We start from the raw sequence: 104,436 nt of genomic DNA on the forward strand, positions 1-104,436 counted from the left end.
CTGTTCACACCGCTATCATCCAGAAGGCGAGGTCAGTACAGGTGCATCAAAGCAGAGACCGAGAGACTGAAAAACACCTTCTATCTCAAGGCCATCAGACTGCTAAACAGCAATCACTAACTCAGAGGCTGCTGCCTACATTGAGACCCAATCACTGGACACTTTAATAAATAGATCACTAGTCACTTTAAACAATGCCACTTTAATAATGCCACTTCAATAATGTTTACATATCATTACTCATATCACATGTATATACTGTATTTTATACCGTCTACTGCACTTTGCCTATGCCGCTCGGCCATCGCTCATCCATATACTTATATGTACATATTCTCATTCACCCCTTTAGATGTGTGTGTATTTGTTGGGAATTGTTAGATTACCTGTTAGATATTACTGCACTGTTGGAACTAGAAGCACACTTGGGAATACCCCCCCCCCCCCCTTTCAATTTCCGCCTGAAGACATACCCAAATCTAACTGTCTCTAGCTCAGGCCCAGGAGCAAGGATATGCATATTCTTGGTACCATTTGAAAGAAAACACTCTGAAGTTTGTGTAAATGTGAATTGAATGTAGGAGAATATAACACAATAGATCTGGTTTTGATAATACAATGAAAAAAACCATACGTTTTTTCATTTTAATTGTTGTATCATCATAATTAAAATGAACAAGTTAAAACAAACATCTAGATATGAATATGGGAACAATTTCAGTGGAAAACATAAGGCAACAGTACTTGTGCAAAGTTTCAGAATGATAACTTCCAAAATGAGTGTGCTACATGACATTTATCATGAGGTCACCCAGGTGTCCCACACAAGTAGCCCAAATGTACCCAAGTGGCCAAATTGGTGAAGGTATACATTCTGAAACAAATAACTATATACAAAATACCAAAATGGTATTCTAACACCCCCCACCCCCATAAAAAAAAATTGAGAAAAAAAAAAGAAAAAAAATGTTGGATTTTTTTTTTATAAATAAAATCCCAAAACTAAATAAAATATACATTTACAAAAAAACATGGGTGACTATTTACAAACTTTCAATATTTGGAAGACCCTCAGTCCTTTATCAAATCAAATGTATTTACATAGCCCTTCCTACATCAGCTAATATCTCAATGTGCTATACAGAAACCCGGCCTAAAACCCCAAACAGCAAGCAATGCAGGTGTAGAAGCACGGTGGCTAGGAAAAACTAGAAAGGCAAAACCTAGGAAGAAACCTAGAGAGGAACCAGGCTATGAGGGGTGGCCAGTCCTCTTCTGGCTGTGCCGGGTAGATATCGCAGTGGTTGTAGAGGGTGCAACAGGACAGCACCTCAAGAGTAAAAATGAACAGTTTAGGTAGGGTTCCATAGCCGCAGGCAGAACAGTTGAAACTGGAACAGCAGCAAGGTCGGGTGGACTGAGGACAGCAAGGAGTCATCATGCCAGGGGGTCATGACGCATGGTCCTGGGGCTCAGGTCCTAAGAAAGAAGGAGAGAAAGAGAGAGCATACTTAGAGAGAGAGAACAGGGAACCAAACAAACACTGGTTTCAAATCCTATCTGCGGCCATGCTACCATAATATATTGTCAAAGTATAGTACACATGCTGGCTGTATGGGTTGGCTGTTACATTCTACAGAAAAACATTGTTATTTAGAGAGAGAGAGAGAACAGGGAACCAAACAAACACTGGTTTCAAATCATATCTGTGGCCATGCTACCATAATATATGGTCAAAGTATAGTACACATGCTACATGCTATACAAACGTACCCTCACTCACAATGAATAGCCCACGTGTACGTTACACATTTCATAAAATGTGCATATATTGCAACTAAAACGTAAAAACAATCACAAATAACATTTTATATTACTAACAACGGCATTAGCATGACAAGAACTTACCAATCCAAAATGATATTGCTGTTGCCGAAATACCGCTGTGCGTAATCACTTTCAGTCCTTCCTCGTTGAAATGCGAATTGAAAAGACTGCTGTTGCGCACACGTTCTCCGTGTGAGTTCGTCTCCAAACAAATTACCATTTGATAGTGCCATTTACCTCTGTTCATTGGCTATCTAACCAGCTAGATTTCAAGACGATGAGTGGTCATTGGGTTAAAATACAGTCAATCAAAGAGACAGTGGTCATCTGATTGGTGCGCAAATGAGGTCGTTACTCGTTGTCTTCCAATCATTTTTTTCGGATTAATACGTCCCGCAAAATGACCCATCAAATTTGGTTGTGTTACAAACAAACAGTTGATTGTAAGGAAACCAAACATGACTGGATAACGTCAGGTTTAGTCAGTGTATTTAGGTCGGATGTTTCGCCAAAAATTTAATGACATGAAATTCAATGACATAAGCGTTCACAAAATGTTTCGTGTTAGGCTATAAAAAATGGATTTAACCGAACAACAGACCATTCAGTGTGTAACAATGAGCCTTGGGATTGCAAACAGAGAAAGATTTTCCACAGGTAAACAATTTCTTTCAACGCAATCTGTGATAATGTTACGCTTGTGCTGGTTGAAAAGTATTTATTTATGGAGCGCTGAGCTCAGATAATCGCATCCTATTCTTTCGCAGTAAATCATTTTTTAAATCTGACAATGCAGTTAGATTAGCAAGATTCTAGGCTTTTGAAGCATGTGAGACACTTTTATTTTCAGGAATGTTTAATATGACTATTTGTGGCGATCACCGTATGTTGTCTATTTTCAAACCCGGATCCGGGATCGGTACTAAGTAGAGGTTTTAACAATCGCATTAACATCTGCTAACCATGTGTATGTGACCAATACAATTTGATTTGATTTCCTATGTACTGCGCAATTTTTTACCAAAAGCAGTGCACTATATAGGGAACAGGGTGCCATTTGGCATTTGGGAAGCTGTCATGAAGGCGGTTATTTGAAGAATCTCAAATGTAAAATATATTTTGATTTGTTTAACACTTTTTTGGTTACTACATGATTCCATATGTGTTATTTCAATAGTTTTGATGTCTTCACTATTATTCTACAATGTAGAAAATAGTCAAAAGAAAGAAAAACCCTTGAATGAGTAGGTGTTCTAGAACTTTTGACCGGTAGTGTATATTACTTAGGATTATTTGATGACTTTATTATTCTTCAGTCCTTAAAGTCAACTCATCTCTTCTCAAGCAGTAGCAGTCAGCTAGCCAGTTATCTTTGTTTTCCCCATACTGCACTGTCTTTAGTCATTCTATTTAGCTAGCCTGCCTAAGTATGCTGCAAAGCTGTTTGGCAAAATCCTTTTACTAGTTCTTCAAAATAGATAAGGCATACTTTCACAAACTGTCTCTGTCCCTCATGTTGTTGTGTGGTGTAGGCTACATTTTTCTCTCATTGCGTTCTATGCGATCCGGGTGTATCTAACCTACCACGGGGTTTCCCATACTCGGCCCTGGGGCCCCACTTGGGTGCATGTTTTGTTTTTTTGCCCTAGCACTACACAGCTGATTCGAATAACCAACTCAACATCAAGCTTTGATTATTTGAATCAGCTGTTTGGTGCTAGGGCAAAAAAAGTTTGGGGAAACCCTGACCTAACGTACTGTATCAGGCGTAAAAGTGTATCCGTCCAGAGATCTGTATATAATGATGCCTGCGCCCCTAACAACGGATGTCATTGTGCCAAAGGCGGGGAGGAAGGTGACAAGCTTCGGTCCAAAATAAGCCCATAGAAACGCGTTGGGATTATTTTTGGACAGATTTTGGCGAGAGTGAAACCTCTTGCTTCGTCCTCTCTGGCCCGCCTCTGTCCGACCCAGAAATAAACAGGTGCACTGGATTATTGTCATTGTAGTTAATAAACATGTTTCTGCACTGAACTAGGTTGAATATTTGCTTAATGAAAACTCCCTTCAGCCCAGCGTCCCACACAGTTCTTGACTTGATTTCTCTCCTCTCTTGAATTATTTTATTTCTCTTTAGAGAAATGGCATGTTGGGCTCCCAAAAATTTTAACTAATCTGGATTTCAGAAAAGGGGATGTAAATATACTGTATTTGTGCAATAGTGCAACTCCTTAACCTACCACAGGGGACACTAGTGAGACCCTGTTGCTTATCAACCTGGACAGTATAAGATAAATCTCCTTTATATGTAACTATGTATATATCATGGAGTAGTGATTTCCATGGTCCATTTAGGGCAGCCTGGAACCACCCATTGCCCCGCCCGCTCCGTCCATTAGCCCTCTTCAATACAGTTGTAATATTGACAAACCCATATAGAGGTGCTTGTGCTTGTCAATCGCTCCCCCCGGCCAATCCATTTAGCTGTGAGTGATGTGAACGTACAAGCAACCCCCCATCATGTCAGCCATTAAAATTGATCAGGTTCGACAGCACGCTAACAAAATGGCCCGAAATGTGTGTGTTTGTGTGCGTGTGTGCCACAGGAGATTGGTGGCACCTTAATTGGGGAGAACGGGCTCGTGGTAGGGTGTTTGATACCATTCTATTTGCTCCGTTCCAGCCATTATTATGATTTGTTCTCCCTCAGCAGCCTCCACTGGTACGTGCACGTGTCGTGACTTGTGTGTGTGTGTGTGTACTTAATGCATATTGTATGCTATTATGAGTGGGTGTGTGTTTGTGTTCGTGGCAGCCTACATGCTTGTATTATATGAAAAAGTTGAAGAGCTGTCCCCCACGTACCACTGAGTCGCCAGTTGGACAGAAGGCCTCTCTCTTTCTCTCTCTGCCTCTCTCTCGCTCTGTCTCTCTCTCTCTCTTTCTCTCTCTTTCTCTCTCTGCCTCTCTCTCTCTCTCTCTCTCTCTCTCTCTCTCTCTCTCTCTCTCTCTGTCTCTCTTTCTCTCTCTGCCTCTCTCTCTCTCTCTGCGTCTCTCTCTCTGTCTCTCTTTCTCTCTCTGCCTCTCTATCTCTGTCTCTCTCTCTCTGTCTCTCTCTCTGTGTCTCTCTCTCTCTCTCTGCGTCTCTCTCTCTGTCTCTCTCTCTCTCTCTCTGCGTCTCTCTCTCTGTCTCTCTCTCTCTCTCTGCGTCTCTCTCTCTCTATCTCTCTGCGTCTCTCTCTCTGTCTCTCTCTCCACCCTGGGCTTTTGTTTCAGTATTCGATCCCTGTGTTCACCCTGCATCAGCCACACATGCCTAGACAAAGAGCTGTGATACACACACCTGCTCCTGTGTCTCTCCCTGTCATGTTTGATTGCTCAAAGAGCAGCCCAGCCTAAGATATAATCATCTAATCAGTTAGCAGCAGCGTGGTGTGATTGCATTCCCAATCAGTTAACCCTCTCCCTCGCTCTGATGAACTGATATGTATACAAACAACACGAGAGATGGAACGGAATGTGATGTCATGGATTGTGTTTTCTTGTCTCCGGGATTGGATTGGTCTTTTTACTGATAGAAGTAGTAAAGTTAACAGGGGATATAGGAGCTAAGAACACAGATAGAATAACATGTTATTTTATCTCTGCGAGACTTGGAATGGAATGGGATCATGTTTGGACCACTTGTTTCACGCACCATGTGGTACTGTTGGACGGTTATGACTTTGGGGAAATAAACTGTTGGCAGGACTGATATCTGCATGTGAAACGGCAGGTGTTGTTTTTACTCCAATATAAAAGTAAAAATACACTCCCCCAACACTGGCACAGAGATCACAGTCATCCTCATACATCAGAAAGAGAGAGAGAGAGAGAGAGGAAACAAAAATCAAGAGGGACACCTGGAAACGGTGAGAAGAGCGAGAGACATGGCAAGAGAGATGAAGCACTGAAAAGTAACCTTTTCAGCAAACTTGGTAGTGACAACCTCATCTCTTTGAGACTGAACCAGAAGGAAGTATGGACAAAAGAAAGCGAAAGGGAATGAAAAGAAAAAGGGTTAAGACACTTGATTATTTAGGAAGACTTACACGCCGTAAGTGTAAGCATGAGTAATTCATCTGCCTATATGTTAAACAGTCAGGTACTTAGCCCAAAACTCTAGGACAGAAGGGTTGCTGCGTGAAAGGGTCATCAGCAAAGTTTGCAGCAGACCAAGGTTAGCTAACCTTTGCCGATTTTATTCAGAATCACTCACACGTGTAAGAGATTATTCCTCTCCATTAAACGCTGGTGGACACTGAGTAGGGCGATAGTGGTCTCTCATTAAAACCCACTTCATATGAAAAAAGAAGGCTGGAGGGACGATATGTAACCATTAACTAAACATCTTTACAGTCTACTCTAACTCATTAAACTCTGTTAGCCATCCTGTTGATCTATGGGTCCGTGCCAAATATGGAGGGATCTTCTTTTTCTGCCCAATTGGAGACCAGTATAGAGCCAGTATAGACATAATCTGTCCAACGGTGAAAGGGCAGGTGATAATGGTCATAGATGGAGGTGTGAATCGTTTAACCGTGCCAGAGATCAGTTCTGTCTGGGTTAGGATGAGAAGACCTTCATCACTCAACTGACAAATGTGTAGTTTGTCTTTATAACGCACGGACACACACACACACACACACACACACACACACACACATACACACACATCTCATTTCATTAATCTCACACACATAAAAAAAATATGTGATGTGCCAGAGGTAGGTGGGAGATGCGTTGACCTCCCGTTATAGATGAAGATGGCAATGAGTCACAGGATAGGGTGAAAGAACTAGTCTGCAGATCAGCACAACACAAGGACAGACAGACACACAACATGAGTCATGATAGAGAGGATTAAGAGTGGTGATGACAGATTGCAACCGGGGGAAAAACTGTCTGATTAGAACTCTTAATGAGGTCATATTAGAGCCTTCTATAGAGACTACTAAAGGGAGAGTGTGTGTTTGTGTGTGCGTGCGTGCGTGCGTGCGGGAGAGAGATGGAAGGGGGTGATAAATAACCTAACACTCAAGTGGGATCGTGATTACAGAGGCACTAGTGTAATTTGCCACTAACTATTTTGGATTGCAGATATGCATCCCTATTGATAGGCGTGTGTGGTTGAAAGAGATCTGGTCTTTTTTATTTATTTAATTAGTGCTGTTGTGCTGAGGAAGTGTTCCAGGAGGAACTAGAGATGTGAATATCTTATCTATGAAACAATCAAAAATAATCCAGGACCAATTTTGAAAATGGTATCAAGTAATAGGCCATCGACCAGGAAGATATTGGTCATTTAATATGATTGGCAAGGAGCTCTATTCAACCACTGATCCAGATATCTCTGGTTAAGGCAAAATAGCATCTTCTGAGAAAACAAGTTGGAATCAATAGTACCTTTTTGTTTCACATTGTAAACATTTGATAAATCAGTCAATAGAAAAACAGTACAATATTTTTTACTCCAGAAACTTCTGAACAAGTCTAGAGCTCTGTAATACAGCAATACAGTAAGAGGCTTAATCCACTTTGTGGTGACTTCACTTCACCATGGAAACCTGCTGTGGACTGTGCTGGACTGGGAAACCAAACCATACGTCAGCCTTCATACAGTTCACAGTTGGCACTATTTTCTCCCCTGTGAACTTGGAAGAAGCCATAGGGGGACCTTCTCTACCCCTCCCACGCCATAAAAATGAACAATCAGTTCTGTGGCTCTTCCAATTTAGCCAATTTGGCTCCAGTAGTGATTCTAAACACCCCCTCATCACACGTGTCCATTTACAAGGGCTTTTTCTTGTCACTTCAGCATAGGGGGGCTACTGTCATCGGAAACGACAAGCCGATTCACTCACTGATTGGGACAATAATCATCATCATCTACAAGCTTCTAAAAAGCCTGAAACATTGTCAGTGTCCTGGAAACACTTATGCACTTTTTTTCCATCTTCTGAGTGACACACTCGCTCCATCACTCCACTTGGAGGTCACAGCGAGGTCAATGGGAGATGCGACAGGGTAACACACTGCTAATAGCCAAGTGTGGCGAGGCTCCTCTGCCATAGAAATACTAGCATGGGGATCATCATTCATGTCAATTTGACCATTCTAGTAATGATATAAACAACAATATAAATGCAACATGCAACAATTTCAAAGATTTTACTGAGTTACAGTTCATATAAGGAAATCAGTCAATTGAAATAAATTCATTTGGCCATAATCTATGGATTTCACATGACTGGGCAAGGGCACTTCGGAGCCAGAGCCACCCACTGGGGAGCGGGGCCCAGCCAATCAGAATGAGTTTTTCTCCACAAAAGGGCTTTATTACAGACAGAAATATGCCTCAGCACCCCCCCAGACGATCCCACAGGTGAAGAAGCCAGATGTGGCGGTCCTGGACTGGCGTGGTTACACGTGGTCTGCGGTTGTGAGGCCAGTTGGACATACTGCCAAATTCTCTAAAATGACGTTGGAGGCGGCTTATGGTAGAGAAACAAACATTAAAATCTCTGGCAACAGCTCTGGTGGACATTCCTGCAGTCAGCATGCCAATTGCACGCTCCCTCAAAACTTGAAACATCTGTGGTATTGTATTGTGTGACAAAACTGCACATTTTAGAGTGGCCTTTTATTGTCCCCAGCACAAGGTGCACCTGTGTAATGATCATGCTGTTTAATCAGCTTCTTGATATGCAACACCTGTCAGGTGGATGGATTACCCTTGGCAAAGGAGAAATGCTAACAGGGATGTAAATAAATGTATGCTCAAAATTGAGAGAAATAAGCTTTTGTGCATATGGACAATTTCTGGGATCTTTTATTTCATCTAATGAAACATGGGACCAACACTTTACATGTTGCGTTTATATTTGTGTTTAGTATATTTCTATGCCCACTGCTCCCATAACAGGGCTTCGGAATCTGGCTGTGGTGACATTTGGCTGCCTGTGCTAATGCTGCCTCTCAGTGGGAGTGTCTGGGTGGGTAATGAGAGCCATTTATCTGACTTAGCACAGCCTGCTGTCCTGATGGGGCCCTTTGACGAGAGAGAGAGCATCATCAGACTAGGAATAAGAGGAGCGTCTCATGTAAAGTTCCAAATGCAGTGAATTGCCATGACACGTCTCACATTTTTTTTAGACAATATCTACACTAATACTCTGTGTTACAATAGAGTATTGGCACTGATCTGTCAATGAAAAAGAACGTGGCACTCTCTGGAGGTCATTCTCCCCTGTGTTGTTGTCTGGTGGTCAGTGCTGTGATTCAAGTAGTCTTTGACATAAGTTGGGACTAAATTAGGGTAGTTACATTTCACATAAATGCCAGCCTTTGTCCCTTGGGTTACAGTACATTGCTTTGAATGATCATTCATGTATTTTCAGAGAGGCTTTCGACTGAGCTGCCATATCATGTCGTCATGCTCACTGCTCGGTCTTGTGAGGTGTGGGCTCCTCCTTGTGGTGACTGTACTAATAGACTCACAGCAGAGCTTTACTGGGTCTTTCTGATTTAGGGCTGTTTGAACAGGCAGCAACATAATTATGTACGGAAAAGAGAAAGCTCATTGTTATGTTGTATGTTAGACACATCAGTATAGTCTGCTTTTAATAGGCTACTACCTATCAAACTGTGGTGAGGAGATACATGCACTTCAGGGCCAGTGTCTGGCCGTCAATCCCTCTCCCTGTAACCAGAGTAGCCAAATGTAAAAGAATCCACTCTATTGTCTGGACTCAGCATTGGTTCACTCATCCCTGACTGCAGACCAACTCTCCTTGCCCACCTGTGGCAGCCAGGTGAAAGTAAGCTGATCTGCCCACTTGTGAAAAGCAGGACTTAATACGATATTCATCTTGCAGGTGAATGATTAATGACATTAGGCCATAGCCTCGTAGCCAACAGGGGCAAAGGTCTGAGTGTCTGGGGGTTTACTTCACATTGATAATTGAGTTACTTTATCATTTAGACAGTGTGTGTTGAAAGGGGAGAGGGGCATGGGGAGGGCATTTAGGCCAACATGCCAATATCCATCTCAAACTCCCAGAACCACGCTTTTATTTTACACATTCTATTTAGCAGCTTAATTTTCGTCTTCTCAAAATAGGATAAATACACAATAAACCAGTGCAGGTGTTGGTGGTGTGTTTGTATTGTCATTTGGGTCCTGTGTGATCCGGTGGGCACCCTCACGCCTCGGTGTCTGAGGTGGCGGATCGAGGGAAGATGCCGTTCTTGCGGAAGAGGCTCTCTTTCCCAATGGCGTGGAGTGCGTACATCAGGCCGAGGGCCTTGTTCATGTCACCTGCATTCAGAGGGGGCACAGCAGGGGCAGTTACCATGACAACTGGATATAAGACATGGAATGTAGTAAAGGTAAAGGCTGGGCAGGACTATGATGTCACCCACTGAATAGTTTTTCTACTGTATGCCCCATTGCATGTGATGTGCCCGTTTCTTTTCGCTATTACAAAGCAGAAAACGTTTAAACATTCCAAATCCATGATGACTGGTTTTACCATGTTGCTGGAATTATTGATCAACAATTAAGCCATTTTTTTTTTTACCTAGAGCCCATCCATACTGCCAGTTGCTGGTTATAGGGTAGAGGTACTTGACCTCAGGGAGGAGATATTTGTAGCGTCCAGTCTCCTATTCCGAAAAGCCATCATACAGCACACCCGAGTCTCTCCCGAAACCGGTTCGATAAACACCTTCTCATCTCTACTTTTGACCTGCGACCCTTCTCTGGTCAGCGTTTTCACCGGTTTGGCTTTACGTTGAGGTTCGATGATTTGTGGCAGTTTCATCCCTCGTTTTTAACGAGTTCAGGTTTGATCCAGTTATTTGAAAATCCATTTAGTCTCACAAATGTTTCTTTCAAAATAGCCTCCTTCCAAAACTCCTGTTTTTGAGAATCCATGTCCGCTGCTCTTCCCAAAAGCCAGCTAGCCTTCTTGCGTATTGAGGTTATGTGCAACTGTCACCCACAACAATTAAATATTTTGAATATCCTTTTATTATCTGGATACATTCAGAGAAATTTCAAGGGATGTAGGTTTGACTTTTCCTTCACCAAAATGTGTGAGGGTGAAACCTCTCCAAACATTTGCTTAACAATAGGTTTATGTTGTCATACAACTGGGCCGCCCCCCCCCCCCCTTTACATTTAAGACAATAATGTACGTTTTAAGGTACATTTCCTGCAGTTCTAGACATTGCCATGGGGCGGAGAGAACATTTTTCAATATTATAACAACTTTTATGCAATTCTACTCATTTTGCCATGGGGCAGAGAGAAATACAGCAGGCTATGTGCTGTTTTAAAGCAAATTTTCTGCAATTCTACACATTTTGCCATGACGTATGCCATGTTAATGATATCTGAGTGAGAGTGACTAACAAAATCAATGGGGTCCCTCTGGAAGTCAGGCCCCTGGCTACGTCCCCTGCGTGCCGGGTGGGTATTCGGCCATGATTACCTCATATTTAGATACCTGGCTAGACTAACTTACCAATCTAAAAATTGTTAGCTGTCATGGCTAATTAAGTGACTGCACAATCACATTTCGAACTTGCATCTTGTGTATTCTAAAATTCTAACTCTCAACAGTTGAGACCCCGATTGGGGGCCAGGGGCCCTAAATGACCGCCTACAGTATGTCGCTTATGCCTGGAGCCGGCTCTGCAGTACACAATGAAAAATATTTGATACTTTTCTTAAGTGATTAATTAAGAAGACAATTATTAATCTGTCTTTAATAAATAGCAACTTTTTAAGTTTACCACACACAAATTACACCCTCTGTACAACTACACTCCTATTGTGTCCTCTTGTCCATCACCAAGTGCTGCACATAAGCAATAGGCAGGTGGAGTGACTAAATATTTCAACGTTTCTCTCAATCCTCTTGTCCTTCCAGATCAGTGATGACAAAGGAAAGCAGAGAAAGAAAAGTAATGGCTTAAGAGCAATAGAGCACAGCCAGCAACTCCTGTATGAGGCCCTAGATTACACTTCCTCTCATCTTCCTCCACTGCTCTTCCTCTCATCTCTTGCCATTGCCATGTGGGTCTCTGGTTGCCCCGCCTGCACTCTTGTCTCCGCCCTGGATCTGTATATGGCCCAGGGCACAGAGACTCACCACGCAGCCTTGAGGAGCTGCTGCATAATATTCATGCCTAAAAAGAGTTGGCAAGAAGGACAGAGGAAACATTGATTTCACTTCAACGATGTACAGTTTTGTAATGCTTTTTGTCTTCCCTCCTTTCAGAGTTAAAGCGCCACCTACTGATAAAATGTATGATGACTGACTGAAAACACATACTTACAATGGACGTTTTCTTTCCCTTATATCCATAAGGAGTGGAGGACCGTTGTACCTGTGTCTTTGTGCAGTAGAGGTGAAATAAATGATTAATGACATATTGGAACATGTGCAAAATGAAAGGGTAGATGCCTGTTTATAATAATAGTATAAGAGAACTCACACAGGTAATGTTGAGTTGCTATCTGTCTCGTTCCGACTCTGCATCAACTCCTCAGGCCTGTTGGCAAAAGAGCAACAACAGAGTGGGTGTTGAACTGCAACAGTATATATTTTCTATAGCATACCCACAATCCTTTCCACCAATGATCTTCCTCACGTTGAGCCATACTCTGTGTCAGTGTTGTTCCAAGGAACATGGGTCTCCTCTGGCCTGCGTGGATACAGAGGAGATATCAGTAGTGAGTTAAACTACTCTGTCACTTCAAGTTATAGAACATTTACTGTTTACTCAGCTGCGTTTCATCACCTACATACAGTATACATATAAAACCCACACACAGGTCATGGACTAACATCAAGGCCTTTAAATTCAACAGAAGATGGTCACTTAATCAGTTACTCTGTCTGTCTGTACTTTGTTTCCCTTTGTGTCATTCTGCTCAACTAGATATTCATGGTTGAGTAAGGCCTATATTTTTTTATGAACCAGTGTGTGTGGATTGAATCAAGGAAAGTATAGACAGACATTTATGATTTTATTTTTATGTGGAAAGCAGGCATTTATTGCATCACTCCTGGTTTGTAAAAAGCTTTTATTTGCGTACAAAAGAAGTGAAGTATATTTGGTTTAGTCACTTTTACACAAAACAATTAAGTATTTGACAAAGTACTCAACACATTGAATGTAATTTATGAACTATTATAATAGTTAATCTACTCTAAACGCCCCCTAGCATTACAGTTTCCTTTTCATGCTCACAACTTACTTAAACTCTGGTGCAGTACATTTCCGAAATAGTTGTAGTGCAGTTTTTTTGTTGGAGAGCCACAAAACCTATTATCAAAGTCATGCTGCAACCAATGTGATAACACGTGTTATTAAAAAACTGGGTGCCAATTTAAGCTATGCTGTGTCAGTGTCATTTTCTGCCTACCCCATGGGGGTCTTTGGTGGAGGCGCCCGCTATCTCGTCCCCTTTCTGCAGGACTGACCCCAGATTAGAGTTCATACAGGTGGGGAAGGTAGCAGAGAGACACGCTGCATCTGGATTGAAAGGAGGGGAGTATCAGGTTAGAGGTCTGGAGTGTGTCCTGCTGGGTGGTCAGACATGCAGCAATGACTGCTGCTAAAGAAACATTTAAGGTTATGTATATGCACTATTGCTTTAACAACATTACCGTTGGACACACACACACACACAGGCTTGTGTGCTCAGTCAAATTATTCAATCACATTGTACTTGCGTACATTTAAGGAGACTTACGGTATTGTGTGGTCGTCATCCCTGAAAGAGAAAGGAAAAAAGACGAGATATTTTAGAAAAATGTCTGTGAATCCATGAAACGTGTTCTTTCACATCTGGTAAAACAAGATTGAAAAGAGTCAATCGTGTTTATACAGTTAAAGTACATGTGTTTGGCCCTCGGGGCCATGGTGAGTTTGAAGAGCTAACTTACAAGAACGGACTCATATTCTCCATAGGAAGTATCATTCTGTAACGATAGAACAAATCACAAGGTCCAACCGAAATTGTACTTCCACTTTCAACCCAACCCCTCTGAAAAGACACACATACATAATTTTGGAGAGGTGCGGGGGGCTGCCACACTGGCCTCCCGGGGAGATGTTATAGTGGGGGGTTAAGTGCCTTGTTCAAAGGCATAATGGTAGGCAATGGCAACTAGGATTTGAGACCCGGGATTCAAACTGGCTCGCCTCTCTAACCGCTAGGCTACTTGGCGCTCTAAATAGTTTACAACATTTGGATTCAACACTATACAAATATAGACCCATAAACGTACTCACTGAAAGGGGAAAGGAAGGCCTCACTATTCTCACATTTAGTCAAACTTTTCCTAGTTTTTTGAAGTATTAGAACCCAACACTCACTGTGTTGTTGAGTTGAAGAAGAGTCTCATGGTCATATTGTCTACAGAGGGGAGGGGGGGGGGGGGGGGAAATCACATGCCTCACAGGTCACAACTCTATCCATTCATCCATACAACCTGTAATCTCCTATTTCCACAGGTAGGTAGATGTATTACCTCTGAGTGCTGTTGAAGGGGACTGGGAATCCAAAGACATAGCCCAGGAGGATGACACCGAGAGACCAGGCAGGGATCATCTGTTCTCCGGAAGGGCCGTTAGGTCTGTGAAAAAATCCCGTGTCCAGGGATAGGTTCATTCTGGGAGCATTTCTTGGCCAACCTTCCATATCTTTATGAGGTGCAGGTAGTATAACAGAGCTGTGTTTGTGTTTGTCCCTGGTTCACTGAAGAACATGGGAGAAAATTTAAGAACTCACATGTTCAGCAAGATAAATGATAAGGATAAGATACTGGGAAGTACTTCACTTCTGCCTAAACTATGCAGTGAGAAGTTAAACAAACTTTGGCTTCATGGGAACTTTACCCCACTTCCCAAAATAAACTAACTGCTCAAGTCACATCATCAGGAAAGCTTGCATCTCTTTTGCAGACAGGGTTGGAGATATATAAGTATAGTTGGTAGTGGGGTCTTATTATGACTGACATGTAACATTCTTGTTGTACTTCAGGCTACTAGCGCTATAAGGCTTTAGAATCAGCATGGAGGATTGCTGGATTTAATTTCAAGATTTTGTACAGTATGAAACAATGAAGTCTTCCAAGCTAACATACAGGGAATTGTTTTGGCTTTTGTGAGATTGTGAATAGTGCGATTGTCTTCTAATATCAAAGATTTAAGACAGTTGTGCTGGTCTTGATATTATCATTCATAACTTACACAGTACAGGTTGGATAGAATAATTTATTTTTGTAAACATCTATTCTTTTTTTTTTTTTTTTTTACAGGTATAAGTTAAAACTGTCACAATCACAATACATTACAACAGGTAGTCATTTTACAGTGCTTAACATACTGTTTTTTTCAAGCTGTTAATTTTATGTGCATTTTCTGTTGTTGAGATGTACCCTGTGGATTGGGGAATAATACTGTACATTTCACCAGATGATGAAATGCTACTTTGCAGTTTTTTTTGTGTAAAAATCCAAATAGGGGCATTAGGAATGTTTCCATAAATGACAAATGTGAAGTTAAAACAGACAGTCATGGTCACATGCTTGCTCTGACAAATGTTACACTCACTGAATTGCAGATGACTATCCACAATTCTTTGCTGAGATGTCTTATGCAAGCATACTCTCCCCAAGGTTATGACAAAATGAAGCAAGCATTTGAAAAAACAGACTGGATGAGACCACAAGATACAGTACCTGCGTAAGATTTCATACAACGGCATGAATAACCCAGAAAGGCATACAGCACAACAATTCAACCATCAATGTGGTCAATGAATAGTAATACCATAACGTTCCAGGCAAAGGAATGAAAAACTAAACTACTACATCAAACAATTCAAAATTCGGTCTGGCGAAAGTGCATTGCCAGGTGGATGGAAGAGGACCCAGGCAAGAGATGAGAGGTGGACTGTAGGGACCAATTATGGACTCGGTCAATATGGATAACACATGAAACCGCCATCAGGCCAATTCATACTTTACAGCCTTCCACAAGATAACTCATTTAGGATCATGACAGTCTCCAAAGTCCCCCTCCTCCATCTCTGTGCCTGCCCAGACCGTGACCCTGTATCTTTGGGTACGTGTTGTGTGTTTATCGGAAGTCCTCAGCGGAGAACATGCCCTTGGCCCTGCGTAGGATGGAGTCCTTGGAGGCGTCGTATGGGTGCTCCTTGGAGGGTATCTCCAGCACGGCAGGGATGGACTCCATGTGCTGGTCGATGGCGTGACGGATCATCTCTGCTATGAACTGGTTGATTAGGATGATGCCGATGTCATTGCGAGTCAGGAAACTCCTGTGGGGGGCATGACAGAAGTAAATAAGTTACAGAGACGACGACTGAACATTACAGTGCTGGTCTGTAAACAACAAAAAACAAGGTATGTTGTCCAGCAGTATTTGAAGGTGTTATGATGAATCATATCACATAACTAGGCCTAATGGAACACAGATATCATGATACCACCTACCTACAGATTGTAACACCAGATAATGTGACACACACGCACGCCACACCCGAATTGTATCCATTATACTGGGAGTTACAGGTTAGGTACTGTTTGGTGTCGCACTGAGAATTTTCAATGCCAGGTGTTAACTATCTAGATAACACCTGACATCACCTATGCAACTACAAACATAATGGAGCATCAACTGTCTTCACCCTGTGTGCAAACAAGCTCACAGTTCGTCTGCTTTTAGCTATTTATATCTTCAATCTCAAAATTAGGTAGATAGTTGGGTGGGTATAACATTCAAAGTAGCATGAGCAATTCACCTAGCTAACTAGCTGCCGAATAGGCATCAACTCACCACGTAGCTTATTCTTAATGTTTGTCCATAGGCTACCAGAGTGAGGACAGACATTTTTCGGAAATAAACTTAAGGAAATAGCCCACTCCCTACCCGGTGTTGTGCCAAAAATCTCCGCCCTGACAGAATCCCCCCCACCATTCGCATGACCGCGCACGCACTCAATTCTTCATTGCTGCAACTTTTTATTTGATTTATTTCACCTTTATTTAACCAGGTAGGCCAGTTGAGAACAAGTTCTCATTTACAACTGCAACCTGGCTAAGACAGAGCAAAGCAGTGCGACACAAACAACACAGTTACACATGAGAACGTGCTTGCTAGATAGGGTTGACAACTTTCTCACTACCAAATAAGGGACAAAAGGTGGCGTGCCAGTGCACGGTGGTGTGGGTATAGTGTTGTGTGAATGAATATACAGTGTATATTCATATTCAAATTGGAAAGGCAAAACATTTTTATATTCCATTTAGTCTATAGCTTTACTAAAACTGTATAATTATGTAAACTTATGTGAATAAACAAAATAAATTATGAAAGAAATCACAATTTGAACCTTTACAGCAAAAAAAAAACATTTCAAATGCAAAAGAGGAAAAGAGGGGCATGAGTCACTCACCAAGTCTACTTTTTCCATGGATATTTTTTGCTGCTCTTGACTGATTCAAGCAGTTCTTTGTCCTTTTGCATAGCCAGAGAGAAGTCCTTACATGACAAGACACAGTTCACAGATATTTGAAGTTCATTTTCGATCAGCTCTGTGTTGCATCTGTTTCTTGAGTCTGACCATTTAATGGTCATCCGAGAGAAAATCCTCTCTACAAAGGCATTTGAGCCTGGCACACTGAGGACAAATTAGACAATCCTGAACATGTTGATCAAGTTGGCTTACCCCTAGGTTTTGGAAAACTGCCACCCACTTCTCACTGGTGGATTTTGTGGTATCCTGTCTGGCTTTCTGTATTTTCTCCCGGCTGGCACAAAACTCTTCATAGAGTAGGTCCATACTGACTGTCTCTGTCATTTTGAGGGCAACCACTTCAGTGAAGGAGAGCTCCTCAGAGGCCGACCGGTTTCAGTTTCACCATTCCATTTTCTGGTGAGAAATCAAACCACTTGTCAATGTATGTAATGACAGTGTCGTAGAACTTCAAAGTCCTGTTGCTGCTTGGACCTTTGTGCTGACAATTGTTTGTCCATCAGCTGCTTGGTCTGGTATCCAAAAAAAGCTGTCCTGTTTCCGCTGAAGCATCTTCATTTCGAACCTTTGGACTTCCTCGTAAACATCTGTGATGCAGAGCGTTGTTTCCTCCAGCTTCTTTACAAGTTGGTCAAAAACACACCCCACGTTGTGGAAAAAGCACAGATAAATCTCAGCAGCTTCTGTTTTTTCTTCATACTCAAAAATACTCTTCAGTGCCACAGGACAGGTCTCCCCAAGGGACCTGAAGTATGAAGTAAGAGCTGGCCAGCTTCGCAGGAGACGATCGACAGCTGGATGAAGAGAGAGCCATCGTGTGCAAACATGTCGCAGAATTTCACGCCACTCAATGTCAACAAAGGCATAAAATGCACGCAGTTCCTCTCTTCGGGAAGCAGATACTGAGAAGTGGCTGTAGATCTTTAAAACAATTGTCTCAATATCCACTGACAGCTGATCGCAGGTGTACTTGCAGGCATTATGAGCTATGTGAGCTTGGCAATTGGCTTTCAGAATACGATTGTTGGCACTGCTAAATAACTGGTAAACGGAGTGGTGTTTTCCAAAGTTGACATTGGCATTATCTGCTGCATAGGCTGTGTTGTGTCTAATATCAATTTCATGCTTTTACAGACAGTTCATCAGAGCTTGATGTATGCCATTTGCAGTTTCATCACTGGCTTCATCAAAGTCAAGTAACTTGCACTGCACTCCATCAGACACAGAGAAATATCTCACGCACACTGGAAACATTATTATATTTCCCTTGTTTAATGGCATCACTGGCGACTGAGAAATACACGGGCTCACCTTCGGTCGAGGACAGATCATCCGTCTTTGGTCCTAAAACATTCATTGTAATCATCTCAGCTTTCGTTCTTCCCAAGTGCATAATCTTCACAACATTTGAGTCATGAAACATAGCACCGTTGAGCTCAAGGTTGCCAACAAACAACGCATACAAAGTAGCATGATCAATTCACCTAGCTAACTAGCTGCCGAATAGGCATCAACTCACCACGTAGCTTATTCTTAATGTTTGTCCATAGACTACCAGAGTGAGGACAGACATTTTTCAGAAATAAACTTAATGAAATAGCCCACTCCTTACCCGGGATCTTATTCTACCGCTATACAACTTTATATGCGTTTGTTGGTAACCTTGTTATTTACGAAGTTTTTGGAACATATTCCTGTTGGGACGTTCCACAAATCATACCCACTCTAGATCGCTAGTTATAACTTAACACTTACTTGAAAGTCTCCTCTATCTCTGCGATGCTTGTCTCCTTTTCGACCACCAAGAAATTCGGTTTACGATTTTTATTCAGCTCGCCAATGCCACCGAGTAGGAACCCGGTACACGTATCTTCATCACCAATGACGGCAATTAATTTACCTCGCCCTGCCATTATTTAATTCTACAAGATAAAATAGCGAAAACAAGCAATGACTGGATTTTTTCCTTCTCTGAATCACGAAGCTGTCAGCTGACCAGTACTTCCGCTTTTGGGAGTTCTTTGGAGATGTCAGCTGTCACAAAACGCAGATAGCACCATCTGTTGGTCTATAAGAATGTTTTATCATGAAATGGCGAGCAGGTAAAAATTACTGTCTCTCAATGAAAATGTAATACATTGAATAGCTTTGAATAGTTTTGTAAAAAAAAAGTTTTGGTTTTGGTTTTATGCTTCACAAAGGACAAAATCCTTCTATATCGGAAGGACGTGACGTCACATCAGCTGATGAAGTCACGTGAAGAAAGAGAGGAAACGCAGCAGATGGGTTTATTCATAGGGCAAAACAAGTGAACATGGCAAGTATAAACGCTTATATTCTGATTTACTGCGACTCTGCATGGTGTAAAAGCAACGTATTTAGTGGTTCATACTGTTGTAGCGGCTACATTGTAGCCTATTTTTTGTGTACTGTAGTGCGCGTGAAAGTTTTCTGGCTTCGATGTCTCGCTAGCTAACTGTAAACACTGATTTTTTGTGACCACTTTAACTGTTGACAAAAGCAGATACAAAGGTCATCTCCTTAGAGCCTTAAACAGTTTGTGGTGGCAGATAATTGTATCCCTTCCACAGATCCTAACATGTGTCCATGCATGTCATTGGATTGTGTTTTAGACTACTAGCACTCTGACACAGGGTCTGGAGAGGATCCCTGATCAACTGGGTTATTTGGTGATCAGTGAGGATGGCGTATTGGCGGTATGTTCACACAAACATGCGTACCTATATGTCCTGCCCTGTTGCAGCACGCCTATCTTCCACTCCATCTCATTCTCAACTTACTCCCTGTTATTCCCTTCTCTCAGTCTGCGGGAGAGCTGGAGAATGATGAGCACACAGCGGGGGTCATAATGCAGATGGTGCGGACAGCATGCCGCTTCAGACTGCAGGGTGCTGCTGAGCCGCCCTTCAAACGCATGTCAGGTAAGTCAGACAACACACACCTAGGTCCTAGAGTCACTCACACACGCGTGCACACACACACACACAGTATTGCTGCTCCCATCATGCCACTCTAACTAGACCTCCCTGTGTTTTATTTCTTCAGTCATGCTAGAGGACTATGTGTACACAGTGACCGTGTCTGGTCAGAAGGTATTTGTGGTGAAACGTCAAAACAACCATAGGGAACCTGTAGTGGTGTAGAACCGTGTAGTGAAGATGGGTTGGGAGGATGAAGGCCACCACTCCAATCAACGCACTCACACAGGACACGGACTCAGTAATCCACTGAACTGTTCCGTTCCTAGTTCTATAAGGTTTCAGAACAACAAATACTGAACAAAAATATAAATGCAACATGCAACAGTTTCAGAGATTTTACTGAGTTAAAGTTCATAGAAGGAAATCAGTCAATTGAAATAAATTCATTAGGCCCTAATTTATGGATTTCACAACTGGACAGGGGTGCAGCCTGGGATGCCAGGCCCATCCAATCAGAATACGTTTTTCCTCAAAAAATGGCTTTATTACAGACGGAAATACTCCTCAGCACCCCCCATTCCCCTATGTGAAGAAGCTGGATGTGCAGGACCTGGGTTGGCGTGGTTACATGTGGTCTACGGTTGTGAGGCTGGTTGGATGTACTGCCAAATCCTCTAAAACGACGTTGGAGCCGGCTTATTCTAGAGAAATTAACATTAAATTATCTGGCAACAGCTCTGTTGTACATTCCTGCAGTCAGCATGCCAATTGCAGGCTCCCTCAACTTGAGACATCTGTGGCATCGTGTTGTGTGACATAACTCCACATTTTAGAGGCCTTTTATTGTCCCCAGCACAAGGTGCATCTTGGTAATGGTCACGCTATTTAATAAGCTTCTAGATATGCCACACCTGTCAGGTGGATGGATTATCTTGGCAAAGGAGAAATGTTAACTAACAGGGATGTAAACAAATTTGTGCACAACATTTGAGAGAAAAGCTTTTTGTGTGTAATCTTTTATTTCAGCTCATGAAACATGGGACAAACACTTTACATGTTAAGTTTATATTTTTGTTCAGTATAGATATTGAATAATTCACATTGAATGGCCCACAATAGGCATCAAACTGCATGTGTAATCTTAATTGGTAACTTTTTGTTATGAGAAATGGAACAGAATAGTGCTGTGGTGTATTAGTCCGTACAGTATGTGAAGCAAATGAATTGTCGGTTTGTGTGTGGCAGGTAGACTGGAATTCAATCTATTCAGTTTATAGTATCAGTACACATGCTATTTAGTTTGAATGCTCCCCAACAACGTTTTCTTTAACATACTGTTGCAGATAGAAATACCATGGATAGAGCTGGCATCTTTAAATACTCAATAGAACAGAAGCATGTATGTTCTACTTAATACATTTCTATGTAGTACTGTTGTGCCCTACTGAATGTGGCTTGATGGAAATGTATATTTTTTGGGGTAACTCTGTGCTGTTTTTTTCCTAACCTGAACTAAGTGGCATGTGTGCAATGTTGCTATGTAATTGCTATTGGTGCAAATGTATATACACATGCAATGACTGTTTTATCGTGAGCTATTCTCTTGGCATGTTAAATTGTGTGGGAGATTCAGGGCTTTCTTATTTGATTACCTCAAATAAAGCTTAGCTTATAAACATCCACATGCTTTGAACTTGTTTATAAATGCCTTTTTAATGTCGCACTATGCTGAAATTGCTCCGCCATTTCCTGGTTGCTAAAGTTCTAATAGTTTGCCTAATTTCAGTTTGTGACAACCAGCAAGTATAGTGTAGAGAATCATTGTAGCGTTTAAACTGCTGTGAATATTTTTTTCTATAACGGAAAATATATTAAGCACAAGATGCAAAAACTAAATGGAAGGGGAAGCATAGAAATAGCACACCGAACAAATCTACAGCTTCTTATACATACTTTCAATGAATGACATAACTATAATTCACATTTCTGTGAATTTGGTCAGGTCGACCAAAAAGTTACAATGCAAACCATGCATATCTAAGTAGGATTTTAATCTGAAGATAAGTGGGAGCACCTCTGAGGGGAATGGAACTGTTTTTATAAGCACTTTGTTTTTTTCTGCAAGATGCAATTCACTTTCATAAAGTATCAGTTGTTGACAAACCTAATTAGAGAATCCACTCTTTGCTTAATGTACAAAAAACTGAACAGGTTTAGGCTAAAATTGTTATGAAGAAACATTCAACTATTCAAGGTTCTCCAATCCTTCATGAACAACTATGTCCCACCTCACCCAATCAGAGAAGACAAATGACAATGTTTCAACAATTGAGAAAAGAAAAATACAATTTTATTGCATCATAATGGCCTTTGAAATGACTGAAGGTCCTGCACTCTTCACATTGTTTAGGAATGGAACTGACCTTCAGGTTTAGATCTCTGGAATGACAGTCAGGGGAGGCCATAGGGGTTTTACACCCGAAACCCAGCTCCATATACCGTTTCCAACAAACTCCCGGTATCCCAATACCCCCCCCAACAAAATCTAGTGGCCCACCCTTCCATTCCACAATGATCAGCACACAACCATGTGAATCGATTTGTTATGTTTTTTTAAAACATGCAACTTAAAACAATTTTACTGTTGAGGAAGTTGGGTGGCAAAAAGAAAAGATACAGTCTAAGACATCTGCATGTATGACAATGGGAATAAAAGGGAAGAATGATGAAAAAAGGATTCAGAACAGGAACTGATCGCAAAGTCCATAACTGCAAGTTCTACCAGACAGACACACTGATCATTTAAAAAGTCGCAGTTTTTTTCCATTGATGAAATGCTCAGCCTGCACCCCTTCTACTCTTGTTCGCGTGTTCATATCTCGTTCGCTTCGGTCCTGCGATTTCTCCATTCTTTAGCGTTTCGACAGCTCGTTGGATAACCAGTCCAGTCCTTCGTATAGCCCAGTGCCCTGGGTAGCACAGGTAGCCTGGACATGCCACTGGAAGGAGAGACATAATGAGTTGCTGTACATAAAAGCCAGTAATGTCATACATATGAATAACTGCATAGCCACAGTGTATACTACATGGACCACATATTTATCTGGTCAGAAATACACATTACTGTACAACTCTTTGGAAGGACTGTTCAAGTGTGTGTGAGAAAGAGAGAGATGCTCACAACTCTGCTGCGCAAGCTCTGCAGGCCCAGTTTGTCTGTGAGGTCGCTCACTGCCATAGCGTTGGGCAGGTCCTGTTTGTTTGCAAACACCAGCAACACTGCCTCCCTCAACTCATCCTCCTGCAGCTGTAGAGAGAAATAAATGAGAGAATTGGTTAGGAGGACAAGGGGAGGGAAACCATAGGCCACAGAAGGCTGTGTGTGTCAATGATCAGTCACAATGGCAACTATATAAATAACATTATTTACCATTGAATTAGTGTTTATTTTCACATGCCAACCATGAGCTAATTTTTAGGTTCCTTTTCACAGAAATACTACAAATGCCAACACAAAAATAGTACTGTTCCTTGACAAAAAACAGTAGCTTAAATAGACATGTATGCAACACTTACCATTTTAGACAGCTCTTCTGCCGACTCTGCTACTCTCTCTCTGTCGTTGCTGTCCACTACGAAGATAAGGCCCTGTGAAGTTAAGGTTCAAAGGTCAGGCTACTGTTATTGTCTACTGTACATATTCACTTAGCTTTTTGGATAAACAAGAGGGTCTTTTGACAGGGTCCATTCTGACACATATTGATTATAGCACTATTTGTATAGTTGAATTAAGACATCAAAGATATGCTATGATGACCACTGATGTAGGTCACTGCTGTCACAGGTGTGTATCGTACCTGTGTGTTCTGGAAGTAGTGCCTCCAGAGGGGGCGGATCTTGTCCTGACCGCCCACATCCCACACGGTGAAGCAAATGTTCTTGTACTCAACAGTCTCCACGTTAAAACCTGCTCGGTCACCGAAGAGCGAGAGAATCAGCAACAGGAATTCAAACAGACACTAGATCCAGTATCACCAGTCTGACCTCTACCAGCATAAACAGCTCCGGTCTAGATCATTATGGTAGAAATTAAGGTTCTGTATAAATGATAAGCTAATTAAAACCAATTTGCAATAGGAGTAAACTACTGTCTGTAGATCAAATTGAAAATGAAAAAAGATGGAATGGTGACCCAATTCTGTCTGATCTTAGGTGGGACAAACCATTATTTTCTTCCCTACTTATTTTGTCTAGGTGTTTAGACACTTATCAACCAATCTGCTCCATCAAAAGAGCCCCCTCACCCAGCAAGCCCCAACAGCTCTGGCGCATGGAGGCAGTGCAGCCATCTGTTTTTTATTTAACTAAGTAAGTCAGTTAAGAAGAAATTCTTATTTACAATGACGGCCTACTCCGGACAAACCCGGACGACGTTGGGCCAATTGTGCGCTGCCCTATGGTACTCCAAATCACAGCCGGATGTGATACAGCCTGGATTCGAACCAGGTACTTTAGTGACACCTCTTGCACTGAGATGCAGTGCCTTAGACTGCTGTGCCCAGAACTATAGTCATGAAAGGCTTAAAACCATTCAGTTCTATACCTCACCGTCATGTCCAAAAATATATTTTTTTCTTAAATTTGACAGACAATTGTCGAGTGCACAGCTCTGTGTGGACCTTAATGTCCATTTCCATAAACATTAAACAGGGTAGGCCTACATCCCTGAACAATTGGACTTGATTACCATGGCATCAAAGATTGGGCTCAGTGTGTGTCATGCTACGTCAGTCACCAGAACAAGACATCAAAAGAAATCATAATAATTTGCCCACAAGCTCAATGAGAAAGCAAGTCCCCCATTTAAAATCAGATTACTGAGGAGATCCTTTTAAAGACAGTCTGCCAGGAGTTGAGAAGACCAATGTTTTGCATATGGTTGTGTATGCTAGAGATCTATCCATCTTTGGCTCTGAGATTTTCTTACCAATGGTTGGAATAGTGGTTACAATCTCCCCCAGCTTCAGTTTGTAGAGAATAGTGGTCTTTCCAGCAGCGTCCAAACCAACTACAGAAGAAAATAGTAATGTCAACAAACTTCCCAATCATAATAAACCCTGATTGGAAAATAAGTAACCTTACAAAAAAAGAAAAACTAGCAAGACAAACATATTGTACTGCAACTTCATGAAAGAGATAGTTAGCTATTACAAAAGGTATATCTCGTGTCAAATGAAATCCCTCTGACAGCTGACAGAGGGAGTGTTTAGTTTTCCATCATCGGCTGTCAAACTGCAATGATTTGGACAACGTATATAAATATATAGGGTAGCAACTGTGCCTTCAGCTCAAATTAAGAGCAGCATCCACAACCCCAAAATATTGGCTAACACACATAGGTGGACAAGTTATGGTAAGAGTGATGGAAATGAGTCTAGATATTTTGTATTAAACTAGGGACCCATTATAAAAGCTCACTACATCTACAAACGTGTATAGTCCTGAGATGTGACGTAACTAAGCCATTCGTTGGTATTAAGTGAACAAACTACCAGTAATTATTGTGCAATAGCACAAATAGCTATCCATTTTCCTGCCTAAGCCTGAGTGTTATCCTAGCTAGTCTGTGTTTTTACTCCGATTGCTCTCAAACGAGTAATGTTTACGTTACAAGACATATAGCAAGACAGGTGAACAGGTAGTTTACTATAACTGTAATATTTCACAAAAAGCAAAGTACATCCCTGATAATGGCAACCCCCTCCCACTAGCTAGCTAACGTTAGCTAGCAGCCAGGTTGATAAAAGGATTGCTCACCCATAAGTATCCTCATCTGTTTTTTGCCAAAAAGCCTGGAAAATATCGACGAAATTGTTAGCCCCATGTTGTGAAAGAGCTCCGCGTGACGATAATAAAATAGAAAACCAAAGCTGTTTATTGTAACTAGACAGAGAGTGGGTGCAGCTTTCCTTTCGCAGTCTTTTCAGATGCCACGTCCAGGCCAACGCGGAATAGATGACGTCATCGCTTTCACATAACTTTATTCACAGACGAGTCTTCAGTCATTTTTTTTCTCTCTCCTTCATTTTGCACCATGTCGCTATCGTTTATTGAGTTTTTCATTGTACAATGCATACAGTGTATAGTATCAAAATTTGCACAGAAGTCGTTTATTGAGCTTTTCATTGCACAATGCATACAGTGTATAGTATCAACATGTGCTCAGAAGAAGTTTATTGAGAATGTTGAATACAGAGAATCTTCTGTGTTTGACAGATAACGGATTATTTCGACCTTCGCAAGATGGCCGCTTTTACAGACTGCTTCTGGTACATTCTTTCCTACTGTGAAGAACAGGAAGTAGCTTGGAAAACAATCGTTTATTGACACGTCGTATTCCGAATGTGAGTTTACTTTAAAGTTATGATATAGCACATTCTGATTATATTATTGTACATTTGATTATACATCAGTGTATCGAACTGTTTGTTGAAAGTGGTGTGCTGTCGAAGAGAGCGAGGTCTTTCGTGAAAACCATTCCAGATGGTTGTGTAACTTAGCATGACAACTAACTAACAAGCTGGTCTGTTTACTTTACAAGACAGATTTCAACCGACATGGACAGACGTGCTTATGGGCAGACTAATTGCAAATAATAATAATGTATTATTCGACAGCTAACAGTTAGAGACAGTATTAACACAGAACGGTATAGTGCTTCAGAAAGTTTTCATACCCCTTGACTTATTAGACATTAGTTGTTACAGCCTGAATTCAAAATGGATTAAATATTATCACCCATCTACACACAATACCCCATAGTGACAAAGTGAAAACATGTTTTTGGTACATATCATTTCAAATCATTTTATTTGTCACATGTGCCGAATACAACAGTGAAATGCTTACTTACAAGCCCTTAGCCAACAATGCAGTTAATAGCATACCCCCAAAAAAGTAAGAGATAAAAGTAACAATTAAAGAGGAGCAGTAAAATAACAATAGGAGGCTATATACAGGGGGTATTGGTACAGAGTCAATGTGCGGGGGTACCGGTGGGGAGGTAATGTGTACATGTAGGTAGAGTTATTAAAGTGACTATGCATAGATAATAACAGAGAGTAGCAGCAGCGTAGAAGGGGGGGGGGGGGGGGGGGGGGGGGGGGCAATGCAAATAGTCTGGGTAGCCATTTGATTAGATGTTTTGGAGTCTTATGGCTTGAGGGTAGAAGCCTCTTGGACCTAGACTTGGCGCTCCGGTACCGCTTGCCGTGCGGTAGCAGAGAGAACAGTCTATGACTAGGGTGGCTGGAGTCTTTGACAATATTTAGGGCCTTCCTCTGCCACCGCCTGGTATAGAGGGCCTGGATGGCAGGAAGCTTGGCCCCGGTGATGTACTGGGCCGTGCGCACTACCCTCTGTAGTGCCTTGCGGTCGGAGGCCGAGCAGTTGCCATACCAGGCAGTGATGCAACCCGTCAGTATGCTCTCGATGGTGCAGCTGTAAAACCTTTTGAGGATCTGAGGACCCATGCCATAGGTTTTGTCGTGCCCTTTTCACAACTGTCTTGGTGTGCTTGGACCATGTTAGTTTGTTGGTGATGTGGACGCCAAGGAACTTGAAACTCTCAACCTGTCCTCCTTTTTCTGTAGTCCACAATAATCTGTCTTGATCACGTTGAGGGAGAGGTTGTTGTCCTTGCGCCACACGGTCAGGTCTCTGACCTCCTCCCTATAGGCCAGGGGTGTCAAACTCATTCCACGGAGGGCCTAGTGTCTGCAGGTTTTTGGTTTTTCCTTTCAATAAAGCCCTAGACAACCAGGTGTGGGGAGTTCCTAACTAATTAGTGATGTTAATTCATCAATCAAGTACAAGGGAGGAGCGAAAACCCGCAGACACTCGGCCCCCCGTGGAATGAGTTTGACACCTGTGCTATAGGCTGTCTCATCATTGTCGGTGATCAGGCCTACCACTGTTGTGTCATCGGCAAACTTAATGATGGTGTTGGAGTCATGCCTGGCCACAAATTGCATCCAATTTCCTTTGATCATCTGTGGCTAATTCAATTGTTTGGATATGATTTAGAAAGAAACACAGCTGTCTATATAAGGCCCCACAGTTGACATTGCATGTCAGAGCAGAAACTATACCATGGAGTCCAACGAACTGTCCGTAGATCTCTGAGGTAGAATTGTCATGAGGCATACAGTACCAGTCAAAAGTTTGGACACACCTACTCAGTTCAGGGTTTTTCTTTATTTGACTATTTTCTACATTGTAGAATAATAGTGAAGACATCAAAACTATGAAATAACACATATGGTATTCTGTAGTTATCAAATAAGTGTTAAACAAATCAACATATATTTTATATTTGAGATTGTTCAAAGTAGCCACCATTTGCCTTGATGACAACTTTGCACACTCTTGGCATTCTCTCAACCAGCTTCATGAGGTAGTCACCTGGAATGCATTTCAATTAACAGGTATACCTTGTTCAAAGTTAATTTATGGAATTTCTTTCCTCTTTAATGCGTTTGAGCCTATCAACTGTGTTGTGACAAGGTAGGGTTGGTATACAGAAGATAGCCCTGTTTGGTAAAAGACCAAGTCCATATTATGACAAGAACAGCTCAATAAGCAAAGAGAAATGACAGTCCATCATTACTTTAAGACATGAAGGTCATTCAATACGGAAAATGTCAAGAACTTTGAATGTTTCTTCAAGTGCAGTTGCAAAAAAAACATCAAGCGCAATGATGAAACTGGCTCTCATGAGTAGGTGTGTCCAAACCTTTGACTGGTACTATCTGGGGAAGGGTATAAAACAATTTCTAGAGTGTTGAAAGTTTCCAGGCAAAAAATAACATGATCTGGGAGGTGACCAAGAATCCAATGACCACTCTGACAGAACAATGGAGTTCCTTGGCTGAGATGGGAGAACCTGCCAGAAGGACAAGTCTCTACAGCACTTCACCAATTGGGCTTTATTAAAGAGTGGCCAGATGGAAGCCACTCCTGAGAAAAAGGCACATGACAGAATGCATATAGTTTGCAAAAAGCTATGTGAAAGACTCTGAGATCATAATGCAAAAGATTCTCTGGTCTGATGAGACACAAAGTGAACTCTTTGGCCTGAATGCAAAGCGCTATGTCTGGAGAAAACCAGTCACAGCTCATCACCCATCTAACACCATCTCTACCGTAAAGCATGGTGGTGGCAGCATCATGCTATGGAGATGCTTTTCAGCAGCAGGGACTGGGAGATTTATAAGGATAGAGGGACCAATGAATGGAGCCAAATACAGACAAATCCTTGAAGAGAACCTGCTTCAGAGTGCAAATGATATTAGACTAGGGGAGAAGATTTACGTTCCAACAGGACAATGACCCCAAGTAGACACATCTCAACATCAACTGTTCAGTAGAGACTATATGAATCAGGCCTTTGTGGTTGAATTGCTGCAAAGAAACCACTACTAAAGGACACCAATAATAATAAGAAGAGACTTGCTTGGGCCAAGAAACACAAGCAATCGACATTAGACCGGTGGATATCTGTCCTTTGCTCTGATGAGTCCAAATGTGAGATTTTTGGTTCCAACCGCTGTGTCTTTGTGAGACGCAGAGAAGGTGAACGAATAATCTCTGCATGTGTGGTTCCCACCATGAAGTGTGGTTCCCACCATGAAGCATGGAGGAGGTGTGAGGGTGCTTTGCTGGTGACACTGTCAGTGATTTATTTAGAATTCAAGGCACACTTAACCAGCATGGCTACCACAGCATTCTGCAGCGATACGCCATCCCATCTGGTTTGCGCTTAGTGGTACTATCATTTTGTTTTTCAACAGGACAATGACCCAACACACCTCCAGGCTGTGTAAGGGCTATTTTACCAAAAAGGAGAGTGATGGAGTGCTGTATCAGATGACCTGGCCTCCACAATCCCCCGACCTCAACCAAATTGAGATGGTTTGGGATGAGTCGGATCGCAGAGTGAAGGAAAAGCAGCCAACAAGTGCTCAGCATATGTGGGAAGTCCTTCAAGACTGTTGGAAAAGCATTCCAGGTGAAGCTGGTTGAGAGATTGCCAACAGTGTGCAAAGCTGTCATCAAGGCAAAGGGTGGCTATTTGAAGAATCTCAAATATAAAATATATTTTGATTTGTTTAACACTTTTTTGGTTACTACATGATTCCATATATGTTATTTCATAGTTTGATGTCTTCATTATTATTCTACAATGTAGAAAATAGTCAAAATAAAGAAAAACACTTTTATGAGTAGGTGTTCAAAAACTTTTGACTGGTAGTGTACAGCCAAAGCAATGCTGGAATGGCTTCAGAACAAGAATGTGAAAGTCCTTGAGTGGCCCAGACTTGAATCCCATTGAAAATATGTGGAAAAACGAACTTAACAGAGTTTGAGAAAATCTGCAAGGAAGAATGGGAGAAAATCCCCCAAATCCAGATGTGCAAAGTTGATAGACATACCCAAGACATCTTAAAGATGTAATCGCCACCAAAGGTGTTTCTCCTAAGTATTGATTCAGTGGTGTGAATACTTTTATTTTTAATAGATTTGCAAAAATTTCTAAAAACATGTTTTCACTTTGTCATTATGGGGTATTGTGTGTAGATGGGTGAGAGAAAAAAATGATTTTTATCTATTTTAAATTTGGGCTGTAACACAACAAAATGTGGAATAAGTCAAGGCGTATGAATACTTTCTGAAGGCAATGTATTGTTAGGTTCTTATTTTTCAGAGTAAATAACTCACGGACATTAGAGAAGCTTCAACCAAGTTTAATTCTTCCCAAAGGTTCTGTACAGCTGTAATCAGACAGCAAAACATTTCTCACATCACAGTTATATACCTCCTACGTAAGACACTCCCTCTCTCCAATCCTTAGTTTATGGTTTAACAGGAAAAGAGTAACAAGATCCCAAACCCTTATTACTCCCTTCAGGTGACCTGTCCTCACCTCCTGACCTCAACCCCTCCATCTAATCCACAGATGTCCATCTGTCTTTCCTGTATCAACACGGTGCTCTGCTCCCGTCCCCCAGCACATTCCAACACATTCCACAGCTATCTGTCCTTCTACAGAGAACCCTTAACTTTCTCCTTTGATTCTATCTATCATTTATTTAATATCTCAATGTTCAAAATGTCGAACCCAACAGTATCTTTGGCACTGACGTTAGCTTGCTACTATTTTATGTTTTATCATGCTGTCTAACAATGGTTATTCTTACTATATCCCATGCAGAGTTTTGAGCCAGCAATCATGGATCTCAGCTGAAAGTCAAGCAACTGAAAATAAAACCAAAAACCTACTGAGCCATGGAGAAGTTTGGGATGAGCTTTGGGGGTGGCCCCAGCAAGAAGGAGCTTGTGGACGCCATAGAGACTCAGAGAGAGCAGTTGGTCCAGTATCAAACACGCTTCAAGGATGTGGTCAGGGCCTACAAGAGCCTGCTGAAGGAGAAGGAGGCTCTGGAGGCTAGTCTGAAGGTACTGACCGTCTCCCAGGAGGTCGACCTCAGCCAGCGTGGAGATGACGGCTCTGCCAGTGGCAGCCATATGACCTATGACTTCCCAGATGATCACTGCTCCATGCACAGCGAGGACAGTCTGGACACAGCAGCCTCCGCCGACACTGCTACCAGCGCTACCAGTGGGAGCACCAAGGGCGACCAGGCTGAAGAGGAGCAGGGTAGTAGCCCAGGAGAGATGGGGGCGACCGGGCCTGGTGGCCCCTCAGTGTCCCAGAGGTCTGAGGAGGCTAGTGGGTCAGAGAGCGGTATCAGCTCCAACAGTAGTGGAGGGTCTGAGGTTCAGCAGCACCTAACACCCCCACCCACCTCTTCTATGGAGACTGACCGGAGGGTCCTCCAGCTGAAGACCCAACTGACCACCCTGACCAGCTCCCTGGCCACGGTCACGCAGGAAAAGTCCAGGATGGAGGCCAACTTCCAGGCCGACAAGCGGAAGATCAAGCAGGACATGGATGCGCTCCAGGGGAGGCTGGAGGAGGCCAGGAGGCAGCATGAAGCAGAGATCCATGCCCTGCATGAGCAGCTGGCGGAGAGCAAGGCTCGGGTTATCACCCAGCAGCATGAGAGAGAGCAGGAGCAGGGGAACCACGCCCTCATGCTCAGAGAGCTCCAGAAATTGCTGCAGGAGGAGAGAAGCCAAAGGCAGGATGCCGAGCTTCGGCTGGAGGACACTAGGGAGGTCCTGCTGGAGGTCACACAGGCCGCAGATCGGGGGCACGATTATGAGGCCCGGCTAAAGGAGGTGACCCAGCAGAGGGAGGAGATGAGGAGGAGCCTTCAAACTGCGGAGGCAGAGAGGAACAAGCCAGACCCACGGGTGGAGGAGCTGCAGCGGGAGCTGACGGCACTCAAGAACCACTTTCTGCAGCAGATGCAGCATGAGATCAGAAAGGTATGGTAATGCTTAGGAAGGACTGCAGGGTAAATCCATTTGAATTCAATCACAATTTAACAGCATTTAAAGAACACTTTCCATGCATGTTTACTCATGGAGAGGTGGTCAGAAAGTGACTTTTTGGAACTGAATGCCAAAACATTCAGGAGATAAAGGTACTCAGTTGACCCATTTTTCTTACAAGCAATTCCATGGTAACGGAATTACACTTTGACTACGATTTTTCACTTGAAAATGTATGCCAAACAAAACCATTGATTTCAAAGTTTAACATACCATACAACTCTATGCACGAGGACTAATTTGAACAATTTACACAGCGTTTCACAAAAACACATTTACTGGAAGAACTGTGCAAGATGCAGAGTTTTGTAACAGAATTACAGTAAAATCTCCCATCCGTTTTTTATCCAACCACATTTTCCAAACACTCTGTTAAATATCTTCTCTGAATTAAGATTCAAAGATGTCTGCAGAAAGAATTGGTTGTCAGCTATGACATGACACCTTGAGTTAAAAAAAAATAATGTTGGTTATTGAACTACAGTAGGTGAAGTAGATTTACACCCGGTAACGGAATTACATCATAGGTCCCTGATCTGTGCTATCCAGAAATGCATAATTATGGATATGAATACCATTCTCTTCATGGTGATATATCCTGAATAGGTGCGCAAAGGTAGACATATGCAATATCTTTCTTTCGCACATTCGGGTATTATTCTACACATTGGCTAATATTATAATGGTCTCCCGGGTGGCGCAGTGGTCTAGGGCACTGCATCGCAGTGCTAGCTGCGCCACCAGAGTCTCTGGGTTCGCGCCCAGGCTGGGCTGGGTTCGCGCCCAGGCTCTGTCGCAGCCGGCCGCAACCGGGAGGTCCGTGGGGCGACGCACAATTGGCATAGCGTCGTCCGGGTTAGGGAGGGTTTGGCCGGTAGGGATATCCTTGTCTCAGTATGTAAAAATGTAATGAAATGTAAAAAATAAAAATTTAATAAAAATGTATGCACTCTACTGTAAGTCGCTCTGGATAAGAGCGTCTGCTAAATGACTAAAATGTAAAATGTAATAACTCTGCTCCCAAACAATACCACATTTGGTTGGTCTTTACCAGACCAAATCTGAACCAATCATAGAAGTCTTATGTTTCACAAGTTTGGACATCACAGTAGAGTTCAGTCTTTAGTGACCATAGTGAGTCAGGACACCCGTTTTCACGTCCCATCCGAAAGACGGCACTTCACATGTTGGCGCTCGTGTCCATTTAAAGATGGAAATACCCATACCCTACCATACCATTAGACATCCATGTCTTCATCACTGTAAAATATTCAGTTTGATATAATTTAAAAGCTTCCAAACAGGGTTGTCAAACTTTCATAATTTCTTTAAAAAAATAGTTTTAAAATAAAAATATACTTTTTTAACCTTCAACGTCAATTATCTAAAAACGTGAACTCTGATTTTTTATATTTTTATATTTGCACATGTTGTAGCTTAGACCGTACTTTACATCAGCTGAGGTGTTTTTGAATACAGGGTGGGTGTCATTTCAATCATAAAAATGTAATTCATAGAACAGACCTATCCCTTCAGACCACTGCAATTTAGCTGGTACACCATTTAAATTAAACTTGACACCCACCCTGTGTTAAAGAGCATGTTGTCTCAACCGATGGCGGTAACAACACAAAAACCTTAGATTATGTAAAATAGGGTCTAAGATACAGCGTATGCAAATAATCTGAGTTTATGCGTATTTATATAATTGATGTTTCAAGTAAAAAATAAAATTTTAAGGAAACCTTTTTTTTTCAAGAAATTATAAAATAGTTTGACAACCCTGATTTTAAGCTTTTAAATGATACCAATCTCCACAGTTTATATTTTCCAGTGATGAAAACATGGATGTCTCATGGTATGGTGGGGTATGCAAAAATAGGTCAACTTTGCGCACCTTCATCTCTTGAATGTTTTGGCATTCAGTTTCAAAATGTCACTTTCTGAGCGCTTCTATAATGGGTAAATATGTATGGAGGGTTTCGTTCAAATCAAAAGGGGTGCTGTCAGAAAGTGATTGAGTTCAAATGGATTTACCCTGCACTGATTTTACAAATGTATCCCGTATTAAGGTGAATGACAAACATATATAAAATATTTGATGACTTGAATTTTAACACTATATTCAACAACCCTTGACCTCTTGTATTAGAAACAGCTTGATAAAACATAAATGCCATGGCAGAGCATAACATGGCATTATAAGGACATTAGGTTCAGGGAGAGGAAGAAAGAACACAAATGTACTGTTGACTTCCATTGTCTATTTGTGTCTCATGGCTGTCATTTGCCTGTCCCCTCTCTATCTGCAGCTGTCGCAGGCAGAGGAGCGTCTGCAGGGGCAATCCCAGCTGGAGGAGGGCCGTGTGGCCAGCCTGGAGTTGCGAGCGTCTGAGCTGTCTGAGCTGCTTGGGGCCTGCGAGAAGGCCCGGCAGAGGGACCAGCAGAACGCCCACTGGCTGAGAGAGCGCATCCTGCAGCTGGACACGGAGAACAAGACCCTGGCCATCGCCGCTTCCACCCGTGGTTCCCCCCTGGACCTCAGCATGGACGAGGTCAACCTGGACGTGAACGTGCTGAAGGAGCGCCTGGAGAAGGTGAAGAGACTTCTTCTGCTAGCCACACAGAGGAACCACCCAGAGCAGACCATGGAGATAGAGAAGCTGGCTGAGATGGAGGGGCGGCTGGGTCAGGGGATGGGCAGTGGGGGGGAGTCATCAGACGGGGAGAAGGCCTCTGCGCTGTACTACCAGCAGGAACTGCGGCAGCTGAAGGAGGAGTTTGAGCGCTACAAGGTGCGTGCGCAGGTGGTGCTGAAGAACAAGAACGCTAAAGACTGCAGCCTTGTCAAAGAGCTGGAGGAGGCCCGTGACCAGCTGGCTGAGCTCAAGGAGAAGTACATCAACCTGCGTATCCATGGCGACGAGGCAGAGGCCAAACACCGCCGGGAGCTGGAGGAGTGTCAGCAGGGGAAAGGGATGCTGCAGCAGGGTCATAAACAGGAGCTTGACCGGGCTGAGGCCCAATACAGAGAGAGCCTCCTCAGGCTGGAGGGGGAACTGCACCGGCAGAGGGACCGCACCATGGCCCTGCTGCAAGAGAAGGACCAGGAGTTGGAGAAGCTGAAGTCTATCGGCTACAGTCTCGCTGGTTACAGAAGCCACCACAGCGACGAAGGAGAAACTGGGGCGGACTTCAGAGCGACCGCGGAGGGCGGCAGCAACAACGCCAACAACATGGATGACTTGGCGCAGGAGGAGAGTGACATCATCACCCATGCGTTGCGCCTGGCGGGGCCCAACGAGCCCACGCTCCTCCTGTACGTTGAGCAGCTGGCAAGAAAGGAGGTGGAGATCGGCTCGCTGCGGCGGCAGAAGCACCGGCTAGAGGAGGACGTGCACCAGCTGCAGGGGAGACTGATCGCCAACGGGGAGCGCTACGACGAGGAGGTGGCTGAACTCCGCGGCCAGCTGGACAAACGGCACAGGGACCAGGGCAGGGAGGGGGCAAACCTGGAGTACCTCAAGAACGTAATCTACAAGTTCCTCACCCTTCAGGACACCAGGGGGCGTCAGCAGACCCTCACAGCCATACTAACCATCCTGCACTTCAGCCCTCAGGAGAAGCAGGCGGTGGTCAAACAGCACCAGAACCAGGCGTGGTGGATGGCAGGGATGAGGTAATGATGATGATGGAGGAGAAGAGTTCAGCTCCTCACTCTGCAAATAATGAGAACTCATTTGAAACAATCCAACGACAGTCAACAAGTGTGTGTTGTTTAGTTTTCCTGAATAAAGGCTATTTATTTTGGTGTGTTGTTTTCCCAGGATTCCGGTGTGGTGTCACACACAACGCAATCATTTTGAATAAAGTCTTGAGGAAAATAAAATGTAATCAACAGTGTCAAAGCTCAAATGTTGATTGCCATTTCATTTTCCTCAAGACTTTATTCAAAATGATTGCTTTATGTGTGAAAAAAGCACACAAAACATTGGATTTTGCAATCTAATGAGTGGATATTGAAGTGTGGGTTTGTATTTGCCACTATGTGAAGCTGCATGTTTGGTTGTTTTGATTCTTTGATAAGATAGAATCATAGCATGAGGCTCACATCTGTGTTTCTGTCAAAAGAAGGTAACCAAATATTGACCGTTCTTACACAGGGACAAGGACAGAATCTGTTAACTTTTAGATAACAAACCTCAGTCTAATAATTCGGCTGTCTGTATAAACACAGCCATAATTATGTTAAAGGAAAGATTCCCTGTTCAAGCAGGCAGAAATACATGAGTTTTGCGTCATATTGAAATGAAGCCGATTAGTGGAAAAAATTATGCAAAACTCTTCATATGTCTGCTTGAAGGGCGAATCACTCCGATACACATGAAAACATGAAATGACCCCGGGAATCGATAGAACATTGCTCAGAGATGCACAAATACGATAGAAGATTCTAAATGGGTAAATCTTTCCTTGGAGTACTGAGTGCATCAGTAGCTTTAAAGGGATTCTTCAGGATTTTGGCAATGAAGCCCCTTTATCTACTTCCCAGAACTCATGGAATCTATTTTTATGTCTCTGTCTGCAGTTTGAAGGAAGTTGCTAACTAACGTTAGCGCAATTGCTAACTAGCTTTCGCACAATGACTGGAAGTTTATGGTAACTGCTATTATGCTAGTAGATACCTTAGACTTCCAGTCATTGTGCTAACACTAGTTAGCATTGGCTCGCTAAACTAACTTCATAAAGTCATAAAAATAGTATCCATGAGTTCATCTGACTCTGGGGAAGTAGATAAAGGGCTTCATTGCCAAAATCCCTTTAATGCTAGATCTCCTGTATGTGTTGTACATAATTGTATGATAATCTGAGGGCTAAAAAGCTGAATACTTTGGTTGGTAATTACAGTTTTGTGTGGATAATACAATGCTTATTGTTGAAATGCATATTTTTGATTCCCTCAACATGAAAATTAAACAATTTTTCTCAGCGATTCTGTAAACGTGTGGGTGCATGGATGTATCACAGCCTTTGAGTTGTCATTCAGCACAGTTGTTTCCAAATTTTATTAGTAACGCTAACAGTATATTTGCAACAGAAACCTATTTTTTATTTTTTTATAAAAAAATATAACTATAGGTTATTATAAATAAGTAAACACCAGGATCCAAATAGTATATCAGTATTATCAATACTCTTATCTGAAAACTGCAGTTTACTGCTTCCCTGGTGACCAAATGCCATTACAGTACTTCACAAAACAAACTGAAGAAAAAGTATTTAGGTACCACATATACTGTACCTATTTAAGAAACAATAGGGCTGTGTTTACGCAGGCAGCCCATTTATGATATTTTTTCCCACTAATTGGTCTTTTGACCAATCACAGATCTTTTCACATCTGATCTGATTGGACAAAAGACCAATTAGGGAAAAGAATCATAATTTGACTGCATATGTAAACACAGGCCTAGTAGACAGACAAAAGGGAGTGCAGTGAGTGAGGTAGAAGCCCTGATCAGCTGCATTCGTTTTACATTCACTGGTAATCTGCAATGTAATGAGTGGTTGTAGTTTAGGAAAGATGTTAGCTGATGGATGAAAATTGCTGTGGGGACTTGCTTCCATTCAGCCACAAGAGCATTAGTGAGGTCAGGGCTCTGTGCAGGACAGTTAAGTTATTCCACACCGATCCCGACAAACCATTTCTGTATGGACCTCGCTTTGTGCACGGGGACATTGTCATTCCGAAACAGGAAAGGGCCTTCCTCAAACTGTTGCTACAAAGTTGGAAGCACAGAATTGTCTAGAATGTCATTGTATGCCGTAAGCATTAAGATTTCCCTTCACTGTAACTAAGGGGCCTAGCCATGAAACCATGAAAAACAGCCCCAGACCATTCTCCCTCCTCCACCAAACTTTACAGTTGGCACTGCATTGGTAGGGTTCTCCTGGCATCCGCCAAAACCAGATTCATCCGTCAGACTGCCAGATGGTAAAGCGTGATTCATCACTCCAATCCAATGGCGGCGAGCTTTACACCACTCCAGCCGACGCTTGGCATTGTGCATGGTGATCTTAGGCTTGTGTGCGGCTGCTCGGCCATGGAAGACCAATTCATGAAGCTCCTGATTAACAGTTATTGTGCTGACGTTGCTTCCAGAGGCAGTTTGGAACTCGGTAGTGAGTGTTGCAACGGAGGACAGACGATTTCTACGCGCTTCAGCACTCGGGGGTCCCGTTCTGTGAGCTTGTGGGGCCTACTACTTCGCGGCTGAGCGGTTGTTCCAACTTACTTGTTGGAAAGGTGGCATCCTATGATGGCGCCACGTTGAAAGTCACTGAGCTCTTCAGTACTGGCCAGTTTACTACCAATGTTTGTCTATGGACATTGCATTGCTGTTTGCGCGATTTAAAAAAAAACGTGTCAGCAACGGGTGTAGCCGAATCCACTAATTTGAAGGGGTGTCCACATACTTTTGTACATATAACCCTAAACTGAAATCTAAGATTTTGTAACCTGGATATTTAGAGGTGTTTCAATGTAGTGTGATTTGTTTGTGCTTGATCAAAAGAAAATACTGAGATTGATGAAAGCCTCAAAATGTATGTCACTTAAATGTAATTCACTCCTTTTATGGGTTTAATGACAGGAGTTTTAAACTCATCAACAACAACAAAAAATTAGAAGGTGCATATAGTTATATTTTACGCTAACAACTATGCATGTTACATCTGAATAGCTGGAATAGAGCAAAAGGCTATACTCAAACCTGTCCCTCTCCACAGGTATATGCTTCAATCCCAATCAGGATACTTAGTGAAGGCATAATCTCATAAAGTCTACATTTCAACTACTCTCTATTCCCCTTGACCTAATGTTATTGTCATGATGAACCATAGCTATGTTTCTTATATTACCTAAACTTCTAGTTTGCTACATTATACATCGTCATTATATTGCTCAGAGGGGGTAGTGGTTTGGCTGATGGCAATACTTTTAGTTTCAGGTTGTTTTTAAATAGACCAAAAACAAAAACACTTCAGTGTCAGTTTCTGTATCTATTCAGCAGCGTGTCAGTGTTAGCATCAGTATCGGTGTAGTACAGTCCGCAGGTCCTCTGGTAGAGAGTTGATGATAGTCTGGAGGTATCCCTCTAGATTCTCTAGCGCCCCTTCCTTCACTGGCAGCTGCTGCTTGCCAGCCTTCATCTGGATTGGGGAACAGACAGAGACTATAGTACGCAATGGTTTGTGGCACAGAATTAATTTCTTACACTAAATATAGCATGTTACTAATGGTTGAGGTAAGTAATGGACATATTGATGGGTTTTACTGACCAGTTTCTCTCAGCTTCAGAACCAGGTCCACGATCTCCACCTCTGACTTGCCTTTGGTCCAACCCAGCAGGTCCTGGGTGAGTAGATCATTAACAAAACTTTCAAACGAACCAACTCTTATGGGTAGGGAAAGGACTGCTAACTGAAGTAAAGTCAGTGGAGTCGTGTGCTTGAGTTTATTGGTCACTTGATGCTCTGTAAGTCGAGTTAAACTAATGTCTTTAGGTGTGAGTGAACAAGGCTGTGAGGATCAACTCACAGCATCACAGACAACCTCTAGGTGGAGACATTCTAGTTTCTGGGTTGTCTCCCTATGTCGCAGGTGATACCAGCCATCGAAGTTGGGGGACCTGAAGAATTTCCTACTAGGCCATACATCGACGTGCAATGCATTATGGATGATTTGTTTAGAAAAACATGTGCCACAACTAGATACAATAGTTAGAAATGACAGATGAGGTGGCAGGTGGACAGACTCACCTGTACAGGCCCACCCAATCCCCTTTGAGCACAGAGGTGAGCCGAGGTCCAGCGTGCTCCAGAGTCCCCATGAACTCCTGACTGAAGGGACAGATCTGAGGGGTCTGAAACACACACACACACACACTTATTACCATATTCAAACATAGTATCAACATACCATAGAAACAGGGTTGCTATGAATGTCACCCACCTTCCAAGGAGTCACAGACCTCTAGCAGAGGCATCAGGCTGGCAAGGTAGCGTTCCTGGGGGAGACAAAGACAGGTGAGACACACAGCATGCAGCAGGACAGACAGTCTATATAGGGGTGGGATGTATGGGTGGAAGGGAAGGCAGTCCCCTCACCAGTGGGATGATGAAGCTCTGGGTGAGTTCTAACAGATGTCTCCTCAAGATGGCACTCTGCACCTCAGAATCCCTTTTAGGAGTCTTTTGATGAGAGACTTGTCTTTTTGAAGGAACGTTTTATGTGCTGTGTAGATACCTACAGTTTGGGAGAACATGTTTTTACACACCAACTCACTCTCTCAAACCATGTTGGTTCCATAACTCCAGATGTTTTACCTGACTTAGTGTCCAGTGTTTTCAGCTTGGCTAGTTTCTTCACCTTCACCTGCTTAGGCAGATCACCTGACATCTTGAGTTCTCCAAGGTGTATAATGTGGGGCCAGGACTGAAAGGTCTTTATGAAGAAGGGATTAGTGACCCCCAGAATCACATTGGGACTGGAGAGGAGAGAGAAAGGGAGCAGGGTGAGTTGAGTTGCCCCTCGGGTATGACAGAGTATAAACAGTGTTTAGAGTAAGCCCTACTCACGGTGCCTGTGTCGTAGTGCTATACTCCTTAAACTCAGTGTTGTGTATGGTGAAGTAGGGCCTGTAATCACAGCAATACAGCAGTGGAGCAATCGAGCTGTAGGATGGGAGAAAGACAAATTTCATTTTACAAACTCACCGAGTTACGGTACATACACGTGACGCTAAATGTCATATTTCATGCATTTTCTGTTTACCTCCTTAGGGCCAGCACTGTTTCCGAGGAAACAGTGGGAAAGGGTGCCATGATGACCACGGGCTCCCCGAGCAGCAAGAGCTCCCAGAGCATCTGCAGGTGGATCAGGAAGGACTGGAAACACCTGGACAGGTCAGAGTGCAAAGGTCAGTTTATATACGATGCTGCTTTCACTAATACAATGTATCCTCAAATTAAACTGAGAATACAGCTAAATTCAAGCCATGTAATTTACACAAACAGATACATAACTATTTACAGTATATGTTTAGATTTTCACTTACTTGAAGAGGTCAAGCTCATGTATGGTCGGTAGCATCATAGGGGCTGGTAGAAGATGCTGGTTATAACAGAAACATACTTTTTAGATGTTTTTAGATGAAGTCCTCTAGCGATACCCATCAACTAGCATCAACTTTACTAACATCATGGATATATCGTATTTTCATGGGCACGTGGCCCATTACATAAAAAGCTATACCAACCTCCTTTTGTGCTTGTTTCACCGGGCTCCCCCCTGGTTTGTCGTTTTTGGATGGGATCCTGACCTGCATGACCACGCCCATCACAGGCAGGTTCAGTGTCAGCCCTGGCACCGGAGATTGCCATTGGTCAATCTCGTTGCACACTGCATGGTGGGAGAGTAAAGAAAGATAAAGTTAGAAAAGTAGAGTCCAGACTGTACCTTAGTTAACTATAATGGGAGATGAATTAGAAATAAGACAAGAAGTTATATATCTCCCCACCTGCTTCAAGGCAAGGTTCCAACTTCTCAAAATACTCTGGAGCTATGATCTGCAGCAGGGACTGAAAGAGGTGGACATACGGTAGTCTGGACACCAGTACAAGAGACTAGCGAGAGAGTGAAAGAGAAAGGCAGGAGAGAGAATGAAAGAGAAAACCAAATGTGAATACGTTGTGGTTCTGATTACTAATCAGATCTGGAACATAAGCTTCTCACCTTCTGAAAGTAGCCTCTTGACGGCGGCGTCCTCGACTTGTCTGAAGTAGACATAGCCATAGAAATGGACCAGCTCTCGCTGAGGGAGAAAGGGAAAGGGGGAGAGATTAGATAATAAGTTATTGCAATGACAGAAGTTTAGTGGTGGCTGACATGATATTCCACTCCAGTCACCGATTTCAGATTAGCTGTCCCTACCAAAGAACCAACCATAACCCTAAAAGGTAAACAACCAAACTGTCCCTGCCCTGGACCAGTTGTTCAGTCAGACCACAGTAAAGGACCGATGACGGACGCCCAATCACAAATCGACCCCTAAGACTAAGCCCTACACCCTATGCACTTGTGGAGATGTGAGAGGACTTGGTTGATATAAGCAATAGTGAAACTTTCACCTAGCCTATCAGAGGGCAACTATTACCCTATTGCTTACACCTGTCAAATCCAATCAGATCTTCATAAATATGATTTGGGATTGGGCCAGACAGAGGGCTCACCAGTAGTGTGACTGGTGCATCTCTGCTGTAGGCATCCTCCTCTACAAACCAGGAGCCCCTGCGGCCCACAGACTGACGCAGTCCGAAGCTGAACTGGGTGTCCAGTGCGGGCCCCAAGGCATCCTAGGAAATATCACACAGGTCATGTGACTGATATAGATTTTTGACCCAATCCCAAATTGATCCCTAGACCCTACGCCCTATACACTTGTGGAGATCTGAGTGGATTTGACAGGTGCAAGCAATTTGGCAGGGATCATCAACTAAATTCAGCCTCGGCTGAACTTTTCTTGAGCAGCTGGTCAGAGGTCCAGAACATAATTACAAATCATTTGTAGACTTCAAATTACCCGCAAGAAGCCCAAACGGATGTAATATTTGAATAAAACATAATTTCAAACTTTGCTTACATTTGTATACGATCACATGTATCTCTTGCTCTACTATGCCTGGGAATACTTTGGAACATATTTCCAAAATTAAAATCACTTGGAGCTGATTTGCTAGTGTTTTTTCAGTCTTTTGTGTCCAGCAATAACACTTTATTTTACTATTTTTCTTTTGCTCAGAAAACTTGGGGGCCAAATAAAATCACCTGTGGACAGAATTCGGGCTCACGGGCCGCCAGTTGGGGAACCCTGCAATATGGTTATAGTTCCAACTTCTGATAGAATAGGTGGAAGTTTCACAATATTGCTAAAAACCATCAAATCATGTCAGATCTCCACAAGTGCATAGGGCCCTGGATCGATTTGGGGTTAGGCCTCTGACTGTAATGTATTTTGTGATGACAGATTGCGTAATCTAATACACTAACCTGAGTAAAAGTCAGGGAAGAACAGGTAGCAAACGCTAGTTTTCTGGAGTTTAAAGTAGAGGAAGCACAATCAGGGTCTTACAAAATGATATATTCATTGACAGGTGTTGATAAAACGTTTACTGGAGACAGGAGATCAAGTGGAGACATAGGACGAGGTGGATATTTGTATAATAAGGCCGTTTAATTACATGTAAAGATATCTTAGTACATCGTGCAGCACGGCTCCTTCTGTCTGATTCGTATGGAATCGTCAGGAAAGAGACCGCTCTAGACAGTTCATACAGATTATATAGGCAACAAGCAAAGTAGGTTGATCTTGTAGTCTGGCCTTCCGATTGGTCGATCTGGGTCGTGGGTTGTCCTGTCCGGGCCTGATGTCGACATTCCATTGGCTCTTCCCACAGTTCTTTGTCTTGTGCTCCAACCTTGAGTTGTGTGTGTCTGTGATTGTCATGGGGGAGGGGAGTTGTGTGTGTCGGTGGTTGGTGTCTAATGAGACCAGCATATATCCAAGAGAAAGAGGGGGTGTGTGCATTTTGTATAAAAGATAGCTTATGTTGAGAAGTTGTTATTACAAGTTTCCAGTATCTATTACAATTTCTTACACAGGCAACTAGCTTGTTATGTATGGGGTGCATCACAAAAAGTATGAGCGTAAATTCATGTCATACCTCCTTCTCAGTGAGTTTCACATGGTGTGGGTACACCTGCTGGAATAGAGGAAAAAGTGCCAATATGTCATGATGTCACTATTTCACACATGCGCCAGCTGGCCAGATTATGAAACACATGAGAGGTTGATGTGGACCAGGTTGTGGATCATGTTGGTTTCTTTCTGCAAGCAAACCAGACTTTGTACACATTAACATCATTAGCACGCTAGCTAGATTGGATGGATCAACAACACATTTTAGGGATGCTACACTACAGTAAAGTACGTTGAAAAAAAAAAAAAAAAAAAAAAAAAAGTGCTATTGAAAGACTGCTTTGAAATCAACATGATTAAAATGTTTCCTCGAAGTGTTTACTAATGCAAATAAATAGATCAGGTAAATGTACTGGTGTGATTATTAATTTTGAAAGAAACTCAACGCGTTCAGCTCCAGCGTAAACTACAACTCCCACAATACACGCAGCAGGGCGATGTCACATGGACGTGCGGTGAGCTGAGTTGTAGTTCATAGGTAATGCAAGTGTTTTGCGCTCTCTCATGATCCTGGACCGAACATGACTTCAGCTACAGACCCCTGCTCATTTTCCTCATTTTCCAAGTGCGTTACCAAGCACCTGAATCTCACCTTCCATGTGGATTTTGACAGCCATGTCCTCAAAGCTAAGGTCGCGCTCACGGTGGAGGTTTTAGTGGATAATTTCACGTCTTTGGTACAGTATTTATCTAATTTCTCCATCTGGTTAGCCAGCAAGTTAACGTTAGTAAACTAACGTTAGCTAGCCAAGTTCATTCATTCTTGCTAACAAATGCCTTTGTGTTGCTAATGAATTTGACGTGGGAAAAAGCCTTGTTTCAGTACACATTGTTTTGGGTGGGTAACGTTATAATTTGTAGAACGTTCCAACAGGGATCTGTTCCAAAAACTAAGTAAAGTATAAGGTTGCCAACAAACAACACATACAAAGTAGCATGATCAATTCACCTAGTTAACTAACTGCCGAATAGGCATCAACTCACCACGTAGCTTATTCTTAATGTTTGTCCATAGGCTACCAGAGTGAGGACATTAATTCTTCAGAAATAAACTTATTGAAATAGCCCACTCCTTACCCGGGATGTTATTCTGCCGATATACAACTTTATATGCCTTGTTTGTTGGCAACCTTGTTATTTACGAAGTTTTTGGAACGGATTCCTGTTGGAACGTTAAACAAATTATACCCACCCCCTTGTTTCAGTTGTAAACCTTGTTTCGTTCCACCTGTTTCAGTACACTGCCGCAAAGCAATTGGTTGAGCTTATCAGACACACAACGTATCACACACTGCTGCAAGACAAGCTCTGATTTGAATCTCACTCATTGCAAATCTGATCAGTAGTGGGTCACATTCAAGAATGATATGTAGCTAGCCATATGTGCTTTATGACACTGTTCTGCTCAGTGACAGTAAGACTTTGACAGGTCGAGCTGGCATGTGATACCAGGCGCGTTAACTTTAGATCGGAGTTCAGACTGTGTGTGTCTCACAGCAGGTGTAGAAAATGTAGTCAGCCTCTCAGGGCCAGGTAGAGATAGAATTATGTATTTCTTATGGTGACAGCTGTTTTACAGTCACAATCTGGGGGAAGTTGGAGGTTGTGTTTCTTGTAGTTGGTGACACTGTTGGTTACCCAAACGTTTGCCCAACTTCCCCTTTCTTTCCTCTCTCTCTCTCCTTCCTACCATCAGACCCTTGACACGAAGGACCTGAAGGTCTCCAAGGTAACAGCCAATGGACAGGCAGCAAAGTTCACTCTGGGACCCAAGCACAGGTTCATGGGAACCCCTCTGGAGATCACACTGCCATTTGACCTCTCCAGGTAACAGTAGGGGAAGGGTCTCAAAGACCCTCCCCATTATTGATTAAGGGGACCTTAAGAATCATATGCTCACTATTATACTGTTGCTATGTGTCTGAAACTCTGCCACTATACTTTTCACAAGCTATCTATATTAGTCTTTGCGGTTACGCCAAAGCTGTGGCCAGAGCGTGCCTGCAGGCTGGGTGTGAGTTGTACCGGAACTAGGTAAAGAGCTGAGAAGTAAACACTGTCTGGTTTTGACACTTTTTGACCTCGTGTGACAGTGGAAAATGCAAATGATACTTAGAATTTAGAGAAGCTACTATTCTAGGTTACCTTATAAGGTAACCTCAGCTTATTGCTGCACACATACATTGTTAACTTCTGCCTGCAATTGCATTACTAAAGGTTTGATTGATTTACTTAAAGAAGATATTGTCTGACTGCTGATTTCACCAATAAGCCAATGATTGACAAGGAACAAGGAACCTACCCTGACATAACCACCCCCCTCTGTCTCACTCTCACACCTTAGGGGCCTGTTTAGGAAGATGTCATGGTACAGAACATTCAGATAGAAATGAATTGTGTAGAACAGATATGATTGTTTGTCATATAGAGTGGGGAATAGTGTCTTCTCTATTCATTCCATTTCTACCTGTAACTTTCAGAACACTGCACATCACTGATTCCACCCCAGGTAACTCAACCCTCAGAGATTGAACTGATGGATACTGGCTTAGAGGTCAAATTAATTGTGTGTGTGTTTGTTTCTCAGGGGTCAGCATGTGATCGTGGAGGTGACTTATGAGACGGCTCCGAGTGCTTCTGCGCTGCAGTGGCTCACTCCTGAACAGACTGCTGGGAAGAAACACCCCTACCTCTTCAGCCAGTGCCAGGTAACACACACACATACACTGTGAGTTTATGGACATGCACAAACATGAAAAGTCCTATTTTTGGGTTGGGCTTGTTCTAATTCAACAAAAGACTGCACCACGAACAGTACTTCTATGGTAAAAGTAGTTGCAAGTCTGTGGCATCAAAATGGAACATTTTCACATCTGCCGAGTGTAACTGTAGTCACGCACAGAAACCACTTCTGTTACTAGAAGTTCTTATCATTATTATTATTTTTTGGTTGGATGCCAGTCTTGCTCAACGGTCATTTTAACTGTAAAAGTAGTTGTAAGACTGTCTCAAAAGACATCACAAGGGAACACTTTCCCAACCCCATCTTCTGCAACATCCGGCCACTGGTGTTGTAATCACGCACAGAAACCTGTTCTGCTCTTTGAAGTTCTTAGCAGAAGATAGATTTAATCATTTGATTGTAACCTGTGCCAGGTGAGGTTGCTTTTGCCCCTGCTTTCTTTCTTTATTATATCCCCCTCCTCTTCTCCTTCTTTTTTTTGTGTGTATCACCTGTGTGTCCAAAGGTGCCGTGTTCAGCTGCAGCACTGTTAAGATGAATGAGAATCTTGATCATTGGCTCCTCTGTCGCTGATATTGATATTAACAGCCCTCTATATTATCGCACACAATATTACTTTGTTTACTTATATTCGTCCCCTCTTGGAGATAAATCCAGATTAGGTGGTTGATGTGCTAATAACCACCTCAAACCCCTCCAGGCCACCCATTGCAGGAGCATGGTACCCTGCCAGGATACTCCCGCTATGAAACACACCTACTATGCCCAGGTGTCTGTCCCCAAGGAGCTGGTGGCTGTGATGAGTGCTGTACGGGACGGAGAGGAGCCTGATCCCCAGGACAGCAGCCGTGTCATCTACCACTTCAGACAACCAGTCAGTGTTTCTATTCTCGATCACTGTTTCTATCCATTTCTCCATGCAACCATCCATTGTCATCCATAGCTTAATACAGTAAGTCAGTCTTGCTTTTTGGCTTGACTGTTCAAGGTACAGCGCTGCCAAAGTAGCTGCTGATCAAGCAATAATGAGTTAATTACAAGGAATGTTTAGATGAAACAGCCAGATAACAAAAGGAACGCCTGCAATCTGAATGAAATGCAGTACCAGTCAGAAGTTTGGAGGGTTTTTCTTTATTTTTACTATTTTCTACATTGTAGAATAATAGTGAAGACGTCAAAACTATGAAATAACACATATAAAATCATGTAGTAACCAAAAAAGTGCTAAACAAATCAAGATATATTTTATATTTGAGATTGTTCAAAGTAGGCACCTCTTTGCCTTGATGACAGCTTTGCACAATCTTGGCAGTCTCTCAACCAGCTTCATGGGTAGTCACCTGGAATGCATTTCAATTAACAGGTGTGTCTTGTTAATTTGTGGAATTTATTTACTTTTTAATGCGTTTGAGCCAATCAGTTGTGTTGTGACAAGGTTGGGGTGTTATACAGAAGATAGCCCTATTTGGTAAAAGACCAAGTCCATATTATGGCAAGAACAGCTCAAATAAGCAAAGAGAAATGACAGTCCATCATTACTTTAAGACATGAAGGTCAGTCAATCTGGAAAAGTTCAAGAACTTTGAAGTACAGTCGCGAAAACCATCTAGCACTATGATGAAACCCACTCTCATGAGGACCGCCACAGGAAAGTAAGACCCAGAAATACATCTGCTGCAGAGGATAAGTTCGTTAGAGTTACCAGCCTTGGGGGCCTCCCGGGTGGCGCAGTGGTCTAGGGCACTGCATCGCAGTGCTAGCTGTCCCACCAGAGTCTGTGGGTTCGCGCCCAGGCTCTGTCGCAGCCGGCCGCGACCGGGAGGTCCGTGGGGCGACGCACAATTGGCATAGCGTCGTCCGGGTTAGGGAGGGTTTGGCCGGTAGGGATATCCTTGTCTCATCACGCTCCAGCGACTCCTGTGGCGGGCCGGGCGCAGTGCGCGCTAACCAAGGGGGCCAGGTACACGGTGTTTCCTCCGACACATTGGTGCGGCTGGCTTCCGGGTTGGAGGCGCGCTGTGTTAAGAAGCAGTGCGGCTTGGTTGGGTTGTGCTTCGGAGGACGCATGGCTTTCGTCTCTCCCGATCCCGTACGGGAGTTGTAGCGATGAGACAAGATAGTAATTACTAGCGATTGGATACCACGAAAATTGGGGAGAAAATGGGATACAAAAAAATAAAAAAATAAAAGAGTTACCAGCCTCAGAAGTTGCAGCCCAAATAAATGCTTCACAGAGTTCAAGTAACAGACACATCTCAACATCAACTGTTCAGAGGAGAAAACGTGAATCAGGCCTTCATGGTTGAATTGCAGCAAAGACACCACTACTAAAGGACACCAATGAGAAGAGAATTGCTTGGGCCAAGAAACACGAGCAATGGACATTAGACCGGTGGAAATCAGTCCTTTGGTCTGATGAGTCCAAATTTGAGATAGTTGGGTGTGTCTGTGAGATGCAGAGTAGGTGAACTGATGATCTCCGCATGTGTGGTTCCCACCGTGAAGCATGGAAGAGGAGGTGTGATGGTGTGGGAGTGCTTTGCTGGTGACACTGTCAGTGATTTATTTAGAATTCAAGGCACACTTAACCAACATGGCTACCACAGCATTCTCCAGCGATATGCCATCCCATCTGGTTTGAGCTTAGTGGGACAATGACCCAAAACACACCTCCAGACTGTGTAAGGGCTATTTGACCAAGGAGAGTGATGGAGTGCTGCATCAGATGCCCTGGCCTCCACAATCACTGACCTCAACCCAATTGAGATGGTTTGGGATGAGTTGGACTGCAGAGTGAAGGAAAAGCAGCCAACATGTGCTCAACATGTGGGAACTCCTTTATTAAGACCGTTGAAAAACCATTCCTCATGAAGCTGGTTGGGAGAATAACAAGAGTGCCTTGATGACAGCTTTGCACAAAGGGTGGCTACTTTGAAGAATCTCAAATATAAAATATGATTCGATATTTGTTATTTTATAGTTTTGATGCTTTCACTATTATTCTACAATGTAGAAAATAGTAAAAATAAAGAAAAACCCTTGAATGAGTACAGTAGGTGTGTTCAAACTTTTAACTGGTACTGTACATTGTCAGTGACTGGAGCAGGTACATGGCTGTGTGTGTCTGACCGCTGTGTTTGATTTATTTCACCATTGTTGACCTTTGACACCTCCCAGGTGCCCATGCCCTCTTACCTCATTGCCATCGTGGTGGGAGCTCTGGAGAGCAGGTACACACACCCACCAATACATATAACTATTGCCCTGTTTTCCTACTCTTTATTGTAAATGAATAAATGATCAGTGAAATATTAGTAATAAATGTTTGTTGTTTACAAGAGAGATTGGGCCCAGGTCTCGTGTTTGGTCAGAGAAGGAGTTTGTGGACAAGGCAGCATATGAGTTCTCAGAGGTGAGTTTAGCAGTATTTACTGTATCTGTGTGGTACGTAGGTCATTTGTCTGTCCCACTCATCCTACATCAGCAGAGTTTTTAATATTGAAATGTCAGCCTTGTCAAAAGGTGTGTATTGTTAACTCGAAATGACACAACGACAAGGTTCCAGTTTAACAAAGTTTTACTATACTATATGAACACATTACAAGGTAGCCATTCCACTCCAGGCTAGGTCCATCAACAACAAGACTCCCTGCGCAGGCGCACTCTTGACTGAGTGATAGCCCCGTAATAACAGAAATATAGGGATACTTAAAACATGAACTTAACATGTATGACCCTCTCAGACAGAGACCATGTTGAAGACAGCTGAGGGCCTTGCAGGGCCGTATGTTTGGGGCCAGTATGACATCCTGGTCCTGCCCCCCTCATTCCCATATGGAGGCATGGAGAACCCCTGCCTTACCTTTGCCACCCCCACGCTGCTGGTGAGAGACCTTACACACACATCACAATACCAAATCCCCATTGTCTGTGTGTTGTTTTTTGTAATATTCCTTTCATCCTATGTTTATCTTCTAGGCTGGAGACAGATCCTTGTCCAATGTAAGTAAACACAGTTCACATGTGTCCGTGTCTTCTCAAGTATGTGTTGATATCTGTGTACTGGTGTGTTAACCTGTGTCCTCCTGTTTCTCTCTCCAGGTCATAGCCCATGAGATCTCTCACAGCTGGACTGGCAACCTGGTGACCAACAAGACCTGGGAGCACTTCTGGTACGACACAGAGAAAACATTCTATCAATGTTCTTTTCTCGCTTGAATGAATGGGAATGATATGTTAATTGGTCAAATTAGCCATAACTGAGTATCAGACAAATGGGATTGAGAGATGGAAAAGGAAGATCGCTTTCCGGAGTTAATGAGTTCATAATTAGTGTCTGTGCCCCTTCCTTCTCCAGGTTGAACGAGGGTCACACGGTGTACCTTGAGAGAATGATTGGCAGGTCTTTGGAGAGTGAACAGTTCAGACAGTTCAAGGCCATGGGCGGCTGGAAGGACCTGCAGGAATCGGTGAGAGAACACACACACACACACACACATGCATGAGTACACTGTTCACATTGGCAGTTTGAAGTGACTCAAATCCTTTTTTATATATATATATAATCTGTTATTTTTCCTGAAGTTTGAACACCCAAAAAGCACATGGAATTGGATATTTCAAGTCACATTTCAAACCACCTTTGGTATATGGTTTGAAGTCAGTTATACATCTGATTCCTAGCCATGCGACTTGTTTTTAAACGGTCAAATCGGATTAATTTGCTCTCAAGTGGTTTTTATGTGGCATATCTTGTTGCTTGCTAGCTACTCTGACAGTTTGACAAGAACATGTGGTAGCTAAATAGCTTGTTAGTTGTTTACAAACATTAGTGAATGTGCTAGAGAGATAAACAGCCCCATAGCTAGCTAGTTGACTGCTGTGGCTAACCAAAAAGGCCTTGTTTTGAAAGTTAGGTCATATCATTTGAAGCTTTTAAATGTGTTCTAACACTATGATTTTGGTCATTCAAAGCAACTGGGAAACATCCATGGCAGGCTTTGTCACCTTAGCTTGCTACATAACTTCTGAGTTGATAGGAAGCGCGAGCACCACCACCAGTCAGCCTACACCACTGTGCGCACACCCTTCGTTACTATGACAACTAGCGTAACCATGTCAGCTAATGACTGCTGTCTGAACACACACAAATCAAATTTGGTCACTTGTAACTTCCTGTTTGGACAGTCAGTATTCCAAAAATGATTTGGAGAAACAAAACTGATTTGAGCATTGAGGCCTGCAGTGTGAACAAGGCTTAAGTAATGTGTCCAACTTCACTGAAGTCACTTAGCTGTTCATTCATACCTTTGTGTGTTTTGCGTTTGTTTGTGTGCGGGTGCAACTGTGTATGCCCGACCTTATCTGATCTGTTACCTCTGTCTCCCAGGTGAACACGTTTGGGGCCAACAACCCTCTGACCAACCTGGTTCCCAACCTGAATGAGGTGGACCTTGACGAAGCCTTCTCCTCTGTCCCCTACGAGAAGGGTTTCGCTCTTCTCTACCACTTGGAGGAGCTCATGGGAGGACCTGGTGAGACACACACACACAGTTGCATTTCCTTCAGTAATAAAAATGAATGTAATTGGCTGTCTCTTACAGAGGTGTTTATGGGTTTTGTTAAGTCGTACATCCAGCTGTTTGCTTACAGCAGCGTCACTACCGAGGAGTGGAAGCACTACCTCTTCACCTATTTTAAGAACAAGGTACAGTAACCACCACTCTCCACCTAACCAAGTTGCTATCAAATCCTCTTGCTGTGGCTCTTGTTTCACCTTTACTGCTCCCTATTCCGATCACAGGTGGACATCCTGAATAAGGTGGACTGGAACGCCTGGATGCACACCCCTGGGATGCCCCCCGTCAAACCACAGTGGGTTTACCTTACCATTTCACTTGAGAATCACTCATCTGGCTGGCTGTTACACCTTAAAGCCCCACTTCTGTTATTTTGCGGGTCTGATTTTAGTTGTGTCACTGTTTACCTGTCCACTCAATCGGAGGTGTGTGTTAAATCGATGCCACCCTCCTCCCCCAGATATGACAGCACCATGGCAGACGCCTGCATCGCGCTGTGTAAGAGATGGGTGAAGGTGAGGGTACATTCTCCACATTGATAATGTGTATGTTCTAGAACCTCAGGATGATAGAACATAGCATTTTTACAAGTATTACTGTGTTGTTAATTTCTCTCCCTCTCTAGACCAAAGAGGGGGATCTGGGGAATTTCATTGAGGTGGATGTGAAGACTCTCTCCACCCACCAGCTCATAGAGTTCCTGTCTCTGCTCCTGCAAGAGGTAGACACGCCTCACTGTCACTCACCCGGTCGTCATAGCAACCTTCCATAAGCCATGTGATCGCTCTAGTCGAATCCAAAGCGGACCAATGACCGTATCGTCTCCCCCTAGGAGCCCCTCCCCCTCAGCCATGTGAAGAGGATGCAGGAAGTGTACCAACTCAATGCCTTCAACAACGCAGAGATCCGCTTCAGGCGAGTTCCTGTTCTGGGGTCCCATCATGCGGGATGTGTCTGTGTGTCATTGTCTCTCACTGTTGGCTCCCTTCTTCCAGGTGGCTGCGGCTGTGTGTCAAGTCCAAGTGGGAGGATGCCGTTCCCATGGCACTGAAGATGGCGACAGAGCAGGGGAGGATGAAGTTCACACGGCCACTATTCAAGTAACCAACGGCGCCACTATCTGAGAGACAATCTCTGTTATTAGATGCCATGCGTTGTGCTTTCTGGATCAAATTATTTCTAGGCAGCATCTTGTTAAAAACATGAGTCCTATTCTCTTATTTAGAGACCCTTTGTGTGTGTGTTCTACCTAATCCCTCTCTTTCTCCCTCCCTTCTTTTAGAGAAGTGTATAACTTTGATAAGTATCATGAGGAGGCAGTGCGTGTGTTCATAGCCCACCGGGCAGCCATGCACCCGGTAACGGCCAATCTGGTGGCCAAGGACCTGAAGGTGGACGCCGACAAGAGCACCTGATTCTAATTGGAATCCCACCAGAAGCACTCCAAGACTGGCATTATTACCGGGGGACACCCCACCCCGTTGACGAAAACGACCAGAGAAAGCTAGAGAGAAGCTTCCAGCCGCACCCCCACTTTTTATAACGGTCTCTACTTTGCTTGGCAGCTATTCAGAATTGGCTTGTTTCTGTTTGTTTTACATTAAGGTTTGTGATATGTCGAGCATATTCTCGACAATTCTGAATTTTTGAATTTAATTCAATTTGAATTGGCCACACCCCACAGGAAGCAGAATTCGAATTGAAGTTAGTCAAATTTAATTTAAACCAATTAAACTAAGACATGAAAGTCTATTAATTTGACAAATATTTTATAAAAAGCATATGCCACTTATTAATGCAAAGAATACACATACCATTTCAAATATTATGGCTCTATTCAATCAGATCTGCTTTAGCAGACATCAGCATAGCTTTTGTTTTGACAACGGAGGTGGAATTGTTAGATCTGTCAACTCTACAAGTGACTCCTGGCATTATATCCTAAAGCAGACATTGTCATTGGCTGCACGGCATTGCATTAACAGAAATCCCATGGAGCCTTGTTTACAAGTTGAACACTGGAATGTGAAATGTAATCTACACCTCGATTAGGATGATAGAAATCCTCATTATTTTGTTGAATGATTTTTCAATTTGAGCATAATTATTTCTATATAGCCTACACTTTCTTGCTCGGAATTTCTAATGCAAGTAATACTATCGCAGGTTAACACTTGATCTGATTGAATATACGCTTTAGTTTGATTATAACTCAAACCAGTATTTTTCTCTGTCATTATATGTTAGCTTATTCCCTTTCATACAATTGTTTGATCTAATAACTTCTGGGAAATGTATTTGGATATTTAAAAACATGAAGGGAATTAAAATAGACAACCCACAACATGATCTTAGAGTATTTCAGACCACTGTAATTATTTAAAATTGTTTTAAGAGAATGAGTTTTTTTTTTTTTAATGAGATGTTTCCTTATGGTATTGGTGACCATACAAACATTTCTTTCGTAATTTGTAGAATTTGCAACTCAATTCAGAATTGACTTCAACCCAGACATCGAGGTATTCATCTCAGAGCAGAAAAGTTATAAATATATATTTTTTTTTTATTTAATTTTTTGGGAAACTCATTTTAGAACGGTTAAATCTTGTCCAGAATGCAAATACAGAACCTGTGTGAAATATTTGCAATTCATGCTTTCTTTGATGCCATTAAACACCATTATCAGAGATTATTGAATGTCTCGTGTTTTTTCCTGTTTCTTCATGATCAGTTGACAGTATTTGGCAGTCTCACGTCCCAGCATTTGCCCTCTAGCAGTAATTCTGAGAAGTGACGAAAGAATCTGAGAGATGGTTACCAATCAACACTGGACTACAGACTTCCATCCCATTCTGTTGCTTCAGACAGAGAGAAGGGCTGGTAGGTAGATGTTCTGGTATATGTGCTTTGTAGGATGTAGGGCACCCAGATTGAGGCCAGGATTCAATCTGATTGCTGGTTATAGGCATATAACTCGAGATTGAGCCGGCATGCAGCATTTACTGTGAGTGGGATCTCTGGGAACACGGGAACATTGCTTTTAAAAGCTGCAATGCCTATAGCATGTGATCGGATTGAATCCCTGCCTGAGTGTCGCTCTGGGGTTGCAATTATGGGGTTGTGGGTTCAAATCTCAACTCTGTGTTTTGAACGTAGTCTCGGAAATCCAAGACCTAAGGCAACGGCACTAGTATGCTGGACTATTTTGAATGCATTTTCACAGTATGTTAAATATACATATATGAAGAGACGACCTGTGAACGAGCTGGTGCCTCAGGTGTAAGGAGTTTGCTCTCCAATGACAGGTCATGGGTTCAAGACCTGTGCGCACCACTGGAATGCTTTAATTCTGAACAAGGGGATACTACTCAGTCAATGAGCAGCGGTTATTGAGAAAGCAGCGGTTCAATATAGACTTCTCTATATTTTAAAACGAAGGGCCCTATTCAATCTGTATCGCTGACGTGTTACAGATTGCGCAATATACTGTACATTCTAAAGTCATTTCCGATTAAGGCCAACATATGCAGCTTTAAATGCAGTCTCCGCCAACGCGGAAACATTGCCTTTAAATTACAATTGGGCTTTAGCGCTGAACTACCGCGATAAACATTGATCTCGATTTTTTTAAAAGAGACCACTTTTTCCTGCTGTCCACCCTTTCGAACACAAGGAATTTACCCCTCCGTCTCCACCTATTACTCCCATCCAATCAGCCATCATTGTGTGGCAGCCACTCCCTCAGGTAGCCTTAACTCACTGACCAGTGAAGTCGTCAATATCCAACCATGCTCCAGAACAGGCACCTGGGTTCATGCCTACAACCCTGTGCTTCGGGGGCCAGAGCCACAGACTTTACACTTCCCTCTGTATTTCTTACATTGCGAATTGAAGAAAATCCACACAAAACAGGTATTTTGAACCTACAACTCTTTGGCTACAAGGCAGGGATTTAACCCCAGAGCCACATTCTCAACCCTGGAATAGTTATTTCCATATATTTGACAGTAGCAGAAAGGAAAGCACAGGTAATGAGACTTAAACCCACAACCTCTTGGCTTAATGGCAAATATTTAACCCCAGAGCCACATTCTCAACCCTGGAATAGTTATTTCCATATATTTGACATTAGCAGAAAGGAAAGCACAGGTAATGAGACGTAAACCCACAACCTCTTGGCTTCATGGCAAATATTTAACCCCAGAGCCACAAACTCCTTCAGATACTATATTGCCACCCCTTTATACAAGTGGCAGGTTTAGAAAGTAGTGAACAAGTTGAGAGTAATCTCAGCAGCCATGTTTGACTGCACACAATATCCACACCTGTGCAGGAGGCAGACTGCATTAAAAAAAAATCCCTCCCTAGCTCACAGGAATCCCCACCCCCAGGTCTCCCTCCCCTACAGGAGTCCCCCTTATCATCTTAAAATGTTCAAACATGACAACATGATGTCAGAATGTCTTTATTATCCAATGTATGAAGTAAAACATAATTAGTGTAATTTAAAAAAAAAAAGGTTTAAAAAAAATTGTATGGTTTCTTTTTACATAATATACATTTCTCTAAATTGTTAATGAATAACAATACAAATCATTCAAACATGCCATATATCGCCGTAACAACAGCCTGGGTGAGTATAGTGCGCATAGAACATCGAGCCATCTCAAAGGCCCATCAGTCAGTGGGTCAGGGGTGTAGCAGGATGGGTGTAGCAGTGGGGATTGGGGAAACATATCCAATCCTAAAAATGAATCATCCAGACACAGTCCCGCCTTGATCCTGGTCATAATGTTGTATCAGAGGCGAAGTGACCTCACAACCATGACCCTGATCGCAGCTTTAGAGAGGAAGTGACGTGAGTGTCTGTTGCTTAGGCCCCGTTGTGCAGGCCCAGGCTCCGGGATAGAGCTCAGGCCCAGTTGTGCAGGCCCAGGCCCCGGGACAGCATGATGGCCTCCAGGTCTCTGTCCTCCTGGCTCTCCTGCAGCCGCTGCTCCTCCAGCAGAGACACCAGAGCATCTCTCTGCTCCACCACCTCCAACATCTCCCCCAGGATTAGCTTCTCCTCAGCCAGCTCTGCCTCGCCCTTCAGGTGGTCTGAAAGAGAGGGAGTGAGAGAAGGATGAAAACAGAGAATATATTAAGAGCGTTATGGTACAGTATGACGTGTGCGTGTTTGCATGTGTGTGAGTGGACTTACCATCCACGGCCATCCTCTCTCTGAGCTCCTGTTGAAGACGGCTCTGTCTGTCCTCCAACTCCAGCTCCCGAGCACTGATGGAGAGACAGTTGCCATGGAGACCATGTCAGTCCACAGAGACACTGATTGACTCAGATAATTGCATACTGCACCGAGGCATACTACATACTGCCATTCCGTCATAAGTGCTCATACTCATCATACATTTGGGCAGCACAAAGCACAGAGCCCAGTGGTGACTGGGGAAGATGAGGGGTGGGGGTGTGTGTCTATTTGTCAATAACAGCTGGTGTGCGATGTCTAATATTAAAGAAGTCTCGCGGTATTGCTCGCCTGAGGTAGAGTACCTTATGATAAGCTGTAGACAACACTATCTACCAAGAGAGTTCTCATCTATATTATTCGTAGGGGTCTATTTACGACCACAAACCGATGCTGGCACTAAGACCGCACTCAACCAACTCTATAAGGCCATAAGCAAACAAGAAAATGCTCATCCAGAAGTGGCGCTCCTTGTGGCCGGGAACTTTAATGCAGGCAAACTTAAATCCATTTTACCTCATTTCTAGCAGCATGCCACATGTGCAACCAGAGGGGAAAATAAAATTTAAAAAAAACTCTAGACCACCTTTACTCCACACACAGAAATGCATACAAAGCTCTCCCCCGCCCTCCATTTGGCAAATCTGACCATAATTATATCCTCCCGTTTCCTGCTTACAAACAAAAACTAAAGCAGGAAGTACCAGTGATTCGCTCAATATGGAAGTGGTCAGATGACACGGATGCTAAGCTACAGGACTGTTTTGCTAACACAGACTGGAATATGTTCCCGGGATTCATCCAACGGTAATGAGGAGTATACCACCTCAGTCATCAGCTTCATCAATAAGTGCATCGACGAAATCATCCCCACAGTAACCGTACGTACATATTCCAACCAGAAGCCATGGATTACAGAACATCATTAAGTTTGCTGACGACACAACGATGAGACGGCCTATAGGGAGGAGGTCAGAGACCTGGCAGTGTGGTGCCAGGACAACAACCTCTCCCTCAATGTGAGCAAGACAAAGGAGCTGATCGTGGACTACAGGAAAAGGCGGGCCGAACAGGCCCCCATTAACATCAAGTGGGTTGAGTTTCACGTTCTTTGGTGTCCACATCACCAACGAACTATCACGGTCCAAACACACCAAGACAGTTGTGAAGAGGGCACGACAACATTTTTCCCCCTCAGGAGACTGAAAAGATTTGACATGGGTCCCGAGATCCTGAAAACGTTCTACAGCTGCACCATCGAGAGCATCCTGACCCAGTTGCATCAGGATGGCAACTGCTTGGCATCTGACCATAAGGCGCGACAGAGGGTAGTGCGTACGGCCCAGTACATCACTGGGACCAAGCTTCCTGTCCTCCAGGACCTATATACTAGGCGGTGTCAGAGGAAAGCCCCAAAAATTGTCAGACTCCAGTCACCCAAGTCATAGACTTTTATCTGCTACCGCACGGCAAGCGGTACCAGAGCGCCAAGTCTAGGACCAAAAGGTTCCTTAACAGCTTCTACCTCCAAGCCATAAGACTGCTGAACAATTAATGAAAGGGCCACCGGACTATTTACATTGACACCACCCCCCCCCTCCCCCCTCCCCCCTCCATTTGTTTTGTACACTGCTGCTACTCGCTGTTTATTATCTATGCATAGTCACTTCTCCCCTACCTACATGTACAAATTACCTCAACTAACCTGTACCCCCGCACATATACCCAGTACCCCCTGTATACAGATTCATTATTGTTCTTTTATTGTGATAATTTTTACTTTTGTTTATTTGGTAAATACTTTCTTGAACTGCACTGTTGGTTAAGGGCTTGTAAGTAAGCAATTCACGGTAAGGTCTACACTCGTTGTATTCGGCGCATGTGACACAAAGTTTGATTTGACATAGGGGGTCAAATGTCAGATAGATACTCACAATATCATGAGTTCTGACTCATAGCGCATCAGACAGTTCTTCTGCTGGACCAGCTTGAACCACTGCTGCATCAGAGCTGGGTCATCCTGCCTGCCCATGACTAAAGGAGAGAGAGGAAAATGGAAAGAGAGGGAGGGGTGTAAGGAAGCAGGGCTTAGATTGGAGGGTAATGAATAGTATGAGGGAATACAGCATAGTATGTGAGGTACATACCGCCAAGGTGTAAGTCCAGCTCTTCACTGTCATTCGACTCTCCCCAGTAGTCTATAATGAGAACATACAAGGGAGTTGACCACATGACCACACGTACACTGATCATTTGCTTAGTCAAACTAACTAAGAGTAATATAGGTAAAACAAACCATGATGTCAAACAAGCGTGTAAAAAGTGTGTGTGCGCGTGTGTGTTTACCTGCTTCCCCTCTCAAGGCCTTCTCAACAGCCACACCCCTCTCCTCCAGCTGCCTCTGCTTCTCCTCCACCTGCTCCAACTGCCTTTGGATCATCTGACAGGGCACATTTTATACACTCAAGCCCTGTTTATACCGGATTCGAACACGCATTATTTGTCTTGATCTTGTCCACATTCTGATTGGCCCACATTTTCAGACAGGTGTAGACGATTAGAATACGCATTTGATCTGATTGTGAGCAGATCTTCCTGATCACCGCCGGAGGTAGTCAGGTACGCATCGGCTGTGTTTACACAGGCAGCCCTATTCGGATATTTTTCCTTTAATTGGTATTTTGACCAATCAGATCAGCTCTTTAGCCAATAATTGAGCAAAAGATCAGACTGGGTCTGCCTATGTATATGCAGCCAATGTGTCTGGATATCTTACAAGTGTAGACAAATGCGGACAGTGAATCCATTTAAATAACTATTATCCCGCATTCTAAAATCATTGACAGGTGGCACCATTGACTTATGGCATCAATATGTGTCTTATAAAATGCATGAGCTGGCGCACACCCAGAGAAAATGGTTTAGTGTAGAGGTGCTGACTAACAGTGAATAAACTGTAAGCTATAAAAACTAAGAGAGTCGCAAGCTCAATGCACAATCTCCCAGTTATTTATTAGGTAAACCAAATATTACTGGGAGTTTATACTCTCTTTGTTTTTACAGCTTACAATCAATATATGTGTCTTAAAATAAATAAATAAAGAATAGCTGTCAAATAATTTGCATACAGGGAGGGACCAGGAAATCTGGTCAGAACGCAGACACAGTGGACGGATGGATATAAGATATTTGAATACCACGACTAGACATATTTCTGAAAATGTGGGCACAATCAGATCAAGACAAAAGATGCATGCTAGCGCCATCTACAATACCAATGAGGCTTTACACAAATCATACGCACTCACACAAATGATACACACACTCACACAGACATTATAAACCTGCATCTTACCTGGGCTCTGTGCAGTCTCTTGAGTTGCTCTTGTTTGGCCTGTTTACGTGCTGCCCTCTGCACTCTGCGTGTTAACCTGGCGTCTAGCTGCTCCTCCTCTGGGTCTCTGTCTCTGTGGAACATGGCCTCTGACACATCCAGGCTGGACGGGTCCTTCAGGTCCTTCATGTGCACCAGTACCCCCACAACTTCCGTAGGGCACGATGACTTCCGCTGTGTATCCATATGGGGGGAACTGTCCCTCTCCCTCTCCTTCCCCACGTGCCTCTGTAGGAGAGCGAGAGAGAATCAGACGGCTACACACAGACACACACACATAGCATGCGTGCACACAGACACACACACCATTAAGATTCGACCACAGCAACAAATACATACACACTACACACTACTGGGTATACACACTACTGAGGGTTAGGGACGATAAGGACGCAGCACAGAGCACAGAAAGGCTTGATGCAACCAATGAGAATTGTCACACTACCTTAATGGCATACGCCCTCTTAAAGGCCAGGGCATGAGGTACATATGCAGACTTGGAAAGACAAAGACCAAAAAACAATCAAAATCGGGCCCACACTATGTCTAGTTCAGACAAAACGTACTCTAAATCGGAACTTACAAACTATTTACTACAGCTATAAACAACCCATCTACAAAATGGGAGACACATAACCATCTACACAATGGGAGAAACGCAACCATCTACACAATGGGAGAAACGCTACCATCTACACAATGGGAGAAACGCTACCATCTACACAATGGGAGAAACGTAACCATCTACACAATGGGAGAAATGTAACCATCTACACAATGGGAGAAACGCAACCATCTACACAATGGGAGAAACGCTACCATCTACACAATGGGAGAAACGTAACCATCTACACAATGGGAGAAACGTAACCATCTACACAATGGGAGAAACGTAACCTCTCTCAGTAACTCTGCTGTAACGATCTCTAACTGGACTAGGACACAGCAGCCACAAAGTAGCATACCTCCCCTTCCTCATTCTCCTCTTCCTCCTCCTCCTCAATGGTTTCCTTCTGAAGGTCTGACGTTAGGTCAAACAGCTCCAGACGAAGCTAAAAACATTAATCCATTAAAACGTTTACCTGAGCCTCTGAAGACAGGAGATATGGTAACCAACAAAGACCAGATATCCCCTAACACATATGACATCAGCCTCTTATAGTGTGAATGCATTTCCTCCAAACAATCACTGTAAAGACTGCTGGCATATGTAACGGATGTGAAATGGCTAGCTAGTTAGCGGGTACGCGCTAATAGCGTTTCAATCAGTTACGTCACTTGCTCTGAAACCTAGAAGTAGTGTTTCCCCTTGCTCTGCAAGGGCCGCGGCCTTTGTGGAGCGATGGGTAACGATGCTTCGTGGGCGACCGTTGTTGATGTGTGCAGAATGTCCCTGGTTCGCGCCCGAGATCGGGGCGAGGGGACGTACTAAAGTTATACTGTTACATTGATGCTGTTGACCCGGATCACTGGTTGCTGCGGAAAAAGGAGGAGGTTGAAAGGGGGGTGAGTGTAACGGATGTGAAATGGCTAGCTAGTTAGCGGGTACGCGCTAATAGCGTTTCAATCAGTTACGTCACTTGCTCTGAAACCTAGAAGTAGTGTTTCCCCTTGCTCTGCAAGGGCTGCGGCTTTTGTGGAGCGATGGGTAACGACGCTTCGTGGGTGTCAGTTGTTGATGTGTGCAGAGGGTCGGGTCGGGGCGAGGGGACGGTCTAAAGTTATACTGTTACACATACACAGAGCTGTAGAGCTGAACATAGGTCTGTAGTGACATCGCTGACTCTCACAGTCAGAGCTGTAGTGTAATGTCAGCCTGCTGCTCTAAGATCAGTGGTAGTGTTAGTAGTGATGTCCTTACGTTGGCCTTGGGGTTCATGGAGCATCTCTCCATCACAACAGAGCAGGTGATGTCTGACTCCTCCGGCTCCGACCAGCTCTGGCGCTCCCTGAACTTCACACCTGCACAAACACAGAGGTTCACCATAGGAAATCACTATACCAGATCACCAGAGTTAGTGTGTATTACCTCTTCTCTCCGCAGATGTTTTCCTCCTGCCCTGCTCTTTGGGGACTGGGGCTGTTGTCATAATGGGAAGGGAAGTCCTGCCCTTCTTCTTCCGGTCCTTCTTATAGCCAGAGAAGACAGCTCTCCACAGGCCCAGGGGTCCACCTTCTCCTATGCCCCCTTCCGACACACTCTGGCTGGGGGGCTGGTTGTCCCTGCGGCACTTACGTGAAGGGAAGAGGGAGCCCCCCTGGAGTTGTGTGAGGAGGAGGGGAGGCAGGCTCTCTGCGAGTCTGCGGGGGTCTAGACCACCTCTGCTCTTCCCTGGGAGAGGCTCCCTTCCCAGGGGGATTTTCGTGTCCTCCCAGCCCACTCCCATGGCTGCTCTCTCTATCTCCCTCCTCCTCTCCATCTCCCTCTTCCTCCCGATCTCTCTCTCGTCTCTGGGCACTGCCTTTAGGGGCTTCAGGGGGGACAAGGGGGGGTTGATGTCCTCTAAGGGGTCTATTACTACACCCTTACACAGCTGCTCCCCAAGAGACCCCGCCCCAACAGACCCCCCCGCAACAGATCCCCTTCCCCCATCCATGTCCCACGGTTTCAGCTTCTTGCCCCTGACCCCCCGCACAACAGCCGACACCATGATAGGTGCGGGGGCAAATCGAGGGGCAGAGCGAGAGGTGGGGCTTTGCAGTGACTCCGCCTCCACAGCAGGGTGGGGCAGGCTATCCCAGCATGCCTTGAGCTGGGCGGGGGGAGGGATGCCGGGAGGGGTGAGAGGGTCCGAGGTAGAGGTGGTGGAGCTCCCGCCCACACCGATCCCCGAACTACTGCTGGAGTCACGCACCCTCTCCCTCTCCTTCCCCCCTCTCTCCCTCTCCTCTCGCTCTTTTCTCTCCTTCATCTCTTTCTTCTCCCCATCCTCCTCTCCCTCGTCTGGACCCGGGGAGCAGCCAGAGGTGGTGGAGGAGTTGGGGGAGGAGTAGGTAAAGACAGAGGAGTCTGGAATTGAGACTGAGGACGTGGGTGTGGGTGCATGCGACGTTAAGGGTGTGAACGGTGTTGAGGCAGTGGCTGGAGTGGAGAAGGTGATATTGGGTACACTGGTGGGGCTGTATGGACCGTGTGTGTCGGGTGTTGTCGAGTCAGGCAGTTGTATGTCAGGCGTGTGTGTGTCTGGAGAGTGTGTGTCAGGCGTGTGTGTGTCAGGTGTGTGTGTATCTGGAGAGTGTGTGTCTGGAGAGTGTGTGTCTGGAAAGTGTGTGTCTGGAGAGTATGTGTCTGGAGAGTGTGTGTCTGGAGAGTATGTGTCTGGAGAGTGTGTGCTCTGCTGCCACTCGTCCAACGAGGCTACCTCCTCAGCGGTGAGGGGAGATGCTCCTTCCCCTGAGAGAGAGAGAGAGAGAGAGAGAGAGAGAGAGAGAGAGAGAGAGAGAGAGAGAGAGAGAGAGAGAGAGAGAGAGAGAGAGAGAGAGAGAGAGAGAGAAAGGGAGGGGGGAAAAGAGAGGGATGAGTAGAGAGAGTTGTAGGCAGAGTAAGGGAGAGGGAGAGAGAGAGAGGTAGGGGAAGTAAAGAGAAAGTCAGAATCCCTACAGAGAAAACTAGATAGCAACCTCCTGTGTCGTACAGAAAATATTGCTTGTGAGCCACAGTTGGCATTGAGCGAGAGTAGGTATTCGGGTTTTTTTTGTCATTGTTTAGCAACACTGTAGACTTGATGAGGCAAAGGATGGTAGTAATAAGGTTTGGGCAACCACAGCCACCAAAGCCATTGGACAGTGGTGCAAGAATCACTTGTCTAAGTCCATGGGGTGCAATAGGTGGGGAAGTTACTGTAACTTCGGCCTACTAGTGTGTCATTATGCTCAAGGACACAACAAAACATGAAAAATGGTTAGTAACAAATCAATTACCATAATAAAAATGATAAACATGTTTTGTTAGCTTTCTCTCATGTGGCGGTGCCACCTGTCTCCTCCACCTCTTCTAGAGGAAGGAGCCACAGACCTGAGTGACGCTCCCTCTCCCACGGACAGTACTCCCCTTCTACCAGCAGGGGGAGACACACCAAATAGAGAGACAGGCAGGGAGGGAGGGCACGCACAGATAGAGAGAAAGAGGGTTGAGAGAACAGAACAGAGAGGAAAGGAGGGGAAAGGTGAGGAAAGGAAACTAGTCTAAAAACAAATCTTTCTAACTAACAACACTTAGAGACACACACACAGGAAAACAGAGAAAAATGCCCAATTACCATCACTAGATAACTCCTCCTCATCATCATCATCATCTTCATCAACCTCTCCTTCCTCCTCTCCTTCTTCTGTCTCTTCTTCATCATCTCCTCTCTCTCCTCGGAGGCGTGCGTGTAGTTCCATGGCCTTCCTCCATGAGTCTCTAGCCAGGTCATTGGTTAGAGCCCGCTGCCTCTCCCCCTCCTCCTCCGTCTCTGATTCTGAACTATGAGGAGAGAGGAAGGCAATTACTGTGTGTGTGTGTGTGTGTGTGTGTGTGTGTGTGTGTGTGTGTGTGTGTGTGTGTGTGTGTGTGTGTGTGTGTGTGTGTGTGTGTGTGTGTTTGTGTGTGTACAAGAGAAAAGGGGGAGAGACAGAGGGAGGGGATATGGGAGATAGATAGCGAGAGAGAAAAAGGGGGAGAGAAAGAGGACAGATAAATGTTTGTTTTTGTAATGCTGACCTGGAGCCCTCGTTGTCCCACAACGAGCTGCGCTTGTGATTGGCCTTCTTCTCCTCTGTCACCAACAGACTGAGGTTGTAATTGGCCAGCGTCTCCTCTGGCACCTCCTCCGGCTCATCTGTTAGCTGCTCAGTCTCCAGGCTCCCCAAGCTCCCACGGTAGTTCTCCAGCTCTATACGTTCTGGCGTGCCGCGCACGCGCTTAGCCAAGCCACACTCCCTCTCAATCAGAGATGCCACTGAGCACACACACGCACACATACACACACACACATACACATAGAAGCTTTACCAAGCCGGACCCACTCCCAATCAGAGACGCCACTGAGAAACACACACACACAGACATACACTTAGCCAAAGTTAATGTCACATTCTTTGCGCACTCAGGACATTCTTTACACACTCAGCGGCGTCACTAAGAAACACATTCTGTGCACAAACACACACACACACACGTCACAAGCATTACGAGTGAAAACACACACACGACACAGATACATGAAGCGCTTGGCTTACCTGAGGACCTGCGATCTGCTGTCATCACAGTTACTGAGGAGCGAGGGTTAGTGGACAGAGCAGCTGGGGACTCCTGGAAGGAAAAAGCAAAGGAGGGGTCAAAGATTCCTTTTTATTTTACCCAAAAAACTCCAAGGATCAGTGTATTGATCTACAGAAAAGCTCATACATATTACGTATTCTCCTCAAAACAATATAATATACAGCGAGAGAGAGAGCTCGTCATCAAATGAAACCTTAATTGCTATGTCTATACAAATATCAGGAGTTAAAACCCCAGGTCAGCCAAGAGCTTCCATTTAGCCAGAGTACGAGGGGAAAGGCAGAAGTCCTTACCAGGAGGGTCCGCTGAGAGGGGGTCCGTTCGTAGGGGGCTGGGTGCTGGTCGGAGGTAGGAGGGGCTGGTCTCTTCCTCTGGACCGGCCCAACCAGACGGAGGTCATAGTGCGGCTTACAGTAGAACTTCCCTACACACAGAACCAATGTGTTAGAACACTATACATAGAACCGCCCTACACACAGCAGTTTGAGAACCTCACTACACTAAGAATTGCAGCTTGAGGACTGCACTACAGAGAGATCTGCAGCTCCCATGCATCTTACCGAAGAACTTTAAACAAAAACCTAAGTGTTATCTAACGACACTAGAAGTACAGAGAAAACAGTGTTACATATCTTACAAGTCTCATCCTCAGCTAAAGCTTTTTCAATTCCCACACAAAGAAAACAGTGTCCCTAGACCTTGAGGAGAAGTCTCTCAGCTTCCCGGAAAGGAATGGGGAGAATGAAATAGAGTTGTGTCTTACAGTGTGACTCCTCCATAGAAAACAGTGCAGGTCTACAGAATTGACGGGAAGACACACTCGATCTGGTCCTTACACTGACAGACCACTTCATATATAGTCGACCCTACACACGCTCCTCTCCCGCCTCACCTCAAACGGTTATCATGTGACACCTCATCCCTGATTGGTTGAACGGTTTGAATTAAACGTAGAGATTAGCTCCTGACATGACAACACTGGCATCTTTTGTATCACATCTCTAAGAGGTACAATGCACACACACAGTCACACACACGCAAGCAGGCATGCACACATGCAACACCAGAGGCTTTTATGGGCCCTAAGTGAGATTTGGTTGGGGGGGGGGACACCTTGTGGGCAAAACATTTTGGATGGCCCTCCTATTCACGGCAGAGAGAAACGTTTTACGTTTAACATTTAATTTCCTGCAGTTATACACATTTCGCGATGGGGCAGAGAGAAAATGTTGCAATTTTACAGGAAATGTCTTGCAATTCTAACCATTTTGCCATGGGGTGGACAGAGATTTTTGCAGTTTTAAAGTTTATTTCCTGCAGTTCTACACATCTTGCCATGACTTTTGTCATGTTAATGATATCTGAGTGAGAGTGACTAACAAAATCAATGTGGGCCCCGTGGAGGTCAGAGCCCCTGTGAACATGTCCTGCATGCACGGTCGGTATTCGGCCTTGATTACTACACATTTAGATAGTTTAGCTAGCTAACTTACCAATCTAAAAATTGTTAGCTGACATGGCTAATTGAGTGACTGTCAGTGACTGACATAAGATAAAAACTGCTGATGCACAAACAAATGTAGAAATTGCACCTTGTGAATTCTACAGTAATTTGAGTCCCCGACTGAGGCCCCCCCACACACACACCCCATCAAAGATACACAACCACACAGTCAGTCCAGGGAGCCCCAGGCCCCAACTGTGCAGTAAGCAACACACTGAGTTTGTGTTCTTCATGCGTTAACTGAGTTGGTCTCTGGTCTGCTGATAACCTGGAAGCCTTACAAAGTGATCATGCAGTGTAACATCAACCCTGAGGGCAGATTGGCGCAAGTGTGATTGAGTGTCACTGACCCACGTAAACTACAGGTCAGAGCTGCATTCAAGATAACACAACAAGGTGTGGTAGAGCATATAAAACAAGTTGAGGCAGTGTTTCAGTACCAAGACCATGCTGGGCTGGTAGTGGTATTTTCAGTGTGTGTGTGGTAGGGCAGCCCTTGTCATTCATTGGAGTTACCCACTTTTAACATTACTCTCTAACCCTATGGAGCTCAGTGACCCCCCCCCCCCCCCCTCACCGTTAGGTCGGTCGTAGGCGTAAGAGGCTAGGCGAAGAGTGGAGCTGCAGTGGTCACACTGGAAGCAGCTCCGGTGGAAGAACAGTCCCTCAGCACTGAGTCTCTCCATCACGTACACACGCTTACTGCAGAAGAAACACACGTCACTGGCCCCTCCTGGCCCTGGCCCCGCCAACACAGAGTGAACGCCAGCCTGAGAGAGGGGGGGGGGGGGGGGAAGAGAGAATAAGCTGTGATACATGGATGACCTCACTTCAGAGTTAGCCAAACAAAAACACATTTACTAGAAGAACCGTGCAAATGCAAAGTTTGGTAACAGAATTATGGTAAAATATCCCTCAAGTTTTTGTGTCCACCTTTTTCCAAAAAATATTCAATATCTGTTAAATTAAGATTCAACCATCAGGTGTCAGCTATGACATGACACATTGACCTAGATTTTATTTTTTGGTTATTGAAATTGATTTACACTCGGTAACAGAATTGCAGAATTCCGTTCTCTTCATGGTGATGTTTGCTAAATAGGTACACAAAATGTATAAACATGGTGCAGATTACAGGGAGCCAGGGAGGGGGCTCAGCTCCCCTGAATGAGACATTAGCTCCCCTAAATGCAACAAAAGTCAAACTTTTTTTGGGGGGGGGGTCTCTAAGTAATAGTAATTTAACTATTTTCCTATTAGTTTAAAATGTAGTGGTAAATATGTTTTACAGTGGTAAATATGGAATTAAAAGCTTCCAATGACATACAAGTTTCTGTCATAGTTTAAACCATGTATTTCACTGTGGCTGCGCTGTCCACTCAGTAGGGCTGAATTTCACTCTCAGCTGAGCTCCTTTACGCATAGATTTTCCTTTGTAGTTCCTAATTTTCGCCATTTATTTGCCATGCGTCCTTTATGAAATAAAATAAAAGCCTTTATTCCAATGCATTAGAATTCTCCGTTGATTTATAATTGTTTGATTTTGTCAGTCAGCTAGTTAGAGCACTCATTGCTTTGATTTTCAGGTGCGCGAGTCGTTCTCCCTGCCATCCGTGGCCAGAAGTAGTAGACCATTTATTTAATTAACTTGATTATTTTCTATCAATAATAATTTTCTTTCCTGTATCAGCTGATGATGGTCGACAATATCACTAGACAACTAGCCTACAGCTAGACACCAATGCGAATTCAACCCATCCAACAAGTAGGCCTATACATTACTGACAGTAGGCCTATAGTTGATTCTTTCCGTTAGAAGCATTCGATTTTGCAATGGCATAGGACTACATTATTTTGGATTTGTGTGTCCATGAGAACTGTTTTCAAGGCGAAACATAATGAAATGTTACGTAGGGATAGTTACACATACAGTGTATTTTTCGAGATCTCGAAGATCCATGATTTGTAGAGGGTTGAAGTTCACTGTTCTAATTAACATTTTAAATGCTTAATAATGACAAATAACACTGTCGTTAATGTAAGGAAAGAAAGGTCGTGTTTTATGTCACACGATTTGTTTAGACTAGAAGCATTAACTCATGAATTATGATAACTCGTGAACTAGGGTGTAAAACTTATTTTGATTCAACTCATGCATTATTTTGAAAGTATGCTACCTATTCTGCGTATGTTCGTGTGTTTAAAATTGCCTTGGCTGAGAGGGTAGGCCTAGTGGAGGGTAAACGCAAGTAAACGCCGTTGACCCACAATTTTCAGAAAAATGCTTTGAAAGTATAGGGACCGTTTTTTTCACCGCGACCGGCAATCAGACTTTACTCACTTTTTTTTTTTTACCACTACACACTTGCTACGGGTCGGCCTATCTGACGTTCATGGTAAATACACCCTAGCGTTTTTCCCGGGACAGTTTCAGCCCCATTTCAGGTGTCCCGACTTTTCAGGCTACAGAAAATGTCAATTTGTCAGCAAGATGCAACAATTAATGTAGGCCTAATCGATGACAATCTCTGAATATCATTAGGCAGACTTTTTGGTGTTTCGTAACAGATGTCTATTTCCATTTAATGGCGCAAGTAGGCCTATAGATGCATTTTGGATACTGGAATTATTTTTGAGTGTAGGAACATGCACAGGTAGCCTACTTTTTAAGTTATTTGTTTGACAATCAGATGAAAATACCATAACTGTTTGTGTTCATGCCACATTAAAAGGAAATACATTTTTACTGTTTCAATTGTCTTTATTATTAGGCCCAATAAAAAACGCGGAACCGCGTGCACTCAAACAAGACCAAATTTGTTGGGTCTGGACCCGACCAAATCTGAACCAATCATATATGTCTATGTTTCACAAGTTTGGATATCAAAGCACAGCACAGTAGAGCTCAATAGAGTACAGCACAATAGAGTTCAGTACAGTATAGTACATTATAGGACAGTAAAGTACAGTACAATAGAATACATTATAGTGTACTCAACTCTAGTGTGCTCTTCGAGATGCGGAGGTCTATCCGTAATAAAGAGATGCCCTGCTTTTATGACACCGCACTCCACAAAGCAAGTATAGGCTATAGCTGTGTTTTATCTTGATTATTGTCCAGTCGTGCGGTCGAGTGCTGCAAGGAAAGACCTAATTAAGCTGCAGCTGGCCCAGAACAGAACGGCACGTCTTCATTGTAATCAGAGGGCTGATATAAATACTGTGCATGCCAGTCTCACTTGGATAAGAGTTGAGGAGAGACTGACTGCATCACTTCTTGTTATAAGAAACAATGTGTTGAAAATTCCAAATTGTTTGCATAGTCAACTTACACACAGCTCTGACACACACACTTACCCCACCAGACATGCCACCAGTGTCTTTTCACAGTCCCCAAATCCAGAACAAATTCAAGAAAGCGTACAGTATTATATAGAGACATTATTTCATGGAACTCCCATCCATCTCATATTGCTCAAATGAACAGCAAACCTGGTTTCAAAAAACAAATAAAGCAACACCTCTCTCCTATTTGATCTAGATAGTTTGTGTGTATTTATTATGTAGGTTACGTGTGCCATTTTTTAATTGATGTAGTTCCGTCCTTGAGCTGTTCTTGTCTATTCATGTTTTTGCAACAGCTAATGGGGATCATAATAAAATACCAAATACCTAATGTGTACTGTACTGAACTCTACAGTACAGTACTGAACTATACACTACAGTACTGAACTATATACTACTTTTCTTTACTGTACTTAACTCTACTCTATTGTACAGTACTGAACTGTACTCTACTGTGCTGTATTGTACTTTACTGTGCGGTGCAAACTTGTGAGGCTGCAGGTAGCCTAGCAATTAAGAGAGCTGGGCCAGTAACCAAAAGGTCATTGGTTTGATTCCCGAGCCGACTAGGTGAAAATCCGTCGATATGCCCTTGAGCAAGGTACTTAACCCTAATTGCTCCTTTAAGTCGCTCTGGATAAATGACTCAAATGTAAATGTGAACCCAACTGTGGTTTGAGACTACTATGGTTTCCCATTGTAGCAAACTCAATTGCAGAAAATCCGTTACCGATAGATTTACTGATACCGAATTGATATCAGTAAAAACCAGTGGTGGAAAAAGTACCCAGTTGTCATACTTGGGTTAAAGTAAAGATACCTTAATAGAAAATGACTTAAGTAAAAGTGAAAGTCACCCAGTTAAATTCTACTTGAGTGAAAGTCTAAAAGTATTTGGTTTTAAATATACTTCAGTATCAAAAGTAAATGTAATTGCTAAAATATACTTAAATAAAAACATTTTTTATTCCTTATATTAAGCAAACCAGATCACACTATTTTCTTGTTTTTCTATTTACTGATAGCTAGGGGCACACTCCAACCCTCATCATTTACAAACAAAGCATTTGTGTTTAGTGAGTCCACCAGATCAGAGGCCGTAGGGTTGACAACAGATGTTTTCTTAAAAGTGTGCAAATTGGACCATTTTTCTATCCTGCTAAGCATTCAAAATGCAACGAGTACTTTTGGGTGTCAGGGAAAATGTATGGAGTACATCATTTTATTTAGGAATGTAGTGAAGTAAAAGTAAAAGTTTTAAAATAGTAAAGTAACGTACAGGTACCCCAAAAAACTATTTAAGTAGTACTTTAAAGTATTTCTACTTAAGTATGTTACACCACTGGTAAAAACACTATTACTAATTGATTGGTATACCTTTACTTGTTACTTCTGTGAACTTTCATTGTACTCCCTCCTCATGAGGTAGAGAAATTCAAAGATATCTTAAAAGATATGTGGGTTTTTGGTGCAGAATTTCACAGTACAAGGCAATGTTTCTTAAACTTACAGACATTTCTCCAAAACTAAATATAAGTGTTGATATTAGTTGGCAGGGGTCTTTACTTCAACCTTATTGTGTTTTGATACATTTATAATACCTTTTAAGACTTTTTCTTTTTCTGGTTTTCTAACATCCCCTTTCTATCTGTTTGTCCAGAAATCAAAGCCTTTGTTTATTCCTAATTTTTGGGATGAAAATGGTTGAAAAATGTATATATGCCATAATAACAAAAATAAATAGACTCCTAGCTTTCATTTGACATCCAATTTGACATGCTCCTATAAACTTCACCTTGGCGCTCATGGATACTTTTACATGGAAATGGCCTACTTCAGAACCAGCCTAGATAGGGTATAATCCAATGCCGCCTATTGACAGTATTAGTGTGAGTGAGTCGATTCATTCAAATAAATTCTTACTGATTCCTTCCTATCAGGAGTATGCTGGGGTGACGGTGACTCCTGACTTTGAAGCTGACAGGATATCTGTTCAGCCAATGAGCTCACTCCCCCTGTGTACATCTGAACGTATTTCTAAAAGACAACAGGAGAAAAGAGAGACAAGAGATGAGGACGAAGGACAGAACAAACAGTAAACACACACAGACACACTCACTAGGGATGACACAATCGGAGCCATAAACATGTTGCTGTGTCATAGATGTGGAAATGGAACACAAAGCTCGAAACATCCAACCCCTATTGAATTCTGTCATTATACTCCTTTAACCCTCTTTCTGTTGCAGCGTAATTAATCATTGTCCAAAATAATAAATATAAATGTTATCACTGGGCCCTTATCTCACACCAATCAAACTTAATTTGTAGGCCAATCAGAGAGGAGTCTGGGGAAAGAAGGCTGTGCAAACATTAACAAAAACCATTCACAGGCCTCTGATTTTTTAAATCTTAAAAGGGAAAATTTCAGTTGCAGCGTTGTCACATGCCACATGCCCTGCGGTAAGTTATACAAATATACTTTCTTAAAGACCAAACAAGATGTACTCTGAATCCAGTTCAGTCCAGTTTACTCCTCTTTCTCCAAAACAACAGTTGTTTATATGAATTACAGTATCATTTAGCACTCTGACACTGCCCTGAGGCCCATAGATTGAACTCAAGTTGTAGCCCACTCATGGTCCACACTAGCCCAATAATGGACTGATGGAGCCCAACGTTACTCCTTATAGTCCAAGGATCTTACATGTTCTGTTTAAAGGTGAATTGGCTCTGGAAGCCAAAACAGCCAAATACTCCCTCAAAAATCAATTCCCAATTGCGGTATAGTTCTAGAAACACAAATCCCTCTCATATCACATCAAAATCATTTCACAAATTGAAAATACGGTTGCAGCCGACTGCATTTTTCAGTGACAACACGTTTGTGGCGTCTGTCTGCAGTTTACACACAGGTGTTCAGAGACACAAATAGCTAATTAGCACAGGTAGTCCACTCTGTTTTCCACAAACAAATGCTGCAACATGGAAATGGCTGTGTGAGAACGCTAACCCTAAAAGATGTCTAAGTAATTTAACATTGTGATTTTTTGAAAATGATTTATTGCTTACATGAAAGACGGGTTCCATATGTTTCCAAAACCATACCGCAAGCGATGCGTGTTAATGTTTAGAGCATGCCTCGGGGCTATACTAATGTTTAGAGCATGCCTCGGGGCTATACTAATGTTTAGAGCATGCCTCGGGGCTATACTAATGTTTAGAGCATGCCTCGGGGCTATACTAATGTTTAGAGCATGCCTCGGGGCTATACTAATGTTTAGAGCATGCCTCGGGGCTATACTAATGTTTAGAGCATGCCTCGGGGCTATACTAATGTTTAGAGCATGCCTCGGGGCTATACTAATGTTTAGAGCATGCCTCGGGGCTATACTAATGTTTAGAGCATGCCTCGGGGCTATACTAATGTTTAGAGCATGCCTCGGGGCTATACTAATGTTTAGAGCATGCCTCGGGGCTATACTAATGTTTAGAGCATGCCTCGGGGCTGCCTCGGGGCTATACTAATGTTTAGAGCATGCCTCGGGGCTGCCTCGGGGCTATACTAATGTTTAGAGCATGCCTCGGGGCTGCCTCGGGGCTATACTAATGTTTAGAGCATGCCTCGGGGCTATACTAATGTTTAGAGCATGCCTCGGGGCTGCCTCGGGGCTATACTAATGTTTAGAGCATGCCTCGGGGCTGCCTCGGGGCTATACCGAGCATGCCTCGGGGCTATTGCCAATTGACGCTAAAGGTAGTTATGAATTGTCTATGAATGGGGTAGGTTCACACTAGGGGTATGGTTAAAGCTTTGACCGTGGGTAACTCTTACTGCCAACGTTCACCATGTATCTGTCATGATTCACTACACTGAGAGAACAATTCATTGCCATACGCCAGATGGCGCAACATTCGTCTGTTGGTTGACGGACTGCGAGTTGCGTAGGATTTGACGCCACCTTTTCGAAAGACAATTCTGAACAGTTGGTCTTTTTTGTCCTGAATATATATCAGGGAACCACTGAGGTAGCCGAGAAGAGACCTCAAAAGTCATCACACCAGTGACACACATTAGTCTACAGATGGGTAATGGGAACTTGGGAAATCTATGAACAATTATGGGTGGCATGGGACATCATTATTAGTCTACATGCCATCTAGTCTACACACAACTACATTACCCAGATTCCTCTGGGGGCGGCGTACCTGCTCCCCCCTGCTGGGCAGAGTGTGACATTTGACCTTTTCCTTGTACTTGAAACTCATCTGCTCCTGCTGCTGCGTGCGCTTCTTCTGGGGTTAGATGGGTTTAGACGGCATCATGTGAGTGGGTGGTTGACGTAGCGAAATAGCGAAATACTGTGATATCGATGGGAACTAAAGCTAAGAAAGAGCTATGAAAAAAATGCCACGCGACTGAACTACACAACACACAAGCATCCACCCCCATGTGGTGACAGAGAGATACAGCTCTATTAACTCTACAGTCCTCTAAGAACCACAGGTGGAGCAGGTGGGGGACTTATTATTTTGTACCTGTTTCCAGGTGGCAGCGGAGGCCACAAAGGTTGCGTCCTGGGGGTCAGGGGATGCTGGAGGAGGTGGAAGCATGGGCATGGAGTCCCCCTGGTGGTCAGGTAGTAGAGGGAGTGAGGGCTGTGGAGCCGGGACGGCCATGGCTACCTTTATACCATACTACAGCCACAGCCTTAAGCCTCTAGGGCCTAGGCTAAGAGCTACCACTACTAACCCTAACTACCAGTTAATCTTAAGCCATATTGCTGCAACCACAGCTGTCCCCTTCAACCAAATGAACCCTTACTTACTGCTCCAAGGCTCAGTGAGTCCCATTGGCCCTGACCCAAAATACCCATCAGTGCAGCTAATCTGGCTTATCCTCTGAAACCTCAAGAGGAAGTCAGTCAGTCGGCCCACACCTGGAGGATCTAAACTAGCAACAGCTATGGATGACAGACCGTGCTGTAGAAGTTCCTTTATTCTGATTGAAAGCACAGATTTTCAATAAGAATATTTTTGAAAACGTTGACGCTTTGAGCGAGGGAAAATTATCTAAGTAACACCTGAAAACTCTTAGCAGCTAGGAGTTCTGAATTCCATCCCCTCTCACCTGTCTGCGGAGAACTGCAGCTGGCGTGGAGGACGGGCAAGGGGCATTCTCCTCAAACTTGGCCAGCAGCTGATTGGCCATCGAGCGCACTCTGCTCTGGCTTGCTCCACCCACAGAGCACACGGCAGCCTCTTCCTGTGGAAGGCAGAATGGTGGAGAGTTTGACCCGTGCCACTTTAAGGCCAAAGGTTTTGTATAGCTGTTCCCACATTTAAAATACTTTACACTATTGCATGTCATCTCATTCATTTAGTCACAGAACTACCGGCAGTTACAATTTCTCTTACCTAAACCAGGGATACAGGTTACACCCCTCACCTCATAACTGTCCACTAATCTGAGATCTTGTCTCACATCCTCCAGACATGGCCGACTGGTCTTCCTCCTCTTCCCCACCGCATCCTTCTCCTTCTGCTCCTGATGGGAGGGACACAGACAAATATCTGTAAACACACATGCACCGATACACCTACACACAGACAAACAGAGTCCCTACATAAGCAAATAGGGGTGTGTACCTTGGGGTTGCGCTTGCGGGATGGGCTGTGGCCCAGGCGGCTGAGGAGAGAGGCAGGACCAATCACAGCAGCCCTCCCATCTGGGCTCTCAGTCTGGGATTCTACAGAAAAGGAAAGAGGAGAAGAACAGTCACGCACAGCCATTCCTCATCTCCTTTCCTTCACAACCACTGACAGGCAATAGGAATAGAAACAGTTTCACCACTTTGCTTTTGCTTAGTAAGGCATTGTAGGTAAGTGAGAGGGCCGGAGACGAGGAAGACTATTCAGCATTCTGGAAAGAGAGGGTAGGATAAGAATAGAGGGTGATGAGGAGAATTGAGCATTAACAGTTCTTACCACTGACTACTGTGGTTGAGAAACTCACCGCTTGGGGGCAGTGCGTCCTTGAAGAGCTGGTGAAACTGGCTGAGGTACATGACCATACAGAGAGTGTCCGTTTCACTGACAGACGACATCTCCTCGACAGTCATCACAGGAGAGATGCCAAACTCCTTCTCTGCCACCTCCAACCCCAACCTCATATTCTCCTCCCCCTCATCCTCCTTTAGAGAGTCAACGTCACTGCAGAGAGACGAGAGACTCAAAGTAAGAGAGTCACACACACACACACACACGTGCAAATAGACACACTTTACACACTTACGCACGCGCACACGCACACGCCCACACACACACACACACACACACACACACACACACACACACACACACACACACACACACACACACACACACACACACACACACACACACACACACACACACGAGCAAGTGGACAAAGAGAGGCACTGATCCAATCAGGCAATTAAAAGGGCACTAATCAGGACCATGTTCTTCTGACTCATCAGCCTCACCACTCTCACACAAACACACATGCACCTGAGCTTGTGTGAAAAGGAAGTGAGACAAACTACATTGCGCCTGAATGCTACCTTTGGGATGAGCTGTATGAGGTGTATGAGGTAAGGTGATTTGTGAGGAGCGTGAGGCTAGAGGTCAGAGGTGACTCACATGAGGTCAGGTCGATAGTGGTGGATGAGGGCACACAAAGCTAGGCCACTCTTCCAGGAAGTAGTGAGGTCGCTAACCGCAACGCCACGGTAACCCTGTGTCTGCTGCTGGCACCATGACAAAAGCTTACTGGAGCGAGAGAAGGACTCTGGGGAACCAGAGAGAAAGAAAACAAATATGAGTGAAGATGACGATTGGTTAGAGTTATGTTAGTGTAGCCGTTCGGTACTCAGAGGGTCAGACTCACCCTGTCGTAGTAGCTTCGGCAAGGGGGATCGGGGTCGTGGTTCCTGGTCCGCACCCGAACCTCCACTCTCTTCTGTGTATATTAGATGCCCCACCTACAGAGATTGTCATCCTCATCCTCATCATCCACAATCATCATCAGACCTGTGTGCGTGTGTATGTGTCTGCCTGTGCATACCTGTGCGGGTGTGATGAGTTGGGGGTTGATGTTTGGGTAGCGGGTAGCTGGGTCGACGGTGTATTGACCAAAGTTCTTGTTGACGTTTTCTGGAGAGGCCTGAGGAAGGAGGCGATACAGACTCTCTCTGAAAAAAAGAAAGAGTAGAGAGAGAGAATGAGAGGAGAGACAGAGAGGATTATCTAGTGAGGGAATCAGGTGAATGATCATTTGGTTTCCTAGCCTAGGTGCCTGTTGATCGATGATTTTAGCACGTCGTGTATATTTGTGTGGCTTAGGCAGTGTGTTTGTCTATAGGTTTTACAATGTGTAACTTGACAGTGTGCCCATTCCCTGATTGCTGGTGTGTGTGTTCTCCTAACCGCAGACCTGCCCTCTCACCTTTCAGCAAGTATGTCCAGGGGGGCGAGGCCTTGAGCCCAGCTCCGTACCATCCAGGCAGAATCCAATGCTGCCAGGAACCCCCGTGCTATACCTGTCCCCATGGGCCAGAACGGCTAACACACACACAAGCAGACACACACACGCACACACGCACATTACAACCATACGCTACTTACAACAGAATCACTTTCAGAGTATTGCTGACATTAACACTCTTCTACTCTCCCTCAACTCTGCTCCTCTCTTCCTCTCCCTCGCTCCTCACCTCCAGAAGGCTGTCTCCCACCAGTGTGACCAGCAGATGGTGTCCATGTCTCTGTCTGACCAGTGCAGCGTTCTCTGACGCGTACATACAGGTGAAGTCAAACAAGGCAACATCAGGCTGCCCGTAGTGGTTCATGGCAAAGTCCAGGGACGGCAGCTGGTGATTGGTGGAGAAGTCCGCCGCCTCGCGGGCGTAGGCCAGCAGCGCATTCTGGTCCACGTTTCCCCGTGAGAGAAGTGTTTCTGTGTCTGCATAGTCCTGATGGGTATGACACAGTAAACATCAGTACAATAGAATACAATCAATGTTTGAACAATAACACAGTTATACAGTCAATATCAGGGCACTAGAGAGCAGTGAGATCAACATGAGTAAAATAACAATACAGTCAATGCAGCTGTATCAGTGTGTCATAAAGTACTGTATATATATGTGTGTATGCATTGTTTCATGTTTAACATATATATTTTTTTAAATGCCCCTTTTTCTCCCCAATTTCATGATGTCCAATTGGTAGTTACAGTCTTGTCCCATCGCTGCAACTCTCGTATGGACTCGGGAGAGGCTAAGGTCGAGAGCCAATGCGTCCTCCGAAACACGACCCTACCAAGCCGCACTGCTTCTTGACACACTGCTCGCTTAACTCGGAAGCCAGCCGCACCAATGTGATGGAGGAAACACCGTACAACTGGCGACTGAAGTCAGCGTGCACTGCCCCCGGCCCGCCACAAGGAGTCGCTAGAGCACGATGAGACAAGGACAACGCAGCCGGTCAAACCCTCCCCTAACCCGGACGACGCTGGGCCAATTGTGCGCCGCCTCATGGGTCTCCCGGTCGCGGCTGGCTGCAACACAGCCTGGGATCGAACCCGGATCTGTAATGACGCCTCAAGCATTGTGATGAAGTGCCATAGATTGTTGCGCCACTCGGGAGGCCCGTCTGTGTGCGTTGTTACCCGCAGAATGACTCCTTTCTCCAGCAGACTCTGCTTCTTAGCCGTCATCACAAAGTAGTGCGTGTCGTCCTTGTAGTACACTATATTCTCCAGGTCCACTCCCGTGGCGTCCCGTAGCTCCTGAAAGAACCTCTGGTTAAAGATGAAGGCCACTCCGCTGATCTCCTCCACCTTGGCCTCAGCCGTGGTGTTACGGTTCATGAAGTTAGCTGTGATGGCAATGGCCAGCTTGCCACGGAACTCCTTACGCCTGAACCCTGATTGAACACATGGGAGACAGGACGTGATTGCAAACAGGAATTCTGGGATCGGAGGGCAAGAAAAATTCCCTTCCCATAAACACATTTACTAAGAAATGTGTTCTTTCAGTGATTGGAGGTCTGACTGTTGCTGCCTGAGATCTGTTGCTGTTTCAGTGTTTCGGTAGGTGCTACTAGATGATTTACCTGGCAGTGTGTTCCGTCGTCCATCAGCTCCGATCACCACGTCACACTGCAGTTGGTTAATAGGGTGAGACTTGGGTTTCACCTCCACCCTCCAGCCTACCTCTGAGGCACACACACACATAAAGGCATTACACACACACACATTACACACTCACACACACACACACACACACACACACACACACACACACACACACACACACACACACACACACACACACACACACACACACACACACACACACACAAACAAGGGTCTTACTCTGTTGCTCCTGGTCCGCAGGTGGCTCCACCAGTCCCTTGAACTCTACGTTGACATGGACTTCCACCCCCAGCAACAGAGCCACCTTTAATAACACCAACTGTAACTGCCGTATACCTACAGAGGGCAGGGGGGCGAGAGAGAGAGGGGGAGAGAGAGAGGGGGAGAGAAATAGGGTATAATGAGAGAGAGGATTCTCTAATGAACATTGAAGCCCCATAGCTGTAACCATGGAGACTCAGGGGTCAAGTGTCAGGGATCATTCCATACTCACTGATGTGGTCAATGGCTCCAGCACAGAACTTGCCGTAGAACTTCTTGGCCCCGAGGCCCCTGAGGTCGTGGATGGTGAAAGGCCAGAGGTGAAGGACGTTGTTCCTGGAGAAGGCATCTCTCTTCTCCAGCAGCACCACTCTGGCCCCCAGGAACCCCAGCTCTACTGCTGTACGCAGACCACACGGCCCCGCCCCGATGATCACACACTGGGAGAGGGGACAGCTGGGATGAGAAGCTAGAAACGTACACACGCTGTGCAGCCTGTGTATTTGAAAATGTTAAATACCAGATTCTAAATTACTAATAAGTACCGTGGTGTTGGCACAGACACGGCCCTTCCCGTATTCGTGGTGGGCCGCCCGTTTGTCCAGTTTGGCCCACAGTGCGTTTGCCTTCCAGTAGCTGAGGCGTTCTTTGAGGGTGTGGTAGAAAGGCCTCTGCGGCTGCGTTGCGGAGTATGTCTGTGGCTGAGTATGTGTGTGTGTGAGCTGAAGGTGCTCACACAGCAGGTTGAAGGCACGGAGTGTCGTTCTGCAGGTAGACGCCTGGACAAACTCATCAAATAGAACCTGGGCGTGGCCCTCCTTCTCTGCCTGCTCCGCCTCGTCGCCCACGGCAACACCGGCAGCAGCTGGGCACCCTGGGAACTCCATCTCAGCTTCCTGTTCCGGGCTCTTTCATTGGCTGCCTGGAAAGAGAGAAAATATAGAGAATATTCCATACTGACTTCCCATGTAGAATCCATTACATTTCATTACATTTTAGTCATTTAGCAGACGCTCTTATCCAGAGCGACTTACAGTAGAGTGCATACATTTTATTACATTTTTACATTTTTACATATTACATATTACATTTTTACATACTGAGACAAGGATATCCCTACCGGCCAAACCCTCCCTAACCCGGACGACGCTATGCCAATTCCCATCCATGGGAACTGTGTTGAGTTATCATTCCAATTCCTTGTCGCACCAATGACAGCAATGGAGTTGGCATTTGCAAAAGCACAAACAGATATGGGACCAGGCTACATGTGTAATAAATTGCTTATAAAACATTTCTAAGTTTGCAAGTAGCCTACTGTGTGTGTGTGTGTGTGTGTGTGTGTGTGTGTGTGTGTGTGTGTGTGTGTGTGTGTGCGTGTGCGTGTGTGTGTGAGAGAGAGAGTGTGTGTGTGTTTGGATTAAGGTGTTCTCTGTCTGAGCTGGCTGCATATCAGAGGTTAGGTCCCCTGCTGGGAGGTAGGGCCAGAGATGTTCTTATACTGTTAGAGCCCAGATAAACCATCTCTCCATGCTGTGCACTGGGCTTATGGGTAATGTAGTATGTCCGCTGCTGAGACTCTGGTTGTCACACAATCAAAGCCCTCAGAAAAGTGTACTATATCCTGCTATTGCATTATATTCAGTGCTAAGGACTTGGGGGGAGGAGGTAGAATATGTCCCCACATCCCAAGACTGGGACAATAACCAAAGCAGTCACCAGACAATACAAAGAGAAAGAGGGAGGGAATGTGCGTTGTTGGGGGGGGGGGGGGGGGGGGGGGGACAATGCACCTCATACATAGTGGATCCATCCGCACCAAGCACCAAGAGAAACCCACACACATACTCCATCACCCACACACACTCCAATGTCAGCATAGCAGGGGGAGACAGTATAGTAGTTTATTAGATTGAATTAGAACATTTGATAGATACTCTATTAATCCCCCAAAGGGAAATAAACAGCACCGAATAACCACACAAGACTAAAAACCTTAGATAAATAATATACTATCCATTTTAGATTAGTCTAAGTGCCTAGGACATTCTACATAATTACCTTGCACATCAAAAAGCTTTCATTCTTTCAGTATTGTCTGTCCAGTACATCCACACAACACTTTCTAGATAACACATTCAAGTACACACACATACACACATTGACAGAAGAACACACACAAACTGTGTAGGACTTACTGTATGCTGTGTTGTCGTCTGGCCTGTACAGACATTATCACTCTCCAGCTCAGCTACGGGTTGCCAGGTGTCTCTCAGAATTCGAATGTAAAATCTATCTTCAGCCACAGAAACAACAACCCACAAACCTGCACTGCAGTAGCCTATACCGCAGCCTCCATTGTCTCTGCCTGTCCCCCTCCCTTCCTTATGGTGTGCTGTGCATTATGTTGATACCAAACTCTCCAAGTCTGTCTTTCTCGCTCTCTCACATCCAGACGCTTTTCTCGTCCAAGGTCAGGGAACAGCCAAGTACAGACTCCTCCCACACAGCATGTTCACATAGGCTACAGCACACACACACACACACACACACACACACACACACACACACACACACACACACACACACACACACACACACACACACACACACACACATCTAATCTCTCGGTGTCCCTGGGAAACAGACTGGGCTCTAACAAGCTTAAAGAGGAGAGGGATCAGAAGAGAGAGATCATTCTGTAAGAACGTGGCGCTGAGGGAGAGATCCCGCTCATAGTCACACAAAAACAGAGTGGGTATGTGGGAACAGAACACACAGACAGAGGCCTATTTGTGCATATGGCCGAGACCCAAGCCCTTCAGTGCTGTCAGAGAGAAGGGTTGGGTTATACATTCTGTCGGTGGAGAGGTACCTGCACATGCCAGGTATAGGCCTACACATGACAGAGCAAATACACGTTTATAGGCCTACCCACAATTTTCAACTTATGGTCACATGGAGATCTGCTCTGCTCTCTTTACTAACGGCAAATTAGCCATGTTGTTCATAGCTGAAGACCGAAGCCTGAGAGGGCAGGGCTTAATCTATAGCTAAACATTGTGGCTAACCCCTGACCTCATGGCTTACGCTGCAGCTAATACCTGATCATCTTCACCGATCCATACTATATTCCCAGTAGCTACTTCAGTATAATGCCCGCGCCACACCCCACACACACACATGCGCACACACACACACACACCCCACTAAGCTGCCCCATGGTGTGTGTGTGGGTGGTGTTACAGTCTAATTTTAACTTTAACCTCTCCATGACAGGGCTTCTCAATGTTTCCAATGAAACCCAACCAAGTCTCGCTCTGTTTGCTTAAGATTTCACGTAACCCCATTGGATTAGAACTTTGTCGTATATATGGATGACGGCTACATCTCCCTACAGGGTAATGTCGCCATCTAGTGGTTGGGAAGTGAGACTGAATTCTCCTGCCTGACCAGTTATTTTCGCTCAAGCGTACACACTTTCTGAAATATAAATATCTAGATAATGTAAAACACAAAGATAGCTGTCAAAGTATAAAACGTGTAACGTGTAAATATACAATTACATGAATGTGTTGAGAATCATATGTACACAGTCAGGTATTTTGCTGTGAAGAGAAAAAAGTGAATAGAATGAAATAAAGTATTAAGCCAAGACTTGTATATCACATATAGAGTATTATCTTCATTTCACACGAGAACACAGACAGTGTCGTACCAGTAGTGCTCGTCCCTTTGTCTCGATAGGCAGTAGAAGGGCACCAACAGCACAAAGCACACAGGCCACAGTGAATGGCAGCATATCTAAAATCACTGAATGTGACATCAACACCTACAACACACACACACACACACACACACACACAGTCAAACATTATGACACACACATTTAAGAACAAACACCTGTAACACACATTCACATATTAATACACACATACACAAGCATCAGCCAACATGAACAACACACAGCCACAGACCTGTGCTATGAAGGGGGGCGATCGTGCCTCCGATGCGGCTGAAAGAAGTGCAGAAACACATTCCAAGAGAACGCACTGCAGTCGGGTACACCTGAGAGACAGAAGGAGTCACCAGACACACACAGTATACACCTGAGAGAGGCCTATAAAATAGATTGTTATACACTAACAGTATATATGTGGATGGAATGTGAAGTTGTGTTCACATACCTCTGCAGTATAAATATAAACCACATTGAAAATCATTGAGACCAGAGACCTGATCCAGAACAGCAGAATGGTAAAAACCAAACCTGGAAGGAGAGAGAGCGAGAGAGTGACAGAGAGAGAATCTCATGAGCAAAAGTATTGATACCGTATTTGAAATTGGTGACAAAATAAAACAATCAAACCCCACACACTCGTGTTTACAGTGTATACATTGTAGAGCAGCTGTTAACCAGCATGAGGAACAGGGCTGCCATGAGCTTCAGGAGAACCATGCTCAACTTCCTCCCAAACACGTTCAACAGGCATATATTCAGAGGGATGACTGGAGACAGAGAGACAGAGAGAGAAAGAGACAGAGAGAGAGAGAGAGCGAGCACAAAAACAAATCAGACTTGTACACGAACAGTAGCATTATTCAGATAGCAAAACAAAAGAGTGTGAATCTAACCTCACGTGAATCTGACCCCCACTGTACACACACATGCATGTGTGTACAGGGTTTCCACTTGACACTGCAGAAATATGTATTTCTACTGGTTGGTTGAATTTACATATCGATTATGCCATTGGTTACGCATGCAGAGATTGCGAATGAGAATTCCTTCCAGTCTGATATTGACTTGCAAGCGGTAGGTCATGTTCTGACGTACTATATTCTATTTTCATATTTACAATGTTTACGAGTTCACTATGTACATGTCCTGATGTGTGTGAGATACATATATATATATATATATATATATATATATATGGTACAAGTCAAAGGTTTGGACACCTACTCATTCAAGGGTTTTTCTTTATTTGTACTATTTTCAACAACAAAAAACTATGAAATAACACATATGGAATCATGTAGTAACAAAAAAAGTGTTAAATAAATCAAAATATATTTTATATTTGCGATTCTTCAAAGTAGGCACCGTTTGCCTTGATGACAGCTTTGCACACTCTTGGCATTCTCTCAAACACCTCCATGAAGTAGTCACCTAGAATGCATTTCAATTAACAGGTGTGCCTGAGGAGCAAGAGGACAAATACATTAGTGTCTAGTTTGAGAAACAGACGCCTCACAAGTCCTCAACTGGCAGCTTCATTAAATAGCACCCGCAAAACACCAGTCTCAATGTCAACAGTGAAGAGGCGACTCCGGGATGCTGGCCTTTTAGGCATAGCTGCAAAGAAAAAGCCATATCTCAGACTGGCCAATAAAATGAAAAGATTAGGATGGGCAAAAGAACACAGACACTGGACAGAGGAACTCTGCCTAGAAGGCCAGCATCCCGGAGTTGCTTCACTGTTGACGTTGAGACTGGTGTTTTGCGGGTACTATGTAATGAAGCTGCCAGTTGAGGACTTGTGAGGCATCTGTTTCTCAAACTAGACACTCTAATGTATTTGTCCTCTTGCTCAGTTGTGCACCGGGGCCTCCCACTCCTCTTTATATTCTGGTTAGGGCCAGTTTGCACAGTTCTGTGAAGGAAGTAGTACAGAGCGTTGTACGAGATCTTCAGTTTCTTGGCAATTTCTCGCATGGAATAGCCTTCATTTCTCAGAACAAGAATAGACTGACGAGTTTCAGAAGAAAGTGCTTTGTTTCTGGCCATTATGAGCCTGTAATCGAAACCAAAAATGCTGATGCTCTAGATACTCAACTAGTCTAAAGAAGGCCCGTTTTATTGCTTCTTCATTCAAGACAACAGTTTTCAGCTGTGCTAACATAATTGCAAAAGGGTTTTCTAATGATGAGCCTTTTAAAATTATAAACTTGGATTAGCTAACACAACGTGCCACTGGAACACAGGAGTGATGGTTGCTGATAATGGGCCTCTGTACGCCTATGTAGATATTCCATAAAAAAATCTGCCGTTTCCGGCTACAATAGTCATTTACATACATTAACAATGTCTACACTGTATTTCAAATCAAATCAAATCAAATTTTATTTGTCACATACACATGGTTAGCAGATGTTAATGCGAGTGTAGCGAAATGCTTGTGCTTCTAGTTCCGACAATGCAGTAATAACCAACAAGTAATCTAACCTAACAATTCCACAACTACTACCTTATACACACAAGTGTAAAGGGATAAAGAATATGTACATAAAGATATATGAATGAGTGATGGTACAGAACGGCATAGGCAAGATGCAGTAGATGGTATAGAGTACAGTATACACATATGAGATGAGTAATGTAGGGTATGTAAACATAAAGTGGCATAGTTTAAAGTGGCTAGTGATACATGTATTACATAGAGATGGCAAGATGCAGTAGATGATATAGAGTACAGTATATACATATACATATGAGATGAGTAATGTAGGGTATGTAAACATTATATTAAGTGGCATTGTTTAAATTGGCTAGTGGTACATTTTTACATAATTTCCATCAATTCCCATTATTAAAGTGGCTGGAGTTGAGTCAGTATGTTGGCAGCGGCCGCTAAATGTTAGTGGTGGCTGTTTAACAGTCTGATGGCCTTGAGATAGAAGCTGTTTTTCAGTCTCTCGGTCCCTGCTTTGATGCACCTGTACTGACCTCGCCTTCTGGATGATAGCGGGGTGAACAGGCAGTGGCTTGGGTGGTTGTTGTCCTTGATGATCTTTATGGCCTTCCTGTGACATCGGGTGGTGTAGGTGTCCTGGAGGGCAGGTAGTTTGCCCCCGGTGATGCGTTGTGCAGACCTCACTACCCTCTGGAGAGCCTTACGGTTGTGGGCGGAGCAGTTGCCGTACCAGGCGGTGATACAGCCCGACAGGATGCTCTCGATTGTGCATCTGTAGAAGTTTGTGAGTGCTTTTGGTGACAAGCCGAATTTCTTCAGCCTCCTGAGGTTGAAGAGGCGCTGCTGCGCCTTCTTCACAACGCTGTCTGTGTGGGTGGACCAATTCAGTTTGTCCGTGATGTGTACACCGAGGAACTTAAAACTTTCCACCTTCTCCACTACTGACCCGTCGATGTGGATAGGGGGGTGCTCCCTCTGCTGTTTCCTGAAGTCCACAATCATCTCCTTTGTTTTGTTGACGTTGAGTGTGAGGTTATTTTCCTGACACCACACTCCGAGGGCCCTCACCTCCTCCCTGTAGGCCGTCTCGTCGTTGTTGGTAATCAAGCCTACCACTGTAGTGTCATCCGCAAACTTGATGATTGAGTTGGAGGCGTGCATGGCCACGCAGTCGTGGGTGAACAGGGAGTACAGGAGAGGGCTCAGAACGCACCCTTGTGGGGCCCCAGTGTTGAGGATCAGCGGGGTGGAGATGTTGTTACCTACCCTCACCACCTGGGGGCGGCCCGTCAGGAAGTCCAGGACCCAGTTGCACAGGGCGGGGTCGAGACCCAGGGTCTCGAGCTTGATGACGAGTTTGGAGGGTACTATGGTGTTAAATGCTGAGCTGTAGTCGATGAACAGCATTCTCACATAGGTATTCCTCTTGTCCAGATGGGTTAGGGCAGTGTGCAGTGTGGTTGCGATTGCGTCGTCTGTGGACCTATTGGGTCGGTAAGCAAATTGGAGTGGGTCTAGGGTGTCAGGTAGGGTGGAGGTGATATGGTCCTTGACTAGTCTCTCAAAGCACTTCATGATGACGGAAGTGAGTGCTACGGGGCGGTAGTCGTTTAGCTCAGTTACCTTAGCTTTCTTGGGAACAGGAACAATGGTTGCCCTCTTGAAGCATGTGGGAACAGCAGACTGGGATAAGGATTGATTGAATATGTCCGTAAACACACCAGCCAGCTGGTCTGCGCATGCTCTGAGGACGCGGCTGGGAATGCCGTCTGGGCCTGCAGCCTTGCGAGGGTTAACACGTTTAAATGTTTTACTCACCTCGGCTGCAGTGAAGGAGAGCCGCAGGTTTTGGTAGCGGGCTGTGTCAGTGGCACTGTATTGTCCTCAAAGCGAGCAAAAAAGTTATTAAGCCTGTCTGGGAGCAAGACATCCTGGTCCGCGACGGGGCTGGTTTTCTTTTTGTAATCCGTGATTGACTGTAGACCCTGCCACATACCTCTTGTGTTTGAGCTGTTGAATTGCGACTCAATTTTGTCTCTGTACTGGGACTTAGCTAGTTTGATTGCCTTGCGGAGAGAATAGCTACACTGTTTGTATTCGGTCATGTTTCCGGTCACCTTGCTCTGGTTAAAAGCAGTGGTTCGCGCTTTCAGTTTCACGTGAATGCTGCCGTCAATCCACGGTTTCTGGTTTGGGAATGGGGGTTATTTGGGGGTTATTGGTTTGGGTTCGGGGGTTATTTCTGGTTTGGGGGTTATTTCTGATCAAGTTGATGTTATTTTAATGGACCAAAAAATTTCCTTAACTTTCAAAAACAAGGAAATGTCTTAGTGACCCCAAACTTTTGAACAGTAGTGTATATATATACTTATTTGACATTTTTGACATTTTATTTTTTCTCGTGGGCCGGCCCCCCTTGACCTAGATAGATTGATAGACCATCAGACACATCTACACACTCATTCCGACACAGACTGTTACAACCGATAAAAACAGTTCCAGAAGATTTCATGTATATTTCATCCCATGAACCTGTAAAGGGACAGACATTCCAGCGTCCATATCTATCAGCCACGTATCCACTCAGCAATCCACACACCATGAACCCCGCAAACACCATCGGAGTCAGAGACAGAGAGATACAGACAGATAGAAAGTTGTATCATATACATGTGTAATAGGTCTACCAGATATTTAAAACCTAGCTGCATGCTGATTGGTGTATAGCCTCACCATGGAGACCAGAGCCACCTCCCAGTCGTTCAGATGCCACTCACAGTGGATCTCAGAAGACACCACGGCCAGCAACATGAACTCCATTGCCCCCGCTGTCTACAATATATACATGCATGCTTATATGCTTATGCACATCCTTTAGCAAGAGCTCTTTCACTTACATACGGACAGACAGATAGACAGATAGACACACACACGGACACTCACGCTGGCACTGACCATGTCCCACCCAACTACCTCATCCCCATATTGTTATTTGTATTTTTCTTTATTTATTTTTGCCCTTTTGCACCCCAGTATCTCTACTTGCACATCATCATCTGCACCTCTATAACTCCAGTGTTAATGCTAAACTGTAATTATTTTGCCACTATGGCCTATTAATTGCCTTACCTCCCTAATCTTACTACATTTGCACACACTGTACATAGAATTTTCTATTGTGTTATTGACTGTACATTTGTTTATCCCATGTGTAACTCTGTGTTGTTGTTTTTGCCACACTGCTTTGCTTTATCTTGGCCAGGAAGCAGTTGTAAATGAGAACTTGAACTGTTCTACCTGGTTAAATAAAGGTGAAATAAAAATGTAAAATACATTTTAAAATGATGAACAACAGAACATGGAAGCGACCAAAGCCGATGGTCTCCACCGCTTCCTCCACACTGTACGTCTGTGGCTCTGAAACACAAGGTCAAAGTTCAAATCCCACATACACACTTCACCCCCACATTATCACTTCCCAGCACATGACCAAACACTCTACCTACTGGGTGGTTTATGAGCGGCGCTCACCTTTGACCTCTTGGTGAGGGTTGTTGACCTCTTGGTAAGGGCTGTTGAATTGTTGGTACGGTGCTGTTGACCTCTTGGTGATGGTTATTGACCTCCATCTCCACTTCATCTAGCTGGATCAATCAAGTTTATTTTATATAGCCCTTCGTACATCAGCTAATATCTCGAAGTGCTGTACAGAAACCCAGCCTAAAACCCCAAACAGCAAGCAATGCAGGTGTAGAAGCACGGTGGCTAGGAAAAACTCCCTAGAAAGGCCAAAACCTAGGAAGAAACCTAGAGAGGAACCAGGCTATGAGGGGTGGCCAGTCCTCTTCTGGCTGTGCCGGGTGGAGATTATAACAGAACATGGCCAAGATGTTCAAAATGTTCATAAATGACAAGCATGGTCAAATAATAATCAGGAATAAATGTCAGTTGGCTTTTCATAGCCGATCATAAAGAGTTGAAAACAGCAGGTCTGGGACAGGTAGGGGTTCCATAACTGCAGGCAGAACAGTTGAAACTGGAACAGCAGCAAGGCCAGGTGGACTGGGGACAGCAAGGAGTCATCATGCCCAGTAGTCCTGACGTATGGTCCTAGGGCTCAGGTCCTCCGAGAGAGAGAAAGAAAGAGAGAAGGAGAGAATTAGAGAGAGCATACTTAAATTCACACAGGACACTGGATAAGACAGGAGAAGTACTCCAGATATAACCAACTGGCCCTAGCCCCCCGACACAAACTACTGCAGCATAAATACTGGAGGCTGAGACAGGAGGGGTCAGGAGACACTGTGGCCCCATCCGATGATACCCCCGGACAGGGCCAAACAGGAAGGATATAACCCCACCCACTTTGCCAAAGCACAGCCCCCGCACCACTAGAGGGATATCTTCAGCCACCAACTTACAATCCTGAGACAAGGCCGAGTATAGCCCACAAAGATCTCCACCACAGCACAAACCAAGGGGGGGCGCCAACCCAGACAGGAAGATCACGTCAGTAACTCAACCCACTCAAGTGACGCACCCCTCCTAGGGACGGCATGAAAGAGCACCAGTAAGCCAGTGACTCAGCCCCTGTAATAGGGTTAGAGGTAGAGAATCCCAGTGGAGGGGAACCGGCCAGGCAGAGACAGCAAGGGCGGTTCGTTGCTCCAGAGCCTTTCCGTTCACCTTCACACTCCTGGGCCAGACTACACTCAATCATATGACCTACTGAAGAGATAAGTCTTCAGTAAAGACTTAAAGGTTGAGACCGAGTCTGCGTCTCTCACATGGGTAGGCAGACCATTCCATAAAAATGGAGATCTATAGGAGAAAGCCCTGCCTCCAGCTGTTTGCTTAGAAATTCTAGGGACAATTAGGAGGCCTGCGTCTTGTGACCGTAGCGTACGTGTAGGTATGTACGGCAGGACCAACTCGGAAAGATAGGTAGGAGCAAGCCCATGTAACGCTTTATAGGTTAACAGTAAAACCTTGAAATCAGCCCTTGCCTTAACAGGAAGCCAGTGTAGGGAAGCTAGCACTGGAGTAATATGATCAAATTTCTTGGTTCTAGTCAGGATTCTAGCAGCCGTATTTAGCACTAACTGAAGTTTATTTAGTGCTTTATCCGGGTAGCCGGAAAGTAGAGCATTGCAGTAGTCTAGCCTAGAAGTAACAAATGCATGGATTAATTTTTCTGCATCATTTTTGGACAGAAAATTTCTGATTTTTGCAATGTTACGTAGATGGAAAAAAGCTGTCCTTGAAACAGTCTTGATATGCTCGTCAAAAGAGAGATCAGGGTCAAGAGTAACGCCGAGGTCCTTCACAGTTTTATTTGAGACGACTTTACAACCATCAAGATTAATTGTCAGATTTAACAGAAGATCTCTTTGTTTCTTGGGACCTAGAACAAGCATCTCTGTTTTGTCCGAGTTTAAAAGTAGAAAGTTTTCAGCCATCCACTTCCTTATGTCTGAAACACAGGCTTCTAGCGAGGGCAATTTTGGGGCTTCACCATGTTTCATTGAAATGTACAGCTGTGTGTCATCCGCATAGCAGTGAAAGTTAACATTATGTTTTCGAATAACATCCCCAAGAGGTAAAATATATAGTGAAAACAATAGTGGTCCTAAAACGGAACCTTGAGGAACACCGAAATGTACAGTTGATTTGTCAGAGGACAAACCATTCACAGAGACAAACTGATATCTTTCCGACAGATAAGATCTAAACCAGGCCAGAACTTGTCCGTGTAGACCAATTTGGGTTTCCAGTCTCTCCAAAAGAATGTGGTGATCGATGGTGTCAAAGGCAGCACTAAGGTCTAGTAGCACGAGGACAGATGCAGAGCCTCGGTCTGACGCCATTAAAAGGTAATTTACCACCTTCACAAGTGCAGTCTCAGTGCTATGATGGGGTCTAAAACCAGACTGAAGCATTTCGTGGATGGCAGTAACCAGCTGAGTCTTCATGGAGGACCTCCTCGTTCTCCCTACACTGCCCATAGACACTGCAGTCTAAACCATTACCATACTATTAATATAATATCTTATGCCCATACTGTAACGTTACCTCAACAATCAACAAACTGGCCACTGTTTCAGTTGCGGGGTGGGGCTAGAAAAATGTAACCACTTAAATTCATAGATAGAGCTATGGATGCAAGGACTGACCATGATATCGAAATTATAGTTTTAATCATGTTTTGAGGCTATACAGTTGTTTCACAATTACATTGTTTACAAACAATGGCGTTCAAATAAGTTAATTTTGAATTCTGAGGGGGTCAGTTGAACTAAGCTCATGAAGCATGTCCAAGTTATGCTCTTTAAGAATCAATGTGCTTTAAAATGCAAAAATAGAAGTAGAAATTGCAAATTGGCCCTTTAATATTATACATAATATGTCCTGCCAAAAACCTACCACAACATAACATCCTCACCTGCCCATACTGTATCACCGCCAACAACATTAAGTCTACCTGTCAACTAGCTCTCAAGAACCCAAAGGGGGCCCGAGTGGGTTTACAGCTTCCCTCTCCTGGATTCTCATAACATAAGGACCACAGCTGACTCCATGTTAAATACAATCCCGACACTGTGTTATAACGTATTAGAAACGTTAAAATAAACCCACAACTACAACTATTCGGCAAAGTTTTAAATGCTAAACAAAATCTACAGAACGTTATCATACATTGAGCAGTGAATTGATTTATTATGCGAAGTTAACCGCTCATCAATAATAATGCACAAAGTAAACTATGCAGCAAATGACACCACTGCGGGGGAATCACTGTTACCTGCTTTTTGTGATGAATTCGCAACTTTTTTGAAGGCGGCTATCTTTGTCATGAAGAAGAACCTTTCATATATTGGCCATCTTGAGAATCAATTTCAATGCAGAAACTCGGTCAGTTCTGCCCACCTTGAGACAGGTGAATCAGGAAGTTGATGACGACACCGCTGAAAAAGGTCAGACGACAGGTTTTTAGGTCCCACCTAACAACATCTATAACCTGCATATGCTAATCAGTATTCAAATATTGTAAAAGGAAATAAACAACCCTACTCAAACTAATATCGGTTACCCAGAAGTAAAATGATCACGAAAGTTTGTCACTTCCTTTTCTGTCCATAATATATTATATTCAAACAGGACTACCCAATGAGAATTACTACTTGCCTTGGACATAAATATATTTTAGCCTACCTGGTATTGTTGAGGAGATAGATTGAGTGGAAGGATATCTGCCAGTGTGTATGGGTGAGATCGAAACTACAGGGGAGAGGTTGGGTTGTTGCAGATTATGGGTTGACAATAGTTGAGGCATTATTCAGTAAAGTCTATCCTGTTGTTTCTCTCCGTCTCTGTGTGTGTGTTTGTTGGAAGATGACGGGACTTAAGGGTTAGTTATCAGTTATCTGAACGGGGAAGGAGGTGCAAAACTAAACAGGGGGACCAGCAACTAAAATAAAAGATTTGTAAACTTTTGGAGAGAAAAAAACTAAGACAGCAAAGACTGACTTTAAACACATCATTTCTTTAATGTTTGATTTACACATCATTCAGACTCTATACTCCACAGGGATGCAGCTCAGAGGGAGGAGAGAGGAGAAAGAGAGGGATAGAGAGAGAGAAGGGGAAGGAGGGGAGAGAGCGAGGGGTATGAAGAGTGGGAGGGCGAGAGAGAGCTGTAAAACAGGTATTGGTGGTGTTCCTGCCCGACAACATTGCAGACACATGCCAGACCTCACAACAGCTGGATAGGTGTTTAACATATCAGTTAACCACATGTGATATAGAAATTTGATGCCCGACTGAGCAGTCGTTGATGCAATGCAACGTCTGTGAATGTAGTCGGGCAGGAACCCCACCCTTGTCTGACATTTAACACACCTGAGCGTCTACTACAATGTCGAAGATACGCCCCAGGGTGTGGCTTATAGATGGGCCCGCCCCAGTCTCAATAGTAGACAAAACACATACCCTCTGGGGACAGAGAGACAGAGTATAGGGGTATGATCTCAGGGCATTAGGGCCAACAACAAGCCTGCTCCGACACTCTGGTGTCTGAATCACAGATCTATAAAACACAGAACTATGAAACATTCAGGAGGTGCTGCAGCTACTCAAAGTCCAGAGTTTGAAGTGAATCCTATCTTTTTAGACAGGAATATCAAATTCTGAGTGTGTGTGTTTTCCCTGTTGGCAGTGTGTGTCTGTGCTCCCCATGTCGGTATAGGCTGTGTGTGAGATGCTGTTAGACTGAGGAGACATCAGCACACTCCAAACCCCTGTACAGAGGGAGTGAAGGGTCTGTTACTGTAAGTTACTTAGTAGCACCAGGTGAATCGGTTTGTTGTTCGCACACACATCTCTGTGACTCCACTCTGTGTATAGTCCCACAGCCTTATTGACAGGTGCCAGGTCCAATCAGGAAGGTTTATAAGTCCCAGCAGATGAAGAGTTATGAATCAGGATTGGTCCACAGGGAAGGTGTGTTAGTCCTTCCGTTGAAAGGTTGTCCATATAATTGAGCAATCACAGATAAAATAGTTTGACATATTTTACGCTAATATTTATTTTATATACTGTATTTATTTTCATTTAGGGTAAAAAAAAATATTAGAAAAGGCAAAACAAGAGTATAACAGAATGACACTTACATAGTGCATCTTTTCTACTGCTTGATTATCATGATGTATTATGTGCTTGGATGGATCAGGTTCGGATGGCACTGTATAACACTCCTCACTCTTTACTTGTGTGTTACAACTCTTCAGTTTAACTTTTGTTTTAAACATTTTTTTGTACTTATTTTAGCAGAATGCCTGAGAGAAGACAACAACAACAGTCACATCACTAATAGCTAGCTAGCCAAGCCTCAAACATAGTCAACATGCTGTAGATAGCTAGAGCACAGAGCTGGATGGGCAAGCCTTCTCTTGCCTGCACAAACCCACACATTACTGACCATTGACCAAACTCAATACAATAAGACCTCAGAGAAAACAACCTGAAGCAAAGATGGAAGCCAGCCATGCAGCCATACCACCAGCAGATGGAGACAAAGAGCACTTAACCACCACCAAACCCACCAACTGCTAGAGTATAGTATGTCCATTTGTCCTAAATGGCTTTGTTTCCTAAATTCACCTCTTCGAGAGGTTCACCTTTACATCCATTTGGATAATAGTTGACTAAGGAAAGGAGATAAGGAGAGGAAGCTATTTGGGGGAAATTGGACATGTAGGTGTTTTTCACTCACTATAAACCATCCCATCAAAATTCCCCAAATCACCTTATGTCGATGTGGTGTAAAATCATTCCTATTTCAATCTTAAATTTCACAGGTAGCCTATTTTCTGTGGTTGTCAAGCATGAGTGGTTTCCCAGCTCTTCCCACCAAGAGAAACACTATCACAATTCGACAGTCAATCGTCACCACAGAAATGCCTTTGTTCTGTGAGAGTTCTGCCGCAGAAAGTCACATTGGTGGTGGATGGGATAGGTTAGCCCCATGTCAAGTCTTTTGACACCTACTGAAAAGCGCTATATATACACACGTTATATATCTGCAACGTATAATACATTTTTTTTCTCCATTTTTGTACAAGCAACACACGAACGCACGAGCAGCGAGCGACTATGCTAAGCGACGTCTCCACTGCGATAGACAACGTTATGATCAGCTCCACGGCAAAAGTGAGCGCTAACACAGGGAGAATACAGCCATAGAACATCCAAACAGTATTGGTCTTTGGTCAAAATAAAGGATTTAAAAGTATACTTTCAGAGCAATAAAAAATAAATACAATTTCAATACTCCATTGGTCACTCTTATTAATTCATATTGTGCTCACTTAGGATTTTTATATCTCTTTACATATAATATTTTCATTTTTATATACTTTTTTCATCTATATATTAAAATCCCCCATGCCCAAAGTACACTATACTCCAAGTCTCCAACTCTCTCTACAGTGCAAGACCTCACCAATATGGCTGATGAATGGAGAAGACCTCACCAACATGGCTGATGATGAATGTATGTTGAAGGCAATGCGTGGTTAACTTAATGACAGGAGACATTACGCTGAGGTTTAGCACCACATACAGGAGGTCAGGAAGGGGAGAGACGGCCTCTCTCGCGGAAGCACTCGATCCTCCCGTCCAGTGGACACACTGTGCTGTAGAATGAGGAACCTTTACAGAGAGAAGAACCCTTTAAAGAACAGTGATGTTATTGTTGTAAGGAAATCGTATCTGTTGCAGACTGGCTGAGTCTTGTTCAGACCAGCTTATGAAAAGCAGTGTAAGCCTCTTTAGACCAGTTTAGGGCAAGTGGTTCTAACTGTTTCAAACTAGTTTGGGGTAGTGGTTCCGATTGGTCCATACTTGTTTAGGATGAGTAGTTCAAACTGGTTCGGACCAGTTATGGTGTAGGGGCTCACACTGGTCTAGGAGTAGGTGCCGGCCACAGCAACCTGTTTCTGGGCGAGTCGTCGTAGCTCCTCCCTGATGGCCTTGATGAGGGAGGCGGAGCTTTGGGCTGAGGGGGAGGACTCGTCTAGGGGGAACTCTGGAGTGGGAGGGGCCAGGAGCATCGGGGGGACAGAATGGTCTCCCAGAGAGGAGCTGGGCATCTGAAACACAGCGGGGGAGGAGAACTCAGGGAACGACAGCACCTAGAGAGAAAGATAGAGATAGAGACAGGGTAAGAGCAAGAGAGATAGGATGAGAGAGAAGGCAAGAGTCGGAGATCAAATTACTCCTCTGTAAACTAGATTACTCCTCTAGAAAACAAATGTTTCTCTCAATCTCTGACATGTGACCCGCCCAAACAGTCTCACATGCTGACTAGACAGCATGCGTGAGTCTGCGTGCGACCATCGCGCGCATGTTGATTTTGTCCACCCACACCAGACGCGATCAGGACACACAGGTTGAAATATCAAAACAAACTCTGAACCAACTATATTAATTTGTGGACAGGTTGAAAAGATTTTAAACATTTATGGCAATAGCTAGCTAGCTTGCTGTTGGTAGCTAATTTGTCCTGGGATATAAACATTGGGTTGTTATTTTACCTGAAATGCACAAGGTCCTCTACTCCAATAATTAATCCACAGATAAAAGGGGAAACCGAGTTCGTTTCCAGTAATCTCTCCTCCTTCAGGCTTCTTCTTCTTTGGACTTTATATGGTGGTTGGCAACCAACTTTAAGGTGCATTACCACTACCAACTGGCCTGGAGTGTAGACCTTAGTTCATCTTTCAATCACCCACGTGGGTGTATGCTCCTAAAAACCAATGAGGAGATGGGAGAGGCGGGACTTGCAGCGCGTTAAGCGTCACAAATAGAACTATGTTCTATTTTAGCTTCTGGCTATGCTGACACTGGTTGACGCATGCCAGCAGTGTGGGTGCAATGATTGAATAACATGTATGTGTACGTTTAATTTGCGACGCGAGCGGTGTGGTCAGCATGTCATGCCGTCCCTGTTGGTCATCATGTGGTCTGACTCACACTCTCTCTGCTGGCTCCAGGTCCGGAGAGGTCCTGTTCTAAAGGCTGCTGGTTCCAGCTGGAGCCTGTTGGCCCAGAGACGCTGCGGCCCACCCCAGGGTACGCACTGATCCGGCTCGACAAGCCCACCTGAGTCAGGTGATGCAGCTGAGCACCTGAGAACACAAACAACACACCATGTCTAAGTAATCATTAGATACACACAGTATACACTTACCATACACACATCAATCCCAATGAACACACACACACACACGCACATATGGCACCTTTACCTGTGCTCCCCCCAACAGGCCGAGGTCTGGAGGAGGAGGGAGGCTCTTCATACTGCCCCCTGTTGGCGTAGACAGACTCTTGCAGCTGCTCCTCTGCAGTAACATAGGCCCCCGAACCCAGGCCCTGCCTGAAACACACACATACACCAGACTTTGGAAATGCTGACATTCACTGAATGTACTTCAGCTTGGGTAGTATAGTAACATCTGTCTCACCTCTGCAACAGGCCTTGTACTGACGAGGGAGACATCCCCAACTCTGCATACCTCTGGACAGGAAGAGGGGAGAGAACGTAGAGAGAGAGAGAGGTGAGATATCGAGAGGAGAAACATGTGGAAAAGTCATAAGGGGAGAGAGGGAGGGTGAGAGGTTGAGAGAGACCGTATGATTCATACTTCATAGAAGAGACCCTGGGAGTACACGCAAACACACACACACTCTTACCGCAGAGAAGGGGCTGTGTGTGGGGGCTGCGGGGTAGGAGCCCCACTGGCGTGATGGGCGTGTCTGTGGGGAGGGAGAGGGGCTCGGCAGGGCGGTGCTGACCTGCGTGACCCCGACACTGACGCTGCCCTGGGAGGAGGGTGACACCAGGGCGAAGGCATCGTCCAATAGGGAGTGCATCTGTTGCCGCGCCTCCTCGATGGACGGCTGGGGGGGCACGTAGGGAGGCGGGGGAGGTGCGTGGTCAAACACCTCATCGTTAGGGGAGGGGCTGCCGTGGTCTGGCGGTAGATCCGGGTCCGACTGGAGGAGAGAGAAGAGGAGGAATAAGTGTGAGTGAGCGTGTATATGGTGTGTGTGTGGCCTACATGGTGAGACACACATACTATGCGCACCTAAACACACACACAAACACACACACTATTCACACCAGCACACACACACAGTATGCGCATAGTATGTGTGTCTCACCATGTAGGCCACATTGTTGAGTCCAGGGTATTTCCTGTAGGTGGCGCTGTTGTCTGTGAGCAGGCGGTCTCTGTCCGTCAGTCTGTCTGTGTCTGGTAGACTGCCGTTCCCCTGCTGCCTCCGCCGGCCCCGAGGAGAGCGCCTCCCCCTGGCAGGGCAGGGAAACACATCGGCAAAGATTAGTCTCAGACACATTCATACACAGTCACACACACTCATCTAATTCAGTCACAGACACTAATACAGATCAGTCACACATATTCAGCATGACTATTCAAGGGATGCAAATATCTTCTATCTAGAGTTCTATGCGGAAGAACGAAAAGGAGAATCTTGATACAAAGAACGAAAACAACCTGATGCTAGTAGAAGGCACTTAAACAAGTTGATCTTAACCATGAGGTAAGACTAAGTCTGAGTATGTATTGACCATCACCTCTTCCTGGATTCCCCTGGGGTGGGGGGCGAGGGGGGGTCGGTGTGCAGGATGCTGTCCATGTGGTCATGGGCTGAGCTGTAGAGGCGCTGGGGACACCCTCCCTGCCCCGCCTCCTCCTGCGCCTGGCCGAAGGCATCCAGGATGTCATCCATAGAGGGGAACTCACACTGGCCCCGCCTCTTAGCCCGCTGACGCAGCTTGTTCCTGTGGTGCTCGATCTCCGACTTATGTCTCAGAGCCACCTAGATACACACACACACACACACACACACACACACACACACACAAACACACACACACACACACACACCAATATTTTAAGGAGTTTTAAGGTGTGTGTGAGTGTTTGTGTGCGCCTGAGTGTATTCGCCTGTGTGAGCTAGATGTGTGTGTGTGTGTGTGTGTATTCTCACCTCTGCGCTGACCCTCTCTGTGAGGGTGGGGCTGTGTGAGCGTTGTGGTGGGCTGGACCGGGGCTGCATGGCAATCAACTGGACCTTGTTGGCCTGGCGACCCCTGCCGTCAGACGAGCCTCGGGACAAACGGTCCACGTGGTCGAAGATGGAGGAAGAGGAGAGAAGCTCATCTGGACCACTGCCTGTGGGAGGGACTGGGGAGAGGGAGAGGAGAGAGGGAGAGGATAGGAGAGAGGAGAGAGGGAGAGGGGAGAGGGCAGAGGAGAGAGGGAGAGGGGAGAGGGAGAGGGAGAAAAAGATAGTAAGGTAAACTGTAGTAATACTGTAGCAGTAAACTGGGTTATTTCTGGCAAGCTGCAGCTTTACTGAACCACTCAACACGAAGGGAGGACTTACCCATCTTATTCCTCCCTATGATCCAGGCCAGAAGAAAAAGAAAGGAGGGCGAGAGAGAGGTAGACATAGAGAGGCAGACAGAGAGGGGAGGGGGCGAGAAGCATTATCACTTGGAGGGCAGAGATTCATGTTCACATCGCAAGCTTTTTCTCCCCTCCTCTTCTGCGCCCTCCTCCTCCTCCACTCTCTTTCCATCCTGCATTCTTTCCAGCACTCCTCTTTCCCTGTTCCCTCTCACTACCTCTTTCTCTCCTGTGGTTTCTCTCGCTCTCTCTTTCTCCCTCGGTTTTTCTCTTTGATGCAACTCCTTTAATCAGTTTCTCTCCTGCTGAGTCAGTGCATAGTTCTTTAGGACACACGCACAACACACATGAACATATACACACTCTCACAATCTCTCCCTCTACCACTTATTCTCCTCTGTGTTTCAGCGTGGGCATTGTAGATAGAATAGTATACATGTGGAGATGACCTGATTCCTCATTCTAATCTACATGACAAAGAATCAAGTTTGTTCCATCATGGTACATTTCTATCAGAATGTTATGAATAAGGCTTTAGGTGAAGAGAAAGGGGCGTGTCTCTTGCCATTCTTGGGCGTTTTGTTTCGGTGCGGTTTCCCCTCGTGGGGCGTGGCCACATGTCTGGTGGTCTCCTCTGCAGACTCTCTGCCACTCGATTGGTCGCTACCTAACGAGTCACCATCTGACGGGGACAGTCTGGCCAATCAGAGAAAAAACGGAGGTTAGTGTGGGTTTGTGGATTAGTGTGGATGTATCCCTGCTTGTGGATGTGTTACCAACCTCCCCCTACGGCGGTTAGCGCGGGCAGCCTTGGTGGAGGAGCCCTTGGATTTGGGAGTGTTGACATCCCCTCCTTCAGAGGGGGTGGCCTCTTTGATGGGCACAGGGAGGGCACCAGGCTCCTGGATCACCATAATGTCATCCTTACTGTGCTGCCCCAGGTGGAGCTTGGCGAAGTCAAACCCTTTCACACTGGGAGCCTGCAGCTGGAGAGAGAGAGGGGGGGGGGGGAGAAAGAGAGGGGAAGATATAGAAAGAATGAGAGCGAGGGTAGACAGAAAGAGAGAGAAAGAGGGGAGAAAGAGAGTAAAGAGGTAAAGGTGGAACAAGGAGAGATCCAAGCACATCAAGACATGTATGTATGCATGACTACAGCCTTATGCCATTCTCATTTTGATGCAATTCCAGTCAGATCACAAATCCACAGTCCCCCATGGAGGTCGACCCTCTAACCCTTCACCCCTGCCCCTGACCTTCTGTCTCTGCTGGATGGTGTTGATGGCGTCAGGCTGGAACTCCAGCTTCTCCGAGCCGCACAGTTTCCAGTAGAGGATGATGATGATGAAGATAGCCAGCAGGACAGGCACCACCACCCCCACAATCAGCCAGACACTGCTGCTCTGAGTCTCAGACGGGGGCACTGTCAGCGTCTCCACAGCTACAGAAGACAAATACATTATGTACATATACAATCAGCTTACACTTTTATCTAAGCAATATGCTACTGTACACTAGGAAATGAGTGCAGCCAACCTACATGGGCTTACATTGCGAATCACTGAATAACATAAGCACTACTTATCGAAATCCACACATACACAAGAATGCATGCGGCCACGCGCTAGTGCGCGAACACACACTTGCGCGGTCGCATGCATAGACTCACGCTGGGCAAGGGGTCTCTGGACGCGGTGCCCCAGTACGATGGCAGCCCGTTGCAGCTCCAGGCGGTTGAGGGTGGCAGCGGTGGCATCAGCAGGAACTCTCTCCCCCCCTGGTCCCTCCACGAAATACACCACTTCCAGAGAACGCCCTGAACCTGCCAGTCTCGACACACGCACCACCTGGAGATAACACCATGGAGTCAGTGTGTGTGTGCGTGTGTGTGTGCGTGTGTGTGTGTGTGTGTGTGTGTGGGTGTGTGTGTGTGTGAGTACAGCATGTGCATGTGGTAAGGATGCTACAAACAGCACACATAGTGGGTGCGAGAGTGTATAAGTGTGTCGTTTACCTGTAAGCTGTTGTTACCCACGGCCGTGGATCTCTTCCAGCGGGGTCGTTGACTCCCCTCCCCCAGCCCCTCCTCCAGCAGCAGGGCCAGACGGCGCTCCAGACGAGCCTTGAAGCTCCGCTCAGTCACCGTCTGCTCCTGGACACCCAGTAACACTGCAACACACACAAGCAACACTAATGCACTTCTCAAAAACGGCCATCATGACTGCAACACATAAACACACGCATGCTGCTCTAGCACGGTCGCTCTCTCAATATTGAGCTTAAGGCTGAAAGTCCCGAAGCTGAAATTCGTACCTGTGCGGACCCAGGAGGAGCGTAGATGGTGAGAAACGTTCAGCTCGGGGTAGTGGAAGGCTGGGGAGACAAACACAGGATAGGGAAGATCAGGTTAGTCACTGTTGTCTGTGGGGCGAGTAACTAATTTATAATGGGTGTGTGTGGGAGTACAATATATGCATATGGTCAGGATGCTACAAATGGCACCCAGGTGTGAGAGTGTATAAGTGTGTGTGTGTGTGTGTGTGTGCACATGTGTATGTGTGTGCTGGCATCTTTGTGTGTGGGATAGTAACTGGTGTATAGATGGGGGGGTGTGTGTGGGGTGTCAGTGAGGAGTAGATGAGATGTGTGTGTGTGTGACTTACGTTCAGCAATCTGCAGCGCGGGGAAGCCCAGGTAGAAGCTGAACTCCACCGTGCTTAGGTGTCTCAGGTGAGCGCTGACCTCTGACCCTAACAGGTAGCCCCGTCCATCACGCAACGCAAACGTGATGTAAACCGGAACCTTCTGGTCACCCTGTGGCTTGGCCTGCCCCATGGTGATGTTCAGAAGCTGGAGGTAAACACACACACACACACACACAAACACACGTGTTACAGATTTACTCACTTTTTGATTGATCTGAATCCCTTTCCTCAGCTCCGCTGAACCTGCCCAAGTGAATGGCTAATGCACACACTTTCACGGCTACGACTCTCACCTG

At 44.4% G+C, this 104,436-nt stretch overlaps 7 protein-coding genes and 1 pseudogene across 7 annotated transcripts; 3 read left to right on the top strand and 5 right to left on the bottom strand.

The window, feature by feature from the left end:
- Positions 1-15,152: 15,152 nt before the first annotated feature.
- LOC120049859 (V-type proton ATPase subunit F) lies at positions 15,153-19,445 on the bottom strand. Its single transcript, XM_038996328.1, has 2 exons — positions 19,205-19,445; positions 15,153-16,231 (listed from the first exon to the last, which is right to left on the bottom strand). Exons 1-2 carry the CDS (start codon positions 19,360-19,362, stop codon positions 16,030-16,032), a joined length of 360 nt encoding a protein of 119 aa, XP_038852256.1. The 5' UTR covers positions 19,363-19,445; the 3' UTR covers positions 15,153-16,029.
- A 252-nt stretch (positions 19,446-19,697) lies between these two features.
- LOC120049325 (ragulator complex protein LAMTOR4-like) lies at positions 19,698-21,020 on the top strand. Its single transcript, XM_038995574.1, has 4 exons — positions 19,698-19,766; positions 20,083-20,166; positions 20,274-20,391; positions 20,516-21,020. Exons 1-4 carry the CDS (start codon positions 19,764-19,766, stop codon positions 20,611-20,613), a joined length of 303 nt encoding a protein of 100 aa, XP_038851502.1. The 5' UTR covers positions 19,698-19,763; the 3' UTR covers positions 20,614-21,020.
- Positions 21,021-22,719: 1,699 nt separating this feature from the next.
- On the bottom strand, positions 22,720-26,415 carry LOC120049862 (ADP-ribosylation factor 4). The gene is made up of 6 exons (XM_038996330.1): positions 26,209-26,415; positions 25,379-25,459; positions 24,249-24,358; positions 23,968-24,039; positions 23,573-23,698; positions 22,720-23,390 (listed from the first exon to the last, which is right to left on the bottom strand). The coding sequence occupies exons 1-6, from the start codon at positions 26,273-26,275 to the stop codon at positions 23,304-23,306; spliced, it is 543 nt and encodes a 180-aa protein (XP_038852258.1). The 5' UTR covers positions 26,276-26,415; the 3' UTR covers positions 22,720-23,303.
- Positions 26,416-26,490: 75 nt separating this feature from the next.
- LOC120049860 (GRIP and coiled-coil domain-containing protein 1-like) lies at positions 26,491-37,903 on the top strand. Its single transcript, XM_038996329.1, has 3 exons — positions 26,491-26,795; positions 31,664-32,844; positions 35,223-37,903. The coding sequence occupies exons 2-3, from the start codon at positions 31,738-31,740 to the stop codon at positions 36,591-36,593; spliced, it is 2,478 nt and encodes an 825-aa protein (XP_038852257.1). The 5' UTR covers positions 26,491-26,795; positions 31,664-31,737; the 3' UTR covers positions 36,594-37,903.
- A 2,096-nt stretch (positions 37,904-39,999) lies between these two features.
- On the bottom strand, positions 40,000-44,846 carry LOC120049068 (annotated as a pseudogene).
- Positions 44,847-45,210: 364 nt separating this feature from the next.
- On the top strand, positions 45,211-55,732 carry LOC120049863 (leukotriene A-4 hydrolase-like). Its single transcript, XM_038996331.1, has 18 exons — positions 45,211-45,406; positions 46,426-46,556; positions 47,317-47,437; positions 48,173-48,346; positions 50,650-50,702; positions 50,812-50,884; positions 51,216-51,356; positions 51,451-51,474; positions 51,574-51,644; positions 51,830-51,941; positions 52,862-53,006; positions 53,076-53,179; positions 53,276-53,346; positions 53,512-53,566; positions 53,677-53,772; positions 53,884-53,966; positions 54,047-54,151; positions 54,334-55,732. The coding sequence occupies exons 1-18, from the start codon at positions 45,251-45,253 to the stop codon at positions 54,464-54,466; spliced, it is 1,848 nt and encodes a 615-aa protein (XP_038852259.1). The 5' UTR covers positions 45,211-45,250; the 3' UTR covers positions 54,467-55,732.
- A 1,771-nt stretch (positions 55,733-57,503) lies between these two features.
- LOC120049864 (protein-methionine sulfoxide oxidase mical3b-like) lies at positions 57,504-83,614 on the bottom strand. The gene is made up of 28 exons (XM_038996332.1): positions 83,443-83,614; positions 81,790-82,166; positions 81,477-81,684; positions 81,203-81,319; positions 80,941-81,042; positions 80,495-80,751; positions 79,539-79,796; positions 79,271-79,386; positions 78,890-79,016; positions 78,713-78,806; positions 78,466-78,613; positions 77,819-78,015; positions 77,452-77,552; positions 77,252-77,350; positions 76,934-77,068; positions 69,035-69,227; positions 67,247-67,377; positions 66,911-66,983; positions 66,393-66,630; positions 65,950-66,155; positions 63,720-65,084; positions 63,552-63,652; positions 61,652-61,918; positions 60,643-60,736; positions 60,444-60,494; positions 60,231-60,330; positions 58,255-58,328; positions 57,504-58,151 (listed from the first exon to the last, which is right to left on the bottom strand). The coding sequence occupies exons 2-28, from the start codon at positions 82,129-82,131 to the stop codon at positions 57,964-57,966; spliced, it is 5,382 nt and encodes a 1,793-aa protein (XP_038852260.1). The 5' UTR covers positions 82,132-82,166; positions 83,443-83,614; the 3' UTR covers positions 57,504-57,963.
- A 1,315-nt stretch (positions 83,615-84,929) lies between these two features.
- LOC120049069 (putative transporter SVOPL) lies at positions 84,930-91,081 on the bottom strand. Its single transcript, XM_038995319.1, has 8 exons — positions 90,973-91,081; positions 90,775-90,858; positions 90,470-90,477; positions 90,177-90,273; positions 89,974-90,063; positions 85,432-85,514; positions 85,199-85,312; positions 84,930-85,076 (listed from the first exon to the last, which is right to left on the bottom strand). Exons 1-8 carry the CDS (start codon positions 91,079-91,081, stop codon positions 84,930-84,932), a joined length of 732 nt encoding a protein of 243 aa, XP_038851247.1.
- Between the last annotated feature and the right edge of the window lie 13,355 nt (positions 91,082-104,436).

Source organism: Salvelinus namaycush, chromosome 6, assembly GCF_016432855.1.
Source record: "Salvelinus namaycush isolate Seneca chromosome 6, SaNama_1.0, whole genome shotgun sequence".
Taxonomy (NCBI): domain Eukaryota; kingdom Metazoa; phylum Chordata; class Actinopteri; order Salmoniformes; family Salmonidae; genus Salvelinus; species Salvelinus namaycush.

What these genes read in the sequence shown, in the direction of transcription:
- LOC120049864 (XM_038996332.1), bottom strand. Translation starts at nt 82,131, where the DNA reads ATGGAGTTCCCAGGGTGCCCAGCTGCTGCCGGTGTTGCCGTGGGCGAC. An exon ending in CTGCAGTTCTCCGCAGACAG is followed by an intron (nt 69,228 to 76,933) that starts GTGAGAGGGGAT and finishes CCCCTCTCTCAG; the next exon opens with GCTGGCGTTCACTCTGTGTT. An exon ending in AGAGACTGCACAGAGCCCAG is followed by an intron (nt 60,737 to 61,651) that starts GTAAGATGCAGG and finishes GTGCCCTGTCAG; the next exon opens with ATGATCCAAAGGCAGTTGGA.
- LOC120049069 (XM_038995319.1), bottom strand. Translation starts at nt 91,081, where the DNA reads ATGAAGTGGAGATGGAGGTCAATAACCATCACCAAGAGGTCAACAGCA. An exon ending in GGAGGTGGCTCTGGTCTCCA is followed by an intron (nt 90,064 to 90,176) that starts TGGTGAGGCTAT and finishes TGTCTCTGACTC; the next exon opens with CGATGGTGTTTGCGGGGTTC. An exon ending in TTTATATTTATACTGCAGAG is followed by an intron (nt 85,313 to 85,431) that starts GTATGTGAACAC and finishes TCTGTCTCTCAG; the next exon opens with GTGTACCCGACTGCAGTGCG.
- LOC120049859 (XM_038996328.1), bottom strand. Translation starts at nt 19,362, where the DNA reads ATGGCAGGGCGAGGTAAATTAATTGCCGTCATTGGTGATGAAGATACG. An exon ending in GAGATAGAGGAGACTTTCAA is followed by an intron (nt 16,232 to 19,204) that starts GTAAGTGTTAAG and finishes TGCCCCCCACAG; the next exon opens with GAGTTTCCTGACTCGCAATG.
- LOC120049325 (XM_038995574.1), top strand. An exon ending in GTGAGGATGGCGTATTGGCG is followed by an intron (nt 20,167 to 20,273) that starts GTATGTTCACAC and finishes CCCTTCTCTCAG; the next exon opens with TCTGCGGGAGAGCTGGAGAA. An exon ending in GCCCTTCAAACGCATGTCAG is followed by an intron (nt 20,392 to 20,515) that starts GTAAGTCAGACA and finishes TTATTTCTTCAG; the next exon opens with TCATGCTAGAGGACTATGTG.
- LOC120049860 (XM_038996329.1), top strand. Translation starts at nt 31,738, where the DNA reads ATGGAGAAGTTTGGGATGAGCTTTGGGGGTGGCCCCAGCAAGAAGGAG. An exon ending in TGCAGCATGAGATCAGAAAG is followed by an intron (nt 32,845 to 35,222) that starts GTATGGTAATGC and finishes CTCTATCTGCAG; the next exon opens with CTGTCGCAGGCAGAGGAGCG.
- LOC120049862 (XM_038996330.1), bottom strand. Translation starts at nt 26,275, where the DNA reads ATGGGGCTAACAATTTCGTCGATATTTTCCAGGCTTTTTGGCAAAAAA. An exon ending in AACCACTATTCCAACCATTG is followed by an intron (nt 24,359 to 25,378) that starts GTAAGAAAATCT and finishes GTGACCGAGCAG; the next exon opens with GTTTTAACGTGGAGACTGTT. An exon ending in ACTACTTCCAGAACACACAG is followed by an intron (nt 24,040 to 24,248) that starts GTACGATACACA and finishes TTAACTTCACAG; the next exon opens with GGCCTTATCTTCGTAGTGGA.
- LOC120049863 (XM_038996331.1), top strand. Translation starts at nt 45,251, where the DNA reads ATGACTTCAGCTACAGACCCCTGCTCATTTTCCTCATTTTCCAAGTGC. An exon ending in GAGACAGATCCTTGTCCAAT is followed by an intron (nt 51,475 to 51,573) that starts GTAAGTAAACAC and finishes TTCTCTCTCCAG; the next exon opens with GTCATAGCCCATGAGATCTC. An exon ending in GGAAGGACCTGCAGGAATCG is followed by an intron (nt 51,942 to 52,861) that starts GTGAGAGAACAC and finishes TCTGTCTCCCAG; the next exon opens with GTGAACACGTTTGGGGCCAA.